At 37.4% G+C, this 138,363-nt stretch overlaps 16 protein-coding genes, 2 long non-coding RNA genes and 1 pseudogene across 32 annotated transcripts in view; 9 read left to right on the top strand and 10 right to left on the bottom strand.

The window, feature by feature from the left end:
* LOC120011400 (calmodulin-like protein 11) overlaps nucleotides 1-1,308 on the top strand; it is a 2,386-nt gene extending 1,078 nt beyond the window's left edge. The window contains exons 2-4 of the mRNA XM_038862507.1: nucleotides 14-171; nucleotides 894-971; nucleotides 1,065-1,308. Of these exons, the coding sequence (XP_038718435.1) occupies nucleotides 14-171; nucleotides 894-971; nucleotides 1,065-1,202 (374 nt within the window). The 3' untranslated portion in view covers nucleotides 1,203-1,308. The remainder of the gene's footprint in view (nucleotides 1-13; nucleotides 172-893; nucleotides 972-1,064) is intronic.
* An 885-nt stretch (nucleotides 1,309-2,193) lies between these two features.
* LOC120010140 lies at nucleotides 2,194-4,525 on the top strand. 3 transcript variants are annotated; one of them, XR_005470824.1, is made up of 4 exons: nucleotides 2,194-2,736; nucleotides 3,321-3,442; nucleotides 3,876-3,956; nucleotides 4,081-4,525. XR_005470824.1 is itself a non-coding variant. In XM_038860846.1 (3 exons), exons 1-2 carry the CDS (start codon nucleotides 2,238-2,240, stop codon nucleotides 3,404-3,406), a joined length of 585 nt encoding a protein of 194 aa, XP_038716774.1. In that variant the 5' UTR covers nucleotides 2,194-2,237; the 3' UTR covers nucleotides 3,407-3,442; nucleotides 4,081-4,522. The 3 variants fall into 3 exon arrangements, 2 of the variants coding, with proteins under 2 accessions (XP_038716774.1, XP_038716775.1); XM_038860846.1 differs by lacking the exon at nucleotides 3,876-3,956 and having other exon boundaries at nucleotides 4,081-4,522; XM_038860847.1 differs by lacking the exons at nucleotides 3,321-3,442; nucleotides 3,876-3,956 and having other exon boundaries at nucleotides 4,081-4,522.
* A 1,714-nt stretch (nucleotides 4,526-6,239) lies between these two features.
* LOC120010742 lies at nucleotides 6,240-13,973 on the bottom strand. Of its 2 annotated transcripts, XR_005470913.1 has the most exons (5): nucleotides 13,812-13,973; nucleotides 13,537-13,702; nucleotides 8,470-8,531; nucleotides 8,190-8,272; nucleotides 6,240-6,591 (listed from the first exon to the last, which is right to left on the bottom strand). It is a non-coding gene; the product is annotated as an uncharacterized LOC120010742 (long non-coding RNA). The 2 variants fall into 2 exon arrangements; XR_005470912.1 differs by lacking the exon at nucleotides 6,240-6,591 and having other exon boundaries at nucleotides 7,269-8,272.
* Nucleotides 9,376-13,100, top strand: LOC120010741 (calcium-transporting ATPase 12, plasma membrane-type). Its single transcript, XM_038861565.1, has one exon. It carries the CDS (start codon nucleotides 9,559-9,561, stop codon nucleotides 12,634-12,636), a length of 3,078 nt encoding a protein of 1,025 aa, XP_038717493.1. The 5' UTR covers nucleotides 9,376-9,558; the 3' UTR covers nucleotides 12,637-13,100.
* Nucleotides 13,974-22,746: 8,773 nt separating the features above from the next.
* LOC120010158 (pentatricopeptide repeat-containing protein At3g63370, chloroplastic) lies at nucleotides 22,747-26,342 on the bottom strand. The gene has a single exon (XM_038860869.1). The coding sequence runs from the start codon at nucleotides 26,142-26,144 to the stop codon at nucleotides 23,238-23,240; it is 2,907 nt and encodes a 968-aa protein (XP_038716797.1). The 5' UTR covers nucleotides 26,145-26,342; the 3' UTR covers nucleotides 22,747-23,237.
* A 163-nt stretch (nucleotides 26,343-26,505) lies between these two features.
* On the bottom strand, nucleotides 26,506-45,534 carry LOC120010157 (protein SPIRRIG). 2 transcript variants are annotated; one of them, XM_038860867.1, is made up of 19 exons: nucleotides 44,791-45,534; nucleotides 43,242-43,311; nucleotides 43,009-43,094; nucleotides 42,252-42,417; nucleotides 42,133-42,189; nucleotides 41,570-41,743; nucleotides 40,943-41,134; nucleotides 40,743-40,808; nucleotides 39,593-39,707; nucleotides 38,221-39,392; nucleotides 37,299-37,998; nucleotides 37,109-37,211; nucleotides 35,889-37,000; nucleotides 34,123-35,770; nucleotides 30,835-33,897; nucleotides 29,489-29,797; nucleotides 28,834-29,140; nucleotides 28,535-28,681; nucleotides 26,506-28,164 (listed from the first exon to the last, which is right to left on the bottom strand). In XM_038860867.1, the coding sequence occupies exons 1-19, from the start codon at nucleotides 44,982-44,984 to the stop codon at nucleotides 26,986-26,988; spliced, it is 10,860 nt and encodes a 3,619-aa protein (XP_038716795.1). In that variant the 5' UTR covers nucleotides 44,985-45,534; the 3' UTR covers nucleotides 26,506-26,985. The 2 variants fall into 2 exon arrangements, with proteins under 2 accessions (XP_038716795.1, XP_038716796.1); XM_038860868.1 differs by having other exon boundaries at nucleotides 42,282-42,417.
* Nucleotides 45,535-49,612: 4,078 nt separating this feature from the next.
* Nucleotides 49,613-54,881, top strand: LOC120010111. 5 transcript variants are annotated; one of them, XM_038860812.1, is made up of 11 exons: nucleotides 49,613-49,731; nucleotides 49,878-49,955; nucleotides 50,393-50,528; nucleotides 50,632-50,745; nucleotides 52,002-52,121; nucleotides 52,323-52,341; nucleotides 52,835-52,919; nucleotides 53,066-53,379; nucleotides 53,633-53,748; nucleotides 53,824-53,917; nucleotides 54,489-54,881. In XM_038860812.1, exons 3-11 carry the CDS (start codon nucleotides 50,503-50,505, stop codon nucleotides 54,555-54,557), a joined length of 957 nt encoding a protein of 318 aa, XP_038716740.1. In that variant the 5' UTR covers nucleotides 49,613-49,731; nucleotides 49,878-49,955; nucleotides 50,393-50,502; the 3' UTR covers nucleotides 54,558-54,881. The 5 variants fall into 5 exon arrangements, with proteins under 5 accessions (XP_038716740.1, XP_038716741.1, XP_038716739.1 ...); XM_038860813.1 differs by having other exon boundaries at nucleotides 49,627-49,955; nucleotides 53,824-53,913; XM_038860811.1 differs by having other exon boundaries at nucleotides 49,627-49,955.
* Nucleotides 54,882-58,010: 3,129 nt separating this feature from the next.
* LOC120010370 (protein indeterminate-domain 12-like) lies at nucleotides 58,011-61,917 on the bottom strand. The gene is made up of 3 exons (XM_038861145.1): nucleotides 61,207-61,917; nucleotides 60,708-61,104; nucleotides 58,011-59,001 (listed from the first exon to the last, which is right to left on the bottom strand). The coding sequence occupies exons 1-3, from the start codon at nucleotides 61,424-61,426 to the stop codon at nucleotides 58,275-58,277; spliced, it is 1,344 nt and encodes a 447-aa protein (XP_038717073.1). The 5' UTR covers nucleotides 61,427-61,917; the 3' UTR covers nucleotides 58,011-58,274.
* A 4,343-nt stretch (nucleotides 61,918-66,260) lies between these two features.
* LOC120010392 (heat stress transcription factor A-6b-like) lies at nucleotides 66,261-68,363 on the bottom strand. 2 transcript variants are annotated; one of them, XM_038861181.1, is made up of 3 exons: nucleotides 68,199-68,363; nucleotides 67,597-67,939; nucleotides 66,261-67,275 (listed from the first exon to the last, which is right to left on the bottom strand). In XM_038861181.1, the coding sequence occupies exons 2-3, from the start codon at nucleotides 67,897-67,899 to the stop codon at nucleotides 66,514-66,516; spliced, it is 1,065 nt and encodes a 354-aa protein (XP_038717109.1). In that variant the 5' UTR covers nucleotides 67,900-67,939; nucleotides 68,199-68,363; the 3' UTR covers nucleotides 66,261-66,513. The 2 variants fall into 2 exon arrangements, with proteins under 2 accessions (XP_038717109.1, XP_038717108.1); XM_038861180.1 differs by having other exon boundaries at nucleotides 67,597-68,363.
* A 2,795-nt stretch (nucleotides 68,364-71,158) lies between these two features.
* On the top strand, nucleotides 71,159-87,638 carry LOC120010391. Of its 4 annotated transcripts, none has more exons than XM_038861177.1 (21): nucleotides 71,159-71,616; nucleotides 72,097-72,355; nucleotides 72,669-72,774; nucleotides 72,889-73,030; nucleotides 73,202-73,463; nucleotides 73,768-74,132; nucleotides 75,500-75,573; nucleotides 76,436-76,577; nucleotides 77,238-77,424; nucleotides 78,532-78,739; nucleotides 80,373-80,870; nucleotides 81,466-81,523; nucleotides 82,558-82,645; nucleotides 83,258-83,332; nucleotides 83,438-83,521; nucleotides 83,655-83,798; nucleotides 84,564-84,636; nucleotides 86,177-86,259; nucleotides 86,357-86,411; nucleotides 86,786-86,908; nucleotides 87,012-87,638. In XM_038861177.1, exons 1-20 carry the CDS (start codon nucleotides 71,325-71,327, stop codon nucleotides 86,849-86,851), a joined length of 3,261 nt encoding a protein of 1,086 aa, XP_038717105.1. In that variant the 5' UTR covers nucleotides 71,159-71,324; the 3' UTR covers nucleotides 86,852-86,908; nucleotides 87,012-87,638. The 4 variants fall into 4 exon arrangements, with proteins under 4 accessions (XP_038717105.1, XP_038717104.1, XP_038717107.1 ...); XM_038861176.1 differs by having other exon boundaries at nucleotides 73,199-73,463; nucleotides 87,012-87,637; XM_038861178.1 differs by having other exon boundaries at nucleotides 71,486-71,616; nucleotides 72,081-72,355; nucleotides 73,199-73,463; nucleotides 87,012-87,637.
* Nucleotides 87,639-90,020: 2,382 nt separating this feature from the next.
* Nucleotides 90,021-91,614, top strand: LOC120010393. The gene is made up of 2 exons (XR_005470871.1): nucleotides 90,021-90,388; nucleotides 91,405-91,614. It is a non-coding gene; the product is annotated as an uncharacterized LOC120010393 (long non-coding RNA).
* Nucleotides 91,615-92,486: 872 nt separating this feature from the next.
* Nucleotides 92,487-96,882, bottom strand: LOC120011192 (ankyrin repeat-containing protein ITN1-like). The gene is made up of 9 exons (XM_038862257.1): nucleotides 96,363-96,882; nucleotides 96,113-96,262; nucleotides 95,911-95,976; nucleotides 94,946-95,008; nucleotides 94,293-94,562; nucleotides 93,796-94,149; nucleotides 92,875-93,470; nucleotides 92,716-92,723; nucleotides 92,487-92,610 (listed from the first exon to the last, which is right to left on the bottom strand). Exons 1-9 carry the CDS (start codon nucleotides 96,880-96,882, stop codon nucleotides 92,487-92,489), a joined length of 2,151 nt encoding a protein of 716 aa, XP_038718185.1.
* Nucleotides 96,883-98,196: 1,314 nt separating this feature from the next.
* Nucleotides 98,197-100,994, top strand: LOC120011191 (annotated as a pseudogene).
* A 128-nt stretch (nucleotides 100,995-101,122) lies between these two features.
* LOC120010873 (VAN3-binding protein) lies at nucleotides 101,123-105,538 on the bottom strand. The gene is made up of 9 exons (XM_038861776.1): nucleotides 104,858-105,538; nucleotides 104,682-104,732; nucleotides 103,876-104,349; nucleotides 103,681-103,803; nucleotides 102,639-103,071; nucleotides 102,110-102,316; nucleotides 101,958-102,007; nucleotides 101,817-101,874; nucleotides 101,123-101,728 (listed from the first exon to the last, which is right to left on the bottom strand). The coding sequence occupies exons 3-9, from the start codon at nucleotides 104,200-104,202 to the stop codon at nucleotides 101,514-101,516; spliced, it is 1,413 nt and encodes a 470-aa protein (XP_038717704.1). The 5' UTR covers nucleotides 104,203-104,349; nucleotides 104,682-104,732; nucleotides 104,858-105,538; the 3' UTR covers nucleotides 101,123-101,513.
* A 618-nt stretch (nucleotides 105,539-106,156) lies between these two features.
* On the bottom strand, nucleotides 106,157-107,993 carry LOC120010874. Of its 2 annotated transcripts, XM_038861777.1 has the most exons (3): nucleotides 107,551-107,984; nucleotides 107,182-107,274; nucleotides 106,157-107,079 (listed from the first exon to the last, which is right to left on the bottom strand). In XM_038861777.1, exons 1-3 carry the CDS (start codon nucleotides 107,704-107,706, stop codon nucleotides 106,879-106,881), a joined length of 450 nt encoding a protein of 149 aa, XP_038717705.1. In that variant the 5' UTR covers nucleotides 107,707-107,984; the 3' UTR covers nucleotides 106,157-106,878. The 2 variants fall into 2 exon arrangements, 1 of the variants encoding a protein (XP_038717705.1); XR_005470941.1 differs by having other exon boundaries at nucleotides 106,157-107,351; nucleotides 107,551-107,993.
* A 320-nt stretch (nucleotides 107,994-108,313) lies between these two features.
* LOC120010872 (serine/threonine-protein kinase Nek2-like) lies at nucleotides 108,314-114,088 on the bottom strand. Its single transcript, XM_038861775.1, has 15 exons — nucleotides 113,940-114,088; nucleotides 112,585-112,741; nucleotides 112,365-112,431; nucleotides 112,095-112,160; nucleotides 111,800-111,846; nucleotides 111,649-111,694; nucleotides 111,456-111,536; nucleotides 111,320-111,362; nucleotides 111,176-111,225; nucleotides 111,011-111,092; nucleotides 110,863-110,912; nucleotides 110,493-110,566; nucleotides 110,206-110,257; nucleotides 109,555-109,974; nucleotides 108,314-109,120 (listed from the first exon to the last, which is right to left on the bottom strand). Exons 2-15 carry the CDS (start codon nucleotides 112,668-112,670, stop codon nucleotides 108,485-108,487), a joined length of 1,800 nt encoding a protein of 599 aa, XP_038717703.1. The 5' UTR covers nucleotides 112,671-112,741; nucleotides 113,940-114,088; the 3' UTR covers nucleotides 108,314-108,484.
* Nucleotides 114,089-121,441: 7,353 nt separating this feature from the next.
* Nucleotides 121,442-125,771, top strand: LOC120010369 (sulfate transporter 3.1-like). Its single transcript, XM_038861144.1, has 12 exons — nucleotides 121,442-121,787; nucleotides 121,894-122,101; nucleotides 122,390-122,561; nucleotides 122,676-122,741; nucleotides 122,902-123,015; nucleotides 123,814-123,930; nucleotides 124,208-124,334; nucleotides 124,457-124,743; nucleotides 124,833-125,023; nucleotides 125,126-125,211; nucleotides 125,312-125,388; nucleotides 125,498-125,771. Exons 1-12 carry the CDS (start codon nucleotides 121,442-121,444, stop codon nucleotides 125,684-125,686), a joined length of 1,980 nt encoding a protein of 659 aa, XP_038717072.1. The 3' UTR covers nucleotides 125,687-125,771.
* Nucleotides 125,772-126,727: 956 nt separating this feature from the next.
* Nucleotides 126,728-128,995, top strand: LOC120011123 (protein ANTAGONIST OF LIKE HETEROCHROMATIN PROTEIN 1). The gene is made up of 2 exons (XM_038862180.1): nucleotides 126,728-126,948; nucleotides 127,545-128,995. Exons 1-2 carry the CDS (start codon nucleotides 126,798-126,800, stop codon nucleotides 128,597-128,599), a joined length of 1,206 nt encoding a protein of 401 aa, XP_038718108.1. The 5' UTR covers nucleotides 126,728-126,797; the 3' UTR covers nucleotides 128,600-128,995.
* Nucleotides 128,996-129,192: 197 nt separating this feature from the next.
* Nucleotides 129,193-137,965, bottom strand: LOC120011121 (protein NETWORKED 1D-like). 2 transcript variants are annotated; one of them, XM_038862178.1, is made up of 6 exons: nucleotides 137,742-137,965; nucleotides 137,267-137,328; nucleotides 137,024-137,131; nucleotides 136,655-136,920; nucleotides 131,388-135,616; nucleotides 129,193-130,627 (listed from the first exon to the last, which is right to left on the bottom strand). In XM_038862178.1, the coding sequence occupies exons 4-6, from the start codon at nucleotides 136,755-136,757 to the stop codon at nucleotides 129,428-129,430; spliced, it is 5,532 nt and encodes a 1,843-aa protein (XP_038718106.1). In that variant the 5' UTR covers nucleotides 136,758-136,920; nucleotides 137,024-137,131; nucleotides 137,267-137,328; nucleotides 137,742-137,965; the 3' UTR covers nucleotides 129,193-129,427. The 2 variants fall into 2 exon arrangements, with proteins under 2 accessions (XP_038718106.1, XP_038718107.1); XM_038862179.1 differs by having other exon boundaries at nucleotides 137,056-137,131.
* Nucleotides 137,966-138,363: the final 398 nt, after the last annotated feature.

Raw genomic sequence — 138,363 nt, 5'->3', positions numbered from 1 at the left:
GATCTATATGTAGGGTGCATCACCATGACAGAACTGGCCACAGCAATTGAATCATTGCATGGACATGCTACAAAGGATGAGATTCAAGAAATGATTAATGAAGTTGATTTTGATGGGAATGGCACCATCGACTTCGAGGAGTTCTTAGGTGTTATGGCAGGAAAAGTAAAGGTATATTAATTATAAACCAACCTATAAATTCATATATATATATATACACACACACACACACATTGGATATGGAACATACTATGCCCCAAGTGGCAAAGAGCCGACATCGAGACTTTCCAGTCGATATGAGTTTATGGGGAAGATAAGAGTATCCACAGTGATGCACAAAATATCCAGCACTTCAAAATCATTCTCTCTCTTCTCATCTATCCTACGTGGCACAATTTAATTGGATGAGTGAATCCCACAATATACATTATTCATCAACACTTCATACATTCCAACACTTCATACTCACTTTCTCTATTTTCTCTCTCTTCTTTTCATCTTCTCTTTCTTCCTTTTTATCATCTCTCTCTTCCTTTTCATCACCTCTCTCTTCACTATTCATCACCTCTCTCTTCACTATTCATCAACTATATACATACTCCAACTCTCAAGTATCATTTTTCCACAACTAAATTTTCAAGTGTAATTTTTCACCCATTGTGTGTATGTAGCACTATATTTATCAAAAAAGTAACATTTCAAGTACTTGAAATACACTCCATTATACCCATTGTGAACATCTAGCACTTAACTTATCAAGAAAGTATCATCTCAAGTACTTCAAATTCTTCCCATTGTGGATGCTCTAAGCCAGCCTGTTATCCCTAAAGCAACTTTTATTTGTTGGGGCTTAAGCTTAAGCGTGCAGTAACTAGAGTCAGTTTTAATTATAGGACAATTTTGCTGAGGAGCTAAAAGAAGCTTTCAAGGTCTTTGACAGAGATCAAGATGGGTATATATCAGCTAGTGAGGTGATTATCATTTATCAACACAGAATTTCATTGCCTATTTTCTTTATTATAGTGATTTCTAACGTGATGCATTCTTTTTTTTCTTCTGTACAGCTGAGGCAAGTGATGATAAATTTGGGAGAGAAACTGACAGATGAAGAGGCAGAGCAGATGATAAGAGAGGCTGATGTGGATGGTGATGGTCTTGTTGGCTATGAAGAATTTGTTAGAATGATGATGATGACTTCATAACTTGTTACTACATAGTAATGCCTATCCTCAATATTTTGTTTGTTGTTGTAACAAATAACGCATTTCTTTTTATCTTAATTATTAAAAATGGGAAATTTTATTTCGAGGTATCATCTTTTTTATGTGCTAAGATGCTAGATTTTGACCAAACTTACCTCGTCGTTAATTGGGAAATTTATGTGTGCGCGACTTAACAGTCCGAGTATAAGCCCAAATTGAATGTTGAAACAAACTTATATGATATCGTTTTCGGAAATCAAATTTTTTTTAAAAAATATTTTGGTGGCAGTTTTAGTTGGGCCACAAATGAGGTTATCATCCATTCGGACAATTTATTTGGAGGAGTAGGCTTCAAGATTTAGGGCCTGGACGCTGGAACCTTGGATTAGCCCAAGGCCCCAAGCTGCTTTTCAGATGGGCTTTCTTGGGCGGGCTTTGGATCTAATTTAAGTTCGGATTTGGTATTGGGCCTGGGGGATAGGAGACTGGAACCTTGGATTAGCCCAAGCTGCTCTTCAGACGGGCGTCTTGCCTCTTGGGCGCCTTTCGGTAGCATTTAAGTTCGGATTTGGTATTGGGCCTGGAGGCTGGAAGCCTCGGATTAGCCCAAGCTGCTCTTCAGACTGGTGTTCTTGGGCAGGCTTTCGGTAACATTTAAGTTCGGATTTGGTATTGGGTCTGGAGGCTGGAAGCCTCGGATTAGCCCAAGCTGCTCTTCAGACTGGTGTTCTTGGGCGGGCTTTCGGTAACATTTAAGTTCGGATTTGGTATTGGGTCTGGAGGCTGGAAGCCTCGGATTAGCCCAAGCTGCTCTTCAGACTGGTGTTCTTGGGCGCGCTTTGGATATCATTTTAACTTTTTAAGTTCGGATTTGGTAATTACGATAAGCCCGATGTTTTGGGCCTGACTGGACTTGGGTAAGCAAAATGTCAATTAATCATATTTGAAAGCCCGGCCCAACCTCTGACTTCATCCGCTCTAGACTGTGATGCTCATTTCCTCGCCTAAGCGTTCGCTTTATCATCAACCTCGAAAATGGACACTTCCATACCCCCAAACCTTGACGAATACTCGGCATCAGCCACCACCGTCAAATTCGACCGCCCGATTCCCCTTCTCCGGGGCCCCATACCATCCGGATCAAAGGATGACCCTTCATCTGGCCGGTACGTACTCGCATTCAAGACTCCGGAATCCTGGGCAGCTGCCTACCGGTCCTGCAAGTCCAAAATTATCGAGCAGTGCGAGGGCGGGACCCGAATCGGGTGCGCCATAAGTGCTTCGCACAAGTGTAAGCCTCCCTGGTGGAGCGCTATCATTGGCTTGAGAAAGCCCGAGGATTTGAAGGAGAGAGAGAGGTGCGAGGAGCGCGAGATGGCGGCGTGTTTGGCTGCAGCGGAAGGGAAGTGTGCTGGCTTTGCGAAGGAAAAGCTGGCGAGACCGTTCAAGGAGGCACGGATTGCGTCGACGGAGAGGACGATGCCGGTGGAAGAGATGAGGAAGATGGTTAGCTTCGTGTCTGCGCCGGAGAGTGGTACGTTGGTTAATTTGATGAAATTGGGACTACCGAGTTCTGGATTCCCTAGCGAATGTGAGGTTGGATTAACAAATTATAGAGCGAGTGAGTTGCGTGGCTCTGATGCCGATTACGAATGTTTTTTTAGGTAATTTTTGTGGTGATGTGAGATTTAGAGTGAAAATTTGAAGCATTTGAATGCTGATTTTCACTTCAATACGGATTTTTGAATTATTGGCTAAGACTGTAACTTATAATATGATTTAGTGCAATGAGTTTTTGACTAGGTATTTAGCAAGTTTTCATATGGCTTTGTTGATGTTGTTGGTGAATGTATTTGTGATTGAAAGTTGTGGAGTTTTGAAGCATTTGAATAAGGTTACTCGCCATGGGTGTAGTATCATGTTGAGATTGGGGATTCACGAGACGGTGTTCTTAGATAAAACTGAGCGGCAAAAGAGAACCTATGATGGATTTTGGATAGACTTCAAGTGGATTGTTTTTGACAATGAAATCTTGTAACAAATGCCTCTTATTTGGGTTAAAAGATTTGCTGCTGTTGCTGTAGAATGTGCATTATATGGCCATGGGAATTCTTGCAGAATTTGAGAGGAAAATTTGGAGGAAGAGATTTCAAGCTGTATATGATAAATTGAGTCCTGCGATAAGGAGAATGTGGGAAATTTAGTCCAAGTAAAGCTGGTGAGAAATGGGCAACACAGAGGTACGTTTACTTAAATTTTACTTTGTTGAAGTAGCTTGTGAAAGGAAAGTCAAAGTAATAGATGCTAAGCATGCCAACTTTAGGAATGTCTTGTTTGATGGTGATATAGAGCTCATTGTGCTGCACCTTTTGATGAGATTCATGTATTGATGCCATCTTCAGCATGGAGGATTATTTGATTATGTGGTCCATATCCACACACATGCGTGTATATACAAGATTTTGCTAGCATCACAATTGACATCATAGTCAAACTGCAATACCCTTGTGGCCATGCGATGGGTTTTTATCCTAAGTTATCTTGTCGTCATGTGAGAAACTTCTATGATAATGGTTCACTTTGTGTCTCATTTCATTTTCAGGGTATTATATGTCGTAGTGAGTTACCATTAAGTTTGAGTCTTTTGTTATGACTTTGTCGCAATATGTGCAGTGCATTCTGTGTGGTAAATGAAATGGTAAGCCGACAACTACTAAGAATGCACATACATCGGTAGGAACTGCTAGCTGAATGGTTGGTTCAAATCTTTTTCTCACGCTAACCTTAAAGCCCATGTACATAAATGCATTCTGTCTTTCAATTGTCTGATTACGGTTGTTTACCCTCAGTTAAACGCATCATCTCCATATTTCCTCAGGACTACAACATAACTGTCGGTGCCTGTCACAAGCATTTCTTTTACCTGGCAACTGAAGAACTTGTAGGATCTTGTCCCCATGAAAACTGCATCAGCTTTCTGATATCAAACCTGCGGTAGGATCTTATGTTGCTGCCATGCTTGTGAGTTGTGACAACTACACTTATGTCCACCAGCACCTCACAGGCTCACCATGTCTTCAGGCTCTCTGGGTACAGCACCAGGCTGTTATCTTCTTCCCTGGCTGCCACCTTCACCTTTGCCATCTTTGGCATTCCCAACTTTCTTGTTGGTGATCTCAATTGATTATATATCTTTGTTTTTCCAATCACAATTTACGTGAATTTGAATCCATCTGATGATTTGTTATTTAAAGGTTTTGTTATCTTAAATTACGATTTTGTCCCATTTAAATGAGCTTTCTTACTTGTTGGGCTAAGATGAGCCCAATAGTTTCTTTAGTTTCTTTATTGGGACAATTGGGAGTAAGAGCACTTTGGACAACTTAATTGTAAAAAGGTCATGAACATTTTTAAAATTGTAAAAAAGTACAATTTAAGGGTAATGTGATCAACTGACTTAAGATATTTTTTAATTTATTCCTACAATACCCTTCTTCTTCTTCTTCTTCTTCTTCTTCTCCCTCCAACTATCTAACTCTAGTGTGTCATCTCTTTCTCTCATTCTTCTCTACTAAAAGTTATCTCCTTCTTTCTCTCCTCCTCCTTCTTCTTCTTCTTCTTCTTCTTCTTCTTCTGGTTCTCAATTTGAATTTGTTCTTCGTTACATTCTTCTCCGTTTTTGGCCGAGTTTCTCCTCTCTTCATCGCCTTCTTCGTCGTTGCTCAATCTGGACTGCGTCGAGTTGCTCTGCTTCGTTTTTGACAGATCTGGACTATGCTTCGTTGTTCAATATGAGTTGTGCTTCATTTTTTTGCAGATCTGGACTCTGATTCGTTTTTTGCAGAGATGTATCACTATAGTATCAATATAGTATCACTATAGTATCATCAGCACCAAAAAACCACTAAAATGATACAATTAAACCAGTATGCATACTTCATCTTCCTAATTACTTTTCCTTTCTTGATTTTCTTTTCTTGGTTACCTCTCTTGTTCGTTTTGGAAAAACATTTACAAGTGCAGAGATGTATTACTATAGTATCACGAACACCAAAAATTCATTAAAATGATATAATTGAACCTGTATGCATACTTCTTCTTCCTAATTACTTTTCCTTTCTTGGTTTTCTTTTCTTAGTTTGTACATCTCTTGCTCGTTTTGGAAAAACATTTACAGCTGCAGAGATGTATCACTATAGTATCACCAACACCAAAAATCCACTAAAATGACATAATTAAACTAGAAAGACATGTAATGCAATCAAATTTACATTCTAACATTTATATCATCATTTTATGAGCAAAAGATATAAATTGAACATTAAATTGGATCTTCTATTTAAAAGTATCACTATTGTATCACAATTCGTGGAGAGAGAAAATCAAATTTGAGGTTATTTTGGTAAAAGATTATCCCAGTGTACTTTTTTAAAAAGATGTTTTAGTGATTGCACTTTTTTACAATTAAGTATAATCTAGTGTACCGGCCTCCAAAAGTCCCTTTTTTCTTTTTTGTGTTTCGCAATATGAGCCCAATAGTTAATCAATCATTTGGGCTCTGAGCTTGTTTGTTGGGCTAAGATGCGCCCAACAGGATTTTTTTGTTTATGTGTTTGGGGCCTTTGGGCAATATGAGCCCATTCGTCAATCAATCTTTTGAGCTTCCCTACAGAATCCTGGGGGTCCCTATTTGGAAAATTTATTCAGTTTGTAGTTGGGCCAATCGGCAATTCATGAAGTCATCTTTGGGTACCATAGTCGACAAGTAATGTAGGAACAAAAGAAATTGTGAATCATACATTCATACTAGTCTCCATAACATTTTCAAAAATCTATAACCTTTTAACCATTCTAGTTTTAATTCGTTGCATTGTAAAAGGTAATGGTACTGGTTGGAAAATTCGACCCAAACTCTACAAATAAATATTGTTCACTTTGCCAAAGATCAACACTGTTTTATTCTTTTTGGTCCATTGTTATTGGTTCTTAGGCTCATAAAATGTTTGATTATGCAAGAGAGATTATATCTTTGTTTACATGTCACTTGATTTAGTTATGGCAATCCTATATAGGATAAAGTCTTGATAGTACTTAAGTCAGCAACGAAGTACTAAAATTACATGGTCTCATTTTCAATTTCGCTGCAAAATACTTCCGCAATCGAACGTAACCGTAAGACATTCATTCAATGCTCACAATTCTAGATGAGATCGAAGACTAATCAAACCAGAAAGTGACGAGTGACCGAGTTGGCTTGTGGAGAAATCTCTTTTTGCTTGGCTGTCCTCGTATACTATGTACATCATTGCTCAATTGCCGCGTTAACGTCAGTTGTTGCTGTTAGTCAAACATCCTGTCTCTCGTCCTCGTCCTCGTTCTCGTTCTCGCTCTGTATCGTTAGAATAGAAATAGAGTTCAACAGTTTCGGAGAAAACTGTCTGTACATGGAAGTTGCTACGAAGTTGCACTGACGGCTACTTAATGAAAAGTTTGCAAATCAGGACAAGTCGGTCGTTAACATCTGATCAAGCAACTAACTAGTCGATGGCTTTTCGTTAAATAAAAGGGGGGAGAGAGAAAAAACAAGCAAGTTGACACTTTTAGAAGATGACTTTGAGCACAAAGACAAAAATATAAATAGAGATGATGAAAGTGATTTGTTAAGACATTTGGGCAAATAAAAAAACAAACAAATAAAATTTGTCTTTTGAACATCTTATATGAGTTTAAACTTAAGTCATTAGGTCCGCACGCACAAAACTTCCCACCCAATAACGTGATAAATTGAGTAAAAACTCAATACGTGACTACGAGGATATTATTGAGCTGACTTATTAATACGCTCGACAATCCTCCTAACCAAACAGTGAAACACCTCCTAAGATTTTGAATCAATCGTTATTGATTTAGTGTCGTGTAACGATGGGTTAAACAACTGTAGTGAATAGTGAAGCAGTGTAAGTGCCGCGTTTAATTTGTGTCATTTTCAGCAGACCTAAGAATTCAACTATGAACAGCCTTCCAGTTTTCATACTCTATTTGAACTCAGTCATGCAACCGTCGTGGTCTAGCTGGAGTGCTTGCGAAATCGAAACAAATATAACGTAAAATGAGGGATACTTGCAATTCTCCCCTTGCCAATTCCCATCTTGCTTTGGAAAATTGACCTACTAATGATGGTATTGTTAGAGCATGACCAACAACAAAATCTCGAATCTATTCCCCAAAAAGATCTAAAGATGATTTGATTTTGTTTACCATGAAAAAGATGGCTTTTGGTAAAATTCGCAGACACCCTCTGAATGTTATTGCTTTTGCCAATTTATCCCTTCGGTTTCTTAATTCGACGATCAAACCCCCTGAGCAAATCAAAATTCATCCTATGTCTTGTCCTTTAGTTTATTAAGGGATTAAGTAATTCATATTTGATTAAAGGTCTGAGTATCAAATTAGAAAAACTAGAGAGTTCTGCCACAGTGTAACTCCGGTTGACACGTGCAATTTCCAACTCTCCCTTGTCGGCACAGTGAAATGAGGATAGATTTGGATATGTTTCTGTAACATTAAGGGTATTTAGGGTAAATTTTAAATTTTAAAGACAGAAACGAGAAAAACGTGTAACTTTAAAGGTATAAAGTATGGTTTAGCCAATTTGAAAACCAAGAAGATCAATTAGCAATGTCAATTAAATTCACTGCATGGTACCTCTCTTTTTTTTTCAATGAAAAAGTAGACAAAAAAGGTACGAGTGGTAAAAACTTCTTTTACCCGCTAGTCTTTTTATATATTTTTAAAAGGTTTCTCTCCCTTCGCGCAACATTTCCTTCTGCCTTTTGGAAAGTTGAATAAAGTGATTAATTGCTTTATGAATGTTCAGATTTTGTTTTTTAAAACCTCTCTGCACGTCCACCAGTGATCTCAACTAATATCTTTCAAACATACTATAGTTTTTCAATTGCTCTAGTGTTTTTGAGTATAAAATCATACCAAAATCAGTATCCACGCGGTCTCAAATTGAATTCCAAGCTTTATCTGCTCACAAAAATCCCCATGCCTTATCTGAATAGCTGCTGCAATGGTCAATAAACTGGTAAGATAAACGATCCAACAGTAGACAACAAATTTCAGGACAAAAAAAAAGAGTAACTTAATGGGGAATTCAACGTATACATTTTGCTCATAATTCAAACATATATTCATAAAATAATTTCAGATCTTACCAAAAAATCAAACTTAGATATGTACACGTCTGGAAGGACACACTTACTTTTCTTTGGTGGGTGATAGTTTGTTTCTTCCTCCTGTAACATGCCAAAAGGCAGCATCTTCCTAGCAATGACAGTCCATATAAGTATATATATCCCTAACGAAAACAAACATCAATTTGAATTTTGAAGCAATGATACATAAGCAAATCCAAATGCAAATGGACCAAATCTGCCGTACTTGTACCTTACCTGGTCTTCGGTGGTACCAAAAAAGTACGGACAAACGAAGTTTGTTTCAACCATATCTCCCAATTTCATTTGTTTTTCTAATAGCGAATATGGCAAAAAGCAGAATTCCTTCATGAACTCACATAGAAGCGACAAATGGCGTAACCTTTTTTAGGTTCATATTCAGTCAAAGTGTCAAACCCAGAATAAAAGATCATTTTTAACCATTATTTTCATGGTTGGATTATTCAAGCTCATATTTTCTGAATTTGGTGGGTTGTTGAAGAAATACAGAGGAAATGCATTAACCTATTATAAACCTATAGAAACATGCATGTACACAAGTAGCCATGGACTTCAGATGTGCTAGTTATAAATAAATATATAACATGGCCAGCACGAAATTCAGCTCAAAGCCGCCTTTCCAATATTTTTGGGTCAAGAACATAAGTTGTGGGGACCAAGGTTGTCAAATCGAATCGAATTGTATGAATCGATTCATCAAAATTTTGAATCGTGATTCGATTCAAAATCCATGAACAATTAATTAGTAATGGATAATACAAGTCTAATCCAAACCCGATTCAAATATAATCAGAACTAACCCATGGAACCCTTACAAAGACAAGGACCAATTAGGTCAAGTGGGCGGTTGGAAAGTTCAAACTATGTCACTATTTTTGTTTTCAATTTTCAACTCGAATAGACAATTTCACATTGGAAATAGCTAGCTTGACAGAAACTAGGCTCTATTCAATTATTTCGGTGGCATGTTATCACAGCATAAGATTTTTTTTATATATATACACACTCATTTCACAACTTGAATGAAACTTCTTTCTAGGATCTACTATCCTACAACTCTCCTTCATAGATCTTTTTGAAGGCTTTGATCCTTCTTTTTGTTGCTACCTTCTAATATGGAACTAACCATGCCAGCCGCAATGCTCATTAACATGAGCACGAGCACTGCCACTTTCTCCAAAGCCCAAAAGCGGTGGCGGATTGCTTACCTAACGATCTGTTCTGTGCGGGCAATGCTACAACTTGCCAAGGAGGTTGTCTCAGACAAAAGCAAGAACTACCAACCTCACATTGCACTTGATGTTGGCCCAAAACCGTCACACGATGCCGCTACTTCTAGTATTGATCAAACAAGACTTACAACAATGGTGAAGGAGAAAGACTTGAGTGCTCTTGGATTGCTTGGAGGTACTGAAGGAGTTGCCACTGCTCTTGGGACGAACAGGGAGGACGGAATCCATGGAGATGACCTCGAACTCAGCAAGCGGCGTGAAATGTTTGGTTCAAACACCTACCACCATCCACCTCCGAAAGGATTGATGTATTTTGTGATTGAGGCTTTCAAAGACACTACCATCCTCATCTTACTGGTCTGTGCAGCCCTTTCTCTTGCTTTTGGCATTAAAGAACATGGGGTTGCTGAAGGTTGGTATGAAGGAGCCAGCATTTTTGCAGCTGTCTTTGCGGTGATTGTTGTCTCTGCTCTAAGCAATTTCAGGCAGGAAACCCAGTTTGACAAGTTGTCAAAAATAAGTAGTAACATCAAAGTTGATGTTGTTAGAGATGGCCGGCGCCAGCAGATCTCCATCTTTGACATCTTAGTAGGAGATATTGTGTTTCTGAATATTGGTGATCAAGTTTCGGCTGATGGATTGTTCTTAGATGGGCATTCTCTACAAGCGGACGAGTCAAGCATGACAGGAGAGAGTGATCATGTGGATGTTGATTCCAACAAGAATCCATTCTTGTTTTCTGGATCTAAGGTCGTGGATGGGTATGGCAGAATGCTCGTGACATCTGTGGGGATGAACACTGCATGGGGTGAAATGATGAGCACAATTTCTCGTGATTCCAACGAGCGGACACCATTACAAGCTCGGCTTGACAAGCTGACATCTTCCATTGGAAAGGTAGGACTTGCAGTTGCGTTCCTAGTTCTGGTAGTCATGTTAGTTCGTTACTTCACAGGAAACACAGAAGATGATTATGGGAATACAGAATACAATGGCAGCAATACAGATCTAGACGACGTATTTAATGCAGTCATTCGCATTGTAGCTGCGGCAGTCACAATCGTTGTTGTGGCAATCCCAGAAGGTTTGCCATTAGCTGTGACACTCACGCTAGCATACTCCATGAAGAGAATGATGGGGGATCAAGCAATGGTGAGGAAGCTTGCGGCTTGTGAAACAATGGGCTCAGCTACAGTTATTTGTACTGACAAAACCGGCACCTTGACATTGAATCAAATGAAAGTGACCAAATTCTGGCTAGGTGAAGAATCCATAGCTGAAGATTCTTACAGGGTAATTTCTCAAAAGGTTTGTGAATTCTTCCACGAAGGAGTTGGTTTAAACACAACCGGTAGTGTCAGCAAATCTGTATCAGGATCTGTGCCTGAGTTTTCTGGCAGTCCAACTGAGAAGGCGATTCTTTCCTGGGCCGTCTCAGAACTTGGTATGGACATGGACAAATTAAAGCAAAGATATACGGTTCTCCATGTTGAAACCTTCAACTCAGAGAAAAAAAGAAGTGGGGTGTCAATCAGGAGAAAGGAGGACAACACCACACATGTGCACTGGAAAGGAGCTGCTGAAATGATATTGGCAATGTGCTCAAACTATTGCGAGAGTAATGGGATTATAAAGCCCATGACTGAAACTGGAAGAAATACCTTCGAGAAAATAATCCAAGGCATGGCTGCAAGTAGCCTACGATGCATTGCTTTTGCTCATAAACAGGTTTTAGAGGAAGAAAAGGGCGATGGTGATGGTGAGGAGGCCAGGCAAAGGCTAAAGGAAGATGGCTTGACCTTGCTAGGAATAGTTGGCCTCAAAGACCCATGTCGACCAGGAGTCAAGAAGGCAGTAGAGGCGTGCAAATCTGCAGGAGTGAGCATCAAAATGATCACCGGAGACAATGTTTTCACAGCAAAAGCAATAGCAACAGAATGCGGAATATTAGAGCATGAACACTACGGGGATAATGGAGTCGTAGTGGAAGGTGTTGAATTTCGGAACTACACAGATGAAGAGAGAATGGAGAAGGTAGAAAAAATACGTGTGATGGCAAGGTCTTCCCCTTTCGACAAACTTCTAATGGTGCAGTGCTTAAAGCAGAGAGGTCATGTTGTTGCGGTCACGGGAGATGGCACAAATGATGCTCCTGCACTAAAAGAAGCCGATATAGGACTCTCTATGGGCATCCAAGGCACTGAGGTTGCCAAGGAGAGCTCAGATATAGTGATTCTGGATGATAACTTCACTTCGGTGGCAACAGTGCTAAGATGGGGACGATGTGTTTATAACAACATCCAAAAATTTATTCAGTTTCAATTGACTGTTAATGTTGCAGCTCTAGTTATCAACTTTATAGCAGCAGTTTCTGCTGGTGAGGTTCCACTTACAACAGTTCAATTGCTGTGGGTGAATCTCATCATGGACACACTAGGTGCGCTGGCCCTTGCCACGGAGAGGCCCACTGATGAGCTGATGAAGAAGAAACCTGTGGGTAGAACTGAGCCTCTTATAACAAACATTATGTGGAGAAATCTTCTAGCACAAGCTCTATACCAGATAGCAATACTCCTGACCTTACAATTTCAAGGTGAGTCTATCTTCAATGTGAGTCCAGAGGTAAATGACACGCTGATTTTCAATACTTTTGTTCTCTGCCAAGTTTTCAATGAGTTCAATGCCAGGAAGTTGGAGAAGAAAAATGTATTTAAAGGGCTTCACAAAAATCATTTGTTTATCGGAATTGTGGCGATAACTGTCATACTTCAGTTTGTGATGGTGGAGTTTCTAAAAGATTTTGCACAAACAGAGAGGTTGAGTGGGTGGCAGTGGGGCACTTGCATTTTAATCGCGTCTTTTACATGGCCAATTGGCTTCTGTGTGAAGTTCATACCTGTTTCAGACAAACCACTCTTCAGCTATCTCAGAGAGTTGATGATATTTAATCGAAAGGGTTAGACAGTCTATGTGCCTTAGGCTTGGGATGAGTGGTGAGAAAAGGTTTTTAAGAATAGCACTGAAATTTTTAAGAATAGCACTGAAATCCTTAGGCCATAAGATTTGGACGAGCAGACCACATCTATAGAATGCAAGAAGATTATAATGTAAAATTCAGAGAATCAAGTTGAGCAGGTGTATGTAAATATGAATGTCGCAAGAAGAAAAAATCATCTAATGGGTTTTGGGACAGTGCTTCACTTAGAAGTGTGGCACAACACACTCTATTGTAACTTGTAATTATCAAATCCAAAAAGAAAAAAAAAAGAGTAGCACTCTTCACCTTCCAGTATTCTATTAATAACCATTCAAGATGTATTGTGATACATAATTTAAGCAGAAGATGAGGTATAGCCTTTGTTTCAATTTCTCTTATAATGTATATAAAATGTGTTACCATCTTCAATCAATGGAGATGCTACAAACTTTTCCTGTTGTCTTCTCTCTCTAAACAAGGGATTTTCTCAGGTAAATTGACGCTTAATTCAGTTATTACATTGCCTTTACTTTAAGGCCTCTTATAAGTTTTCCTCGTCATTATCCTAAGATGTAATTTGCATCTCACATTGACAAACTACTAAATTGGGGCTCTAGATCTATTCTAGATGGCCTACAAGTTGGAGAATCTGAATGGTATCCCCAATCAATCACTCAAGTTTACTCCAAACTGACACCTCCATAACATTATTTCATGAAACATATAAAGGAAATAACACGACATCTTCAAGTGCTCAGTAATTTTGACCAGGGAACTATGTGCAAAGTAAGTTCTACAAAATCACAGACCAAATACATACACAGTGCAGTGCTTCTAAGTTCTAAGCATTAGCATATGTCAGTAGGTGTATTGGAGGAACTTACATGGAACAGCAGGCTTCTTTCAGTCAGAGAACAAATCGCTGATATCCAAAGTCCGACTTCCTCTCACACTCTCCTCTAGTTATGGCCAGAAATCCAATTCTTTAAGCAGGAAGGTATGAAGATGAAAATTCATGGTTTAATGGCTTCATATGACAATGTATCCTGACTGAAATTCATGTTTCAAAAAAAATCGCGTTTCTGAATTCAGAAAGAAAATAGAAAAGGCTCTACACTTACGTCAATAAAGAAAAATATGAAATCGATTCTTGGCTTACCAGAAACGTCTTTTTGAAGTAATCGATGCTCCTCTCAAAAAGCAGAAACTCGGATGGAGCTCCATTGCTATGCATTTTGAAACAATCGCAACAGACAGAGAGCTAGAGTCTAGAGTGACTTGTTGTGGCGAAGATGGAAGGTAGAAATCGGGAAACTTCTTGCTTCCGCGGTTGTAACTTGTAGCCCCAATTTAAACGTTTTCTACACTCACAACGCGGCGTTTTAACCATCGGTAGGCCAGGCCTCAGTATGGGTCAGGCCCATTAAGTAGAGAGACAGATATGGGCTTTAAGGCTTTAGATAAGCAACCCAGCCAAAGTAAGTTTTGAGGTCGTTCGTTACTTCGTTACACGCTTCAAGCCCGGTAGTAAATTGGGCTTCAGGTCCATTATTATATCGTACCTGGGTTACGCGATCAACAGGCTTGGTCACGCCTAATTTAAATTGTGAGGCCTCGTCCTGATCCCTCCCCCATTTTCTTATGGTGTATTTTTTTCGTGATATGTAATATACTACTATATCATTTCTCTCTTCAACTCGCTAGACCGCCCATATATGTTAGAATATATTCATGAAATTGTAGGTGAAGTGGGGATAACAGGTTATCTGTTTATTAACTCCAATGACCAATTTTTTTAGTATGCTAAGAGAATTAATGCAAACATCTCAATTAAACTTAAAACAAAATCAAATCAAATTGAGACACTGTGTGTGAACTTGGAAGAAACTCAAATAGCTTGGGAAGTCACTGCGTTCAAAATTCGTTTCTACTAATTAATTAATTAATCTCGTATAAGCATTCCCCCCCCCCCCCTTCTACCAAGAATTGTGATATCCACATTATCATCATACATATACACTTTGAATACTAACATGATATTTTAAATTTAACGGATATAATTAATTATTTCTATTGCTTACAATCATAAGAAAACAAGTGTGTGGTACTAGTAGGCTGGGAAGATTCAAGAGCATGCTGCCCGGCCCCTTTTTCATTCACCAATTAATTAATTAATCACTAGCTCATCAAAATGGATAAAGATTAATAAATCAATTAGTCGATAACACTAAATAGAAGTTGACCTGAACTGTACAAAAAGCAATGTAAAGGGTTCTATGCATGATGGGATCTCAAAAGCACCAACTAGTTTTGGACAGAAGAAATTCTGTCACTAAACCCCCTAACATTGGTATCTTGTTCCCCTGTCAAGATTCCACCACCATAATTTGATATAAGAGTACTGGCTAGTCCTGGTTATCTACAGTCAGATCTTCTATAATTGGTACTCAAATGGTTATTTTCACCATAATTAATTATGACATATATAGTACCAGGAGAAAATACCACGAAAAGACATGAACATAAGCATTAGAGAATGATACATATACAATAATATGCATATGCATATGCAATTATGCATCTATGTGAAGGAATTTATGTTGTCTGCTTTAAGCTTCATTTAATTTGTTTGGAATTTTCATAATTTATATGAGAAAAAACACTTAATTTTTTAATACCTGTTTTATGAAAACACGTAAAAGAGAACTCCTAGAAACAAACATCGGAAAACTTATGAATTTTCCTAAAACTTGATTTTTCTGAAAAATGAGGCAGGTCATTTATACAAAGTGTAGAAGAAAAAATCGAAATACGTACATTAGTGCTAAAAGATATAGTAAGTACTAGGTAGAATATCTAGGATTAAAATGAAAGGTGGTCGATCGACTAATACTGTAGAACAAAACAAATTAACCTGATCTTAGGACATATTCCAGGATCAGGCAGGCCTCCATCTATATATTTATATACACATACGTCTATACATCATTTTTTTTTTTGATAAAACAGCAGATATATTGAGACAAAAAAGGAGTAAGAAAACAAACAGCAGGGCATCGGATGGGATGGCCATAATAAGCCAGAAAAAGAAAACAAAGGCTAATTAAAGAGAAGAACTAAAGATGCGGAATCGAAAACATTGTATCTAGGAACCATATATACTTGTAAAAATATATATGAAAAGTAATGAGCGGCTAGCAGGTGTTGATTGTTGCTATATACTAGATAAGGAGCTGGTGAATTCCGAGTTGGTTGAACGTCTCTTTGTCATTGTTCCACCTTTGTGATTGACGAGAATTAGCAGGTTGTTGGCTGTTGCCGAAAACTGGAAAAAGAGCATAAACTGGATAAGGAGCTGGTCGATTCAGAGATGGTTGAAACATCTCTTCGTCGATATTCTTCCACCTTTGTGATTGTCAAAGAATTTCAGCTGGCTGAATATATGTGCACGGGACTCTACTTTGGGTTTTTCTGCAAGCTAGGATTAATCACGTGAAATAAAAAAAAAAAACCTTCATCGTTTGAATAAAAGTGGGTTTCTTATTTCTACTCTACTTACGTGATGCCAGTAACAGGTGAAGCCACCACATGATCCGATCTTTCCTTGACGTGAATGGATCGGAGGGAAGTTTAGATCATGCTGGCAGCTTCAACTACTAGTGCTTCACGATATTCATTAATTCTTCTTTCGGAGAGATCAATCGCGAGACATTTGAGAGAGATAGAAATTTCTGTGTATCCTGTCCTGTTTGGATTATACTATAGCTAGCTACATGATCATTAAGGATCTAGATCAAGGAGTACATATATAGGACAAGCTGAATGTCTCTTCTTGGCATTTGCTAGTGATTCATGGGCATCCTTTTGATAAAAATATGCACAAAACTTGAACACATGTCAGTGGTCCAAAGCTAGACAAATTGAATATTATCATCCCCACGCCACCACGCAGACAACTAAACAAGGTTGGTGACAAGTTCGATACATATAATTGTATACGCTTAAAATCATGCAGTTAAGTCCGCGTGGAGATAAATGTTTCACTTAACAATAGGTTAAATTGAGTAAAAACTTAGTGCGTGACCATAAATATATTGTTCATGGTGGGAATTAAATTTAAGATCTCCCAAATCTTTACAATTCAACCTCATAGATATTTATCAACTAAACTATCGCCCAAATGATTTAGAATCATGTGATCACGATGTGATTAATTTGCATCTCCTACATTCATAAATTATTTGATTCCTTAAAGAATCTATACTTTCTTGTTATCTCATTTCAATCTTTTATAAATCTTATTGGTAGGCCATTTGTCATAAACTTGCCTCTCCTGCATCTAATTGGTGTCAACTACACATTAAAAGAAAATTTTAAAGTATTAATCTAATCAGCATAATAAAAAAAGAGAGTTAAAACGGTACTTCTGACAGTCAATTACAAAACGATAAGACACTAATTATATTAATATTATGAAGAAGAAGTTCCCAAGAATTTGGCTTGGATGGAGTACTTTTCATAAGCCATGTTTCACTACCCCATTTGTTTGCATTATTTAGTTACTTATTAATATTTAATAAGGTAGGCAAGGTCGGCAAGGTATCATAATTAATTACATGTTTTGATTTCATCTCGTGAGTCCCAATTGTTGTTTTGGATGATACTAAATGAGGAGGTGGGTAGGGTTTCCATGGAGTAGCTTGGATGGCATAGCGAATCTTGATTTATGTGGGTTAGATGCATCTACTTGGTTTATTTCGTGCTTAATTTGATATTCACAACTGAACTAGACATGTATTGGAATTCTTGTCTCCGAAATTTATTATGAGATTGGAATGGGCTGACTTTTGATGGGTTCTCCGTAAAGAAAAAAATATGAGGTGGGTAGGTTATGTTTTGTAAAGTTATCAGACTTTGCTAACAAGTGTTGTCTTGTTGGGTTAATAATTTAAATATAATATTTCATAAACGAAAGATAGTTGTGTTCAAAATTTGCACCCTTATTGTTAAAAGTGCCATTTTGGCGACCTGAAGTTCAAAATTGTGTCAAATTAATAACTCAGGCATAATTTAATACTTTCGGTAAATCAATCCGCCAAATGTACATGTGCTTGACCAACCATTAGGACAACTAAACCATATAGTGTAATGTGTATACATAGAAAAGTGGTTTCAGACTTTCAGCAGGCCATCTTGTAGTAGCGTTTTTAGATTACTTTTTTAATTTTTTTCAAAAAATAAAAATGTGTAATATTTAACCTAACGAATTTAACAATGTATTTTTTTTTAATTTGAAACGAAAATCAAATGATCCGGCCACCCATATGGCTAAGCATATGTGCTATAGTATGTCTCATTAGGTGATATGACTAACTTCATCCAAATGAGTTGTTTGAATTAAGACAATGTTAAAAATCCTCAAAATATGACTCTCAAAAATATCCAAATCTATGGGATATTAAAATAATTATTGATTAAAAATAAAAATGTAAGATCCATTCATATCTAATATTAAAGATCTTTTAAGGGTCATATTTTATGGGTCTGAAACATTATTATTTGAATTTAAGTAACCGTTCAATTTAAACTATTTAGTCACTAAAATGGCCCTACTCAATTAACCGGCCTTTTGGGTTTGATTAATTATTATGCTTTATTTGTGGCCGACAAGACAAACTTGATGCGTAACTGCCCCATTGAATAATTAGTATTTACTATTTAGAAAGGCACTAAGGGCAAATGCAATGGGTTTTGGGTTGCTGGGCCAACAAAAATGTTGGCCCGGTCCCACCTCTATTACACAAAAAGTCAAGTCAAACACGTATTCTAATACAGCCACATCAGCAAAACACAAATTTCTATACACTTTTTCTTCCCACACACTTTCTCTTTCCACCCAACCCAACAACATTCCATTCCTCCATATTATCCACAACAAAACTACATCAAAATATCAAATATCAATACATCCACATCAGCAAAACACTTATCCCAATACAGCCACATAAGCAAAACACATTTTACAATACAGCCACATCAGCAAAAGACAACATCTTTGTTGGCCCAATACCACTTCACCATTGCATTTGCCCTAAAGTACGTCCAGGTTCTTGCTCTCCCAAGCAGAACAAATCATATTATTTTGTTAAGATTTGATTTCAACAAGAAATTGCAGCAACATCATTATTAATTTTCATGTCCATTGCTCTCCAAATCCAATTGGTTCCAAATTTTGCCTAAATTAAAAAGGTTTGAACATTCGATGAACGAACGAGTCGACGTAGGTCAAATATTTTTGCTGACAAAAAGTTGCATTAACTCTAACAATGTGGATCATCTTTGACTAAGACAATACATGTTGAATTAATTTGTTTCTAAAATTGCAAGATCATGAGAACAATGTCTGACGACTATTATTTCAGAAATTATGGATGAATGAATATGTATATTTTTCATAAACGACATTAAAGTCAAATCAAAAAAGGGGTCTTGGATTGGGATCTTTAATTTGACTGGACCATACAATGGACAGTGTGTGATAGAGGGATATGTATTTGTTTGTCCATATATTACAGGTCTAGGAGTCTATAATCTGTGAAGTAATCTTAAAACTGTTACAGAGTCTGCAACATCTGTTACAGCCAGGGGCTAGGGTTTACAGAACGCATGCTCCAAAAGATGGCGATAAGGTCAAAGGAAAGAGAATGTCCTTGGTATTAATGCAGCCGTCTGATCATCAGCTTTAATTAATTTTCGTCCTCCACCGTTCTGATAATTGGAAAACCCTATGAGCATCCATAATGGTGTGATTTTTGATTACTTTTGAGATGATTTTTTCTTAATAAATTAAGTATTAAATGTTTACAATGGATACTTGATAATAGGATAATACTTTTTTAATAAATTAAGCATTATATGTATATAATGGATGAAAAATTAATTCATACTATATCTTTTGAGTTTAGCTTAACTGATGAATAGTTGAGAGATAGTGAAAAAGAAAGAGAGATGTGATGAAAACAAAGAGAGAAGATGTAAAGGAATTGAGAGGTAATGAAAAGGAAGAGAGAGAAGAGTGGGATCTATTATGGATGTAATTGGAGTGTATATATAATTGATGAAGAATATATATTATGGGATCCACTTATTCAATTAAATTATGTCATTATGAAGAAATGACAAGAGAGATAATGATTTTATAGTGTTAGATTATTTAAACATTACTACGGATGCTCTGACGTGTTTTTGTTCAATTGATTATATAATTCTTGGTTCACGTGAGAGAGATTAATTTTTGTTTTTTTATTAGTATACTGTTTATATGAGCAGAAGACATAAAACAGCCGTTTGTTTGAGAGAGAAGGATGGGAATAGAACCAGTGCAACATTTTGGTGCATAGAAAAAATATATAAATGTGTAATATTTTACAGGACGAATCTGATTTTATATTTTTTGTTTGAAAATAAAAATTAATTTATCAATCTGAATTTATATTTTTTTGGAAAAATAAAATAAAATTTATCGTGATTAAAAATTGAATGTTTTGAATTTATATTGGAATCTAAAATATTCATTTTTTTTCTTGTTTAATTAATTTTTTTTGAAAAATACAATTAGATTTATCATGTTAAATATTATATTTTTTTTAACAATAATTTATTTGATGCACCGGTTGGAGGCTAACTGGAAGGAGCAGTAAAATCCATGTATGATATGAATTGACAACTGAGTTTGAACAGAGAGAGAGAGAGGGTGGGGAGCTTTTGCATTGGAAAAATAAACGATAATATAGAGAGATAGAGAAAGGTTTAGATGTTGAAACCCCCAATAATGGCAGGGGGCAGTCAGGCCTGGTTGGTCAGAGATCTTTTGAATTTCTTTTGTACGACGACACCCTCCCTACTCTCTCTCTCCCTCTCTCTATGTGGCCTGCTCTTGCTGCCCTATATTTCCACCACCTGTGAGACTAAGCCCTCTCATCATACACCTACGTCTCCAACTCTATATATGTCATTGTCAATAGACTCCCTCTCTCCCTCTCTCTTAGCTGTCCTTCTTTCAATACTCACTGTCTATGGCCTCTTCTCTTCATTTCTCTTTGTAACATCTGTGTTTCTCTCCAGTACTCCACTCGCTTTATAAGGGATGCTAGGGCTTCTTTAATGGCAATATCTTTACTTAAAGTTCTTCCTCCTCTCTTTGATCCCAGGAAAAAAAAAAAAAGAACAAGAAGAAGAAACTTGTTTGTACTTGACATCTCTGTTTAATCCCCTCTTTTCTCACTCCTTTCCTGGTCACCGAACAATAAACAATTAACTTGTTTTTTCTCATATGGATGTACATGTTTCATTTTTTATCCTTATAATCTTCATGCAAGAAGTTGACCGGCCGGTGGGAAACAAGGGATATGAAGGTCGGATTCTCAGAGGGAAAAAGTGAAGCTGCCAGCATGATCTAGCTTTGGTTAGTAGAGAGAAAAGAAAGAAACAGTGACTGACTAGCCTTATCTAGGTCATGCTGTGACAGCCTCACTCCTTCCTAGTTTGTGGACACCCACTCAATAACAGATTCCAGTTACGCATGCATGCATCTCGTTCCTTCAAAAATCAAACCTGCCTAACTATTATAGAAGTGTACAAATAGGTCTTGTGCATGGCTTTGATCCCGGTAAGTATATTCCTCTCTTCCTTTTTCTTATAATACTGGCCGGCATGCGTTTACTTGCTTTTTTCCTTGTCTTGAACTTTTGCTATTGTTGTGTTTTTTTGTAGAATATTATTCCCATGTTACAGGAAAAAGCAGAGCACTTTATCGATCTATTTTGGCTAGTTAGTTCTTCATTCATTGAATGACTGGAACTTATATATCTCGTCTTAGCAGTTTTGTACAGGACTTCATCTCTTGTTTTCTACAGAAATGTGCACATATATATTAGTCTAATAGGGTTGTGCACGTTCTATAAAGATACATATGCATACTCGTATTTTCTGTTTGGAAAAAATAATGGTATGTATATAATATGAAATGCCCTAACCCAAAATTAAGTAGTGTTGGGTTGTGCTATTTCAAATTATTTGTACCATATTCTGTCAGATACCTCACTACGAACCGGAGTTCTTGTCCTCCGAATTTTTTGTTAGTACTCGTGGGTGGGTTCTTGCCGTTGGCACAGCGGCTATAAGGTAAGTTCGACAAAAGTGAAAAGGCTACCTTTTATCAGTTTTGCGTAATGTGTGTTAACGGCCCATAGGTGAGGGGAAAACTCGTAGGACGAGAATCCGAGTCCTGAGGTATCCGACCCACGTTTTTACTCGACGATTCTGACATGGTGATTGAGGAAGTCAAGAAACCTGGTTCTTTTTTCTCGGATCAAAAGGCTGCCTAGATATGGTTGGGGAAGAGAATTGCTCGTGTCTATTTCCCAGTTTCGTTATTGTGTAAGATCCCGTGATGTGGAAAACTGTGCAATGAAAGTTAAATGTATTGGCTGCTAGCACTCCCTTTGATTGATTTTCAATTTTTCATTCACTTTTGATGCTATTGTTTAAGCGAACTTGGGGGGTTTTTTGGCCCAAAACCTTGTAAGTTGTAATTTTTATCTTTTAGTTCCTTGAAAATCAAATTGTTGAAGCAAGAGCGAGCGTAGTGTAATGGACAGGCCCGTGTTTATTTGTAAGCCCAAGTTTTCGGGCCCTTTGGGGCTGCACTGCTGTGTAACCCAATCAGACTCGGTAGTCGGTATCCACTAAGTGTGGGCCTCGTAAGTCGGCAATGGGCTGACATGGGCTTTTTTTATCTGACATTAGCAAGGCCGGCGGGTTGTGAGGGGCGAAAAGCCCAATACTATTTATTTAAGGCAATTTCCGTCAATAATTTTTTATTTATTATGTTTGAAAAAAAGGCTATCTTCAGTTGGTACATAATTATATTTAATAATAAATTTACTGAAGTCGTAGTTAAGTTAAATAATTGATAATATGAACTTCTATAATTGGTCTTCCCATTATTTCAAATGCCACATAAGATAATAGGATGAAAGAAGACCAAAAAACTGAAATCGGCACTTTATTGGAAAATTGATAAAAGAAAATAACTCTCTTTTATTTTATTTTTTCATATGAAATGATTCACTGTAATCTAAAAAATTATTTGTAAATAGGAACAAAATTTACTTAAAAGGTACATTTTCTTGAGAAAAGAAAATCCCGGAACTTACCTTTAATTTTTATAGCATAAATGTCCGGAACTAAAGGTAAACAAATACATTTCATCCAAAAGCACCGAGTAGCAGCTTCCAAAATCTTGAAGTACCAGATATATTCTACAATTCCGAAATGAATGTTTGTTATAGTAACAATAGGATTAGCCATTGAGACCAAGAAAGATGTTTGTCATAACCTGGAAAGTAACTTCCTTCTTCAGTTTTGATTCAGTCAAGGCCTCAATGAATCTGTAAATGCATGCTGCAATGTGAGCAACACGTCCAGCCATTCATCAACTCCACACGAAATCTTGAACGGTTTGTCCATTACTTCAGACTTATTGCCTTTCGCCTGCTATGCCTCGAATTTACAGATTGTTTTATCACCAGAAATCTCCGCAAGAACAGGCCCCGTAGCAGAAATGGTGAAATCTGCTGGCATCTCTAACAACTAATTCTCGTTCGTAGAATTTGGAAACTAACTTGCAGAATGTATGACAATCACAACATACACGGAGATTCTTTGTAATTCTAATGGGAGTTCTCTCAGGAGTATGAAGCAGAGCATATGCAATTGCCAGCCTTTCACTATGCCCATGAAGCATCTTAACTTTTTCTTCTTCATCCACATTGTGCAAAACTAATTTGGTTTGAGCCGTATAACCTCCTTCCCTTTCCAAATGCTCGGTGATTCGAGCTAACTTTTCGTATATCTTGTCAGACTCTGGATGAGATTTGTCCCTTGCCATGAATGTATGAACACTACTCCCCACCTCAATCCAACTACAGCCAGGATTTTTCTTCAAGCCACTTCCCTTCATTCTCATTCTCACTTTTTCGACATCTTTCCATTTACCGCTGGCAGCAAAGACATTGGATATAAGGACATAATTTCCTGGACTATCAGGGTCCATCTCTAAAAGTTTCTTTGCTGCAATTTCTCCTAGTTCTTTATTCTGGTGAACGCGGCAAGCCCCAAGGAGTGCACACCAGACTTCAGAGGTGGGTTCAATCTGCATAGTTTTCACAACACGGTATGCCTCTTCCAAACGATTTGCCCGGCCAAGAAGATCAACCAGGCAGGCATAGTGTTCAGGCCATGGCTCCAACTGATACTCATCTTGCATCATTTCAAATAATTTTCTACCTTCATCGATCAATGCTGAATGACTGCATGCATAAAGAATTGCCAAGAAGGTAATATGATCAGGAACTTGTTTTTCATCCCTCATCCTACTGAATAATTCGATTGCATCCCTGCCACGGCCATGCATTCCATTTGCATTGATCATATTAGTCCATAGAACTGGACCTTTACTTTTGATACTATTAAATACAATATATGCATCCTTTAGGGCTCCACAGCAAGCATACATATCCACAAGAGCGTTTGCAATAGATCCTTCTAGTACAAAACTGTTTCTGATTAAGAAGCCATGAATCTCTTTGCCTTTCTTCAATGCAGACAAACTAGCGGCAGCTGAAAGTATGCTGACGAAGGTCACAGAATCTGGTTCGACATTAGATTCTTTCATGAAATAGAAAGTTTCCAGAGCCTCATTTGGAAGTCCATTGTGAACATATGATGAAATCATGCTTGTCCATGACACAACATCTTTGTAGTTGATCGATTCAAACATTCGAATCGCGCAATCAATATTCCCACATTCTGCATATGCATCGGTAAGTTTGTTCTGTAGGATTTGATCAAGTAACTCTCTTCTGGTTAAGTAGCTATGAACTTCTCTTACTAGGGATACACGGCATAAACCAATGCAAGCAAGAAGGATGCTACCTATCATCATAACATCAATATTAATCCCCTCCATTTGCGCTTTCTGGAACAATGCCAAGGCCTTTATATAGCAATTATTTTGAGCATAGCCAGCAATGATTGTCGACCAAGAAATGAAGTCTTTATTAGGCATCTTATCAAAAGTGTGGCCCATATAGTTCACACGACAACACTTTGCATACATATCTATGATTGTGTTCCCAACCAGCACATCAGAGTCATATCCGTTCTTTATTGCATAAACATGCATTTCCATTCCATTCAAATAATAACCCAATCGCCCAGATGTTGCAAGAACGCTTAATACAGAAATCTTGTCAAGTTTTTGACCAGAATCATGCATATTATGAAAGAATCTCATAGCTTCATCAAATAGACCGTTTTGCATAAAACCCACAAGCATTGTATTCCAAGATACGCTGTCCTTCTCATCCATTTTATCAAATATTCCAGTAGCCACACACATTCTATCAAATCTAACATACATAGCCAGCAAAGCATTGGCCACATAAACATCATGGTAGTGACTTGACTTCAAAATCGCACCATGAATTTCCATACCTAGTTTCTTAAAAGTCACATCTTCACAAGCTTGAAGAGCAGCGACGAGTGTGTAACTGTTTGTGGCAAGACCGGCCTTCTGCATTTCTCTAAACAGTCCCAAAGCCTCTATAGAAAGACCGTTTGAAGAATACGCCGAGATTATGGAATTCCAGGACACAACGTCTTCCTTTTCATTGATGCTGTCAAACAACCTCCTTGCCCAATTGAGCTCAGAACACTTTGCATACATAGCAACAAGTGAATTCACCACAAATAACACAGAAGCATACCCATATTTAACGACCAGACCATGAATTTCAGCACCACAACGGAGGTCTTTAAGTGTAGAGCATGCCTTTAGCACAATAGGAAATGTACAGGAATCAAGAGGAACACCAGAAAACCGCATTTCGCTGTACATCTCAAGAGCTCCTAAAGGTACACCATTTGACACATAAGTGCCTAACATTGCATTCCAGGTGAAAATCGTTCTGTGGCACATTTTATCGAACACCTTCTCTGCTTCCAACACACACCGGCACTTGCCATAGAAAAACACAAGCTTAGTACTCAAAAACACTGACTGGCATAAATCACAATGTTTTATGATGTGGGTGTGAATTTGTTGGCCTTGTTTTAGAGCTTTCTTGTTAGCACAAAGCTCAAGGATAGGCGCAAAGCCCTCATCAGGCCAAGTAACGATTGAACTGCCATCAGTGAGTAAACCACCCAGGGACTGGAAAGCTTCCTTGAGATTGCCTTGCTTGCAAATGTCTTTGAGAGAGGGATTGGCAATGGGTTTATGAGAGAATCTGGGGATATCGAAAGGATTGTTTATCTGGGTTTTGTTCAATAAAGCTGAGGAGGTACTCATGAAACAGTAAGGGATTACCGCAGCCATGACATTGGATTTGAATGAGGAGGAGTGCGCAGGATAAGCTTGGATGCGCATCAACAATCTAACAACCACTGGCCGTGCGCGCGCTAATTTAAACTTCTTGGGTTATGACATACGAGGACAAATACATATGAAGGTTACAACAATTATGCGGTGTGATTCGTGTGAAGATTTTTTTTAGTGAAGAATCAAAGATAAATACTGATCAAAGAAATTATTTTTAAAAGGATTTTCACTGTATTAGAAAGATATGAATGCCATTTTCAACTCTCTCTGGTCCCTTCAAAAAAAAAAAAAAACACTCTCTGGGGTCAAATAATGCAAATTAGAGCAGTATTCGTTTGTTAGTATTGTTTTAGCCACACATAAGAGAACTTTCACCTTATGAAAGGCAAATGGGCAGTACCCGTTTGAGTATGCAAAAAGACAAATTTGGCCAAAAACTTGTACACTCAAATAATAAATGGACCCCATCTACACTAGCAAGGTGCTTTCATCTATCAGTCCCTCACGGCGGACCTTTCCACTATACAACTTGATTTCACACTGTTAGTAATTCCATCTATTTACATCAGGAAAAAAAACACCCAGTTGATTTATCTCATCATGGAAAACCAATCCCCAAAAATACAACAAAATGCGCAGCGTGTAGATGTCTTTTTCAACCAGAAGCCAATGGCTCGAGGCATTTAAGTCGTGGTAAGCAAGTATTGTCTTCCTTCCCTCAATTTGTCTCAATCCCAGGCCAACCGTCCCAACGTTTCCATGTCTCCCGAACACAGCATCTGTCATTTCCTCAGCGAAGGGAGGACTCAAAAAAGCCACATTGGGTTGTCCTTAAATATGACAACCTCTAGGGCTTGAATTATCCACTTCAACAGGACCCTTTCTCTTCTCATTCCTGACTAAGTGAAGCTCTCAAGCTCTCATCTGGAAGTGTCCAGGAGAGCAAATGTCCACCAGCATCCCCGCTCAGTAATTGCTTCAGGTCACTTGTGAGGTGAAGAGCGGTAACTGGATGCTTATGTGATTTCAGTACCTTGTGGAGAACCAACCTGTACTCTGGCATTTTATCACCTAAATTTAATCCACTCATCCCACTGCCATTAGATCTGCTTTGTGCACTCTTTCGGTCAGAGCAGTGAACCATTTGCCACACCTTAATAGCCCCACTTTGATGTCCTGTAACATACCAGTTCGTGTCCAGCCAATCAGAGAATTTACAACTTCTCACTGAGAGAATAGAATCAGATGGCAGCTGGGATGTGTTAACAACTGCAAGGCAGTCCCCATTGATGCTCCAAATAGCAAGCAGAATTCCAGCTGCTGTTACCAGCTCTCCGGTCAAGTCATTCACGTAAAGAGCTGAAATCGGTGCCGGGAACTCTGGGAGCTGCCTAACAAAAACCAAAGAGCTGAGGTCCCATAGAATAACAGTGTGGTCATCTGATCCGCTCACAATTAACATGTATGGCTGGCAAACATTGAGGCATGTGATTTTGGCTGTATGAGCACAAAGAGCCTTTTCTAACTGCAAGCGTCGTGCAGCACGGGGACTATCCTTGCTGATTCTCCAAACAGACACTAGTCCATCATTAGCCCCTGTAACCAAAATTTGACCATCATAGCTAACACCTGCGCACTGAACCTGGTTGCCCTCATGAAGATTCTCATGGGTGGAGAGAAGCCTATCTTGATCGTAACTCATAAATCTCAAGCTACGATCTGGAAATCCCCATGCAACATATCTTGTATATGATCTAGGTTTTAGCAAACTGTTTGCCCCAGCCAGAAGAATTTTCTCATGGACAGTAACAATCTGGGTTATGGCCGAGGAGCTCTTGCGTATTTCATGTGGAACAAGATAGGGTGAATATTTAAGTGGATGTGGAAGGACCTTTCTGTCGGGACGCCTTTTTACATGGGCCTTGAGGAATAACTGCTTGGGAGTCTGCCCAAAGTGATTAATTTGTGCCAGAATAGAGGCTTTCATAGCAGGATCTGTAACGGAGTCTATATCCACACTCCCCTCGTATGTGTAATGATAGAACACGTTAACAGCCTCTTCAGCGGCCTGTCCAAGAAAGAAGAAGAACATACAGAATTATGACATGAGGGTAAAAAGGGCAGCTGAAAAAAGATATTGACAGGCCAACGCTAGCATGCCTACCACACAGGCAGATTAAAACGCGACCCCCTGGGGCACAAAGCCCCCATAGCACTGGCAGGGTGTTGCAATGGAACAACTACTATACCACTGGGCAAAGGATCGCAAATACTAATTAAATAACAGAAAATGTATTAAACAGATACGATCCCTAGAAAAATGATTATCTTCAAGGTACTCCTACGTATATCAGAGAGCTGTTGAAATGTTCTTACTCTCCTTAGAAAAATGGAGGAAGTTACTATATAATACATAGCAGGGAACTTTTGAAACCCACCTTCCCTCTCTGTTTATATCCAAAAATGAGGTCTATCCAATGATGCAGATTTTCTGAAACATAATCAGATTCGAGAGCTTCCCGATGCTTCTTAATGAACTCTCGAGCACTTCCTTTAGCCCATGGAGGTAAGATGACATCACCAACCTAAACAGATGCATATGATTACAGTTGTTAATAATAATATTTTAAAAGGAAAGAGAACTGTTTTCAAATGCTTCTTTGTAATTTGTAAATGGTAAGTGATAATGGACAGAAGTAAAAAACAATTAAAGTTGGTTCATTCCGTGAATACAAACCTTCTCTCCAGATTGTTTCTCTCCTAAGTTAAGATTAAACCGATTTTCGAGGAACTCTGGCATGTAAAAAAACTCAGGAACCAATTCCTTCACATCTGACGTGTTGCCTTTACCAGCTGCACTTAACCAAGTATCTCTAATACTATTAAAAAGACGATCAGCATGATCAAATTGGCCACCCTGTAGCTTCTGATTCTCTATACTGAATGGTGGCAGGCGTATAAGATAGAACAGGACTATCCCAGCACTAGAATAATGAGACCCATAATGAAATTTTGGCACCTCAGGATCATCCCAGCTTTCATACCTGAAGAAAAGGGAAAAAAAATTTAAGTTACTTGCACCTTCAACTTCCCAGGGGTGGCCACCTTGGATATCCTTCCAGCTGGGGATACATTTTCAACTACCACCTTTACCTCTTGCAACTTGCCAAGGTACTTGGGAGAGTTGGTGATCAAGTACCAGCAGCTTACATGGGCCCAGACCCATGGTTCCTCGCCATAAAAAAATACAATAAAAATAGAACAGATATCCTAGAATACGCTATCGCAACTTGCTACAGATGATAAAACAAGTTTTCTAACAATGAACTTGGCCACAAAATCAAACTACACTGGAAGTAATCAGATGATGCATGCAGTAAAACAGGGTTTACCTTTTCCTGAATTCCTCTTCGCCCTCTGGTGTCTGACAACCCATGGGCTTGTCAAGCTTACGAAATGATTTTGGATCTGAAAAGTCCAGATTTTCACTCTCATAATCTGCAAGAACCCATGGGAACACTGGATATTGTGTTAGATCACTGTATCCACGTCCTGCCAAGGTATTGAGATGCATGAGGTACTGGAAGTTGCTAATTTCTCCATTTTGCCACCTTTTTGAGAAGGATTTAGCCATTATCTTAAAAAGACGGCTACCCTCATTGCTCTCTTGTTTTGTTGATCCAGAAATTGTAGTGTCCAGCCTAATAAGATGAAGACTTCAGAAATAAGCCATCTTTTATTCCAAGTAAAAAGGAGGGGGCAACTCAACATTAACATCCAATCATACGTAAGCTAAGGATATATAAAACAAAAACTCGATGCATAACAATTATTAAATGGGGAGCCTATATACCCTTAGTCCTGTTAGCATGACATTTAAGTATGTTCTTAAATCTACAAGTCTTTTTATGTTATTTAACTACCTAATCCCAACTTTTAAATGATGTTTTGAGTAATGAAAGTTCAGCTGGTTAATACAGCTCTTCCTTGATTCTTAACTTTGAACATTAACCATGCCAATCAAAAACATGTTTTCATTCTGGAATAGTGTTTTCAACAAATCCACTTGGAGAAAATCAATGATAAGTCAGCTTCATCAAGGAATAGGACATTTCAAATAGAAGGCATAAGTTATTTTTCTCTTATTGATTGGTACTATAAAAATGAATCCAAAACAAGATCAAATCAATACCTTGAGAGGCATATACAAGCAAGAGAAACTACATACTGAATTCCATGACACACATGGACATTGGAAAAAAATGTGGTCCAAGTAGAAAGGCGAAATTGTAGAAAACCAAAATCTGATGAAATATCGTCATTCTATACCATTCCATTAAAATACCAGTAACAAGTGCTATACACTTCTCCCTTATAAATTACATTTCATGGTTGGATTTGAACCTACAAACTTACCTTAAGTAACACAATGAAGAAATGCAACATAATATCAATACTGCTAATCTCAATATTTAAAATATACATGATCATTCATGATAATAACAGTTTAAATTAGAATTCAAGTGTAACAAACAGCAGATAGATCAAAACTATATGCAAAACAGCAAAGAATTATATATGTGTAAAATAAAAGAGCCAAACCTGAAGAAATGTTGAACAGAAGATACAATGTCAAACTAGTAATTGGCAAGACAGTTGATGCGGGGACACAAAACTATTGTAAATGGAAAAAGTACAATGAAGTAATAATTGAAACAAAAGGGAGTGAATTTCATACATGCTGTTTCGCGGAAGATTCATGGCGACTAGATTTTTGAACACTTCTTCTCTCTCTTTTTTGTGGAATACCAGCAGATCATTGCATCCATCCATGCTAAATATCTCAACAGCAACAGGCCGGAGCTGGTAATCACGTTTCAAAATCTCATGAACACTGTTAAGCTCCCACATGCGCCAAGGATGAGGTAAATTACCACTAGAGCATACTCTCTCTTTTCCCCATGCACCACCACTATATGCCCATGCCCTTCCCCCGACCAATGTCTTTACCGTTGACCCCAAGGACGAGGATGACTTGGACTGGAAATCCATACTCCCAGTCAAATCCTTCTTTACACCCAATGCCTGATCGATAACAGAGAGTTCATCTTCACATTCCTTTTCACAAATACATCCCGAATCGTCAATGTAAAAGTTCTCAATCACATATAAACAGAGTTCCCCAATAAGAAATATACCATCATGTTTGTCCAGACCGATGACTCGTTCACAGTTGTATTTGAATCGTATCTTTTCCAGACGTTCCAGATATGGTCTAATTAAATATTCGCCATTATCATTTAGTTCCTTCTCTGATTTATCCTCTGGTGCTATGACTTCATCAATTTTAGCTGAAGATGATTGTCTTGGAGAGCCTAAATCAGATTTCCCTGGAATACTATCTGTCACGGGTAAGGAAACTGCACTAGACTTTGCACCAAACTCTAGTGCGGAGTGAAGACTAGCATCATTTACACTACTAGCTCTGTCATCGACCCATCCATTACTAACAGAAGCTGCATCTGTAACGTCACCTGATTCTTTAAAAAATGAATCTTCATACAAATCCCTACCAACTCCATTGTGTTTGTCACTATCATCCAATAGGTTGAAAATTGACTCAGAGTCGGTATCAGAAGCACTGGGGCCATCTTCATATTTACCTTTGAACAGCTCCGTTTCTCCTATATCAAATTGTACATCAAGAACATTTTGGATTGTGTCAATTTTCAACTTTGAGCGCTCAAGCTTTTTGCGCATCCTGTATGGACCTTCAATGGGACAAAGCTGCCATTCAGGATCTTCAGCTGCAGAGGATTTACGCATTGGAAAGATTCCACGCTCATGTACAAATTGCTGCAGAAGGTTTTGCCACTCACTTTCAGCATGGAGAACCCATCCATACTTATCTTGACGTACTACTCTCAGCTCAGTGGACATTGCATCACGAACCAATTCCAGTGCATATCTACGTTCATTTACCTGCTCCCAGTGTTTTTGGTCCAACTTAGAAGTATCTCGTGATCTTCTCATCATTTCCCTCTTACGACGACCCTCCATACCTTTTATTCTAACTCCAGTGAATTTTTCCGACCCTGCAATATACTGAACCCACATAATGACAGCACACTGCTCCAATACTTTATTCACACTCTGTTCAGAACACTGAAACCACTCAAAGAAAGCAGACAATTTCCCAGTCAACAATTTATCGAAACCACCATGTAAAACATCCAGCTGGCGTCCTTGGTTTGGTTTAGAGACTAGCAAATCTTCTAGTGCAGCCCTGCGATGCAACAGTAGGTGTTTGATGATATCAATTGCGATGTTCTGTGCATTCTGCCTTTGATCACGCAAAAGAGCCACTAAATTTACACAAAGACAGCAATTTAGATCGGTATCAAGATTGCTGGGGCAGAAAATTATTCTTCTGTTTGCAACTAACAACTGTAAAACTGTGCAGATATCAATTCCTGAATCTTCCTGTGAATAATTGAAGGATAATCTCCGTTTATTTTCAATGAGCAAACCCAAGGATGACAGAAGATCCTCCTCTCCTATGGTGGCCAAGAATGATGGCAAAAAGCAATATAGTATTGTCCGGTTTGTATTCTTAAGAATTGAATGTATATAAGCATCAAGTTGCCTGCTTCCTCTTCCAATAGAGAGAAGACCCTTCCCCGAAGGAGCAGCTTCTTCAATCCGACCATCTTTATTTGCCAACTGCAACATTGACAACAAAAACTCCAGAGTTCTGAGTACACCGGCAGGTCGAGGTAAAGCACCCATATATATGCGATCCACTATCATCCAGCACAGAGCGTCTAAGTTCGAGGACCATCGGTTCTTATCTAGCCTTTTCTCGTCTTCCTCATCATCACGTAAAAGACGCCTTTCAAGGAAGTTCATCAGTCGACTAAGGCACAAACCTTGAAAAATTAACACACATTCAGCATCAACATATAATGGAACAATTTCCAAAACAGCCTCTATGACATGTGCAGCTTTCATCTGCTCAGTCACAAATTCCGAAAGAACTTCTGCCATAAAATCTAAAACAGCAGTTGCACCAGCAGAGCATGGCCCACCCCCATAACCAGAATCATCGACCTCAAGAAGCAGCTTTGCACTAACTGCGAAAAATGCATTCGCAGCAGAATGTCCCTGAGAATCAGACTTCAACTCTGAGGATGGATCAAATTCATTAACAGAAACAGACGAGTCCATAGAAGGAGTGCCACTTATTAGAGCGCTGGACTCTCTTTGGCTTGCACTTCCCAGCCAAGACGTCAATGCAATAACTGGAGTTGAAAGCGTAAGTGATGGAACTCGAGCCGCAGACTTGCCAGATAAAATGGGGGACCCTAGTGATTTAAGAGATGCAGAACTCTGGGAATCAATTTGTTGGACGGAATCCAGGACAACTTTTTCATTATAAGTGCTGAAATCATTTGTGCGGGAGGTGGCAGAAACCTGATCTACGTTATCAACATTTGAGTGTTGAATGGCTTGGGAATCATCTTGGATTGATTTGATCAATTCCTGCTGGGAAGTAGAAAGCTTCACATCTTCTTTATCATTAGCAGTATAAGTTGAAGGCAAAGGTATGTCCTCCGAACTTGTACTTACCATCCCCTGAGGGAAGCTTCCAATACTAATCGATGTTTTGGAAGACTGTTCCTGTTCATGAGGCAAGCTAGAGAATGTATTTTGAGAGCTACAAGTATCTTCATAATCATGTAAGTTCTTCTCTTCTGTTTTTTCAGAGAGTTCTTTTGCCATTTTCACTGCATATGCTGCCCTGCAAGACACCCCTCCCACCAAAAGGAGGGAAAAAAAGTCCCAACCAGAAAAAGAAGTCAGTATGAGAAAATAATGAAATTGCTTAAGTAACTAAGATCAGACATCACATCAAAACTTGGGCTCAACATGAGCACTAGTTGATCCAGATTCATGACTCATAGGATTTCTGATTGAAGTAAGGAGACGAAAAAAGATATAAAACAGAAAGTATTGTAACACAAACCTAATACAAGAAAAATATAGGTCAATGCAGCTCTCAAGAAATTCTGTCCGTCTGCAAACAGCTGAAAATGCGGGGCACATCTTTGCCAGATCAACCATGAATCTCAAGACTGAAGTTGCAGCAGCAGGAGCTGACGCCTCCCCACCCATTAAGCGTGCTGCATAGGTTTTATGCATCAGAGCTTCACCTTGCAGCTCCCCAGCCATGTCAGCATTTCCCTCTACAAGCTCTGCCACAAGGCTAGCTCCAACCTGGGAAAGGTTGCCAGTTTGGTGGGCAAGCATTGACTGTAAGCTCAACCTATCAAATGTGGATTTTGCCATTGCAATCACAGACTCCAGTAATTCCACGAATTTCAACTCCACATAACTTCCATCACTTGGGATAAGGCCATGGAAATCTAGCATTCGGACTTCAGGTAGTCTTGGATAAACATGCTTTCCGAATATCAGACAAAACAAGATGTAGTATATGTCAGGAGAATCATAAAAACTTGGAAGTACCCTCAACAGACCTTGATAACCTCCACTGGTACGAAATTTGAGCGCAAATGTAGGAGAAGAATCAAGAGATACACCAAGAAGTGTCATAATCCATCTCATGCTCGTAGGGTGAACAGCTTCATCAAGAAAGTACGTTATCAATTTGGATGAGACAAGCTTATGCCATTGTTCAAGCAATTCTTCCGATTTTATTGTCACTTGCAAATCAATAAGCATTTCCAACAGCATATTCCTTACAATTACATGCTTTCCCATTAATTCTCGCATTATGTGATGTCGTTTTAGTTCAGGTGGATCAAAAGTCATAATCACAAACCTAACCACATGCTCAAGTTCAGAAGCCAGAAATCCATCTTCTAAAATGACCCCAAGCAATACAACCAATTTTTCTAAAACAGGAACTTCAACATCACCACGCTGCAGAGTTACTAGTAAATGCTGTACAAGGTTGATTCGTCTAAGGATTGTAAGATTATGATTCCGGTACCGGTGCATGGAAACTAAATGTTCAAGAAACCCCAGCAGTGCGATTTGAATCGACACCGGTGCTGTCACCCATAGTGTCCAGTCCAACAAAACATGCTCAACCATATCCGCATTTGACAGGACAATGCAATTTGAAGTTTCAACAGGTATGTCAGCATTTTCTAGCTCAGAAATATGACTAAATGAATCTTTATGCACAGAAAAATCATCCATATCTCCATGAGATCCAACTGAAGAAACTTCATCGCGAAATTTTGGCAAACTCATATCCTCAAAACTGTCTTCCTGTAGAGTTGCAGCAGGTGAAAATGTAATTGGACTAATTTCTAACTTCTTTGGTTCAGAAAATGAAGCTTCACAAGCAGCAATCTGGAAAAAGATCTCAAGGGATTGCATGTCAAATAACGACATTCTACGACGCAGAAACAAAGCTAGCAAGTGATATCCTCGGTACGTTTGCATGTCTCTCACGTTCTGAGGATTATGATGTAGTGCATGGGCAAGCAATGTGAGTGACATATGAAGCATGTCCCTCGTTTCAGCAGCTTCAACAAGGGCCAAGACGACAGCCATCCCTCCAACTGGTCGGATGGTATCACCAATCACACATTGTCTACAAACATAGATATCCCCATGAAGACCTCCAAATCGTGGTATACCTGCAACAATATAAAACACAAGAAAATGATAAGAGAGCATCACCATGTGGTTCTAGTGACCAACCAATATTCATCCTATATATTGGCTTCAACTGTTAACGAGTCAAAGTCTAATTACCCCCAATTGGAGAAGCAGCAGCAGACATAGGGTCAACCAGATTAAGCAAGGAGATAGTCCCGGATGTTCTAACAGCTTCTGTGCAAGTACCATCAAATGCAAATATCAGTTTCTTTCCCGAGAGTAATAGTGAAAGGTTCCCTAGTATCGCCGAATCCCAGACAATGCCACTGCTATCAGCCTTAGAGTCTCCATGCTTGCTAGCAGCGTCAACTTTCTGTGATGTAGTTAAAGGCAACTCAGTATCCAAAGAATCCAATATAGCCATACTTCCACCGCCGCAAGCCTGGTTGGGAACAAAGCGTAGAAGATTGGAGTCTTGAAAGAGCCCTCTATACCCTCTACCAAGAATGTACATAAAGCATATGCATCCTGATGAAAGAACCTCCTCAAAAAGATAGCAAGATCGAAGCTTCCATTTTAAGTCACTAACTCTAGCATGAGTAACAGGAGTACCAATTGTCACTTGCAAAAGTTTTCCAACAGGTGAAGGAGAATATCCTAGTTTTCCTGTGTGCCTAAGCTTTCCATCAAGATAGACATAAGCAAAACTAGCTTGGAAGAGTCCAGCAAGAGCATTTGGTTTGCTATGTACAACAGCAAGGTGATGCCACTGACCTTCTTCCAATTCTAATCCAGAAAATGATAAGGAGCATGAGTTGCTGGTAGCCATGGTGAGAACACCGTCTTCTTGAAGGTATAATTCTGCGAAAAATGTGTTTTCATTTTTTGCCACCCCGACAGAAAATATGCGGAGAATAGTGCGATCCTGGGGCTGGCTACTAGAGCTGCTCCTCCTCTTAGATAAGCCATCTCTTGAAGGCTCAGTTTCCTTAGCTTGTGATTTCAGGAAATTTCGAAACTGGAACCAACAGACAAAAGAATAACCAGCAGCAGGAGGCCAGGATCTCTCTCCCAAAGACACCTGAACAGACGCATGTCCAATCCTGCTCATGTCCATCTCTACAAATGGTGCCAAGGGAACATTTTCAGAGGCCATATCTTCCATGAGAATCAACCTCTCCATCATATCAACAAGTACATGCCCCGAATTCATCACCCTCATTTGCACAACGTATCTAATAAGCAATCTGAGTTCCGAAGCAGACAACCTAACGATGAACAACAAAAAACATTTGCTTCAAAACTACAAAATGGCGAATAGAAGTTAGAAAAAGATTTTGCAAATAGAGATTGCTAGACAACACCATAAATCCCACCTATATGCCCCAAGAACTTCCACAATCTTTAAAGCGTAAGACAGTAACGAAGATGAGCCTGAAAGAAAGGGTTGGACTATATCCAGAAGAAGTTCCACACAACCTGGATATAATAGAAAGAGCAAAGAGTCAAGAAATGGGTCATTGACAGAGTACAAGGAATAGAAACAATAAAATGTCAAGTTCGCACCTACAGAGGTGAGGTTTTCCTGATTGAAAGGGCCAGCACGAGCAAGCTTCTCAATAAGATCCAGCACTTCTAACTGCACCTTAGGCGTAAATAGCAACAACGAACGGATCAAAACTCTAATAGCACCAGCATTAAAAACCCGTACTTTCTCAGGATTAAACAGACTAGACGGGGTAGTTAAAAGAAAACCAGCAGACTCGTGTCCAGCCCTATCAGATGATATTCCATTTTCAGAGGACAAGAAAGGTGGGAGCACGATTTCAAGAGCTAGTTCTAATAACAATTGAATTACTTGCTTTTCACAGTCCACACAAAGCAAGCCAGATTCAGATAGAAGATCGTAGAAAGTATGGGATGATATAACAGATTGCAATTTTGTCCTATTAATGGCATTATCACATACTCCAGCTGTCACAAGACGCAATAAATAGGTGAACACTTTGATGCAAACCCCTAAAGAGGATTCTGCTGATTGTGCTCCATCACCTTGGAAATCATGGAGAGTGGTTAGTAGAAGAGAAAATCCTGTGGCTTCACCAAAAACCCTCTGAGCAGAACTATTAGCTCCCAGAACGCGCCACAGAGCTCCCATTGTATCACATTTTGCGTCACTTTGAAGCCTATACTGATGTCCTTCTGCACTTGTAACCATTCCACTCTTCAGAATTTCGACAAGTGCACTGAGTTCCTCAGGATGAACCTGTAAAAATGTAAGCCAGTCAACATTTTAAGCATGCCAAGTGAAAATAATTAAGAAACGGTACAAGAACTGCTATACTCGTTAATACATAGCATGTGTCGTTGGTACAGTTTTGAATTTTCAACTATTTACCTTTTAAAATAAGGAATCACAAGCTAATTATAGGGAAAAAAAATTTAAAATCTACAGACTGGCATACTAGAACTATCAGTGTCAACAAACCTGTAAAAAATCTTCTGTGATTAGACATGACAATATCCGGAGAACCCCAAGGCGATGAACATTAGAAACCAAAAAAGGGAGAACAATGGTCACACCATTGGCTGAACGAAATGAAGCTTGATTGGCTTCAGCTTTCTTCACCAAAGACACCAAACAATCCCAGGCTACTGAAATTGTACTATCGACTTCAAAGATTGGAAACTTCCCTGAGCCAGACTCAAGTAGCTTCGGTGACGAAATAATAACATCCTTGCTGTCCAAGTGTTTCTTGAAGCTGCTCGAGCTGGATTTTCTTTCCAGCTGATTGTGGTTTTGATCTGGACCCAAAAGAAACTTGTGCTGCTTCAAATCATCTAACAACACTTCCATTACACCAACTTCTCGCAGTACTTTCTTATATTGCTGGTCAAATGATAGAAGTTTTACGAAGAAAGAAAGTATGGTATGCTTTAGATCTGAAGTTATTGACTGCTGCAGTAAGCAACAAAGAGAAAGAAGTTCTTGCTCAGGAACACAGTTTGCAACAGTCACAGCATATTCAAGAATTTTCAAGATTATCTCTTGTAATGATGGAGGGAATCCATCCATGTTCAGGATTAAAAGAGGAACAGTTCGCAATTGCTGACACAACTTATAATTTTCAAGATGGCTTGAAAATATTTTAAACATTCTATTTAACACTTCTGCCTGCACCTCCCTGCTATCTGCTTTAAGAAAAATGTCCTGCAACATTTGAACTGCTTCAAGGTCTTTAACTTTACAATTATCCTTCTCCCAAATGTCATCAATAAGACGATCAGAGGATGGAGTCCGACTTCTGCTATGACTACCAGCCTTGGTCTGAGGGAGTTTGGAACCTTTTATTCCAGAAGACCCTGTAGACTCAGCTGGACCTGTTTGAGCTAGATTAACAAGAACATCAAGCAACCTAGACAAAGCAGGAGATAAATTCTGGGGCATGGAGTCCTCGTTTTCAGCAAAGTCGTGTTTCCTTAAATTATATAATGAATCAACACTATCTGATGCAAAAGTTTGGTCAGAAGAAGTCTTGGAATGAAGAGACTGATCATCTAGCTTCTGTGGTATGGAAGACAGAACTAATGCAAACTGAACAAGAAACTGATAACCATGGGCATTGTGTATATCCTCCCTTAACCTAACACCACCAGCCTCTACAATACAAAATTTTATTAAGTCAGCAGCAATATGTGCCAGAGAATTTCAAAGCTAGCATCAATTCATATTCACAACTAAAAGAAAAATGGAGAAGCTAAGACATAAAACTTTTGGCATGAGTTAATAGTCTCTGTCAATCTGTATTATTCAACCCCAACCCACCTATCCCAAAAGAAAAATCTGATGAACTACTTACCATGTCTATATGACAATTCTACACATTCAAGTAACAGGTCCACAATGCCCATGGTGTAGGCAGGATCCCCACAATCTGGATTGAAATCTTTAACAGCCATCAAGAGAACTTTTATCTACATCAGAGCACACAAATATCATCAAAGAATAAAGATATAAAGAAATGACGAGTTAGTGAAAAAGTAATTATTATATTTGAGATAAGAGAAACAAATACACAAGCACATAGAAATTCAACTCATCCCCATGTACAAGACTCCTGTCATGGAAGAGTGTTCCAGAGAGCAAAACATATGCAGCCTTGCTGCCACATGGCAATTTTTTTTTTATGATTAAACTTATGAAGCCGAAGTTGCAATTAAGAACTTCTAAGACAACATTAAGGCTCACCCTTAGTTTTTAATCAAAGTGATTAAAAGAAGAGAAGCATAGTACAAACTTTGAAACAAAGGCAGAAAGCTCAATCTTGGATGACCAAGTGCAAGAGTTACACATATTATTGTCTATTAGAAATATGATATACATGTAGTGGAAGTTCTATTTCTTTATTTTATCAAACATTTACCACAAGATGATGAATCGAGCAACAAACTATGATGCTCAAGCAACTCAACATGATAAAATAAAACAAACTTATAAAGACATAATTAATCAGTGGACCACATCATACTAACATCTTGATGTATTTTGAAATTGATCCTTACTTCTCAGAACTCTATTGTTTTATAAAAAAAATCTTTTGTCTTTTAGATGAAATCTTTATGAGATTCCTTTACCTGTATACTTCCCATGATTTGTTATATACTTTCAAAATCATCATGGATTTACATTGAAACACTAAAAAAAGAAACATATAAAAAGTAACTTATAGGTCATTCAAGTTACTATTCATACGAATTAAGATTTAGAAAGCTACCCATTGATGCACATTTAACTAAGCTATTGACCCAAATGCATGAAGAGAGATTTTATCATCATATATAGACATTTAATCAATCAAATAATTCAGATGAAGATGAAAGTTCACGTGATCACGTCATAAGCCAATCACATCAGATCCTCCAAAATATAAAACATGCAAAATTCCCAGGAATATCCCAAGCCTTTTTATCTGCTTGCAGATATCATTATAGCAGCAGGCAGCAGCATACCAGATGATGTTTGTGTATATAGTTGGCGGTGCTTCCATTGTCATTGAGCAAAAGAAGACCAAGTATCTATAACAACAACCAAAAAAGATGTATCAGGCAAGAAATCTAACTAAAAACATTTTCATTTTAACTGGTACACTTCAGATATTTCACACAGCTCTGTCACTGTGATATAGCACAAACTTGTGATACATGCTTACCTGCATTGCATGTCTATGAAGTTGTATGCAATGCAGAGGAACACGACCTTCTTTGTATTGAGAGAAGACAGTTAATGAGCCATTAGCAACCATCTGAAACAGCAACTGAAGCGAACTATCCTCAATCAAACTCTGTGCTGCTGCTGGATGGCTAGCCAATGCTTTCATAATATGCACAACACTTCCCTCCACCTGGATGAAAACAAAAATTAATCCACTGGTTATAGTCATACATATCTGAAGCAGCTTAGTTACACACATGTTGACCTCTCCTTTTCGAGATTGTCAAGGGCAAAATCTTTCCCAGAATATAAGGTAATAGAATGCCAAAGAAGGTCTAAAGGTGAAAGCTTCAAAGTGGAATACCTCATTTTACACACATGTTGACCTCTCCTTTTCGAGATTGTCAAGGGCAAAATCTTTCCCAGAATATAAGGTAATAGAATGCCAAAGAAGGTCTAAAGGTGAAAGCTTCAAAGTGGAATACCTCATTTTTCAGAGCTTGAAAATATTACAATGTTATCTAACAAATTTCAAATTAACAGTTGAAAATAGCATAGTTTCAAACGGTATTAAACAGTTACATCACAGAACTGAGAAGACAATAAATTTGCAAAAGAGAACTACCTCAAGCCGGCGAATTTGCCCATCATCATCATGACTTTTTTCAGATATGAGAGAATCTTCAAAATTAGAGACCTTTGGCCTTCGATTGGCTTCATCAGGACCGAGAAAGGCATTAAGAATATGAATCAGACAGCATAATATCCCGGAATCAAGAAGGGATTGCTTGTCAATAGGCTGCCAAATGATAATCATTAATTACAGCTCCAAGGTAATCAAAGACACAATATGGGAATATTGGCCATGGCGCATGTATATCTTTTACCCTATATTTCGAAGATTGTTCTAATAAAGTCATTTCTCATTGTTTACAGGTAGCAATCCCAATAACAACATAATGCAATACTTATTTGAAACAATGCATACGAAAATTTTCCACATTACCAAAAGAGAATTACAATTCACGTAATGCATTCAAACTGATTTATCTAATGGATTCATTATGCATCCCCAAACCTATACGGGGCAAAGGTCTTGGTGTTAATGATTAAGAAACAAGAAAAGGAAGCAATTTTTCATAGCCAACAAAAAAATCTTATCAAGATAGTGAAGACTGAAAAACATACCCCAGACACGAGAACTTCTATTGCCACTAGCAAATTTGAACCTGGACAGATGCCATCCTGCGGAGAAATATGGAATATATAAGCCAAAACAGAAAATGATATGGAGAGATAAAAATTACTATGTTGAAGACAGCATCTAGCAGCCAAACCTTGGTGACTTCAGAAAAAAACCTCAGCACTTGCAGTACATTCAAAGATCTTGATTTGCTGCTCATTTTCAACTTCTCAATATCAGTTACAAATGCTCTTCCCACAACAAAAGAGAATATATGTGTTTCAACTAACCTGAAATCCATGAAAAATTTAAAATATTAAGCATATACAAAACTAAAGCACATATTAATGAGGAAATTCCAGAGAGAGTAGGAAATAACAATATTTTCTACTGAAGTATGGAAAATTATACACACAATAAATCATCACATACAAGAAAACAAATCTAATCTGGCGCAATGGGAAAAAGAAAAAGAGAGCAGCATGCGATCGAAGGCAAGAGCCCATAGAAACTTCAATTTGGAGAGTGCATGAGTTTCACAATTCTTGTTTATGAATAAACCAGTAAGACAGGAATTGTAAAAATTATGTCATAGTAGTAGAAGGAACTATTCAAAAAGACACCTCCTGATACAATATTACAATTTTACAGTATAAAGCTAATTACAAATCAATCCTTTAGTCATTCTCTCAGATATAACAAGAACTATAATAATCTCCCAAAGAAACAGAACCTAAAGTAACCGACAATTCATATAACAAAAATGAGATGAACAAGAAATTACCTTTTTTTGGAGTACTTGAAAATTGAAATAAATTAATTATAGAAGGAATTAAAATTCTACAGTAGTGAACCAAAGAAAGATGGAAGAGTAACCGTACATGGTAACTAATTGAGCTACATTAGTGTGCTGCTTCACTAATCTACAAAAGGCATCAACTGTGAAATTCAGGGCCACTTCTTTGTCCTGCAATGATCAAGACTCATGAGCACGAACCACGTGTTTTCATAATTAGTAGCTAATTACCTCACATATATTAAGTTTAAATGAGTATAGCACGCATAAAAAGTCATGCAAAAATTCTAGCATATGAATATACAGACGACCAAGAACCTTTTCGGAGTTGGATGAACGAAACTCTTCCCAAAATCTCTTGAAGTCCAATTCCAATTCATGTTTGTCCCTGCAATATCAAAAGCTCATATAATTATTGAACAGCACACACAAATGGGTTATTAAGGGAGAAAAGGAAAAAAGAAATATAGCCAAATTTTTGCCACGCTTTTCTTCCCAACTCCAAACTATACATAGCAAGAAGGAAAAGGTGGAGCAACATAGGAATTGCATCGGAAAATAACAGTAGGGACTTTAAAAGGAAACAGAATCACCCAAGAGGAAAACAAACATAATGTTGACAAGTTCTTCAGGGTTTTGACTTTAAGGTTTAAGAAGACAACCGATAAGGTGGTAGGCCATGCCAAAGTGCTTTTATAGCATGAAAACAAATCTTGGATGATTTTGATAAAAGGGAAAAACCCATGATCACATATTTTGGAATCTTTTTCATCCATTTATAAAAACAAGTGCGCTTTAGGGCTTCATGGTGCGAATAGATCAAAAAGTGGAGATCATAGCCAACATACTCAATCATGATCAATAGAGGATGTACCGGGTTATTAAGTTCATCGCATCGATTGAAACAAAGGAATCCATTCTCTACCTTCTTCTTTTTATTAAATCGTGGAGGTATTAACTCAAAAATCAGGAAGGGGTAGAAAGTGGCATATTAAACGGTTTAGAGTTGGAAGAGGGAGAAACTATGGTCTTGCAATTCTTGCAATTTTGTAAAAGCTATGCATTCTGATTTTTTTTTCTATTAAGAAACTAGCAATTCTAGTAATTCATCAAAGCATTGTGAAAGTAGTATAGATCCAATTTCCTTGATGATCTTGGGTTGATTTTTTTTAAGGATCAAAAGAGTTTTCTGAAAGAGAGGGGTCGCAAATATGGGTCGTGAGGGTTACTGATGTGAATGTAGTAGATGACGAGATGTAATAGACTCTATATTTTACAGTCTTTCATGTAAATCATAGTCTCCCGTTTGTACTTTTCCCAAGTACAATTTTTACACTTCAAAAACACCTGAGAGAACATAGTAGACTTCTTAAATTAAAAGTACAGAGTCATTAAACAATGTAACTTTCAACTCACAGCATATAATATGTACACACACGGAATGAAAGTGGCCAATGCCACAGAATGCCGATATTCAGGAGAGGCGACCATGAGGACATAGGATGCTGTGCATATGACTAGCAAAACAATCAGCCATATGCAACACACTTGGGACCATCCTATACTGATTTATCAAACATTACAATCCATCAAAGGCCCGAAAACCCCCAAATTGCCATGTTTAAGTCAGTAAGTACTCATTCATCAAAAAAAAATGTGAGTAAGTACTCAATTGAGCTCAAAGTCAGACGAAGGAAAACATGAACTGGTATTACTACCAATGCATTCCAGAGAAAGTCAACCCAAATGAATTCAAATAAACCGATTAAATACAACAATTTCCCATATAAAATGCAGTCAGCTCGTAATTTACAAGAAGAAACTACGGTATTGCACTAAATAAAAAAAATAGATAAAAGAGCCGCACCTCGCAGGAGAAGGAGCGAATTCATGAAGAATCGATGAGGCATTGCTGACGCGATTGGAGAGCAAGGAAGAAGGAGAAGAAACGGACGCAGAAGCTGAAGTAGTAGAGGGAGATTGAGCTAAACCGACCTTCTCTCTGAAGTCCTTAATCAATGTCCCCCATTTCATTGTTCTCCCTTTCGTTCCTCCAAACATTCGGCCTCTCTCATCCGACGATTCGCCAACCCAGCCCCAACTACCACCACTTCCTGCACCCCACGGCAACAGATCCGAATCGTCGAGCCTTCTAGATACCCCAATCTAGAAGGATCCCATTCCAAATTTTCACAACAGAAATCGATTATAATTTCCAAACAGAACCACAGAAATCCGAAACTATACAGCTGGATTATAGATATCTTCAATGAAAAAACCGAACTAGTTCCTAAGATAGCCGCAGATTCGTATAATGCTCCCTCTTTTCTTCGATTCTCGATGTGCTCTTCGTTGCTTCTGCGCTTCTTTCCAAATATTCAAGTGTACTTTCGGTTTTCTCTCTATTTTATTTTTCTTGCTTAGAAAACATAAAGTATTCGATTAAGAAAAATTGAATTTTCGAGCCCTAAAAACAAGGTAAGATCTAAGGCGATGATAATCAACAAAGGGAAAAGACAAAGAAGAATCCCGCAGTTTCTCTCTCTTTCTCTCTCGGGCTGTTCTTGGACGGCCTCTCCGCGCTTGTTTCTCGCTCTATATCCCTTCTCTCTCTGATATTTATTATTTATTCTGTTTATTTGATTTGTTATAAAGAATCTCATTACATCTTCCTCTCTTCCAAAGGACTGCCGCATTCATTCACACTGAATCATCTGCCTAGTCAGTGTGGGATCCACACTACCAGGGCTCCACGTGGCGGCGATAGATTGAACGTGCAAGACGTGAGACCCACACCCTTGATCTGGTCTGCACTTAGCGGTCCTGATGTTTTAAATTATCGAGTCCTATTACCTATCTGACCTTATTATTTAATTTTCTTAATTATATGATTTTTTCCTTTATGACAAAGTCATATATATACATATATAGCTTATTATGTGTGGTATTTAAAGTGTGGGTTCTCTCATATATATGAGAATTTATATATATGTGTGTAAAAATATATGGGATAAGTTATGTGGGTGTGTTTGGTACTCAAATGTCTATATAGGTTGGGATGTTACACCTTTTATGAATCCTTAAAGAGGGTGGATTCCTTAGATGCATTCTTGATAAACAAAATTTTATCAAGAATAATTTTTCTCTTTTCTTTTTTATAGCTTTCCTTTCACAATCACATAAATGATAAAAGCTTAATAATGCAATACTTATATAATATATGAGAGTGTTTTCATTACCTACTCCAAAATCCCAATAACATCATCATATTGGACTAAAAGGCAAAGCTAAATTAGGTGAACGGAGAATGATAGGGAACCTAATTTAAGGTGACAAGTGGAATAATGTATACATAATAATATACTACATACCATTTAGGCTGTGGAAACTATATATTCATAAAACATATATAGGAAATCGATATTTTACATTATAATAATAATATGAATAATGAGTCAATCAAATGTTAGCTTTTCTTTACCTTCTAAGATGTTATTGATTAGTTGTTTTACAAAATAGGAGTATAATTTTTCTTAATTAGTGATCTAGGATGTCAATAAAGTACACATTTCCATTAGCACAATCATGTGTTTTCATGTTCATAATTTAGTTGGATACAAACTATTATATATAGACAATATTTGTAATCTCACATCAAACATAGTCCACTCGTCTCACACAATTGACGTGTTTTTTAAACCTTAGAAGATGGCCCACGAGAATAAATATGTGCAACTAGCCTATGACCTAAAACGAACCATATAACTTTAATATATATATATAGGATGAATTTTCTAACGACGACATTCATATTTGACAATTCAATTGATATATGTAGAAGTCATTGAACTTATCTGATGACATCGAATACTAGCCAGGGAAAGTTTTATTAATGGGTATATTGAGCCGACAACGAGTTTTGAAATTACAATTCACCAAATAGTATTGAAATATTAAATAAAGCATGCACACCCAAATATATAAATTAAAAAAAAATATTTCAACCGTTCCATGATCCATACAACAAATTTTTAAACTTCCACCGAGGTGACATAGTGGACAATTAAGTTTCTTCCAGATGAACGAGTCTTCCATTATAACCCAGAATCTGTCAAAGAAATGACGGTTATAATAAACGAACGTAGTTTCCTGGTGTCGTGATATACACGTTAGTGATGGTGGAATTAGACAATAAGCAGTAAATAATCTCAGCTTATATAGACTTAAACATGTCGTCATTATATTTGTTCTGACTTTGCTTGCGTACATGCATGGTGTGATGGCTTGTGATAATTAGTCCATTAATCCGTGTTAGCAATGTCTCTGTTATAATGAGAACCACGAGTATGACATTCATGCGTATGATATAGGTCTCGAGTTTGAACTCCCATCCCAACCCTCTTTTATATTAAAAAAATATATCTATTATAATTGTCACTGCCGCACAATATATATGTGTGAGTGTCTCATTCACCCCACTTGACTTTCCGAGAAAGTAAAATATAAGTGGATGTCATGTGTCTATTACTTTTAAGTTTTATCAATAATTTTGACAATTGGAAAAGCACTTGATTTGTCTCAAAGCTTCTAATGGATATAAATTAATGTGGTTGATTTCATCTTTTAACTTGATATGAATATATTGTAACAATTGTGCTCGAGTTCAAACTCATTGGTTTAAGTTTGCAATTTCAAATTCAAATTTAAATTCACCAAATATTATCTTTTTATAATTTTTTTAAAATCAAGCTCCACTTGCAGGCTTCATAATTGAAAGAAAAATATTATCATTTGTTTGACATTTAAATAAAAAACTAAAAAAAGAAAATACAAGCCAACAAGGGCAATTTAGTCAATAAGCATCTTAGGGCATGCAATGCACGTATGTCCTTATATTAGGTTCCGCGTGGATCCTGAATTTCCCGCCAGTTCCGTGATCCTGTCCTATCAAGGGGAATAATAATAAATTTGCCCTAAAATATGAGGTACCTTTCCCATTTGACTCAAAGCGCGTACCCTCACATGCTCTTTGAATATCATATACAAAAATAATAAATTTTTTAATCGAACGATATTATACAAATTTATTATTTAGACATTTGATAAGTCTAAATTCAAGCTGTTAGATCCGCGCACACTTACAAATATATTGTTTTAAATTGAATTCGAATTCAAAACCTTCCGAGTTCATAATATAGTTTGAGTGACCCTCTCATCTCCTTTACACACATGAAAAGAAAAAGTAAAACTGAAGAGAAATCTCAAAAAATGGAATTTTCTTTCTAATTTGAGGGGATAAGACGGTTTTCACATATGTACTCCTTATATTTTTTTCATGTATTTAATGAGAAAAAAATTAGTATTTTTGCTATTGCCTCTTGCAAAATGATTTCGTACATGTTCAAACGGATTTTTCCTTTAAATTTCTTTATTGGTCAATATGAGGGTTCTGGTCAACTAGTTATTATGCAAAACCGACCATGGATAATCTAAATAGTATGAAATTTATTGATTTTTATATTTGTCATAGTCTTTGAAAAAATCAAAAAGAAAGGAAAAAATATATATTTGACACGTCACAGTTCACCCAATGCCGATGAAGTGTTAAGCGCGTGAAGTGGGACCATCCTGAGCCCAGCGAGAGCGCGAGTCACGGAGTAATTTGGCCCATTAAACTTTTCCTTTTCGTGTCCTTTTGAACTTTTCCTTTAATAATATTAATTGCTTTCCTTTATAATTTTCTCTAACAATTTAAGCTTCATTTATTATTATTTAACAAATTAAGCTTGAATGTTCAAAACTTGGTGCCCGGCGCTGGTGGCTTTGAATGGAATGCTTCAATATTTGAATTTGCTTAATTTTGAAGTTCTCTTTCTTTCTTTTTTAAAATTTTAATTTTAATTTCCCATCCGGAGCCTTTGGCTGGAATGATTCAAATTTCAATCCCGCTATCTAAACCTCCTGTTAATAAATTAAGAGTTCTAATTAATTAGTAGATGCATCTCTATTAACTTCTTAAGTACCATTTGACATTCATTCTGGTCAAATGTCATGTCATTTATATTATATAACGTCTAAATAGAGTATACCCACTAAATGTATAATTCCACATAATTCATAATTCATATTATATAATTCATTTGTTGATTTTTTTTAAAGGTTCTAAACTTGAGTATTCAAGATCAGGGAGCTGCTAGCTAGCACATGTCAAGAAAGATACAAATTAGTTGTTTTTATTCATGGGAATTAAATTAATAGTTATGTGGAAAAACAACGTAGTGTTTTAGAGGTTGAGCACTCCAGCTTAGATTAGCTTCTAATCTAAATGACTATCATTTAATTAATGCCATGAAACACGCATGACCGTGGTAGACTTGAAAATAAATACGAAGACATCTGATGGAAGGTGAGAGAGAAATCACGTGATAATACCGAAAAGAAAGAGCTGGTGTCAAAATTATTTATTATATCATCAGCATGAGAAGACAAACTAAGCGGCCCTCATTACAATATTAGAGTTAATGACGTTAGGGCAATTAATTGGGAAGCATTGGGTTGGGCATAGTTTTCGATCCTTTGTAGCTGGGCTGGACTCTGCCAAAGATGTATTAGACACACAGGGCAATGCGGCATAAGCATAACGTCTGCCCAACTATATTTTAACTAGCCCACTGTTAAGTCCGTTAACACCTAGACGGCTAGACGGACCTCAGTGTGATTGTGTGTGAACTTCAAGAGTAGCAAAGCTTGGGGAAGCTCCATAGCTTTTTCGTTGCGGGAGCTTGTTCCCACAGAAGCAAGAAAAATGGTGGAGTCTCTGCGAATCCAGACATTCGAACAATTTCCATCACCCTCTGAATTATCTTTTCAGATTGAATCTAGAAATTTATTTATTATTCGATTCTTACATATATTTCCATTTTCTTATTGTTGTTTCCTTATTTTTCTTCAAAGGTGTTCGTTGGATGCGTCAAGGAGTGGAAGGCCTTCTCCAGGTGGAATCCCTCTCATGGCAGCCTCGACTATTTGCAGGTTTCCATACTTGCTTTTCTTGTTCAAAATACGAGAACATCATTTTTTCTTTGGAAAGAAAACTTTACCCGTGAAATTTGTGTTTGGCTTATTTGGAAATACATTGAGGTACTCACCATCTGTAATTAAACATTGGAAGAAGAACAATATAATTGGTCATTGTTAGTTCAAAAAGTGTCTTCATGTGGGCAATGATTAATGAGGAACTAGTGACGTTCAGCCTAGTCGAAGGTCCAGTACAGTAGGCAGCAGGAGTGTTCGTTTTGGCTCCTGAACCAGAATGATGATCCTTCAAGATTGAGCCTCTATGTTTGCCTCACAGAATCAATATAAAAAACTTACCAAATGCTCCCTTTCACTGTTTGGATATGGACTTTTGCTGGCATTTACAGATCGAGTGAACTGAAGTTTGTGTTTGTTTTTGCTTCATTGTTCAGGAACTTGTGAGGTCATCCATTGTGGAAGCAATGATGTCCAGATCAGCGCCAGTGTTTTATGGTGATCTTAGAAGCGATGAGAGGGTACTTTCACTTGCAGTCTATATCCAATGGAGACTTATAAAGCAATCCTTTTGTATGAAATTATCACCATTTTCTTAATTTCCTCTTCCTGCTGTAGATTCCAATACCATTTTCTGCCTTCATTGGTTTTTGTAAGCAAAATATGCAAAATGCAGAAGAATAGTCCTGGTGTTTGTCTTGGATCGGAGAAGCATCAGCCCCCAACATCTGGTACAGAGCAGGAGTGTCTGCTCTCTGGAGATGTCCCTGAACAGATCTATTTGGCCCAGGTTGCTGCTTGTTGAGATTATATGTGTTTATGTTGCTTTTATTTGTTTAAGACCGTTCCACAGGCTATAGTTTTGTTTAGTGTATTAGAAGATTAATGGTGAAACAATTCCGAACTTAAATTTGACTATTGGTAAGTGGTACTTCAGGTACCAATTATGAGTGCTGAGAATGGAGACAGGGTTCAGCTAGAGAATTTGAGGGAAGATTGTTTTTTTTTTTTTTCTTTTTTTTTTTCTTTCCCTTTATTGATAAAAAACAATTTTGTATTTTCTCTTGAATTTTTGGCCTATTGTTCGCATCTTCATATTACTAGTGGGAAATAGGGTTTCTCCTGTTATTCTTTTGCCTTGATTCTCCCAGTCCTAACCAGTGTGTCAGATGTTGACCAATTAATTCCTTTGCTTGTATATATTCGTGTCTATTTTGCAGATGTCTTAATATCAATTTCTTCACCCTTCATAGATCCTGGCCACCACTAGAGCCATTTTTTGCTTATCAAGTAAAGAATAAAAAAGTTGTTATCCTATCTTACAAGCCTTCCACATGCAATCTTGCATAACCAGGTTCTCTGAATTCCACAGAATCCTTTGGAAGCTCCAATCTCTAATAATACTTTGTCCTTATATTGGGATCAGTTTTTTGATTTTTTTCTGCAAATTTTTACTGATTTGATCATTCATTCATCAGCCTTTTGATTGCACTTCTTTTTGTGCCACTAGGAACATCAAGTTTTATTACTGCTTGACTAAAGTATATTACCTTAATCCCAATAAAATTCTAAGTCTTTACTCTTTTTTATCAATTAGATGAAGTCTGATAGATGGACAAATTCATGCTTGGCTTTATCTATACAATTTGACAATTGATTTTTCCATTGAAAGCTTATGCTTCAAACTTTAAGCATGTATTTAGTTAGGAATTATGTGAAGTATGATAGATATCACAACACTCCACAAGCTAATAATAATAGAAGGCAAAGAGTGAACCACTAAATCACTTTCTATTTCGTAGATGCTTCAAGTTTTCTTTCCTTTATGTCCTTTTTTCTTCCACGCCATGGCCAGCACTCGTTGGAATCTCACTAACTGATTCTTGAGGTATTGATGATGTATAGCCTAAGGAATTATTACGACCTTTATTCTTGAAATTTTTTTGGTATGTGTATTTATCTATAACAACTGCAAATTTTCTTCAGTTGCTCTTCGGGATGCTTGTATATTGCTATGTTATGTGACTTAGCTTCTGATTGCTACAGGTTCCATCAAGTAGATAGTGATAAATTGACCATTGCTGTTAACTTCTGGTGGCAGTCCAATACCATGTTTAGCATGTCTGAACACATGAATGCATATTATTTGGGCATAATATTAAGGAGGTAGTCGTGGGGTTTTTTTTTTTTCCCTCTTACCTTTCTTGGATATCTCCCCCCACCATACCCACTTTATTTATTTATTTTTTTTCTTTTTCCAGTGACAGAGTATTTACTTTAAGCTTTAATTGTGTAGTGAGGTAAACTTGGATTCTGTTTTTGCTTTCATGTTTCATTTGCTTACCAAACCAATGCTGCAAATTAAAGATTGACCGACAAAGAGATGGTATGTCAATTATATCATTCAGCAGAAAATGCACATTCTTTTATCGGTTGAAATGGAACCAAGGAAGAATTTTGCCGTATATATAGGTTGAAGGTCTCTAACAGCTGGATCTCTGGAAAAAATTGATGTTTATGAGAAGTTATGCTGCTTAATGTGGTTTTCCCGGTCTTTTTCAAATCACTATGTAAGGTTTTACCATAATTTATGTATCTATAGCCTAGCACCCTGCTAAAATTTGAAAAAGTCAAGTTCCTGACGGTATTATTTCGCAACTGAAAAGATTGACCGAACTCAAACTAATATATTTCTGGCACAATGGACTAACCTTTCTGAATTAATAACTGTTGATGATGTTAACTTTGTACTGTTTCAGTTCAGTGTTTGTGAAGAAGTTAACATACCATAATGATTTGATTTTGCTTTATTTTCTTCTTTTTTTTGAGTAAATTTTTTGTAAGCGCTATGAAATAATTTATATTTGAAATTTGAACAGAATGAGGTGCTGCACAAGACTTATTCTACTTGTTGGGCGAGGCTGAACAGGCATACAAGTGAGCCGGCTACCAATGGTCAAGCAGGTTAAAAAACTCATTATTGCACCTCCTGGCCCTTGTTCCTTCGCCATTTTCTTCTTGAAGTTTTCTATGGGCAAGAAGAATACTGCAGTTAATTTTAGTGCTCGCAGCAATTTTTTGGTGGCTCAACTTGTGTATTTAATTACCAGGTCATAGTTGTGATTCAGACCATGCATGCGATGGAATGGATTTAGAAAGGAAAGACAAACAGCAAACGGTTACTTTCCATCAATTGGAATGCTGTGCTATTCAGTCTGTTCATGAACTTGTTTCCCTAGTTCTTGATCGTGTCGATGTTGCTGATCAAAAGCAATCATCATGTTCCGCAACAAAGGATTCTGTAGCTCGTGCAGGATATGAGTGTATCAAAATTAATTCATATAATCTGGAAGATGATCCACTTGCTAAAATTCTTTGGAACCTAGAACCCCCTACTTTTCAAAATGTGATTCTTGATCTGGCGGTGAGTTTGTGCTTTTATGTAGAGTTAAAGATTCACTAAGTTGATGAAATTTCCGTAACAGCCTCTGTAAATACTTTCATTTATAGAAATGTAACAGCTTAACTCAATGCCCTAATTCGTATCTCATTGAGATTCTATTAGACTTGTGGATATAACTTTGCTATTTGTCCAAATTAAAATAAGGAAAAAAGATGAATTTTGAGCTATTCCTATCTCTTTCTTCAACGTTTTAATATCGAAACCCTATTTTCAGAACAATTTCCCTAGAACTTTGGAGACTTTTATTCTGCACTTGCTTTCACCAGTTGGAGCAGAAGTCCTTACACGTAAATTTGATGAGATGGATCAACAGACTACTGAAGAAGACAGGTATATGTCAATTTTGATTGGAAATTTTTTTTTAAAAGGGCAAAACACCTGAAGATAGGTTATATTTTTATTTAGGAACAAATTCTACCAGATTTTCTATGGTTCGTTTGACGACCAATTTGCCGCAATGGAAGCAATTCTGAATGGAAAAGAGTCCTTTGAAAGGCAGGTAATGCTATTTTTTTTGGTCCGTTGCTTGTTAACTAGCTAATGTAATTCATTATCGATGCTCATTACAGTTTGTAGTTTCTTGATTCTTTCAGATACTGTTACATTTCACTAAATTTTGACCACATTGATTGTTTCCCAAATGGACATTCTTTTTGAAGTCACTCGGTGCTTGTTTACATTTTTTTGGTTCTTTACATTTTATGTTCTTCGGCATCTTTCATCTCAGTGGATGCATGTGTGCACTAGTTCTTTTGCATCTGCATTTTTATCTTTACTTCAACATTCAATATGAGCACCACTGTTATGTGAAGGGGGAGGTAATTAGGTAAAAGATATCTTGGCTTGTTCATGGAAAATAACAATTAAATAGTTTCTGAATCCTGTTGAATTAGGGAGGTAATTAGGTAAAAGATATCTTGGATTGTTCATGGAAAATACACAATTAAATAGTTTCTGAATCCAGTTGAATTAAAATTAATAGTTCGATAAAGAATATATTAGCTATTTCCTACTTGCGATCATAACATGTATTCAATTGAGAAAATGATCTATTTGTTATCTTTTTCCAGGTATTTAAGAATGTGTTAGATAAATATCTGGGAGAACAATGTGATGTGCAAAACTCGAAGGCTGAATAAGAGGTCCATTGATGCAAGCTTCATTAAAGAGAATGGTCCCCCATATGATATTGAGAGTAAATCAGTGCATTTCACTGCAGAAGCTTTCTGTCTCAGTCAATAGTTTCACATGTGAGTGATCTTAAATTTTCTAGATTTATAAATCATTGCTGTTTATACCAGCCTTGTACGTGATATCTGTTCCAAAGTTACTCTGACTGCAAGTGAATCAACCCATCTGAAATTTTGTGCAGTTCAAATTCTGAAATTAAAATTTTCTCTTAGTTGGTAACCATGTTTGATAAAAGACGTTATGGAGCATATGAACAGAATATTTTTTCATAATGTACAGTGCAAATAAGTATATTACATTTGTTTAAATTGGAGCCCATATGAAGGGCAATGGTATGCCTAGTAGTTTTAAAAAAAGTACTATCAGGCGAGTTTGGAGAATTAATCAACCTAATGGACAGAAGGCACACTTGTAGGAAGTTACCACCACATGCTAGCAAGAGTTCCTATCTTATGTATTGCATAGGTGATATGTTGTTAGATGGAGACCATATTTGCCAGCGAATAATAGATATTTTGAAAGATACAATGAGAGAAGACTTTTACATGACGAAATTACTACATTGTTGAATATCTTTGGCTTTGTTTGTTGTTAATATTGATTGTATTAGTTGAGCCAGCAAAGATTAAACAGCTATTGAGAAATTTGGGCTCTCCAAATCACTACTTAAAGCAGTCATGAAAAGTGCTATGTATACTGGAAGAGGCTGTGCCGATATGGATTATTAGCTTCTCTATTTGCAATTGAATGGTGATTCGAACTTCAGTGTGTTGTGGAAGGGAGTGTTGCATGGGGATTTGCAGCCGAAGAGGAAAAGAGAGAAAAGCACAGAAAAGAAAAGGTATTTGATCATTATTAGGGATCAGAGGGGAAAAACAAAGGGAAAAGGAGGGTTTGTTAGAGATGAGATTCCCTGATGGAAGATGACATATGCAAAGTATGTTTGACCGAGGTAGATAGAATAGAAGAGAAGCTTTTTGTTTGTCTGGTAGTGCAGTAGAGAGGAGATGAAAAGAGGCTGTCTTTTTTAGCAGGCAAAATGGCGTATATTGTACCTTAACCCTGCAACTTACTTATTCTTTCTGGCTAAAAGCTTGGATATACCATAACACCCCACCCAACGCTCCTTTCATTAATCCCTAGGCCATACACCCCCCCCCCCCTTCTCTCTCTCTCTCTCAAATGGTGAATATACTATGCTGCAATAACAAGCATGTTCCATACATTGTATCTGATATTTGTTATGGTAGCTGAACTTATGTTTGCTGGTAATTTTGTGAAATATTGGATCTTCTAAGCCCTTTTGGTCTGACTTGGCTACTAACTACTTCATTGTTTGACATCAATTCAGAGGATGATAACAACTTGATAGGACCTGCTCTTCTATCAATTTTAAAGCTTTAAAACCTGATACAATATTGATTGCAAAGGTAATGACATCCCAATTATTTTCTGATGGAGATAGGTTTGTTGTATGCTGAAGAAGATATGTATCTGATGTCATCAGAGCCCAATCAATCAAACAGTAAAGATTGATGAATTAGTGGGGCAGGAAGCATGCATTGCATTGCATGCACTCAAAGTTTTATTTGAATGTTTAATTGATGTGGGGGACATGCACAGAAATTGAGAAAAAGAAGTGGACTGAGAAAGAATTATGAATTAAAAAACTTTCAAAGTTGTATTGAGCATCTCTTTCCATAGCCGTTGACATTTTTTCTCTCTTATCATATTCCCATCTCCTCTCTTCTTTTTCCTTTCTCTTCTCTCTTTCTTTTTATGGTTTAGTTACTATTACCTTCCGGACCACTTTCCCACCTGCACAAATACGCATAAACATGCATCATCAAGCTTAGTTGCCTTTTAACCCCCTGTTTTTACAGCCTCTCTTCCTGTCTTTAGAAAAAGCTCTTACATTTCTTTAAACCTAATAATTTGTCCCCTCACTATTATAAAGTGATGAGGGAAAAGAATTTCTGGGAAACTGATTATGCACAGACTTCAGTAGGGAACCAAGTGTTTGCTACTTCAACTTATTTTTCATATAAAAAACAGTGCAGTACTTCTGCGCAAATCTGTCTTTTATTCTACAGAGTTTCTCAGGTGCACAGACAAGTAGTAAACTTTAAAGTTTACAATCTCACACCAACGGCTGAGATTAATACATCATTAAACAACCAAAAATTCAAAATCTCGACTGGTAGTGTGATCCAACGACTGAGATTTGCTTCCCCTAAACTTTACAATTTATGGGTCTATGAAATTGAATAACTCCAATATACATATATATATATATATCCTTTATTTTGTTATTGAAATCATATTTACATCTTATGAATATATAAGTGAATGTTAATTTGCACCGGGGGAAAATGGATATGTAGATATATAATTGAAGGACAAAAAGTGAAATTGGGTATGTTTAATGTCAAAGAGGGTGATCAAGTATTTTTGTATATTATGAAGGAGGAATCAAATCTTGAATATATCATTAGAATATCTACAAATAACAGGCAAGCTTATGGTTATCTTGACTTCTTTGGCTAGGAGGGTGACAGTGATAAGAATACAATGGCCTATCACCATCAGTTTAGGGTCAAATTGGTGAATTCACGTAGTACAAGGTATGGCCCCCTCACCGGCAAGCTCTCATCTCGTACTTGCTTATCTTTGCATTTTTTTTTCCTATTTCTCTATCGGAATTGAATATTTGATATACATATGCCTAACACAATCGATTGTCAACCAAACCACCTGTCATGGTAGTTTTAACTCTTTTTACTAACTGGTAATTTCATTCTGGATGGAGGAGTTAAAAAGTCATTCCATCCATTAATTATTAACCTTAGGAGTTGCTTTTATGTACATATATTCAATGGAATCATGTATCATATATGCATGAGAAATTAACGATCATTGCAATAGTAAATTCCAACTAAGACTACTCGATTTTCCCCTACAAAGAAAAAGCATGTTTAGAGGAATTATCGTTTGTCTCTTTACGCCAAATGGTATATTCTCTAAAATGACTTTTGGCTAATGGTAAGACAAGTACTAAAACATGTGATGCAGAGACAAAACACCGGCTTTTTTTGGTAATAGATATAGACACCATACAATTTTATTTTTATACATTTGATATGTGCTTAAACTCGGATCATCAAGCCTCGTGTGCACTTAGATTTCTCACATGACAACAAAGTAATTTGGATCAAAACTAGACACGTGACCACCAAAATATTACTGTTAATTGGGAATTAAATTCAATCTCTCACATGCTTAAGTCCTGACGCATACGAAGCCAATGCGGAAGGAAAAAAAAAACGAGAGAGATCTTTTGTCCTTGTAGTTAGTCTGGTTCAGCAATTGTATGCATTTTCTAACAAAATCATGCTCTCAAGTGCTAAAGTAACATCGGATAGCAAGAATTTAAGTAAATCCAGAATTAAGAACATCTCTATAGAAACCAAGCTTTTTAGTCCAAACATTGAAACCCAAATAAAATGAATAATAAACAAACTCCAAAAGCAATAACATTGAAGAAGGCAGGCACCATTGGAGGCCTCATTTTTCCATACTAAATACTCATCTCGGGGTACTTTCGTCGTTGTGAAGAGTAGGATGCCGGAAATTACTAACTCACCCTTATAACTTTTAAGGAATTTTCAACAGTCACCCCACGTTTCTGAGACAGGAGGCTGATCAGCGAATCCAAAACCGTGGGATTTCAGCAGAGAGTGGTCTCTCTCATACGACTGCATCCCCGCGTAATTTAGCATCTCCCTCACGTTTGCGCTAACGTTAACATGATCAGTCCCTCCGCTGTTGCTACCATCACGAGTCAGTCCAAGAAAGTCCCTTGTAAGCCCATCACTACTCTTCTGCCACGCCGAGTTGAAACCCATGTAATTCACCGAGTCAACTACCTGGCTCGCCCGCCCCAACCGAGTCATCATGTGACCAACCGACTGTTGTTGGCCAATGCTGGTACTTGTTGCACCAACAGTGGCAGCCTTTTGTAGCAGCGCGGTGGCTGACAGGTAGTGGTGCACGGCGGTGGCGCCGCTGCTGCCTGAGAATAACTGAGAGGAAGAGAGGGGTACTGGGGTTTGGAAATGGTGAGTCTCAGGCTTGATCATGTGAGGTGGAGTAGTGCTAGGGTTAGGGTTTTGGGGTGGGTCCCACGGGAAAGGGAAGAGTAGAGGAGGTGGGTAGGTTTGTGAGTGAAGATTGTGAAGGATGGGTTGCTGAGGTTCATGATGATGATGATGAGGAGGAGGAGGGGGAGGAGGAGTTGGGTTTGTGGAGGATACAAGTTGGTTTGCAGAGAGTCTTGCACTTTCTTCTGCCAATGCATCACAGAATGCTCTGTGGGTGATGAAGCTGTCCTTCCTGCATTGTTCATGACATGCCAAATAACAATAATTAAGTTCAATAAACAATAATTAGTTGGATGAAAATGAATGAGAAAAGAAAAGAAGCTAATATTATTATTCAAAAATGGATATTCAATCTTTCCTTTTTATCAAAATATGTGGATTAATAAAGGCAAAATGAGAGGATTAGTAAATTAATCTTTTACTTTCTTGATTCGAAAAGGTGTGGGAAAATTATTGAAGCTAATGAACGTGGATGAAGTATGGTGTTAGTGTATAAAGCATGCTTTGAAGGTGCAAATGTGGCTCATTTTTAGTTGATCTTTTGTGGTGATTTTAAAAGAAAGAAAGATGCATATACCATTGAAATGGAGGCTTAAATGTCAAAAAGCTTATAAAGCACAAAGGAGATTTTTCTTTTGTGGGTCAAAAATAAAGTTGAGAGAGAAGAGAGACAGAGATTCATGACAATTCGTTGATGTTCATGCATGCAAATTAATTATTGGGGCATGCACATATGCATAAAAGAGAGGCTCAAGTAGAAAAAATAAAGAAAATTGGAGATAATTATGATAAATCTTTTCAAACTAGAGAGTAGAGAGTGCTCATGCATGTTATATGATATATACTAAAAAGATAAATAATTATTGTGCACAGTATTCTCACAGTGGACAAGGTCGGGAACAAATAGAATACGTAAGTGTTTTCATGAATTGAACTTATGACCTATATATAAGTTACACCCATGTAATTGATCTACCATAAGGTAACATGTTCGCTTATAAAAAAGTTAATAACTCTAATGCACAATGCTCCCGCTGTGACAGTAGAGTTGGGGACAAATATGATATATATATGGACAAAAAAGATAACAGTAATAGCACCTATGTCACGGGTATTTCTTACCATGAAACCTCCATATGCAATTAATTAAGCTTACATATATACCCACACATGCATTTATATATATATATAATTCTTATCATTATGTTGAGGCTGCATTACAAATGCAGCCTCAACACATATACGATAAAAACACATATACGAGGAAAAGTTCATTAATTCAAATTAATTAATTCAAATCAATTTTCTAAAGAAAATTGTATTTTATGAATTTTAATTAGATACATTAATTGAATGGAAATCAGAAAATGGTGCATATGTTTGTTCAGAAATCAGATTTCAGTGCAAGTACAAATTAATGAGAAAAAAAATTCAATTATTAGGTCTCTCTGTTGAATCACGGATCAAAATTAGTACTGTAGATTATGCTCTTCTGAACAATTTTTTTGTTCTTTTCACATATAAGCTTAATTTGGCAGGTTTGAATTCAGAAACAAGAAATTTTATCTTTTCATTCTCAGAAGCAAGACTTGTGTGAAGAAATACCTGTCACTGCATTTAATAAGCTCCAGATATAATAATATTCCATGCAAAGCAAATTAGCAGTTACCATATTTATGTAAGAACAACCACAGAACAAAAACCGACGACTGAAACAAACAAAGAAACATAGACAAAGACAAACATTTGTCTCAAAACACACATCAAACTTCCCACTTTAAACAAAATTCCAGTTTTTTCATTGAATCCCGTTAAGACTCCAAATTCATGTATATCTATCCATCAAATTCAAACCCATGAAGAGTGAAGAAATACCATAAAGATGATGAAATTTGACAGAGTAAATTAAATCGAAAGAGAGCATTGAATATAATGAACCTGGAGAAAAGGGTTCCACAGTCACATCTGTACTCTCTAGTTCCACAAGTTTTAGTGTGAGCTTTCCAATCAGATTGAACAGCATAGATCTTTGAACACTTCTCACATTTCCACTTCTTCTCACCATGTTTTCTGCAGAAGTGTTTCTTGATACCTGTAAGATCTCCTAGAGCCCTTGATGGGTGGTGGTGGACACATGAGGGTTCAGGGCAAACATAGGCTCTTTTCCTTATATCCTTGCTGTTTCTCTGCTTGAGCTTCCATGGTAGGTTATGGCCTCTTCTGTGAAGCTGAAGGTTTTGATCTCTTTGAAACCCTTTGTTGCAGATCTCACACACAAACCTGTTTGTAGCCAATAAACTCTTTGGAGAAAGTGCAATCACTTCCGCATCTGGGTCTGCGTGAAATCAAAAAACAGATTTGAACTTGCGATGATTCTACAAAAACCCATGAAGAAAAAAATCATCAATTTGACCAAAAAAATTTATGAATTAGTTACCAGGGTTTCCTGGTAGGCTTCTCTTCTTCTTGATCTTGAGTGGTTGTGGTGGTTGTTGTTGTTGTTGATATTGAGGAGAAATTGTTGAGAGGAGAAGTGGATTATTATTCAGGGCTACTCCTCCAAAGTCTTGATGAACAAGTCTATTAGTGCCAGAAGAAACACTAGCAGCTTCCTCTGACAAAGAAGTAGAATTGGACAAAGCCACAGAAGGATACATATTTGAGCCTGTAAAGAGAGGAGGAGAAGAAAACTCCAAGGGAAGGAAGAAAACACACTATTTGTTTGACATCTTCAACTTAATTTGAAGAAAGAAACTAATAGGAAAACAACAAGAGAGGCCAGCCAAGAAATAGAGAATCCCAGCATTGGACACAACTATATGATGATGAACAGATGGCAGTAGTGACACATAGACGCAGAAAGGCATCATTCATTTTTTGGTGATATAAAAGTAAAATCTCGTGAAGAGATGAACATGATGATGATGGTTTATATATATTCTATGTATCTATATATCTCTCCATTATGTCACTATCTAAGCTTAAGCCATGGATTGCTTGTCTGAGCAACTCTGAAACCCAATTCAGATATTTCTCTTTCAAGCCATGAACAGACCATAAGATGGAATTCACTTGTATATCATGTGAAAGTAAGAGAGAAGAGAGAGAAAAATGAAGAGTGATTATCAATAGCTGTGTGTGGGAGGTACTGTGAATGCTAAGTACACAGAAAAGGTTATGATTAGGGTGGCAGACCAAGAAGGAAAGAACAAGATGGGGTGGCAAATTAGAGGAAACTTTCTTCTTCTTCTTTTTTTTATTTTAAAAATAATCCGAAAAAGGTAAGAATTCTGCAAAGGAGAGAGAATCCAAACCCACTTGATTCAATTTTCAATATATTTTTTTTTATTTTTCTGTTTAATTTTAAATTTAAAATTTTTTGAGTGTGACGTTGGCACTTTTTGTCTTTTCCTTTAGTTCTCCTGTTATAAAATACCCAAACCCTAAAAGGAATTTTGATTTGAATGGAATGATAATATTAAAAGGAGGGATTGATAACCAAATTATGAGCCTGTGGCTGTGCTTAGTAGAACGAGAAGCTTAAAAAGCCTTTGGTATGGGGATGGTAAAAGCAAAGATATATAGGTTGAGATAGATAGATAGCCCTTCTCATCATCAGCCTTTTCTAATGAGTAATGCCCAACAACAAACATGATTGCTCCATTGATTGACTCCCCATCTATAAAAGCCTACAATTTTTAATTTTTTTTTATCTAATTATTACCTTAAACCCTTTCAAACCCAACCAATGTTGACTTGGTGTAATTAAGTAATTCTAATTGTCATTGTCAATGGCCTGAATAGGATCTTAATTAATCAATTGCAACTTTTGATTGACATCATGATCAACAATTAGTTTTTCTAATTGAGACCTAATATTATTGCTTGTTTGGTGAATGAGAGAAAGAAAAAAAATCAAATGAAAGGAATCAAAGTCTGAATTGTGATTATTTGATTTCTTCCCTGTCTGTTTCTCCTTCTATTGTTGGTATTATTCTCCTTACACCTTAGTGTATGTTGAAAGTGCTCAAGCAAACCCCACCAAGCTGAAGGAATTTGGAAGGTCTCTTCTTCCCTTCTCCTGCTTTTTGTCCCTTTTCTTTTTAACTTTTATTTATTCCAAACCCAAATCTAAAGACATGAAGAGATAGCATGAAATGACCTTTTTATCCTCTTTGTTTATTCCTACTGATTCTCTGAATATCTTTCATTTGAACTACTTTTCTATAATGGCTTGAACTTTCTTTAGTAAAATTTAGGGGATTCTCTTCCTTTGTGAAGGCAAGCATGTTCTAGACACATATAGCAGCCCTTCAAGCCCTAACAATTGATAGGGCATATTAGGGCAGCAACCATGCAAAAGCCCACCTGCCCAAAGCACTAGATATATAGGACAACAGGTATACACCTTTAAGAAAAAAAAATATGGGTCATCTCTCTCTAGTGTTGTTCTTATGCAAATCTTGTGGAATCCTATGTGGGTTCTTTTGATCTATAAACACCCTTTGAATCAAATGGGCTTTTTGAGTACTGAGATCCATGTGCCTTTTCTTTTGGGATAAGATGAGATTTATGCTACATTTATTCACCCTTTAAGGCAAAAAAGTTGGAGAGATTCAACATATATATATACATTAACTCCAATAAATTAAATCAACATTAACAGTTTCTGTATTTTGATCATGGAGAGAAAACCCAAAAAGTTCAAAATTATGACAGAATGATGACAGCATAGTTGTGCTCCCATTGAAATTACTAAACTTTGTACCATTGAAGCGCTCTTTTCAGTTTCACAGTATAAAATTGGGAAGAAGTGTACACGCATGTAATTCGAATTTCCAACACTTTTGATTATGAGTTATTTGAGGACTACTCAAACTTCAGGCCTAACTTTGTCTTTACATGTAGAAAATGTAGATTCAATAGGTAGAATGGTCAATGGTCTATATATATATATATATTAGTCTTCTTTTTGTCCAACCATGCAGCAAATATTTTGTTACATGCAGACACCAATATTCATTTTAAGAAAATATACATATATATATATATATATACCATTTTAGGGCTATGGGAGTTGTTGCTCAGATGAAGAAACAATGACCATCTCAGTTTTCACTTATTGTTGCAATTTTGTTATTATATATTTTTCTAAGATCAGATTTTTCTTCTACGTTTGTGGATTGTGGGCCGCACCCTGGCTCACGGGTCTTCCTATTACCAGATTCTTTTTGGGGTTTTCTTACCTTCACAAGGTACAATAAATGGCATAATTGCAACTTACTTATTTAGCTTTCGTAATTTTAGTACAGGATTTTTATTTCTATTATTATATGTTTTACTTTTTGTCTCTTGCTGTCATGATAAGGTGAAAGGGTCGGTCCCCAAGCTAAAACTCTGCCTAATTAGGCTTTCAACTGGACTCACTCCCATTGACAACTCAATGTTACGAATGTTTAAAGCAGCTGACACCAAATCCGTATTTTCATGTACTTTAGTGCAAACCATAGCTGAAATAAATTGGGAACTAAACTGCTTATGATGTTTGGAGGGTTTTGACAAGGCTTAATGGAACATGGGCCTGAATTTGGGGGCCCATTATTGAGACTGGCCCATCAGAGGTACCTATCCAAATCCAATATTGGACAACGAGGTGGGGGACCCTAATTTTCACGAGAAAGGTAAGAAATAGGCTTTTCTTGTGGCAGTCACTAACGCTGACTTGGTGTCTTGGGGTCCCAAGTTCTATATCCTCTTATCCGCCTCACGTGCTTCCTTGGCAGACGATACGAACAGAACAGAACAGAACAGCACATCAATCATCATTAGCTTTGCCTGTGGCACGTGAGACAGGCACATGTTGTCAAACTACCTCTATTTTGCAGTCAATGCCTAACGTGGGCTTTTTTTTATTCTTTTAGATGGGCCTGTGAACTAAACTAGAAAATATGGGCCTGGAAATTATTGACCAGAGCCAGAGTATATAACTTAAGAGGCTTTAATATGCAAGCCAGCCCAATAATAACCTTTAGGCTATGATTGGCGTGATGTTTCCGTCGGGGTTGGGGAAGTTTTTAAGTTACAAAACCTTTTGACTGTTTGGTAGAACGTTTGCCACAGCGTTTCCGCTAAGCGAAACGCTGTCGGCTAATGCTCTACCAAACAGTACAGTGTGTGTAACGGATCTGTTGTCATTTTGACAACGGATCCGTTAGCATAAAATAAACTTTACATTGGAGCTTATTTGACCTTAATGCTCAACACTTTTTTTTTCAATTTTTTATTCTGGGTCCCACAGTTATCATTATGTCTTTTTAATTTATACATAAATTAATGTGGGCCCATAGATCTAATAATAAATATTTAATACATTATTTAATACATGTAAATGTAAATTATATATTTTTAGTTAAATTATATATTTTTTTAATAATGTGGGGCCATGCTCAACTTTTATTAATTATACATTTTTAGTTAAAATAAAAAATATTAAAATTTTATTAATTAATAATTAAAAATATTTATTAATTAATACTTAAAATTAATTTTAATAAGAATTATATTTATTAGATTTAATTTAATATAAAAATAAAAACCTAATATTCAATACTTTATTTCAACAGTTTTTCCGCTAGCATAAACTTTTACTTTACCAAACACCTTACAACATATTTCACAGCTTTAAACTCAACATTTTTTTCACAGCTTTTCTGTTAACATTGAAAATCAATCTTTCTGCTCTACCAAATGAATTGCGAGAGGGTTTCATGAGCGGGGGGTGGAGACGCGAAAATATTAGTCAAACGGGTTGCACTCCATGCGAGATGCTCCTTGTGTGCGGGAATGACATTATACAAGCTCTCCCTTTGAAAATTTAATGTGTCTAAACGCAAACTGTCAAATCCGCGTGCACAAAAATTTACCACATGAACACAATAAACTCACTCACTAACGCCCAACGCGTATATATAATATTAAATCATTGTAGTAGACGGAATACAATTTTCTGAAAGAGGAAAATGAAGAAAAGTTTCATATGGAATGAACCAAACCCCCATACATCCGATTATAAATGGACAAAGAAGATAGATACATTGCCATCCCTTTTCCGCTACTATCTTTATCTGGAGAACATCAACATAATCAATATACTGAATAGCTTTATGTGGTTTATACAGTAAGATACATTACCACTTCCATGGTTGTGAGCTTTAGGATCCAGAAAATGATTGATCACGACCTGCTAGCCTTTACATAAAAATATCAACATGTCATATTTGCAATATGTCACCGACCAACTTCAATTGTGGTTCCTAGAACTTGCAGATGAATCTCGTCCAGTTCCAACATGATCTGAACAATCTACATTCGTTCAAAATTCGGACAAAAATGGTGTATCTTATGCAATATGTAGGGAAGAAAAATAGAATTAGTGCAGAAAATAGTACCAAAAAATCTTGTCCGAGGAGTAGTGCTGCAACCTAAAACAGATGGAAGAAAAACAAAGAGATTTTGTTACACAGTGGGATAATACTGAACATGCATGGAAATTGAAGTACAGGGTTAGAAACACCAAAACACAGATGATTTCCCTATCCATGGCCTAATTGCCTTTGAAGACACACAATTAGTAGGTTGTGTTTATCTAATCTCGGACTCGAAACCCGATCACCAAATCAAGGGAAGACATTGATCTTCTTCATTGAATGTCCCAATTTTCCATTGAATGAAGATCATGTTTCATCTATCTAGGACTCGAACTCAGATCGCCTAATCGCGCAGACAAGACATTGATATCCTCTTCATCTTCACCATCCTCAGGTCCCGGAATATCATCCAATTCTCCACTCAACAATTCCTCCCAAAACCCCTCATCAAGTTCCCTATATTCTCCACTAGTCTCTGGTGGCTCTGGCTCTTCTTCATATTCTTCCTCCTGATCCCTTCTTGGCCTTCCATATCCTTGCATTTCCAATGCAAGTGCTTCCAATTCAGACACCTCAAAACCATAATCTCCAAACTCTACAGGCTCAGGCTTAATGGGGTTTGTCCTTTGATTACTGGGTCCTTGATCAATTGGCCGCCTTCTCTTCTTAGTCATAGCTTCTTCAAGCTCCTTATGCTTCTCTTTGTTTTGGACTAATTGATGAAGAAAATCCGGATTCTGCACTGCTCTTGCCAAGAAAGCCATCATTTGCCGCTGTTTCGCTTCCGTCTTTTGTAGTCTATCTTCCATGGCTCGAACATAGGCCTTTGTACTCTGCTGTTGCTGCCTGAGCTTCACTAGTTCCCCCATTAAAACCTTTTTTTCTCGCTTCAATCGATCCACGTCTCCATCGATTCCAAAACGCCCAACTTCAAGACAAGGACCCTGCACTTGCTGTGGAGAGAGTGGATTATTAGAAGGTGTTTTCCTTCTCCTTATATTCCTCAGAAGATGCCTTTGGCTTCTCAAAAACCCTTCATTGGCAAATTCCCATTTATCAGGATCAATCTTTCTAAATCCCTGCAACCACCAGACTTTACTCTTCTTAGACATACATACACTGATCAAAAGTATTGTATGGTATAAAGCAACCAGTGTATCCTGTGACAAAACTGAATATTCAACCGAAAGTTGAAGAAAATGAGTATCTTCTCTCCTAAAAATTACAGAAACTTCTAGAAATAACTAATGAGATAGAATCATTTTTTTTATTAATAATAAATAAACAAATTTGCCGAAAATAGGATATTTTCAATTATGAGGAGTTTCAATAACAAGAACACCAAAACAACTTCTAAAACAGGAAATAATCAGATGAAGATATACGGGAGGAATACTTACATATGTGTTGAGTTGCCTTACAAAGCTTGAGAAGTTGTTGTGCTTAAAGAATCTGGGAAGAAGATGAGTAGAGAAGGAGTGAGGATCCCATACAACAAAGCTGCGACCTTCTCTGCTCCAAGAGACTATGTGATTGATACTTGGGTCATCGACCATGTCGTACGTTTTTGTCAGAAATGGCGGTGGACCTGTGTCATGTAAGCCTTCCATTGGCTGAGGTAGAGGTGCCATCACCGGATCATCGCCGGACTGCGAGGAGCTTGATCCTGGGTACTCTTCCTTCACTTGATAAAATGGGTCCATTGCTTGAAAATTCAACAGGAAATCCTGATTCGATTGTAGTCTAATCACAGTACAGTACATAAGAAACCCATAAAAATTCTTGATCCTGAATGAAATTCTGAATTCAAAAACTATGCCAAAACCAGAAGAAAGAGAATAACAGAGAATTAGATGTCTGAAGATTGTTTCTCAAATCAAAATCAATTGTATTGTCAAGGGATAGTAAATTAGTTGAAAAACCCGAAAGGATTTTGATTGGAAACTGTGACTTCGAATGCAGCTTTACTCGAACAGAAGCTGTGGTGATGCTGTAACTATACCTGAAGAAGCAGCAGCTCAGAGAGAACGGAGAATGGCTAAAAACTGCACTATACTTGTAGGGACTTCGAGGGGCGAAGATATTTTCTCTTTACAAGATATTAAACACACGAACATGGAAGCTTTCATCTTCCTGGAAAGGTCGTTTATGCCGTTATAATTTATAAAGCCACGAAGACATAGAAATGGTAGAGAAAGGCTTTTAATAAATATAACTGTGTTTATTATTAAATATTAATGCCATTTTCGAAAGTTCTAGAGTTCCTGGAGGAAACATTGCATTTTTTTGTTAAATAATTTAAGAACTTTCTTTACGTTTTTTTGGGAGCAGTTTCTATAGTTTTATAGAACTGTGACTGTGCACTGACTGTGCGTGTGTGAGATGGCGAGAGTGTGGTCCCGAACTCCCAATGGAACTTCCCAAGGGTGGGGATGGTATAGTAGTGGTGTGGTGTGAGCCCCAATACGGGGTTAGAAAATTCGGAAAAATTTTAAAAACAGCGGCTGTGGTTTCTAGTTTCTAAATTTAGAAACATTCGAAGTCATTGGTGGATGAATGGACGGACCTACTTATAAGTTATAATTGGGTGACATCATTTCAAAACCATTACTTGATTGAACAAAAAATTACAGAACGCTTATATTTCTTTCTTTCTTTCTTTTTTTTTTGAAGTTTTGAAAGAAGGTTTTAGAGAGTGACGACTTTGAAAGCTGTTTTTCGGTTTTAATGACATATCAGGTGGTATGATTAATATTAAATGCTATCTATCTATGGTGTTGGTGAGGATGACATGCTCAGTTGGTGGGGGTCAAAGAAAACAATAAAATGTAAATCTTTCAATGACAAATTTGAGTATTTGTGGATCCTGAGTGAATTCTGGAAAATGAATCCATTTAAAAAAATTAAATATCATATGTTTCTTAAATGAGTTTGAAACTACTATTCATTGATCCATATCCATATTTTTTATTGACTATTGTTACATCGTCCTTGCGTAGTGAGGCACGGAGCGAGGCTCTGAAGTATTTTTATTGATCGATTATGTCATATAGGCCCGAATTAAACATCCAATTATTACGATTTGAATTATCAATAAGATACCTTCCATCTATTCTATCAAATAGATGGGCAATCAAACACATTTATCTACTCAATAGATGCCCAAATAAGTGAATAGAATAAATATTTATTCCTTAATTTCCCTAATCCAGGCCGACAACCTTAATCTTTTTAAGATCCAATAGCATTTCGAAACGTATGGTATTGACTGCCATGCGGCGCCTACAATTAGAAGAAACGCGTGCAATCCTGATTGGCCAACAAGTGCTTAAGCTTGGTGCTCTGGAATATGAACCCATATGCATGCAAGTTGGCTTATTTTATAATTTATACACGATAAGGTTACTGTTACACTATATATATATATATATTTGTTTTTTTAATGGTTTTTGAATAATTTATTCCTCTAAAAGGCACAAATATCTACAAGTTGCCAATTAAATAAAACATATTGTGAGCTTCTACAAGGTTCCCGAATGTACTAGATATCCAAGGTTTTTTTTACTTTTATTTTTAAAAATCTGTTAAAAACATTTATTACCATTTTATTTTGTTTCATTTATTTTTTTAAAATAATTAAGCTAATTTATTTTCGCAGTTTAGGCTGTTGTTATGTAATGTGCCAATTTTAGGATAAGATCCCGGGAGAAGTATTATTAGCGAGTTAACATGTCATTGTTGCAGGAAAATCACGGAAGATCAAAGAAAGTGAAGCTTTGAAATGTCTCAGACCTTGTTCATATATGGTTTAACCAATCATTTGGACCCACGTAATAAAATTATTTACCTATAGAGGCCTGTTTGGACGCGTTTATACTTTATAGGGACCCAACAGGTTGACTATTTGGTCAAATTCAAGCACGGGGAAATTGGTGGCCTTAAAAAAGGTTGTGACGAACGACTGTTTTAGGTCTCTTGCTTGGTGCAATTGCCCACGTACGGTTTGTGTGTCGAAAATGAGAAACCAAAAGATGATACACGTGGCACATTAAACTAAATATCAACAACACGAGGCTGTGAATACGAATACGAATACCAATACCCCACATTGAATTGCCAAGTAAAGTTTCACACCTCTCATACAATAATCGTATAAATATAACCCTGAGGTCACATATTTGATACTTGTTGAAAAGTCGAGTTATATGTTGGGCCAAAGAGGACAATATCCTCGTGTTGGCCTAATGGATCCGCTGCGCCACTTTGATTCTCAAAGGACTCGTTTTATGGGTTTAAGAACCAATTGTCACTGATCATGAAGAATAAATTCGGATGGATTTGTGGTCCATAATTGACAATATTTTTGATGTGTTTGAGCTTGAATTTCAAAATAGACACACAAGTGTGAAATACTACAAGTAGACAAAACACATATATGGTAGGTAAAAAGGTGTGACTTACAAAAAGAAATAGATATACATTTATTCAACTCGAATTGAACAAGACAATTGACAAGTAATCCATTCCCATATATTTTATGGAAATATTTATCGTATTGTCATGTTCGGCGTTCGTTTTTTGACACCTATTAAGAAATTTTATTTTTCGACATTTTAAATCCATTATTATATATATTTTCATAGGGAGCGTAAATAAAACTCAATGCATGATGGACGATGGTACTTACATGATTTATATTTTACAAAAAAGAAAAAAAGGACTTTTTTGGTGTTGAAATTTCATAGACAAATTCGGCCGTTGCATTGCCGATGAGAATTTTAATTTTTGTGGGATGGGCCAGGCCGGAACTGTACTTCCCATAGCAAGCTAATCTACTGGGCCTTCCTCCTAAAAAAATTATTACGTGGGCCGATTGACCACGTTTCAGACACTAAATAGCGGGACCATTGATCCTCCTCAAATTAGGATTCGTTAACCGACTTATGGACGACACACAAAGTAGTCGTAATTCTTCAATGATTGATGGCCCTTTACAGAACACACCACGGTAGTTCTTACATCGATCATGGATTCTCCGATTTCGTGAATCCCAAGCAAAGTAGAACTGCCGTTTTATTCTTTGAATGAGAAATTGCAAATTTCGAAAAGATCGGTTAACAAAACGACGATGCTGGTTCTCCGGTCGTCGAGGGAGCTAGTCCTTTTAGTGGTGATCGTAATTTTGTTTGAAACGACGAATTGTAGCGGAGAGTCATCGACGTGTTTGGCTGTCTACAAAGAAGGCGGTGCTCCTGCGGTTTTTCAGTCTCCAAAATGCCCGCGCTGGAAGCTTACGAATTACGCCTCCCGCCTTCGCACCTCTGCTCCCAGCCGGTGCCAATCGGCGATGCTTCAGGGTCGGAGGAAGTATCAGGAGGACCGTACTCTCTGCGCACTCGACATTCGCGTTCCCTTCCCTGGTATCTCAATCTATCCCTCTCTGCCTGTGCGTCTGTCTTTGAGCGTATGAATATGATTGTGTATATCCCTGCTGATTTGGGCTAGGGTTTTGCAGAAACTGAATTGTCTAATTTCGATTCGTAAGATCTAAACCTTGAATCGGTTGCGTTTGCATATGTATGCGTAAATTTTTTTTGGCCCTATGGAGATTAATTTTGTGAGTTAACATCTATTATTAATATTGTCACTTTTGCTGTTGCTTATTTAATTTCAATTTTGTGTGTCTTCAATTCGACCTGTTAGGGTTTTGTGTTACGTGTTGCTATAATTATGAACCTCGTGTTTAGTTGCTAAAATTTAGTTAAAAAAAGATGCGACAGATATGATTTTGAAAAAAATTGCATGTTTGTATTCTTGGAGATTTTAGTGAAGAAGATTTCTGCTTGCTGAATATCACACAAACGGCTGTTCTGATAAAACACAGTTTGATCATGCTGCAGCTAGAATGGGGCTTAAGGAGGTTATGATTGGAATTGTGGCTGTTTTTGATGGACATAATGGAGCTGAAGCTAGTGAGATGGCTTCAAGGCTGTTGTTAGAATATTTTGCCGTGCATACGCATTTTCTTCTGGATGCAACATATTCTTTTCTTTTAAAGAAATCTGCAAGAGGATTCACAACTCAAGGAGAACTGGATGTTCCTTTTCAAGTGCTTAACTGGGATGAACAACTAGGCCAGCATGAGTTGAACCTTGAAAGGTTCTTAAACTAATTATTTGTTTAATTTTTGTTTGAGGAAATGTTTGAAATATATATGAACCATATGGTAAAGTTTTTATTGTAGATTGCAATATTGAATGCTAAATGCCTAAATCTACATGATCAAAGTAGCTGATGCATTCAGGAATGAGTAGCAAGTTGTACACTCCACTCCTTTGAATAGTTAGCTTGTTTTTCGGATGGCTTTATCAAAAATATGAATGTCAGTTGCGGTTTATTGTTTTGGGGTTTGTCTGTGTCTTTTTTGAATAATTATCGTTTGATGAATATGCAAACCATAAATCTTTGACAGGTTCAAGCTATTATTTCCTTCAAGTTCTGATGATTCTTTTCACTTGCAAATTTTGAAGCAAGCATTGTTGCGGGCAATCCAGGATGTTGATGTGACATTTTCTGAGGTATGTTCATTTAAATGCTTCTACTCTTAGAACTATGATGTTACTCCTCTTCTTTTCCCTATGCTAAATGAAGTTGAATTGTCTTTGTTTTTTTTTGGTAATTAAACCATGAAGGAAGCATCTAGAAACAATTTGGATTCAGGTTCTACAGCCACTGTTATGCTAATAGCAGATGGTCAGATCTTAGTTGCCAACATTGGAGATTCTAAGGCATTCTTGTGCTCTGAACAATTTTATTCTCCTGCTGAGGCTGAAGGTGAGTACCTATGGGCTTCAGGGGAAGAATTCAACATTTTGAATAATTTGATGCATGTCTTGTTTGGATTCTATGGTTAGAATTGTGGGGAATGGAATACAATGTTCTTGAATGTCAACAGGGGAGTGGCAGAGGTTATTGACACTTTAATGTTTTAACATGTTGCAGCAGCTTTATTGAGGTTATACCGGGAGCAAAGACGTAATGGTGCTGTTTCACGTAGAAGAGATCGTGAAAAAATTAATTTTACCAACTCCAATGGACTAACACATTATTTTGTTAAAGAATTAACAAGAGATCATCATCCTGACAGAGAAGATGAAAGATTTCGTGTGGAAACTGCTGGTGGTTATGTTCATGAATGGGGAGGTATACCTCGAGTTAATGGTCAGCTGGCTGTTTCACGGGCTATTGGCGATGTGCCCTTTAAAATGTAAAGTCCATAATTAGTGGATATGTAATTTCAGTGTTTCCTTCGTCAATTTGTTCCGATTATAATAACTAAAATCAACATCAAATTTAGTATTTCTGTATTTCATTTTACAGGTTGGTCTCGATATGATTTCCAAGTTAACAATATGCTGCTTGATGTTTTTCAATTGTCCAATATTTATTTATTTTTTGATAATTTGATTGCTATATATAGTCTAATCTATTAACCAAGTATATTACTTCTCACTGATTGATTTTCTTTTTGTTTGTCTTTTCCTCTTTTTTTTCCGCGTGCATGGCTTCAGTTATGGAGTTATATCAATGCCTGAGGTGACAGATTGGCAGCCTTTGACCATAAATGATAGCTACGCGGTGGCTGCATCGGATGGAGTGTTTGAAAAGCTAAGCTTGCAGGATGTTTGTGACGTTATATGGAAAGTCAGTCATGGGACCATGAGATCAGGACTCTCCTCTTCCTGCTCATATTCTTTAGCTGACTGCATAGTAAACACTGCCTTTGAAAAAGGTAGTATGGACAATGTGGCTGTTGTTGTGGTTCCCTTGGGATCTCTTGGAATTTCTGAAACCATGCTGATGGAAACCTGTCTTGGAGAGGATGATATAGATTGCCCAGCTAGTGCACTACAGAAGTTTACCTCTGGATGGTCAGGTATCTCAGTCTGCTTAAAACTTTTCCCTAGGAAATATGTGGAATTCATACCATCAGAATTATGGATCTTTATAAGTAGATCTTTGTTTCATTTGTGATTAATGACTCTAGAATGTGATTGCCCTGCTTAGATCGTCTTTCTCATCACAACATTGTCACATAAGGGCATTTTGAAAAGTTTCAAGTGTATCTTGAATGGACCCCTTGCCACTTACCAACTTTAAGAGAAATTAACCTAAAGCTGTTTCAAGTGTCACTAGCTTATTGCCTGACTTTTATTGAAATCTGAATATTGATTTTGCTTACATGGCCTCCTACTCAAACCATATTAATAAGAAAAATCAGAAATCAGAAGTCCATTCCCTATTATTTGAAATATTGCCCGCTATGTACTGTTGTAAATTATATTTTTTGAATGCGGAAGAAATTTTATTGAGGGCCACCAAGGAGGTGAAACCCAAAGAGAGAGAAATTACAAAGCCTGCCAAAGAAAAACATTAAGTGCCCACCAAACAAATTTGTCTATGAAGTTGTTACAAATTCTTGAAAGCAGGCAATTGTTGTAAATTCTTAATTGGATCTCTCTGCTACATGTTTAATGATGTTCAAGCCCGGTATGCCGTGGTCACCACTCACCAGGGATTCTTCTCTATGCCTAACATAGCATTGCTTTCCATTAAGCGAGTCCATGGCTGACACAGAATATTTGTCTAATCATGAATGCATCTATTATTAGTTGGGGTGTTTGGCGCTCTTAAGTTATATTTGTTTATGTGTCTTCATAACGCATGAACTAGGAAAGGAGGTGGTAATTGACAGTGGTTAAAACAGTCGCGTGTAGCTGATTCTATGTTTAAAGCTGAACATTGAGCCCTAAATAGACTGGTTGAATGATTGGCTATTCATTGAAAATATGGATGGTTAGACTCTTAAAACTATTTTTTGTGCAATCAAACTTTTAGTCAATGTTAGGTGGACTCAGTACTTGCCCAACTCACCTTTTGTAAAATGCTGTTCTTTCTACTAAACACTACTTGCTAATCCACGTGTGAAGTCATCCCTCCTGGACTTTTGAATGTTTTTACTTTGTTTCACATCTCAACCTCCCTCTCACAATTTGAGCGTTGGTCCTTTGAAATTACAGATTGATAATTGCAATGTAGGGCATCGCAGGTTCATTCCATGGAAACAGTTTCTTTGCATCTGCCATTACTTCTTGTCAGTCATCACCGAAAATTTGCTTTGAGCGCTGGGTGTTTTCTCTTTTATAGAACCTTATTTAAATACTATGTTTGCAATCTTTCTTCACACACAATTTTGTGATTTCCTATATGCTAATGTGCTTAAATTTTGTTTACTCTGTTCAGCCAACGACGTAACTTCTCACCTATTGGAAGCAGAGCATGCCGATTCACTGATTACCCCGTTTGACAGGTTATTGGTGAGCATAAAGCAAAATTTTTATTTTTATTTTTTTATGGCTTTCATGGTGTTGATTCTTTGTGTACTATTTCATTGATTTCCTTGCTACGAAAGTGACGATTTCCTGGTCAAAGTAAGACATTAGGTATCGTTGAGTCGGTAAGGTAGAAGAACTATTTCATACATTATCCTGTATCTTACCCTTCTCGGATAAATCATCTGGTCATGGGCCTTTTTTCCCCCTGCTTTAGATGCTTATTTCTGCAACAGTCAGTAGTGTCAGTTTTGGCTAATCACTCAAGTTGAGCTTTCTAAATGAAGTTTATGTTGGAGGTCGGATTTTTTTTCAAAGCCTTAAAGTTCTTCCAGCTTCTTTTTATTAAAAACTTTATCATCCTGGGAAGACTTCGTTTCTTTCATTTTTATACAAAATATGAATTTCAAATTTGCATGTGCAGGTTGTGTTTAGTTATTTCTTTATCATTAGTAATTCATGAATTTGTTGGCAAAGGATTGTTGATTTTTACCGTGTCCTTGTTAGTACCAATTTATTTGTAACTCCAAAACTCTATCAAAAAAAATTGATGGAATCCTTTTCACCATTCATTTTTATCTAAGATTTAAACTCATATTGAATTCATAGCTATTTTAGGCTTTTAGCTGCCAAATGTCACTATTTTGTTGTTTTAACCTTTCTGGTAGATCTCTATTGCAATTTGGGCAATAGCTGGTCACTATCAGTGAAGTTGATCTGCAACAATCATTGCAATAGAGTGCAAAACTTTTATTTTGATAATGGGATCATTATTATGGAGTCTTGCTCTGTCTTTGGCTCAATACAAATTCCATTTATGACTATGGTGGTGATTTTTTTGCTCTAGGTTGATGGGAAACGTGGCAGCCTTGGCTGTTTTTATTTATCTGAGAGCCTCAGTGATATGTATCACACTCCAAAGGAAGATGTGGAACAATACATGTACCATTCAACCCAGGCTCTACCTGCTGCCCTTAATAACTGCTGTGGTGAGTGAAACTACTGCTTTGAATAACTTGAGTGTAAGTATGAAGTTAGAAAACCTATGGTCTCATTTTCCTTTTACTGTAATTGGATTTGACTCATCTGACTTCTTCAACATATGTTCATGTGGAATGTTTCTGTTGACATTTGGACCATGGGAGAGCCACATTACATGGGCCTACAATTGGACTTACAAGGCAAATAGATGGGTGCCCCATTCTTTCTCAAAAGCCATGGCTCATGAATTGGATCCAAACAGTTGCCTTATAAGCCACTCAACACCTCCATATTTTTCTAATGTGGGACTTCTTGTGTGGGTTCCAACACTCCCCCTCACACAAGAGGCCATAATATCGGGCCTCTCGTTAGACCCTTCCCCATATCCCATAACATGGCTCCGATACCATGTTCACATTTTAGATTGTGGGGAGCCTATGTTACATGGGCTTGTCATTGGGCTTACAAGGCAAATAGATGGGTGGCCCATTCTTTCTCAAAAGCCATGGCTCGTGAGTTGGGTACAAATAGTTGCCTTATAAGTGACTCAACACCTCCATATTTTCCCAATGTGGGACTTGTGTGTGTTCCAATAGTTTATGCTTATCACTTGCTAACGTTTCTACTTATAACGTAGTTACAATGATTTGTTTTAACTTCCATCGTAGGTGGACCTATAAATTTGTATAATGACCAGAGTATGTGCTTCCATTTTGGAATGACTGCTAATGGGGCTAAAGATCAATGCATAAATCACGAAGGCTTTGCTACTTTCCTTGGTCTGCTTGAATCTATTCCTTTCCAAGATACTGGTTCAAATCATGGATCAAGTGAGCATGCTACGCCTGACCTGAGGTGCATTTCTTTTCTTTGATTGCTTCTGACATGAAAACCTTTATTTGAAGGAAATTATCCTTTTATAATTGTCTCAATCTTAGTGACCATTAATTGTTTGGTTTACAAAAAAAAGAGATTTGAACTTCAGTGGCAATCTTAGTACACTAGTATGCTACCTCATATTGTCAGACCTTATCTCACTGGTCTCTTCTCTTCCCATTGTTTATTTTGCTGTGGAGTGTCATGGGTCATTTGCATTCAATATAGTTCTCCATTTATTTTGACCCGGACCCCCCCTTCTGTTTATAGTAATCTAAAGTGAACTTCTTTCTGCGGTTCCGTAGACTCTTGCATGACTTCTAAATATTGGGATGCTTCCTGAGAAAGTTATTTAACCATTTTATGCAAATCTAGGAGCTTGAATAATTTTGCCATGGTAGGTGACTGCTTTCTCAATTGATTGAGTCAGTCTCATCTTGCAGCCAACACACAGTAAATAGGTGACATTTTCATTAAAAAATATGATTTGTAGCTGAGTGATCCTGAAAAAGGAATATATATGGTGTCCTCCATTTTTTGAGCGGCAAAAGACAATGAATCGTGTTAATAAGGGCACCAAGATTATGTTACGAGAATACAGTCCTGTTGTTTGCAGGAAATTAACTCTCACCATAACAGGCAGCATATTTCATTGGACTCCTTGCATGTTTTTTTCTAAACAGAGTTACGAGAAACAAAATATGTTTTGAATTTTTTGAAAGATATCATTCTATGAACACGACATCTTTTCAAGTTAATGTATTCTACATGGAACGCTGCTAAGTTGCTAATGATTTCTGCTAAATATGTGTATAAAACTAGATGTTCTTTGCAAAGGCATACTTTAGCATGGGCTATGCCATTGTTATGGCGAGTTAGTTTGCTCTTATGGGTTGCTATTATGTTTTTATATTTTAAGTAACAACAGGCCAGTAAGAAATATAATTCCTTAGCTTCATGAGTTGGAGGCAAATCGTAAGTGACTAGTTTGTTCATTGTTGTGACACTTTCATGCTTATACTTGATTCTACATCGTGGTTTCTTGTAAGAGAAACCTGAAAATGCTTAGTGCCATGTCTTCTTTAGGTACTTGCTAAAGAAAAGGTTTGGTCGTGGATCATATGGTGAAGTTTGGTTGGCTTTTCATTGGAATTGCCATCAAGGACACAATATCTCAAGCTGGTGCATGAAGACTGGAAACACATCATCTGATGAAAATTCAAATCATAGCTCGACCCGCAATTGTGGTGATGGCTTTCCTAATGACAACTTGTTCATTTTGAAGCGCATACTGGTAATCTATTTCGTTGTTGCTAATGGTTCTATTTATATTTGTTGCAATGTGGTTCTATTTATGTTATCTTTCTCTACCAGTATAAACTCTTTGTATCCTAAGCTGTATTTGGCGAAGGTGTTGCTTTACTGGATTTCAGCATTCTTCTATCAAAATATAACTGAGAAAAGTTAAAGTCTTTGATGGGGTGCTGAAATTTCATGATAAGATAAATTAAGTTAAACTAACTATTTAACTGTAAGATTTTTTATTTTCTACAACTTGTTGGAAATGCTCTCTTTACATGCAATCCTAGTAAATCCTGTTGATTTCTTAGAGCAATTACTCAATTTGTTTGGACAGTAGATGCCACCTGAATCCTGATGCTTGGTTTGGTGATTGGGTTTCTTACATGTCCAGTCCATACAACTTTTTTAAGTTTTTGTATACCATTTTAGGGTGCCTAAGGTGCCAAAATTTGATATTTTTTCCTTCTTTATTTGTCCCGCACGAGGACTATAAACTATTAACCTATTATTATCTTTATTGTTTCATCAATGGGTATATTTCTCATATCCTGCATGCACACACACAGAGGCACTAGAATAGTAAGGCAACGTTACAGTCGTAGATCCTTCAGTATTTCCAACAAGAATTTGTTTACCTGAATTCCTGTCTGCCACTTCTAAGTGCATCCAGTTTCTACATCTCTGAATCCTTATTTAGATAAGTTATTTTATACATGCCGTTGCAGTTCTGTTTATCTTAAAGGCAAATTCGTGACAGGTAAATACTTACCTCCTTATGCACACACCCACATCGAAACGTAATACCTGTGGTTTTGGATATGATGTTTCACTGATAATATCCTGTCTTTGTGTTCCATCATTTAATCATAATTAATTAATCAGTAAATGAACAGTTCAGACTTGGAGAATCCACCTACTTTTATTTTCTTTCTGGATTCATGTAGCCAACCCTAGACTATATTGGGAATTTGGGATATAAGTTTGATAAAGATGAATAGAACAACTCAAATAAAATATAAAAATTGCTAGATTCATGCATTTATCCCTGGTTTTAGGTCTGTACAAAGGATAAGTGATTTCTTTGAAGATTCAGAAATCTCATTGTGACTTGTTTGATGTTAGCTGGCTTAGAAAGTTTTATTTGAATAAAAGGTGGCATAAAAAGCTGACAGAATCTTTATGCACACTTCTGTGTCCTTGGAGTTACATAATTGACCTACAACTAAATAAATCTAAGGAGCGAAATGTCAGATATGGCAAGGATGAAGTATAATAGCGTAAAGTAAAATAATTGAATCTATGGCATAGAAGGAATGAGTTTATGTTTTTCCTTCTTAGCCCATGGTTCAATCGATGCTGCTGATCTAGTATGAATTAGAGATGATTTAAGGGTATTTATTTTGGTTCATTAAATCATCAGTTTCTTGCTGTTTTAAGCTTTTCCTTTCAATTGAATAAGCCTACGGGATTTCAGTTTCTTCAGGGATTTTATTGTTTTTCCTTGTTTCATGTTGTTTGCTTGGATACATGCCAAGGGTTAGAAGCTAGCTGCTTTTGCGTATAGCAATACCTTGTGCTGAGTTCTTGAAGTCAGTTTCACTTAAAGAGAGAACTTTTATTAATAGGTGGAAAGAGGAGCTGCAGTTTACTTAAGTGGCCTTCGGGAGAAGCATTTTGGTGAAGTTTTTTTGAATGCCTCGAAATGGCTTGGAGATTTTCTATCTAATCGAATGTCAATGACGTTACAGAAAGAATCAACACCCGATTTGCATGACCTATTTGTAATGAATGACTCAGTTGTTCATGAATTGGGATATCCTTGGAACTCTGAAAATGGATTTAGAAAGAAGTTTAAGCAGCACAAGGCTGCTTATGAAGAAGGTTTGGATCATATAGCTAGATACGTAGAGTCATTTGAATCGCGTTCAAATGAGATATGGCTCGTGTTTCGTCATGAAGGCATCTCAATGTCAAAGCTCATGTACACTGTGGAAAGTAATGCTGATGAAGAAAGCGCAGAGGATATAAAACGCGTACAAGTATTGCGTCCTTCGAAATGGTGGCATTGGCTGAAGACCACAAATGCAGGAAAAGAGCAAATGCGTAGTATTATATGGCAATTGGTACGTCTGCATATAAATTTTAGATTGTGTAAACATGCTCATGAAAATTTAGTGACATGCCTGTTTTTTGTATAGCAATTTAAAATGTAATGTTGCTTGGCTTGCTTGGATGAATGCGACCTGATTTTTCAATAATTTGTTGTTAGAAGACGTATGGCTTTTTAGGAGTTGAAACACACTTTATTGAAGGGAGATTTATGTTTTTGCTGCAAAGTGTACTGTTGCTATTCTTTCAGAGCTTTATTTCATTTTTGACATAAAGTTGGGTCAAGTTAATGGTTAACAACTCCCGTGCACAAGACTCCTGTAGTATTTAAAACAATTAGGTTTATTAATAGTTATTGCCTAGAGTGAGAATTGTGCTTCTACATTGAATTTTCGAACATAACTATTCCAAATCTGTTCTACATATTAATTTTAGTTATTGATGTAAGTTTATAGGTTAGAAATAAAATGCATATGTTGAAGAAGGTTTTACATGCTTGCTTTTGGCTAAATCTGTGTCAAAATATGTGGCTTGCTTTATCTTTTGCTTTCTTCTCTCTACTGAGAGCACAATCATTTCTCTTGTACTTTCTTTCTCTTCCTTTCACAGTTGATGGCACTCAAGTCTTGTCATGAACGCAATATAACTCATAGGGATATTAAACCTGGTGAGTGATAGGCCTATTATTACTAAAAGATATGAAAAAAGGGGGAAGCGTGGTAGTGTTAGTTCAGTAATATAATTGATATCCATTAGATACACTTCCTGTTTTCTCTGTTTTCGCTATCAAATATACTGGTATCTATCAGTGAGTTTCCCAATCCCTTGATGTATGTCAGTGCTAGTTATCATCTAAAATGATTATGAAAGTAAAATCTACATTGACGACAATATTGGCTGATTTGCTGGCATTGGTTCTTGTGTTTTCTTGTATCATGTTGTCTTATATAAACTGGTGTGCTGATTTTTCCATGTCAAGGATGAGGTTCTGCGATTATTAATGAGAACAACCTTGTCAAACTACTGCTTAACTATTCATCATCATCTGAGCTTTTATCCCAAAAGTTTTGGAGTCAGCTACGAGTCTGAGAAATCAATGAGAATCCAGTCATCCACTACTTGAGTTCTCCTCCGCCATTCATTTTTTTCTTTTATCTAGGATGATACTCTTAGCAACTTCTATTGAATCCATATCCTTTGGTATTACTTAAAGCCATGTCTTTTTAGGTATTTCTCTTTGCATCTTACTCTCTCTTATACAAATTTTCTCAATTCTTCTCACCGCCGCACCGCTTTCTCTACGTTGTACATGCTTAAACCATCTTAAACGTTTTCCCACAACTCCGCCTACGCTTGCAACTTGTCCCAAGCTCGAATAAAGGAGGAGGGTTGCGGTAGGTCAACTGCCAATGTAAAACTTTGTCTAACCTATGAAACACTATTCAAACTGTCAGAATGAGTACTATTGCTGAGGTATTCATAATTTTTTTGTACACACATTTTGCTTGTCCTTTTGCTGCTTATTAAAAAATTTTGAAAATTTCTATGGGACTTTTGGGCACAATATCTAATCCTATATTTTTTTGCGGCCACTTTGATATTCTGTCTCTCTAAAATTTTCGTCTTTTATTAATGCTCGAGATTTGGGGAGTGTGTGTTTGTGGTTATGTTTACTAAGAATGCTTGTATTCTTGCTGCAAGAAAATATGGTGATATGCTTTGAAGATCAGGAGACTGGAATGTGCTTGAAGGGATTTCCAAGTGGAAATGAGACCTATACCACCAAAATGTATTGCATAGTATATCTTTCTATCACTTTATTGGAGTTAACATGCTTTCATGTTCTTGTAGCTTTTGTAACACAATTAATATGACGGCTATGGTGGCATACTGTATACATGTGACACTTAAAGCTGAGGTTCTTGTGTTACCAAGTAATATTTTATTGAAAAATTTCTGGTGCAACTCATTAAATCGTTCATGCCATTTGTCTTATTTCTCTTGAACACTGCTCTTTTTCAGTAGCAAAAAGTTGGCAATGGTACGTTGTTTTTGCTTTATATTTCAATAACTCAATAATCCATTTTAACATGTTATATGTCCTCTGAATTATTTACGTTCTTATGACTCAAATTTAACATGGTGTGCCTGCACTCGGCTTTTCCTCTTTTTTTTAAAGGATGTTGGGTGGGGTGGGGTGGGGGGGGGGGGCATTTATATTCCCCTATGATGTAAACTATTAATTGGAAAAAGGAAAAGAAAATTTGTTGATGCATGTTTTCTTAAATTTGACTTTATGCATTCTTGTTCTGATAAGCAAGTGTATAAGTGAACATGTTGTTTCTTTTCATCTTAATAAATAGAATAATAGATTTTGATTTAATTTTTATCAATTGCTTAGGCGCATTATTGACTTTGGTAGTGCAATAGATGAGTTCACAATGCGGCATTTGTATGGATCCAGTGGACCCTCGAGGTATCTTTTCTCTCTGTTGGAGCTTTTCTCTTTTAACTTATTCATTTACTAATGTCTCATTTTGTTTGTTCCTGAAGCATTTATGTCTATTTTCATTTTGATCAGAGCTGAACAAACTTATGAGTATAGCCCTCCCGAAGCATTTCTTAATGCTAGTTGGTACCAAGGGCCGGCAAGCAGGACTTCAAAGTGAGTCGGTTTCACCCCAAATCAGCTTTGAACGCTAGTATTTTCAATATCTTTTGGAATATATGTGTTCTTTTTTCATGCTAAATTTAAGTGTTGTTTGCTAAATCCTATTTTGGCAACACTCTTTTGACAGGTATGATATGTGGAGTGTTGGCGTTGTGATGTTAGAGTTAATTTTAGGATCACCAAATGTTTTTCAGATTAGTGCTTTGACACAATCTCTTTTAGACCAGCATATTGGGGGTTGGAAAGAAGAGTTAAAGGAGCTTGCATACAGGTGAATTCTTTTCCTGGTGACGGATCTGCTCTTTTACCTATGATACTCAAATTCTTTCAGTAGTTGGACCAAATTTTGAACAGCTTTCTTTGGATGTTCTGAACCTGTGATTCCATTGCCCTGAAGACTGAGTTATCATGGGAAACTTTCTAGTTATTATGATAATATGGTCTGGGGAATTTTTTTTTGAAATGATGTGGTGCTTTTGGTGTAAGTCCTGTTTAAGCTTCCACCTAGAGGAGTGAAATCCTAGGCATGGGCCTAGATGGATCATGGTTCATTTTTTGTATTTTCCAATATGGTGACCTAGATGGTTTTGCAGGCCATATTTGGAAGTTTTGCGTCATGGAAGCAAGTTTATGTGTGAGATCTTGCTTTCCTTATTTCGAGAGCCGAGATGTTTTAAGTTTTGAACCTTATTTATCAAGTCTGAAGATGCTGTTTGATCATATTATAAGGGCCATGTAAGAATCTTTGCGGCGAGTTTGATGGCAACTTCACAAATCTCTTTAGCACCTTTCAGCTTATTTATTATTATCAAGCTTACTTGAATGTTTTAAAAACTATGAAAATCATTGCTTTTTAGTGTGAGATCCAGGCTCGATTCTGTCGAATCATTTTCCATATACCCCATTGTACTTGGTGTGTACCATTTCTTGTTTTTCCAGAATTTCATTAGTAAGAATTTCCTACTTGCTTGAAGGAGAATGTTTTCTATGCATGTTCAGCTTTAATGCTGATGATTGTTCATATTTGTGGTGCCAGACTTAGGTCATTCATGGAATTATGTATTCTAATACCGGGAAGTTCCTCGAAACATCATCGAGTGACGAATGATGTAAGTTTACTACTTGGTACCGCAAATTCCTCTGGCATCACATGCACAAAAAGTACAGTTCATATTATGCAAATCTTTTTTACCCGTTAGTTACAAGGTTCTCAGAGAAACGTAAGTATTTTAATGGTTTGGAGATGACTTGTGATTTAATTTTTAGGCAGTTGTGTGCTGTGTTTTATTTTTTTCCTTCAAAAATGTAGTTCTTCTTTGTTATATAAACTTGACTATGTTTGAAGGAGCAGTATCTAGTGCTCACTGGAAAAAGCTTCCATCCTAAGAGACTTGTATTATGAATCTCCTTGAGCCTTTTGTGTTTGCATAGTGATTGTCGATATAAATGATCCATTCAGATGAGGTCCTTATTTCACTATTTTTTAAATGATACAGTCTTAGTAAATAAGACTATTCAAAATTGGATAAATGAATACATGTTCTATAATTTTTTTGGCTTTTTAGACCAAGTAAGCCAAGACAATATATGGAGTGTATAATTTACTGGAGGTAGGAGAATAACGATTTGATTAAGATAAATGTTAAGGTTGCCCTTAGAGGAAGTTTTTTTAGGTACCTTTGGCAATATTCAAAGTAATAGTTTGATTGAAGAGACTATTATATTTATGAATTAGAGGTGATTGGATCGAAGGGAGTGTGTATTTTTATGTATGATTGAATGGAACATTTGAATCCAAAAGGCAAATCTTATGGGTCTCTGCCATGCTTCATGGTATGAATAGAAACTTTGAAAGATAACATGTTAAAGAATAACTGCAGGGAAACAAAGCTTAACGAAGATAGCTAAAGAAATGAGAACATTTATTCAATTTGAAATAACTTTAATTGAAAATAATATGAGAAATCTTTTCAGATGGTAGGGCATATTACATGGGGATGCAACTGTTCTGGTTAAGAAAGGAGAAAAATGTCCTGGGTAGATTTCAATAAGACTAGATGGCGGAAGTAATATTGAAGAACATTATTGCCGTTTAAAAGAAAAAACAACGTGAAGAATATTGATTGAAAAAGATAAGATTGGAGAAGAGGATGGCCTTGGTTGGGATGTAGTAAATGAGAAATCACAGGTTGAAATCAAAGTAATCTCCACCTTATACTCATCTAGTTAACTCTCAACATTTGGCATCACTTAGTAGTTAGTACCCTTAATATCTGGTATTAATACTTGTTGAGTTGTTATGGACCGGATGACTTTGATTAGAGCTTAGAAGTGGACAATGTGCCTTTTCATTTGTCCTGGTTTTTTGGATAATGAGGTTGGGAAGCTTATAATTTTATGCTTAGAATAATAGTGACGCATTTTTTCACCAAAGCATTTTGTTTTGTTATTTTTACATATATCAAGAAATAGAAAATATCCAGCGAATGCCTGAGATGTATATCCAACTTTTGTCTCAGTTTTGAGGTTGATGTCATGGAACACACACACGTGAGAAAGTTTTTATCCAAGCATATATTTTCGATTTATCATGTATATGTAGCCGTCCTTGCATTTGTACTACTAAAATATTTGATTTCTTTGATCAAGGGTGGAGTTTCACCTGCTTCCTGGAAATGCTCAGAAGAATTTTTCTCCAATCAAATACAGACTAAAGACCCTCTCGGACTGGGGCTAGTTTTCTTCCTGCATTCTCCTGAGATTTTTTGCTTATTCTGTGATTCTTCCTTTAAGCTATTAGCTTGACCAGTGATCATACAATGCATGCAGGTTTCCAGATGTTTGGGCTTTGCGATTGGTGCGTCAACTCTTACGCTGGGACCCAGTAAGTTTTTATTTTATGTAATATTCTGGGTAAATGCTAGATGATCTCTTATATATCTTCCATAAGGAGCTACCTCCATATTATATCAAACATCTTTGTTTTCTCGCCTATTCTCCTCGTGTTACAGAAAATTACAACATTCTGTTTGTACTAATCATTTTGTGAACATGCAATCTCCTAAGAGTCCAATATTCAATGCTATTAAACATCGTGTGATTTTAAATTTGTTGCTGCACGTTAATATGTTTAACTCTGGATTCCACGTATATCATTAATAAAGTGAATTCAAGCTCTTTTTCTTAGAATGAAATATGTAGTGCTACCGACTATCCCGAGTCAAATTTTTTGGCTTCAAGATGTGTCTTGACTTGCAGGAGGATCGGTTAAGCATTGACGATGCTTTGCAGCACCCTTATTTTCACCCTCCTCCTATAAGATGATTTAACACGAAGGTTCAAACTCAACCAGTTTTGACACTTTTTCCTGCCCTCCTAAAGGTAATGTTTTTCGGTGTTCCCTTAAAGTAGCCAAATATGCAGGGCAGACTCTAATATTGATTAAAAAGATTTCCGTTTTCTTTTCTTTCGAATTTTAATGCAGGATCGATTTTGGATCTTGAAGCTTTGAATAATCTCGACCAAGTTCTAACTGGGAATAAATCACTCAGTAAGTCTTCTACCTGACAGGCCCCCTCTGTTATTGCTAAATATATACAGATATGGAAAAGGGGGCATTGAACCGGATTGAGCATTGAACTATGAGCAATTTTCACATATATTTCTGGAAGGACTGTTTGATAGTCGAAAAAGCATCCTCATTAGTGTTGGATAACTGTTTAGCCATTGATCCTAAGAGACTTGGGCGAGAGAACTAGGTTTGGTGATTGAGGAGATGATAGCAAAGAGGTCAGTGAGAATTGATGTTACAGTACAGAGGGATGGCTTAACAGCAGATGATCAGTTTAGGCCCATTGAAATTAGGCTACTTTAGACCTAGTGACAGGGAAAGTTGAGTATAGGCCCATTTTAAGTTGGCTACTTTTCGCTCATAAGAATTGGGCAATTATGCTCAGTGAAATTGAGCTAAGACTCATCAAAAGTAGGCTAGTATCGGCCATTGAGATTGGGATAGCTTAAGCCTATCAAAATTGGTCAAGTCCAAGCTAATCAAAACAGAGCCGGTTAAACTTACAGCCCACGAAATTGGTTAGCCAAGTTTAGGCCCATCATATGGTAAACTCCGGCTTATTAATGTGGCTTGAAAACTTTCAAAAAGATGCTTCCATATGTTAGAGCATCCACAGTGATGCACCAAATATCCAGCACTTCAAAATCATTCTCTCTCTTCTCATCTATCTTACGTGGCATAATTTAATTGGATGAGTGAATCCCACAATATACATTATTCATCAACACTCCATACATTCCAACACTTCATACTCACTTTCTCTATTTTCTCTCTCTTCCTTTTTATCATCTCTCTCTTCTTTTTCATATCTCTCTCTTCTTTTCATCTTCTCTTTCTTCCTTTTTATCATCTCTCTCTTCCTTTTCATCACCTCTCTCTTCACTATTCATCAACTATATACATACTCCAACTCTCAAGTATCCTTTTTCCACAACTAAATTTTCAAGTGTAATTTTTCACCCATTGTGTGTATGTAGCACTATATTTATCAAAAAAGTAACATTTCAAGTACTTGAAATACACTCCATTATACCCATTGTGAACATCTAGCACTTAACTTATCAAGAAAGTATCATCTCAAGTACTTCAAATTCTTCCCATTGTGGATGCTCTTAGCTTTCCGACCAACAAATCAGTCTTAAACCCACTAAAGTTCTGTCCTGATGGTATTAATCTATTTTCCCTCATTTTATTGTAGCCTGGACACCGAAGACCGTTTAACCAGCATGGGCTTCACCAAAAACAATATGCTTACCTTGTATATTTTGGTGCAGATCTAAAAAGAGATCTCGAACACTGCCATCTTTCACAGTAACAGCACAATACCTATGCTGATCATTGTACAAGTACAAAAACGGATAACAAAAACCAGGAAACAGAAGCATGATCAATAGGCCTATTATATTCTGTGGCCTTCTCCAAAAGCAATATCATGATCCTAGTATCAAATTTTAGTATTCAGATATTATCTTGCAGGAAGGATCAAAAGGAATTAATGCGGCAATAGGACAAGGTAAGAGAAGCTCCAATTATTAAAGGAGATTAAAGATCCACTTATGAGAGGATAATCTCCACTAGCTTGTGTGGTAATTAAAAAAGCTGCTTCAAAAATCCTTTGTTTATTAACCCTATGAAATTCTGAAGTTCCATAGAAAAATACCTTTGTTTATTAACGCTGTGGAGTTCTGAAGTCCTATAGAAGCATAATCGTAAATTCCGATGATCTTGTAATGTTTTTTAAACCTTTGCTAGTGGAAGTTATCCTCAAATTCTAGAGATCGATAAACTCCTGCAGCAATTGCAACAGGGGCAGCAGCAGTATCGAAAGAAACCACCTGTGGTTCATTGGATATCAGAACAATTCATTAGGAACAAATTAATCACTGAAAAAAGAAAAGAATGCATCATATTTACCCCACTGAACTCCAGTAAGAGTAACATGCAAGACTTTAAGCAGAGGAAGGTAAGAGTGTAAAGAGGGCTCCCAAATCTAGCTTCTTCACCACCTGAAAAAACGGAAAAACAAGGTAATCAAACAACAAAAAATACAGTCGTAATAAAATTATTAGGAAACCAAATAGCACTCGCATCACGGCGATTGCCTATTTGAGTATCTGACATTGTTAAGCAAAGAGACAAGACTGCAAGCAAGATAAGAAGCAATTGGACAAAAACCACCAGGAAAACTGAATCTGCGTTGCAGGGTTTTGCTGCATTTGTCCTTTAGTGTGTGGATTGCATGCATGTAGATTAGCTCTACAATTGGCTCAAATTATGAAAACTACATTGTATCTGCTAGTAAGAGTAGTACTATCATAAAATTATAAGCAGCAAGTGTAACGATCATGGTAGGGGAAAAAATAGAGTGAGCTTGCGCCAAAATACTTGAACCAGACAGAAACAAACTTGTCCAAATCAATCGAATCTAAAGCAAATAAATACTACTGTTTATTTCCCTTACATGCCATAGGCATCAGCCCTGAACGTATAGGAATCAATATACTAGGAATAAAGACCCAGAACAGTATTTGCAACAGAGACCAAATTTTAACTTCTACCCAGTTTACTAGTAATGCGGCAAAAGTTGTAGTTGAGAGAACACATATGTTCATTTCCACATGTATAAGATGAAAACTGCTATCAGTGGCTAAATCCATTATTGTCCAAGTGTGCAGGTCATGAGCCTTGCATATTATTAGGAGCTTGCCCAAGACTCAAGATAAGTGGTATGTTTTAGTGAAAGAACTGATGTTCAGGTCAATCAAAGCCCATTTGTGCTATCCTGTTTTGATATTCCCACTGCTTGTTTGATCAGGAGAAAAAAAATAACAGTACCATCGTCATTATTATTTGACAGTAACAAAAGAGCACATGAAGCACACACTTTGAGAGCTCAGGTACTATATTTTAGTGACTGACGAAGTTGAATGAACAATGATACAAACAAAACTATTGATGCTGCATGAAAATGATTATGTACAAATGGGATAAATATGTAATCATTCCGTGCATATCAAGCTGTGAACTGAACAGATGTACAATAGTATAGCATGGTGCATGAAAGGACCCTGAACGAAAATGGGCCCTTGAAACCTTTAATCATAATAGTCCAATTATTATAGGCCCACGTCTTATAAAGTGTTAGGTACTTAGGTCTTCATTATAAAAAAAAAAAGAAAAAAGAAAGGGAAAAGCAAGAGAGGGGCAGCAGAGAAAGAGGAGGGAAGAATAGTGCTCTTTGAGAGGAAAGCAATCTTAGGCTTTAATTCATCTTTGCCCAAGCAAAAAGGGTAAGTAGACGGATCCCCTTGTGTTTTAAAAGAAAAGGAAATTTAAACGAATATGGTTTGATGAGGAGTTTGAAAAGAATAGTTGATGGGTTTTTGGTTGAATGATTTCAAATGTTTTCTTTGATGATTGCAATTGATAGTTTGGTGAATCAGATATTGATGGAATTGAATTTTTACTATATGCTCGATTTGTAGCGAGTGATAGATTGATTTTAGGTGTACTTGTACATTGAGTAGTCTTTAATTAATTTCAATCTAGTTGGGTTTCAATGAAGATTGGGGATATGTCAACATAGTTAATAATTCAAGTTTTTATTTAGTTTTTTGTGTTATAGTATATACGATAGGTACTTTACCTTCTTAATGTTTTTGAAATCAATTAAAGTAACTTAATGATTTTTGTGTTAACGTTGGGAATTGGTGATTCAAAAAAAATAAAAAAAAAATAAACTTATGCGGATAGAGGTGGTGAATGGCTAAACATATGATTCTTATACAATGCAGTGGGGAAAGCAAGTTAATCTGAGTATTTGATTGGTTGTGCTAGTAACTTGGGGATCAAAATTGATGACATTCTTGCTTTACTTGTTTTAACTTAACCTGGTCCTTCGTAGCATTATATTCATCATGGTTAAAACACAGTCATACCTCTTCAGATCAATATAATTGTTGTTTCTTTTGTTTAGTCAATTGATAGTGGATTCTAGCGTGTACTGTTTATGTCTCTATTGGTTTGTGAGAATTGACTCGTTACTCAGGGGGCTAAACTGAGTGCACTGACCTGTTACTCAGGGGACTAAACTGAGTGCATTGACCCGTTCCTCATGGGGTTAACTAAGGGTACTGTGACTGAGATTACTGTGTAACTGTAACAAGGAATGTACATGGTCATGGAGGATAAAGTTTTGGTGTAGTAGAATGTTCATAATTTTATTGTTTTCAAATGTTTTTTTTTTATTTATGATTTGTCTACTTACGGGCTCGCAGCTCATAGTTTTTGTTTTCATTGTTTTCAGAGAAATATGCTTGAGCATGGGGTGCATGGTGAGGGAGATCGAAGTCAATTCTTTTTTTTTATTATTATTTTTTTGTGTCAAGAACTTAGTTGATTTTATTTTATGTTTCTCTTTCTAAGGAGTTGTTGAAATAGATGAATTGAATAAGTGTCCAAATATTCACAGATTGCAATTGTTTTAAGTTTATCTAATAGAGTTCTTTTCAATTTTCGTATAGTGAGTATTGTGTTAATTTCATTAGAACATTTTGAGTTTAGGTTAAGAGATATTTGTTAACCTTGCGTGCACTTGTGATTACCCCTAAGCGAGTGGCGTTGTTATGTCTTTGACCTTCGGGTTGGGGGCGTGATAGTGTACGCATTACTCTAATAACCAATAAACTGAATGGATATCATAGCAAATGTCCTTAACATCACACAGAGAGAGAGAGAACAGGTGTACCACGGGATGCCATGGCTTTTGTCTCTTCCATGAACTGTGCAAATGAAACCTTAAAAAAGGGAAACAAAAGGGTATCAGAACACACAGATAAGAAATAAGAGCATATTATATGGTGCATGAAGACATAAATTCATTGCCTCCAGAATTTGAACTTATTTATCCATACATCTCCTGATATTATTTCTTGGCTTCTTCCATCACATGGTGGGATGTTGAAATCATGAAATGTCTAAAATCACTAATCTCAAAAGGATGATTAATCGATGATCCTCTGTCATCATCTCAACAATGATGATCCTTCATCAGTTCTCTAGCTAAATAATAATGCCGCGAGAGAACCTGATTTTTTTTCGTGTTACTAAAAATACACATCTAAGAAAATAAAATTAATTATTCATTAGCTAGGCATGTGTCAATTTTAGATGGAAGCACAATATCACATTACTGAAAAACCATGATTTAAGAGTCTAGATCTATCCCAACAGGTATAAACTCTTTACGACTATTTTCATTTTTCAGTGGGAGACATTGATTTGGGTGTCTGCTCAGACACTCCTCCTCACATATAAATCTTTTAAATCTCCATTCCGATTGTCACATCAAATCTTGCTTAGATGTGTTCATCCACTTATCATGTTCATTTACGTGTTCAGCGATGATGATAGACTTGTCATGATCGTATACTCAGATATGAGAGGCCTCAAAATTATTTTCTTTTTTAATAAATGGATCTCAAATACACCCTTGTAACTTGTTCCGATACCACTGATGGAATAGAAGCTCACAGAATGACAATTAAGCTTAAACCACAACTCAATTTGATTCACTCAAAGGAGAATTTTCTTACAGGAATCTTGACGGAAAACTTACAAGAGTTGCTGAAACATTGAGACAGAAAAAAACACACACACAATTTAATGTTTAAAGCAATACAGATATAGAATCACTGGGGGCAATTCAGAATATTATGGAAGAAAAATACAAAAGAAAATGGAAACATTGGAGAACGATATATCAGAGTGGAATCACCTCACTGATCTTTTGTGGCACCTTCTTAAAAGTGACCCAAATGAGATCTAAATACAGTGGAAACTGTGCCATGGCAAAGAACGTCACAGGCAGACATGTGACGGCATACACTGGGAGGGCTGCATGCTTGAGCTCATCTCTTAGGATGAAGAAGTGCCCAGCACAGAAGCATATCAGAATGGAAGCAATGGATACAAACAGCGATGTTAAACCAAACAAAAGCTTTATTGGCAAATCTCTTCCAAAATCTTTCGGTTGGCGCCGAGATGTTAATATTGCAAGGAACATGACTACAGACGTGACCGAGAAGCAAAGGGCCACAAGAGAGGAAACAGCAAACAATTTGAAAGCTGGCTGCCTTTCAAGGACTGGCGTGCCGTTTGCGTCCTTGATGCCACCAGGGACAGTGGCCGAGGTGGCAAAGGCAACGGTGGCTACGAGTGCAGCCACGACAGAGCATGACTGAGAAGTATTGTTTAGCCACTCACCCCCATCTTTTACAAGGTCTTTGTGTGTTTTAGTGAAAATGTCTTCAGGAGTCTTCCCATACTTGTTGCAGCGATCCACGACGTGCAGAATAATTTTGGAGCACGTAACTTAATATAACGTAATGGTACCGTAAGAAATTAAATGAATTGGGACATATTACAATTTTTCGGGAAAAAAGGGCTGATGCTCATGTGCAGTGAAAGTGAAAGTTTTTCTTACTTGCATAAAGCCAAAGGTGCCAGCAAGATTACGTAAAGATTCTCTGTCTTTATATAGAGTACTAGTGCTTGTGAGAATTAATGGTCCTTGAGATAATTGACTATTGACTAACATTATGAGGGATTCTGTTGAGTTTTTACCAGGTCAAACATTAATATATAACTTTCAACGAAATAATTAAATGCTGAAATTAAAGAAGTCACAATTAATTACGTACCTCATACCACTTGACTTCCCATTGCATTTGTAAAGCGGCGCCTGGAATATGCCAAGGCTTGCGTTCTCCTAGCCTTGCGGCAAGATGCAATGCACTATTCCCTTCTTTATCCACTGATCCTAACACATTGGCCTTCATCAAGATATTACTTTTGAGAAGGAGCCTATAAACATCAGGTTGTCTGTTCTCTACAGCCAATAGCGCTATATTTTTCCTATCTGTATCCACGTCATGGATCGCCACTGGAACCTTTTTCAGGATTTTATCCACTATTTCAGTGATGCCATTTTTTGCTGCAACCAATATAGGTGTTTCCGTTACCATGTCATCAGTTTTGTTCGTTTCTTTGCCTGCCATTAACAAAATTTTGAACTTTTAGGCAATTAAATTCTTCAACCATGTGAAATCCATGAGTTCCTTTTTCTTTCAATGATTAATATATCATGCCAAAATTACAAGAAGCTAGTTTACTTCTTTTAATTTTTTCCCTTACCGTCTCCTCTTTCATCGTCACCAGTAGTACTCTTTCCATTACTTGTGTTCTGTTTTGCAGTTGATGGACTTTCTTGCATGCAAACTTCATGATCCGGTGGTACTTCAGAGACATAAGGCGTTGTCTCATCATTTGACTCGGGCTCGGGATGCCTTCCGCTGGACAAATACGTATCAAGGTCTGCATCTTCTAGGAGTTGATCCAAGACCTGAACAGACCGTATGTGCTTCTCTTTCTTCTCACTCATGTTTCTTATTATATTGGTCGATCCTTAATTTGTTAGAACCATAACTACTTTAGAACATATACTCGAGTCTCGATATATACCTAGCTAGCTAGCTCGGTTGTGCGTGCGTGTGTGCGCGCTTGTGTATGAATGCATCTGCACAGTTACCTTTAATTAGCGGCACACGTAAGAAGATTCCAAGTGTATTTAAAAATGCCTTGTATACTTGCTTCACAAGCAAACATTGGGTCCCTTGACCAAAGCAGCCGGTTGATTGTTGTCCTGCATACATACATACATACATATATATATATATATATATATATATATATATATATATATATATATATATATATGAGAATTTATCAGAGCTGATGGCATTGCCTTTACAATCGAATGAAATCTTAAAATACTTGATGTTCCTTACCTTTCTGACTCTCTATATCTATTTTTTTTCCTTCTCGTTGCTCCATTCCATTTCCCGGAATTACTGTTATTCAAGTAAGTTACAGCATTCAATAGCACATCAGATGAAACAAATATATTATTAGAAATTTCAACTAATTAGTTTTATAACCCTTTGCTTTTGGCAATTTCATCTAGTTCTTAAGATACTTGGTTTGATCCATTGAAATCCCGATCGATGAAGCTGGATGTGGAAGTCGTGAGATTTCATCATATACTAGTTTCTCCTCTTATTTGGAGCATACATGTGACAGTGAAGGTTTTCCAAGATTTTGGCTTCCTAATTTGTCTGTTACGCGCGTTTCTTTTTTTTTACTAACCAACTTTACTTGTGGGAGCTTTTCTTTTTTGATGCATCTTGTTTCCATCGTTTGTTGCATTGAGTTTTACTTCACACCAAAAAATATGCCCGAATCAAGTTTTGTTTGGTGTTCGAGGAACTTCAACCCAACATATATGCTCTTTGGACAACTGAGAGGGTGCAAACCTCGAGCCATCAAAGTCCATGTGAGTAGAGGTTGGAAGTGGGACAAGTTAATGAAACCAGGATTCCACAAAGAAATATCTCAATTGGTTTAAACTCCCAACCTCAGGTATCATGATACTCCCTAAGTTCGGATAGATAGCCAACTAAGTTATCATCAAATGGTTGCCTCAATCAAGTCATTTATTCTTGAAAAAGGAAAAAAAAAAATCCTCATGAAGCTAGCTAGACTTCACATCTTATCACTTATATACGTACGTAGTACAAGACAGTGCAACACAAAAATCAAAAGTTACTTGTGCAAAGGTGATTTGTTTAAGTTAGAAGTAACTCATGTATATATGCATCTGCATGCGTTAAAACCAGCATCGTAAATGATATGGATGAAATCCACCAAGGTATAACAAATCATCAAAGTTTAAGCTGCATATATATATAGATACCTGTTCTGTTCTCTGGATTCTTCGAATGTTGGCGATGGTTCACCTTAACCTGAGTAACTAATGTACCTTTCAAAAGATAAAAGTGCTTGAGGACATCCTTAGACATGATTTTGAAGTAGAGACCCAGTACTATTGTTTGAGTATATGTGTGTGTGTGTGTGCGCGCGCGTGCATTTGTGACGTACAATTCAGTTTCACTTACAATTGTATATGATTTTCTCCCACATTCTCAGATGGCGATAGCTCTGGAAGACATTCGGCTTTCTTGCGAGAATATGAAGAGGGGTTTCACCTTTCTTATTGTGAGCGTTGACAAGATCTTTATCCAAGGCAATTATATGGAATGCTATATCTGTGAAGGCCATGTTTCAATATATTAATATTATAATATGGCAGTTTTTAGAGGTACGTAAATATTATACATGCATATATACAAAAATTAAGACTCTTACCGAAATACTCTCCATTAATGGCAGAGTGAAGGATGGTGTCGCCATCTTTCGTTCTAATATGGGTCATTTCGCCTTCCCGACAAGCGAAATTATAGAGCCAGATAAAAGCTTCTTTGTTGCGATGGTGTGCAGCCAAGAAGAGAGGGGTTTCCCCTTCCTGATTAACGGTAAACACCAACGTTGCGTCTGCTTTGGCAATGTCTTTGCACATCGTTACACTTCCTAGTTTTGCTGCTGTATGGAGTACGGTATTCCCTTCGTCATTTGTATTTCTTAGAGAATCAGAAGGGTAACTTTTTTTCTTAATTAGACCCACAAGTTGCTTCACTACGCCTTCTCGGCTATCGGAGACTGCAATGTGTAATGCAGTGTCGCCTGACTTCGTCACCTGCTTGTCGAGAGCCCCTTCCTGCTTCTTGCATAGTTCAACTACATTGTCCCATTCTCTCTTCATGGCAAATTGAAACAAGGTTTTTGAAATGTTTTCATCTTCCACTGGTGCAGGTGCAGGTGTATCCATTCTTCCCTTCCTCCCAACTCCCAAGAGCAAGGAATAAATTAAATATTTGAAATTTGAAATGTTAATAAATGCCTAGCCGCAAAGATGGTTTATGAACTACTTAGTCTTGTGGTATTATATACTGCAGCATAAAGATACAAAAGCAAGCATAAAGGAAGGAACAAAGAGGAGCTAGCTTTACCCTTTGTAAGCAAACTCTGATGCTTATTTAAAGCTAATTATACCCAACCTACTTATTTTCAAAAGATTCTTAATTTTGCATCATTTGTAATTACAAACTAAAGAGTGATTCACACTAGCCTAATTGGTCTCTTCGGGTTTAGGGCGTACAGCGCCAAAGTTCAGGAGTTCGAACAGATCAATTTGGATATTTCTTTGCAGAATCCTAGTTTTGTGAGCGTATCCCACTTCTGAACCAAAGCACATGCGTCTAATCTAAACCAGCATGGTGCGGATTGTTCTGACTGCCCGAAGTTTACTTCCAATCAGATGTTCGAAGGACATACTGGATTAGATGCTCCTCGATTTTGGTTCAGTTTGAATATTCTTGCATGCTTCACAGATTCCATTCTGTTTGTATAACTAATTGATTGATAAAAAAAAAAGGTTATTGACCTGGTTTATTATATAGTTTTATCTTATTCCAATAAGGAGGTTGAACTCTAATAAAGTCCCACTCCCTCCACGCAACTACTATTCTCTCGATCTCCCTACGTATCTCTACATTTGTAGAGTTTTGTCATCCAATACAATGCGATTGGGAGAAGATAAAAGAGAAGAAACTAATGGGGGCCCATCAGACTTAGACTTCAAGTAACGTGCGCATATATTGGGCTAGCAATTAACCTTCACCTTTTCAACAAGGAAATCCCAAGGCATGAGGCAAAAAGAATAAATAGTTTCTTTATTCTTTGGGAGGCAAAACAAGGAAATAATTTAATCTTTATTCTCTAGGAGGCAAAAAGAAGAAATAATTTCTTTACTCCATCGCTTTAATTTCCCTTGCAACATCTTAAGCCAACACTTCCACATTCCTTCTAGTGCAGAGTTGTCGCACCCCCAAGAACGTCATCCCCTCAAAGACTGGGCCAGTTTAAAGATTCCCAGACCAAAAAAATGTTATTGGACCCTCTTGGACTGGGCCGATTACTTGATTAACGTCATCCCCTCAAAGATTGGGCTAGTTTAAAGATTCACAGACCAAAAAATGTTATTGGATCCTCATGGACTAGGCCGATCACTTGATTAACGTCATCCCCTCTAAGACTGGGCCAATTTAAAGATTCACAGACCAAAAAATGTTATTGGACCCTCATGGACTGGGCCGATCACTTGATTAAATGGGCCTCTCTCAAAATTTGTCCTTCTGCAAGGATCCGTAATATGCTGTTATTGGGCCCTGCCTGTTGTTTGGCAGATTACTCTCAAATTCTGATTTACTATAATAACCCTCTCCACTTGCACATTTCCAATTTTCCATCGAATAAGCCTTTAGGACAAAGGCACGCAAATCGTATCAAACCTGATACCAAGGTTTTGAAAACCGGATTGATCATCGAACCGGAAAAATCTTCTGTTCATGGTTCAAAGGTTTAATCGAGATTCAATCCGAGTTCGAATCGGATTCAATGTAATGAATTATTTGTATATATGTCTACATTATAGGCATATAATATATAAGGAAACTTTTGTAAAATACGTTATATTCAAATAAAGTGTCATTTCAAACAAAGAAAGTCACATAATAGAGTGGTTAGAGCATTTTTTTTTAATAAATAAGAACTCATGAGTTCAAACCCTATCATGGATAAAATTTTAAAATATTTTCTTAACTTTAACAAATGAATCGAACCGATTAAAATCGGTTGGTTCTGACCGATTCAATCGATGAACCATCCAGTTCAATTGAAAATTTTCGATTTTCGATTCATAAATTACTTTCGATTTTCGATTCATAAATTACCGATTTTGACAGATCAAACTGGACCGGACAAGTGGCGGTCACCGGTTGGACTGGTCCGGTTTACAAAACCTTGTCTGATACTTCTGAAACATTTCCTGAAACGTGTCAATCCATTAACTCATCCACATTTCACTCTCAAATGTAATCGACGATCGCGGGAGGCATCTTGAAGTTTCTCAAATCCCTTTATTACCCTTCCTGAGCATTCCTTCTACAACGTTCCCTCCCCCACTGAAACTCAAACGAACTCAACCGCTTCTTGTCGTCGGCTAAAACCTATTGATTTTCGTCTCTTAATTTCTTTGTTGCGAAGATGTGGTACCAACCATACTTGTGGATCCAACCATACCGAAAAACTGATGTGGAAATCGGAGAAAGGCCTCTGTACCTGATGATGCTTGAAAGCCCCGAGCTCCGGTGGTCGTTTATCAGGAAAATATACTCAATCTTGACTATAGTTACCAAAAACCGTATGGTCCCATTGGGCCACATAAAAGACAAAGCCCAAGTCAAGAGTGCCCAAACTCATGGGCCCAATTGGCACACTCTCGCCCACACTAAGGCCCGTACCATGTCATCGAGGCTCTGTCCATTGACAACACGGTCACGTGACCTCAAACAATGGCTCTGACACCATATCTGACAATAGCAGCTGACATCCCCTCTTATACTTGCCTTATTGTATTCACAACGTCATTACTTGACAGGAACTTTCTCTCACCTAGCATAGGTGGCGCGACCACAACAAAGCTATTCTCCATTCCGTGGCCAATGCGTGTCACAATCCCATCATATGTCCTGACTTTTACACCTTACTTTTCGTCTACCAAGCCTGACACATCCGAGATACTTGATTTTACATGTTTAACCCTGTAGTCCCATCAGAAAGGACACGGGTTGGTGATACGACTTTCGAGGCCAATCCTCACTCTCATATAAATACCCTTCTCCACCTTGAGAGGGATCCGAACATTGGAAACCAAAGACATAAACTCTCCTGCCCCACACTAAAATTCTCAGCCACAAATACTTTGACCATCGTCGGTCTTCCATCTCCGATCATCATTGACTTGAACGTCAGAGCCTCTACGACCGGCACCCACCAATCCGGTTTGAGAGCTTTAGCGATTTCTCTTGTTGTATTGCCGTTGTCACCACCGTCGTTTCCGTCAGGCCGGTTGCGCACTTCTTTGCTACTACTGGTTCTGGTTTGGCGCTTTACATGGTCATTATCATGATTCCCTTCATTAGTAAGTTTGGGTTCTTTCATTTTTGTTTGTTTGTTTCGTTTAGTGGTTTTTGGTGGGGTTAACTTTGTATGTGGGTTTTGTGCAGCCATGTGTCCTATGTATTATTATCACCAGAGACATCCGTTTAATTACTTCCTACTCGGGATTTGCACGATTTCGCTGACATTTATTGTTGGTTTGATGTTCATATACCAGTGGTAAGTTATAATTGTTCCTGGGTAATTATTTTGATTGCTGTGGAGGTTTAGTATTCTTCTTGGGTAATTAGAATTGGCGACTTGCATGTATGAAGATCCTGTTAATCTTTCTTGACCATTTGGAACCAACATCAAATTTGGTTTTTCATTACTTTCTTGTCTGACGGAGTACGCGTAAAGCATTATGAATTTTGGATCCTTTTTTTTTTTTTTTTGGGTACAGGAAAGGTCATTCTGGAATCTGTGATCTTAACAACAGTAGTTGTTGTTGGTCTAACCCTGTACACATTCTGGGCAGCAAAGCGAGGACATGATTTTAACTTCCTTGGTCCCTTCTTGTTTAGTTGTCTTATGGTTCTTATTGTTTTTGCTTTGATAAAGGTAGGTGTGATTTCTAGTTTCAAACTTTTTTTGGCTACTTACAGTTGTCCTCTGTTCTGATGTTGGTTTTATTTCTCATGTATGGCTGCAGGTGCTCCTACCATTGGGAAGGCTATCCGTTATGATATACGGGTGCTTGGCATCAATCATATTCTGTGGATACATAAGCTATGACACAGACAACATGACCAAGCGCTATACCTATGATGAATACATTTGGGCTTCCATAGCATTGTATCTGGATATCATCAATCTTTTCCTCTCCCTTCTTATGATCTTCAGAGCTGCGGATACTTGAGATTCTTGCTGTTCTGTTCTTCTCTTTATTTGGTTTAGCTTTTTGTCTTCTACTCAACAAGTAGTTCACAATGAACATGAATGCCACGTTTTCTTGTTCTCTTTTGTAATTGTAGGATATGTAAAAGATAACGTAAGCAAAGCTCTGTGACTGAGAAATTATCGAGGCAGGCATCATGGCATTCATGTTCTCTTTTGTAGGATATGTAAAAAAATCATGTAAACAAAGTTTTTTTACTGAGAAATAGTTGAGACATGCATGATCTATTGATCTTTCCATGATCCTGAGCAGATGGCCGAAACATATTGACTACATGAATATTAAGTACTCTGCTAATTGAACCTGCATGTCTTAGTCACATTTGAAAGTTGGCCATGACACTTCCTTGAACTTTTTGACTGGTAATCCATCGAATCTTCAGAGAAACGATGATGGATATGGTGTACATCAGTCTCATCTGCTGTCTGGTATGGCTAAATCTTTTAACAACTGTAAGTGGGAAAGTCTCAAGTCTCCGCCAAATTACCTTGATTGTCGGGTCTTCAGGTTTTAGTTCTGTTCTTGCTCTGGTTGACCACCGAGAGAAGTCTCAACACTCCATGTGCCCAGATATCATGTTCTTTCTGGTTCCTGCACTCAAATTCTATGATGCCACGATTTACTGTCTTCAGTCCGAAGTAACGGAACTCCTCTCCGCCCTCAAACAAATGCCTCCCCGGCCATGCCGGCATGTCTTTGTACACCTCCAACACCACATCTGCATTTCAAGAAATTCATGTTATGTATATGATGTGGAATTGTGGATAACATTGTCTTCTTATTGTGGTGAGTTTTGACAAACTTACTCTTTTTCTTCTTGGTGAAGGTCCCCACAACATGTTTGCTCTTCATTTTTAGCATTACCTGCAAATAATATATGAACATGCATTAAGAGGAATGAAACTAACGTGTGTAAAGACCAAGGGTTCAATTGAAAAACAATGTACCTGGCCTGTCCTGTGAATGTAAACAGAGACAACTTTCCAGTGAAGATCGCCTGTAGAACAAAAATCATTCAATTAGCAAGTGTTATACATTATTGTAATCTCACCAAGGAAGTAAAGATTTCAAATTAAAAGGGTTGAAGCTGTTAGACTACCTTTTCTAGTGCGTTTGAGAAGCTCAGTACCTCTAGCGAGAAATTCTTGACTACAGGCATCAAGAAAATTGTCTCCCTTAACAAATTCGTCGCTGCTGGCTTTACCACATACCTCATTTCCTACCACTCGTTCTGTTGGCATCACTGCTGCAACATTCAGTACATCTTTCAGTGATCTAGCCTTCAAGGTTGCCGCGGCACGTAGAGCTGCAATCCAAGAGGAAATGTTTTATTGCTTGTGAAGTCCTATCCTCGATGATGTGCAAGTACTAAGACACTATTTCCCAGCGACTAAAACAGTTCATCAGTATAGCTAGTAAACAAGGTCTTGAACAGATGAGAGCTAAATAAATATCTCCAATAAACTTCAAAAAGACAGTGCCTTCCATAATCTACAATTCATCAGCCATCTTGATATTGCCCTTTATTCAATCATTTTGAAACAGGGATTATATTACAGCAATATTTCCTAAATTTTGTCAGCATTCATAGTCAATTTTTCTATTAACTTTACAAAGGGAAAGGATACCTGTAGCAGCTGCAGCAGTGAGAGTAACAATATCATCATAAGAACGAACATTAACAGCTGAGCTAACCACTGAAGCAAGATTCTCACGTTCAGCTCCCATAGCTTCAGCCGCCTCAACACACTGAGCAGCTACTAAGGTAGCCGCAGATGCGACAGCCATGTCAGTCTTGGAAGATTGCTCATTCCTTCCAGAAGCAGAAGAAGAAGCTGCTGTGGCTGCTGCAGTGGCAGCTACAGAAGCGGCAACAGCAGCAACAGAGACCATCGCATGGAGCTGTGCATTGTGAGCTCTGGTCTCCTCTTTTTTCTTCTCTTTTCTGTCCTTCAACCACCGCCCAACCGTCTTTGCTCCAGTTGGTGTGCTAGCTCCATTGCCGGAACTAGCACGAGCTCCATTAAAGAGAGGATGTATGCTGTTGTGGGCGCGAAAAAACTGCATTTATAAAATTGGGTTGCAGTACACTCCATTATTATGGTTTCTTAGTTCTATAAATAAACTTCACTAGGAGTAATATATGACATATATTAGCAAAACTTATTATGGTTTCTTAGTTCTCTCTTTAATTTTGTTTGACAAATGAGGCACAATCATGAACTCTCCTGCACATATATATATATGGGATGACCAATTACAAAGGCTCCTCTTGGTCAGATTTACTTTCAACTTTGAAGAAAAAGATATGTTTACGTAAGCTTTGGGAGAAATATGGAATTTTGAAAGGACAAGTCCCAGCAGCGACCGTTAACAAGAAAGACAGACCTCAATTCCCACAAAACCAAACATTCCATTTCTAGCTTCCAAACCAAAAAGTTAAAAGAGCAGCGTAACATGGTGCAACTCTTAGGTCCTAGACGCTAGAGCTACTGCCTCACCCCACCCATCTTTTCCTCTTCTTTCTTTTTAATTTTATGTATTGAAGACAATCAGCTTTAGCCCGATCAGACAGCCTAGAAAGATAAAGTTAACAATAAAAATAAAGGTTTCATAGGGAGAAGACAAAACAAAGCTGTTAGTCATATCATTCTTGTCCCTTTGTCATACCTTAACGACGTCGTCGAACTCCTCCGAGGGTGAAATAGGTGGGCTCTCTGACCCCGTCAAGCAACCGCCGTTTAAAGGCCCACTACTGTGAGAAAGCCTCCCTGACGTTAACGGCGACACCTCCTGCATCCAGTCATAAACATCAATATGTTTATTTATATTTCAACATTTTTTGCGTGTCAGTTTAGCACTCACCGACTGTGACATGATACGTTCGAGGAGAAGCTGAGACGTGGCGGAGGAAGCGAAGGAGAATTGTTTCTCAGCCACCGTCCAAGGGAGCTCCTCTGCTTCGGCGGTAACTCCTTCGGGTATACAAGGAGTGGTACAAGAGGAGTTGGAGACCGTGTTAGAGTTGTTGTTAGCAGGAGCTAGAGCTTTTGAGATTTCAAGCGCTGAGGCGCTCCATGACCTTGAAAGGAACTCCATTGGCACCCTTGGACTCTCCGGAAGCGGGACTCCAGTGCCGGAGAAGGAGTCCGGCCGGTGAGTCTTGACTGAATTTGGACGTCTCTGTTCCATTTTTAAAGAGGTTGAACTTGGAAGTTGCTGCCGGGGTTTCAGGAGTTTATATGGAGACCTGTAGTCTGTAGTGGAGGGAGGTGCTCTATTGGGCCGGGCCGCGCCGCGCCTGGGCTTTGTTTGGGCTCCTCTATTTGGATTCTTTAGCTGGAAAGTGTGGTCAACAATAAACAAATGGGTCAAACGATCTTCGACATGAAGTACTTCGCAGGGTTTAACTTATTAGTGCCACGTGTCAAGATAATTGGGGCCCACTTTTTTGATGCACAGTATGTGCTTTGTCGCCAAATAAGAGTGTACTGGACCGGATAAGAGCTCATGACAGTAGAAGCTACTATAATTATAATAACAAACGTTCAATTTATTTTTGAAATTTAAAAAATTAACATTGATAAACAGACTGGTTCTAGGCCTTAACCCAGTACTGGATGAGACAAACTCACAATAAAAATAAAAAAGATGATGAATTATTATTTTACCTTCGTTTTTTCATTTACATTGTGCAATCTCAGTCAAATGGGTACATGTACCTGAAAATACAAGAATGCATGAGTTCATATAAAACGTGTAGAAGAAGATGCGAAGTTAAGGTATAGACAAGGAGATTGGGGTCCCCTACAATTAGGAGAAGGGGTTTGTGTTCAGTGTTCGTTACCAGTCTATGGAGTCTTTGTTGAGGTCCCAGGCAGACAAGGTTTAGCTGAGCCATTTTGCCTCCACAGTGTTGGACACAAAGCAGGGAGATTCTGTGAGACTGTACAATGCGCGTGCCTGGATACGTCATCATCCTTCTTTTTGATCTCATCGTCCCCCTAACCCTTGCAGAATGCAGAGAGAGGTTGAAAGCTGGACAAAAAGAGAGGAGCTTTTGCAGCTTTCTTCTTTTGAAAGTCATTTGTTATAACAAGTCATTCAATCAAGTATCTGACCAACAAAGATGACACTTTATTCCCTTTGCTTCATTCTCTTAATGAACTTTCATTTTCCATTGCATTTCAAATGTGGTTTAACTTGAAATCAAGCCTGCCTGCCTGCCTGCATTTCTTTTCTGTTCTTCTTTTCCTTCTCTTTTTGAAGGCTATCCCTAATGTCACAATTTGGTAAGCAGTAGACATGGTATAATGCCACACTTGGATCATAAAGGATGGAATAAGAATAGAAAACAAGTTACTAACCTCAACACCTACTCTTTTTTAAATGGAACAAATATACCCAAGTAACATTCCTAGTTGGGGTCACCTGGGTTCCATCAAATCGTAAGTATCCATAAAGTTTCTTCATTTAGAGAGCATCATCATCATATTCATGTATGTCAAAATACTTGGGCTTCCAAGAAAATTCCGAGGATACATGGAATTTTAACCATCAGTTGCCCTCTAAATACATACAAGAAAGGTCAATTTGCATTCTAGATATTGGCTTAGAGGCCAACAATTGAATCATTCATTCATTCCACCCCTCATACTGGGCAAGCTAAGCAACTTGATAAGACTTGTGTGGATCTCAATGAATGGAAGTCCTCAAACATCAAAGTACTTTTATGGCAAATCCATTTCTGTAGGAAGATACAGCGCATATGGCAAATTGTGGCAACCAAAATTTTCTCAATCTTTGGTTTTGGTGGGGTGGGGGGATACAACAGAAAATTTGGGCTGGTTTCTTCTTATGATCAAATATCACCTAAGCTAGTTTGATGATCAGGTAAGAGTTCTAGGGGAATGCCTTATATGTAGGATCTTATTAAAGAAACGAAAAATTGCTCGGTCTGAGCTGCGATGTCTCACTTTCACATGATGAAGAAAATCCAGAAATTTAGACAAAAATGGGCTCTGTGCATCGTTTCCAGCAAATGATATTCTTAGCATTCCACTCCCAATATTCTATAAGGATTTTCCATACTATTCCCAAGGCAAAAGAAAAGAAAGAAATAACAGAAAACTAACTAAACAGAATATGAACAGGAAAGGATTTTGATATCTACTCAAGCAAAATATGAAGTAGTGTTATAGAACAAATTTCATTTGAAGCTTACCCAAATGTGCCTCCAGAATCCCAAGAACCAATTATCTGTTGGATTGTAAACCAGTACCACCCTACTGCTTGGTAGTTTCACGAGAGAATTCAGCAAATGTCATCCCATCTTTCGACCGAGACATGAGTGGTGGAATAAGTTTAGAAATTACTTGTCCTAAAAGGTCCTCCTTATCAGGATGGTCTCCCTCGTTATGTAACCGATCACTTAATATGCAGTGTTCAATTGGATAATCTGAGATCAAGAAAGTTTGCTCCAGTTAGGCTGGAGAAACATTTCAAAAGTTTCTCTACTCTAATTCTTCAACTTTGATGGTCTGCGTACACAATTAAGTGTTCAACGAAGCTTCCCTTTTGATATGATATCAGCTGATTCTCCAACTTGGATGATTAAACTCCCGGGAGAAGTCTTCACCATGAGGACATTATCCGTGATTCCTTGTTAGGATCAAAATTTTGCAAATAGGTATGCCCACTTGGGGAAGAACACTCTCGACTGCAAGACATTGAAAATTCATTATCCTCACGTAAAAGATCTGTCAAGACAGTGAAAATACCACAGTCCAATGCCACTGCTGCCATAGATTAGATTGAATATCACAATCCCTAACTTCAGAGCATTCTTCTCCAAGTTCCCTCCAACGATTAGACTGTCTTTTGGTGGATCCTCTTTCTACTGTCAGCTTGCTTTAAATTAATGCCATCTAGAATTGAATGATAATGTATAAGGCAGCCCTTTGTCATCCCTGAATCCAGCAGGCTCTGCACGAGTTTGTGCCCACCAAGGGCCCTATCACATGCTCTAGCAAGGTAAAGCCCCAGCTCCATGATACAAAACCCAAGCTCCTTAAACCAAGATTGCTAAAGTCGTCATCATCTTGATGTTCTCTCAAGTTGTCCACAATAACCAAAGTATCATGTACCGAGCTCAAACAGGGATCTGCTTACCTGGTTCACTTTGAGTTGACTAGGCCGCGTTGCAAAAGAAGACACCTTTCTGTCCGGATTCTTCAAAGGAACATTTCTCCCCAAGTTGTGCTTCTGCAATTTTGTGATTGATACAACTGTGAAACATTGTGTGTCTCCGATGAAAAAAATGTTTATTGAGTGATTGGATACTGAGAAAATGAGGATAATAAAATAAGAAAGTTTGTCTCTGTGTATACTGTGCTGGCATTGAACTAAGATTCCAATTCACAACATAAACTTGAAAGTAGAAAGATGAAAAATTATCACGAAACAAACGGAGCTTCGCATCGAATCATTTCAATGGAGGAAGAACTCCAATTCATAGACGTTCAAAATTACAAAGAGTACCTTGAGAATAAGTTTGCGGTCATCGAAATCTAGAAGCGCGAGCTCCCGAGCCAGCCGGAGGAGCTTCCTGCCAAGACTAGAGACACTGTGGAATGCCGGTACAGACAGAAGACTGGGGTTCCCGGGCCCTAGGGTTTCCATTATGGCGCTCCTCATTGCGTCCACCCTCTCCAGCACCTCCGGCCGTGTTTACAGAAGTTGCAGATAACAGCATCAATTCTGAGTATCGGAGCTCATGAAGTTCTGGGATTTGGGCTTCGGTCTCAGTTTCATTCATCTCCCTCACTCTCACTCCCCTTCAATTCCCGTCGTTCCGCTGACTCAGATCTCCCAGTGCGCGTTTCCGACGTGGAGCTTTTGGGCCTTGCAGCCCTCCGGGCCTCCACCATGAGCTCTCTTCTTGAGCCAAGGCTCCAGGACCAGAAAAAGTTAGTGGGCTTGGAATTTCAATGTATGTAATAGTGGGCCAAAAGCAATGACAATGAGAATGAGTCGTTGTATGCGCCTAAACCCTGAACACCCGAGAAAACAAACAAACTAAACCTGTCCAAAGAAGCCTTCCAGTCCCCAGTATAAGAGGTCAAAATGAACATTGAATCTTATACCGGTTTTTACAGTTAAATAAGAAAGCAAGCACATTTGCCATTCTCAAAGAAATCATTTTGTCTTGGCATGTTCTTCCTAATACATCATTACTGGTTCTATTCTACTGCAGTACATCACAATCATCACCAACATGAAGCTCTACTCTACATAGTAAAGATTAGCCAGCCAAATCATCATTGACATTGAGTGAAGAAATCTGTTGGGTGATAAAATGGCAGCTTCATTCATAGTGTGAATGACAATAGAATCTGAATTCAGTTAGCCTTCGAGTTTGAAGACTGAATGAACATTTCCTACAATTTGGGACAACAATGAGGCATTGTTGTTATCAGCTACAAGCAGTTTCCTTAAAGCTCTTGGCCAACCAAATAGCAGTTTCTCTAGGAGAAACTTTCTCAGGACCAAATGGCTTCAGCAACACCCCTAGCTCTTCAAACCTTTCTTGCTGTAAGAGAACCGCACTGAACTCCAGCAAACCTTCTAGTGCCTCAGCACGTTGCTGATGCGATGAGGTATCGAACCGCCGCTGTTGTGGCTCGGATGAAGAATAACTTGAAATAACTGTAGTTGGATTACGCTCCGAGCGTTTGTTTCCATTTCTTGTTACTCCGTGGCTACCATCATTGAAGTTTGGCCTGGTAACAACTCTGTCAAGAATCTGGATTGTGCATTTGTCTTTTGTGATGGTGCGGTTAGCATAGTCAGGTGTGGAAGAACATTGCACTGAAGTTGATGATATTCCACTGACAGGATGAAGGGGGTCTTCTGAAGAGGCTAAAGGGAATTCAGCAATCTTGGCAATTTGTGGGGCATTGACAGAGATATCTGATGATTCCACTGAGTGAAGAAGGCCAACATTTGATTTATACGGGGTGCCTAAGGCTGCAGTTCCTGACGTAAATGGAAGAGACACCCTTCGCGTCAGGTTGGAAGATCTGCTTGCAGGAGTATGTGACTCTGGAAGCTGTTAACAAGAAAATGTGAACAGTGATTAGCGACTGCACCTCTAAATAATTGAACTGTGAGAACTGAGAAGTTTACGTGAAAATACAATGATTATTTGCAAACCAACAACCGAAGGCACGATCGAGAACCTCTCTATTGTAACCAGCATTCTCATGAACATGCACCATTCAAATAAGAAATAACATCCATACGACTCCTACCCATTTGATCATGCCAAAAGAAACCAAAATTCACAAGCCAAGTCCAAAATAAATATCTTACAGGACTCGAAACTCTCCAGAATAGAAAATCTCAGACAGAGAGAAAGAGGGATTCAGGTCATGATGAGGATGTTAACCAGCAATCTCAACCCTCAATAACCAATCAATGGAGGTCACTATCATTTAGAAAATATAAATGTACCATATTAACTGGTGAACCATTATAGGATACCTTTGATGGTGTGCCCTGTCTCTTTGGATTTGTAGATACTTTTGCCGGTGTACATTTTGGTGTTCTTGCAACGCTTGAAAATCTTTTAGCATTTGGCTCAGTACCAATCTCGTCATATACTAAGCCAACAGATAATCCCACAAACTTCTGATTCAAATAACTTGGAGATTCAAGTCCTCTTTGTGTGGAACACGACGAGTCCTCTTCAGTTCCTGATACACTTGGATTCAAAGTCCGGTCATTCCTGAATGAATGTCTTTTGTCCCTCTCGTAAAATTCAGCCTCAAAGATTTTAGTTTTCTTGATGTAGTTACAATCAGTCCATTCAACTGGGTAAGAATTTCTTCTAGGCCTATTCAACTTTAGATGAATCTTAAGAACATAAGTTTGAAGGTGAGGATGGCCTAACAAATCCGCAGCCTAGCAAAACAGATTTTGTTTCAATGTCGCACAAAATGATATGTAAATAATAATGTGAAACCAGAGAGATATTCAATCTGGTCAAGTATGAATTCGACCTTTAAACTTATCAGAACTGCTGATAAAAGTAACCAATCACATGCTTCGTATAATTTCAATAACAATTCTCAAGTCATTGCATAATAGAAATAACGGTTAAATAAATGGAGATGGAATGAAAGAACGACATACGCTTGGTCTTAGTTCAGGATTTTTCCGCAACATGCTTTTAACAAGCCCTCGACTGGATCAAACAGGGGAAAAGTTGAAGGGCAACATTGTCAACGAGATACATATACAAATCAACAAAACGCAAAACAACTTGGAACTTGTAAATATGAAATCCAAAGACTGGTATAAATGAGATAATCGTAGCAAAGATAACATAACCTCCTATTGCAATCATCAAGATTATATTCACTGACTTCAAATGATAGAAGTGAAATTATATTTATGAGTTGTGAGAGGAGTGGACTCACAATGCACCAGAGTACATGGTTGGAAGAGGAGCCACAATGGACTTATTTATTTTGTTAATCAGCGCTCGTATATCCTGATGAGAAAGAATAGAGAAACAGCGAATAACTATTAGTCTATCTGCCAAGAAGATAGGAGCACAATTTAAGTGGGATTGAAGCAAATATACACCACATGTGGCTAGACATATTGTCATAAACATTAAATCAAAGTCTTGAACCAGTCTTTGTTGATTCTAATAACTCCAAACGTCGTTTGAACTATTCACCCCAAAAGAATATCACACATGAATTGATGATGAAATTCACCATGGACAATGACAACATCTTATCATTTATGAGTTCCAACACAAAGTACCAAAGAGAAACTTACAAAGGCTTTAAATGCAGGAGTGTGAGCAGCCATTTCATATATACAGCATCCTGAAAAACCCCATGGCATCAAGTATATAAAAAAAAAAATGAGAAAATAAGTGAATCCAGACTAAGTTAGGGAAATAACAACAGAATAAATAGTTTACCTAAAGACCAAATATCTGACTTGGAACCATATGGTATATCAGCAAGAAGCTCGGGACACATATAACTTGGAGTTCCAACAACCTGTATATGGAGCGCAGAGTGTAACTTGACCAAACAGATAGAAACATATTGAAGAGTAACCAATTGATAGCTATATGACTTACAGAGGAAGCAAGATCATCCGAAGTGAGCATTTTGGCCAGACCAAAATCACCTGCAACAGGTGAAGTATGGGTATAACAGACTGCAAGAACTATGACATATTAAATGATTGGTCAATCATTAGCATTTGTATAGGGGACAATTACCTAGCCGTATGTCTTGATCTTTTGTCAAAAATATATTTGAACACTGAGAAAATTTGGAACACCATTAGTGAAAAACAGACTTGCAAAGGAAGAAGGTGCTTAAAGTACATTAGTCACGTCCACTAATGAGACAGACCTTGACATCCCGATGAAGAATATGGTTTTCGTGCAAGTACTCAAGTGCCATCAAGAGTTGAACTAGCCACTTACAAAGTTTCTGCTCATACATTCAATTAACAGTTAAGACTACAGTAGTAATGCAAGTCTTTAAGATGGCCAATTAAAAACTAAACATCAGCGACCCAACACTTTGTAGCAGGAGTAACAACCTCTTCAGGAAAATGAATTCCATTGGCTCTCTTAGTAGATGCTGCCCTGCATATCAGACACTGTTTAAAAAACCTCTTGACAGCAAGGATGATTGATGTTCGAAACATTTTATAACATTTCACAAATAATAATTCCTATAAAAAAACTTACATATCTCCTCCTTCGCAGTATCCTATGACAATGCACACATAACAACCCTGAAAACAAAGCCATCAAATTCTCATTCATGCCATAAGAGGTTCCTCATAATTCCGAATACCAAATGACTATTCTTTAGGGCTTCAACAGGGCAATAGAAATCCAAAAATAAAACAAAAAATTGAAAATATTTGAATCCCACAATTAGAATTTTGTAACTATATGCAGCAAGCGCTCGTTGAAACTTAAAGAAAGCATCATACGTCCTGAGACAACAAAAGCGACAGAATAAGAGAATTTCACTTACCTTTTCTACCCAAGAATCCTTGTACTCCACTATAAATGGATTATGTACTTTTGAAATAAGCTCCTTCTGCAGAAAAAATAATTTAGACAAAAATTAGTTGCTGAAATTTGAGAAGACCAGTAGTCTTAGGACAATGAGAGTAGCAAGAAGTGAACCCATAAAAATAAAATGTTCGGCACACATTTATATGAACGCTTGAAATGCCAAAGATTTCGAACTTCTATTTCCCATCATGCATTGCATGAGAAGAATCACACATGAAACACTAACCTCCAGGTAGGCTGATCTGCGGCTCCTATCCGTTTGCCGAGCAAGACGAATTTTTTTTAAGACATACCTAAAAAGTAAAGAGACCAATTCATCAGCTAACATAGGCAGATGGTAGGCACCAATCACATAACCTTACAATGTTTAATTGTAAAAGTCAACAATTTTCCCACGTGAAAAAGGCAAAATGTAACACATATGGGAAAGGTAGAACTGCCCTCACTTCTTGTTTTCGTGTTTATGTCTCACAAGGAAGGCAGAACCAAATGAACCCTTTCCAATCTGCTCCAGAATTTCGTACTGCTCCATTTGAATGAGCTACCCTCTTTGGGCCCTCAACAGAATTTAGGATTTCCAATACGCCAATACCAACAGCGACTCTGAAAATGATATCAAAAGCTACGAATTAATCCCTTACAAAGAGGAAAAGAAAAACGAAAGAAAAATATAGAGCTAACAACTGAAATAATTTACTGGCATCTCTAGAACCATACAAGGGAATAGGACATATTGGACTAATTTAGGCAGACAAAAGACCACATCAGTGAAATCACATCATTTATTATATGTTTCCAGATTCCAGACGAAGTAACAGCTATGCCTCACACCAAAAGCCAACTGGCCCAAAAAGTGGGCTTATTGGGAAGTAACAGAGTGGCTGCAATAAAGGTCCCCAAGGAGAGGTATGTGTCTGTATGTGTATAGATTTATGAGAATCTAACAAACTCGAAATGGAAAATGACTTAGTGATCACATAATGACCCAAGGGTAGATACTCTTCAGGCACCTGCATTATTCCCCCCTTCAACCTGACCTGTCATAAACCGCTGTCATCACAAAGACCATATCACTCTAATTTTTTTATAGGGCCATATCACTCTAGCTACGAACAATGTCATTGAATTGGGAGGAAATGCACGATCTGTGCCATCTTAAAGGGAGTAGATGATATCCAAATACATCCAACAGAGCAATCAACCACATTTAAACTTTTAGTCCCGAAATAAAAACATGCACAATACTAAAAAAGAAACCGCCAAGAGAAGAAAACTTTCATGACTAAATCAAACGCATAACTAAATTCAACTATGCACATCAATTCAAATATGAAAATCAAGAAGGGCCAAGACCAAGAACGGAGCTTCAGTTTGAATTTGAAAGGTTCAAAAATACACATATCTAGAAAACCTATAAAATCCTACATACATCAAGTTTTCAGCCTTTTCTGCTACTACAAACATGACGAACCGATTAACCCTCCGCTACAATCACAAATTAGGTACAAATGACAAGCAGACAACAGTAAATGAACAAAAAAAACTAAAGCTTTTGCCGCGCATCCTAGCAAGAAAAGTGAAATCGTATGAGATTCTAGCAAAATTACGAAAGAAACAATTAAGGCCAGCAAAAATATTAACAAGAGAAAGAAAAGAAAAAAACGTGAAACACTAATCCATTTATTTAAACAAAAGCAAGACAGCAACCTAGAAGGAAGCCACAAACAAAAGTTTTCTTGAAAAACGAAAGGAAAAACCTAGGTTAGAAAAAGAAGAAGAAGAAGGAAGATGAGGAGAGGACCTGAGAAATTCGAATTCAGAGTCTCAGACGACGAAGGAGGAAGGAAGGAGCGGCAAAGGAGACTTGGAAATAAAGCAAAATGTGAAGGTGAGCAATTTTAAAATTCAAAATTGTGCGTGCGGTGGGCCCAGTGGCCGCTGAATGGGCCTTAGAAGTTGAGATAAGAGAGGAACGGGTGAAATCTCTTTTTCATTTACGACGTTTGATGGATTCTCCGGAGATTCCCGGACCCGACTGAAAGCGAAAGAGGGCGTTTGATGGGCCGATGGCATCAACGAACGACGTCGCTTTGATTTATTATATTATTTAAGCCTTTATTTCTTGTTGAATAATAGGATATCTGGATATGTGTTGTTTAATGGACCGACAAAACGATTCCCCACAACAATCAAATAAAACTATTAATGATATGATTTAGAAAGATAATTATTACTTGTATTATTGATGAACTCAATAGTCTTTGCTTTATTTGTCTAAACCTAATATCTTAAATCAGATTGAGATAATCCATCAAGTGATATATAAATAAAAATCTTATACCTCTTACACATGAATTTATTTTCTAAGCTTAACAATCAATGATTATAGGTTACGAAAAACAAATTCATGCGAATTCATGATCCAGAGTGGACAAAACATTTAATGTGTTCGGTCTTCGATTTCTAATATTATTGGGTTCATGCATCCCTTATAAATGCTAGATTTGAAATCATATATAAGAAAGAAAAGAAAATCTCTCTGTCTGAGACACTAATTTGTAATTTTTCATACACTAATTTGTAATTTTGTATAAGAACTAAGAAGTGGAGCACGCTGTTTATCAAAAAAAAAAGAAAGAAAGGGGAGAACGCTTCTTTTATGCAACTTTTTTTTGTGTTCGAGTGAGGATTCAGGCCCGGTTTCATTACTCTTCTCTTCAGGTTTTGTTTGTGAGCCTAGCCTTATCTCCAAGAGACAAGCCCACTCGACAACTTTGCCCGCCCACAACATGACAACGTAGTGTCTGGGTTTGGACATTATTACATTAACAATGGGCTAGACTAAGGCCCACATTTTCAACCAAGCCCAATCCATCTCCTAGATTATTCTCCCCCTCTCCCGTGCAGGCGTGCAGCACCACATGTATTAATTATATCAAACTATTCCTGGACCTATAGCAAGAACTTATCATGGCATCAATGGCTTTGAGTACTTGTTTGCTTATCAAGAACATTTGATATTAATGGAGAATATTGGTCAATGCCACTTTAAACATGGTCCCCCAATAATACAATTAAGTTTCTCTTCATTCCTTAGTTGAGGCTGACTGGCTGAGGTAGTCTTGTCCTTCTAATAGAGCAAGGCTTAGGACATTAGTTTTCTTAAATGCCACGAATTTCTTACTACAAATAGCATATATCTTTGACCCTTCCCTTTTATACTATAATCAAGAAGGAATTAATAGTACTAGTATTTGATAGGAGATAGTCATATATCTTCTCGAGTGTATATATATACACATATAGTAGGGTCAACGTGATTCTTTTGGCGATATGTATGTATATCCTATAGATATAGCACTAAAGCAAAGCATGGGCACAATTAATGGAATCAAAATCATTTCAAGAAGATCCACAAGCATATATACATGTTTGTGATATTTAATTTGGATTGGACCACATGTACCCGATCGACCCATTTCGCTTTTCTAAACATGATATCGCTTGAAATGCTTAAAATGCATGGTGGGTCAGAAGGAATGCTTCATTTTTGAGAGAAAGGGAAGGTTCAATGAAAATGGTCTTCCCTGGAATGAAGAAGACAAAGAGAGGAAAGCAAGTCGGGAAAAGGAGCTAGGGGGATGGATATATGGATGACACTTAATTAAAACACTTTTACAAGGCAGAAGCATGTGGACTAGCAAGCTAGTTGGTTTGTGTAGAAAGATTAGTGCTTGTTTCTTTCACTTTCCAATGCCTCTCCTTTTTCGGCACTCCATATCTCTTCTTTCTTTTATTTTCTTTCTTTTTTTGTTTATGTAAAATCCTTGACTTTGTTGTTCTATTGTAGCGATCTTGTGGATCCAATTGCTTGGGAGGCTGAAACTACTTGTGTTGGGAATGTCGAAGCAATCATCACCACTACACAATCATGGATTCTTACCAACATAGTAGATATACTTGGTCTAATTACACTCTTGGAGAGTTCGGTTCATGGTACCTTAAGGTCATCATGAAACAAAGAAGTTAATCAGACTTGAATTTCCAAACTGAAACGATTCTTCTGTAAATTGAATGTAAAAATAGTCACTCATGTGTTGGAATAAATTAGGACACATATACTTGAATGGATTTCATCAACTAAATTCTTGATAACTCTAAGGGGGAGTTGTCAGGGTGTGGTAAATTGTCAGAATAAATCTTTGTCAAATACAATGAATCATGCGTTAACTCGACTCCCACATTAAACTAATCAATTTCTTTGGAATCACATCATGGATAAAAATCCTGTAATTGTCTCGTACGTGTAGGTTGTGAGAACTCACGTGTCCATAATGTAGAGCCGAATCTAATGTGATTGTATTGTATCTTGGATGAATTTCTCATTAATTCTTCTTGTTGCCGAGGTCAGGTTTATGCCCCCTCGTTTCTTGTAAGTCATCGAAGAGAGACTTTTTCTCTTCCTTAATTAATAAAATTCAGGGCTAAGCCCTTTTCTTAAAAATAAAAAATAAAAAAAAATCATGCATTTGGAACCATGTACATTCTTATGTGTCTCAATATTGTTTTTCCTAGTACCATATAAAAACTTGACCAATACCATTACAAGATCTTGGTGTCATTTGCACCATACATTCCATACTCAACCTCTCTAGCATTACTTTTTGCGACTCTTCTCTCCCTATCATATACTTTCTTTAATTTCAACATACATACATACATATGAATATATGTGCACCGCTTCCTATTTTTGGATATTCTCTCAAGAGTACACTGGTCCACCTGAAACACCAGCAAGGCCACTCCCAATGGCAAATCTTTTTTTGACGGAACCCTAATGGTCGCATTTTTTATCATTTGTCAAATCAATTATTGATTAATATAATAAGTAGAACATATCAATGTGGGGGTGTCTGTTCCACGTGACCTGCTACAACAATTATTGAGTTAGAATCGTAGCAGACCCAATACTTATGAATGAATTTGGGCTCGCTGTAGCCACCAAAACCAAAAGCCTGCAGCGATGGTTCTTGTGGTTTTACTTGTCTTTTTGTAATTGGATATGTATAATTAAGAGCTCACCAATTGTACGTTTTCTCCAAATAATGACTGACGCATGCACATCAACTTCAACTAATAATGCAGCTAAAAAGACGTAGTATCACAATCTCACAACAATAAATACTTGAGTAGTTGTCTTGCATGCCAACTTCTGCATCCGACTATTGTGAAAATGGGCTGAAACAGTGGGTTCGTTCTTCGTTTAATTAAAGGAGTAATTATCCTTGACTTCTGTTAAAAAAACAGGTTCTGTAATGAATAATATATATGGATAATATTGTAGAAAATCCCACGATGGCACAACCCAGAGCCAGCCTCCCCACCATCTCAGCCCATTGGGCCGTGACAGTTCCCAGCCCACCTTCCTGGAAAAGGCTGGACAATTGGTTGAAGACTTGGGCAAGCTTATAAACTAGACACCAAGCCCCTCAACAATCGATGTGGGATTTTTATCCCTTTAACACCTTTTCAACACTCCCCCGCACTCGTGGACTGGGTATCAAAGCCCAAGGTCCAACGAGTGGACTTTTTCATCGGGGACGAGCACACCTGCTCCGATACCATGTAGAAAATCCCACGATGGCACAACCCAGAGCCAGCCTCCCCACCATCTAGTTGGTATCAGAGGCAAGGTTCTCTTAACATACTACCTCTCCATCACCGTAGCTACTAGGGGCCGACTGCTCCAACCATCCGACAGAAGCCGATTGCTTCGTCCATAACAGGTGCCGATTGCACCATTGAACTAGAATCTCATCCAGAAATTACAAACAACTCATGGCTGAATCCGGTGCTCTTATAGTTCCACCTGTGGTGACGCCAACTCAAGAACCAAAGGAGTAGTGTAGCCCCATACGTCTGTATGGTGGGGAGGCTGGCTCTGGGTTGTGCCATCGTGGGATTTTCTACAAATATATCAGCTCCTCAAATTCTGCTACAATCTCGCATTATTTATTTATAAGTTCCAAGGAAATTCTTCTTCTGTATCCATTGCTAGGTTCAGTTAATTGAAAAATGTTATTCGAAATAATGATTACACAAATGAAACAATTAACCAATGAAAAACACCTAGCTAGATACTCTATACAAATTTTCAAACGCTTGAAAATGAGATTGACTTTTTGAAGATGGATTGTATTGATTTATACTGTAGATTGTGCACACAACTGTGGCGATTGAAGGAGCTGCAGCAGACAACATTATAGTTTTTTACAACATGATTCGTCAGTTCGTTGTCTCATAATTCTCCTGTGTTCATTACCTTTGCTCCATCTGAAGTCAACATCTACAATTACATTTCTGATTCGATTTTATCCAATTTCAACAAATACAATCAACCCCGTCACTCTCCATTCCGACAATTTAAACCTTGTAGGTTAAAAAACAAGACCTACGAGTTTCTCCTTTTTAAACATTGAATATAAGTCAACACTCGGATCATCATACTCGTACGCACATAAATTTTTCACCTGACGATATAATAAGTTGGGTCAAAAATCCAACGCGTGACCACAATTATATATGTTGCTCTCATTTTGAATCAAACTCTGGATTGACCCCATAAATATTCACCACTAAATTATCAACTCCCAAATTACACACACATATATACATTGTATACATGTCTCGTAGATTAATTTTATCGCGCATTATTGCTTACCAACTAGCTAGGTTGGCTAACACCTATTGAATGTACTTAATCAGGACAAGAGATTCGATATGTGTATTTAATTTGTAGCCACAAAAGTCAAGAGCTTTGCACCAAAACCAGTTCAAGTGGAAGACTTTCTTGAGGGAGGGCAGAAATTGTGTCCAGTAATCTAATTAATTAATGAACAAGTTTGATCTGACTCCAGAGTCCGGATGGTTTCGTCCAAAGTGCAACCTATTAACAGAGTTAATTAAAATTATTAATTGAATGATTGTTTAAGTCATATCATTGACGATAACAATATATATTAATAGCAACCAAAGGCCAATATCTTGACTCATCCAGATTTCTGGATAACAATAATGAATTGATGAAACAAAATTCAATCACAAAATAAATCTAAAAGAGAAAAAGAAAAAACACTTCACGTGAAAACTGAGTTGTACGTGTGTGAGAGATTTTTTTTTATTTATTTTTTGAAATTGTGTGAGAGATTAATATGTATATTGTATGCTCCTCAGTGGGTGGATGCATCTGCCCACTATATATAGTGCAGCCTTACACCAAAAAGATTAAAAGGTTTTTTATAAAAAAAGAAGATCGAAGAAGAAGAAATGTAAATGAATGTCATTTTCATTAATCTATATGTGGAAATTCATGCAAGAGGTGAGACAGTATTATATTTATAAGATCGTATCAATAATTCGTGAGAAACTATCCTTAGTTAAAAATAACACAAACATCTGGTTTTTCTAATCATGAAATAATATTCATGTGGCGTGCGTATTAAATTTATCAAGAGATGAGTAGGAATTATCAGACAATTAATTACTTTTATACTTCTACATGTCTGCCGACTGTCGTCAATTGATTGTTAGAGACGAATTCAGACCAAGTATCTTACAATATATATATATATATATATAATGTTACCCAATTTGAGATTGTAGTTCTGTTTGGTCTTTCTACAAATAATTGGCTTGGCTTGTATTTGAGTCTTGCATGATCAAATTAAATAGACGAGTAAAATGGCATCCAGTATAGACACGTGTCATTCAATTTAGGTAGGCTGATCTGACGTTGAACTTGAGTCTTTAATATTTTTTTATAAAAAGCAAATGCAAGTGGCTCATAGAAGGAAAAAAAAAAAGGCAGGCAAATGTAAGTGCTTGTAGTCTTTGATTGTACTCAGCTTTTGAAAGTCAACAGAGGCAAGAGGCCGTCAAATTTGGCAGTTAAAAAGCAAGAGCGAGCTTAGCTTTTCATGTTTGACTAATTAACCGAAAATACTCTAAATCAAATACCTAATCATGCATCATGCATCATGCAACCATATGGCAACGGTGAATGGGATAATAAACTAAAGTAGGCAGTCGGCCAAGCATGGCCAGGCCAGCCAAAGAATTAAGGGTTATGTGCTTCGGAAAGCGAGAAGCTCCCCACCCTTTGTCTATTACAATTGTGGCATGAGATATTTGTGGTACCAAGTGCCAACTTTAAGTTGGCTTGATCTATATATGATATCTCAACATCGATCGTACCCAATATCACAAATTTAAGTTGATTTATACGTAGAAATGCTTGCTATATGAGGTGACTTTCAAGATAAATTAATTGACTGATTGATCAAAAACAGAAAAAAAATCTTGCGAACCATATATATCATTTGACTTAATTAGTGTCTTGTCATAGAGTTCAAATTATGTTAAGCTCAATTTAGAAAATATTTAATTTCTTAGTTCTATATGTACTTAATTTAGTGGAACAATTTTCATACCTATATGACAGCTTTAATATATATACATGTTGCGGATATCTTCAACTTATTAGTTAGGCACTGCTAGTTGCCGATTCAAGTAAAACTTCCCAAAAATAAACACAAACACATCTCACATTTTTTTATTACTGAGAAAAATACCATGCAAATTTACTCTTTAGATATCCGACATGTGTCTATGGTTTTTCACCTAACGACAGGATAAGATTAACCAAATCCCAACGCGTGACCACAAGAATATAATTACATGCTACAACCCAGAATCTTTCAACTCCATATATTTTGGCGCAAGAGAAATTCATCGCTACACAGCCTATACTAAGGATGCATATATCCCACACTGATCAAATTGGCAATCCCACTTTTGGCTTATTAATATATGTTATACTTTGCCATTCTAATGATATGGTCGGAAACCTATTGGTAGTCAATAATTCACTGAATCATTATTTTGCCACGTCAGCAAAGACGTTCTTGAAAGTTAAAACTCCACTATACGTGAGCTTCCCCGATTTTGCCTTCTCTCGGGTAAGGGACAAATAAAGCACGGGGCGGGTAATAAAGATACCAGATTTTAAAAATAATAAAGACGTGTCAGCACCATATTCAATCAAGAAAAATAGTGGGTCCTCCAACGCACTTAACCTGAAAAGGTGGTCCGCACTATATACTCATCTTCCTATATAAACAACACCAACCGTTCTGTCCCGCCGCAGCAATTCTAGTATCTCCTCCTATCCTCCATCGCTGACCGCCACCACCGTCAAAATAACCAAAATCCCAGTTTTAAGCTGTGTGAAAAATAAACTCCAAAATGGGCAACGCAGACTATGACTACGGGAGTGTCGACGAGGTCCACGGCCACCACCACCACCAAGTTGCTGTTCCGCCACCACAGCCTTTCTTCAAGTCACTAAAGTACTCTCTTAAGGAGACATTCTTCCCTGACGACCCTCTAAGGCAATTCAAGAACCAACCTCCTTTAAAAAGATTCACATTGGGAGTTCAGTACTTCTTGCCCATCTTTGACTGGGGTCCACGTTACACTTTTCAGTTCTTCAAAGCCGACCTGATCGCCGGCATCACCATTGCTAGCCTGGCCATTCCTCAGGGCATCAGCTACGCCAAACTTGCTAACTTGCCTCCAATTCTCGGCCTCTGTAAGTAACTCAACATAAATATATTTATTTATTTATTTTTAGTGCACTGGATAAAAGAATGGTCCGGTCATAATAACATATATATGTTATGTATTGGGAAATGCAGATTCGAGCTTTGTTCCTCCACTGATTTATGCAATGATGGGGAGTTCGAGGGACTTGGCAGTTGGTACGGTGGCCGTGGCGTCGCTGCTTACTGCTTCTATGCTGGGAAATGAAGTTAGTGCTAAGGACAACCCTACGCTCTATCTTCATTTGGCTTTTACGGCGACGTTTTTTGCCGGAGTTTTTCAAGCTTCCTTAGGATTGTTAAGGTTGGTGTTCGATCGGTACATCAACCACGTCAATTTTTTTGGTTAAAAGTAGTAAATTAACAAATTGATGCTGTTTTGCTTAGAGGATTAATTATATTAATTAATGAGTTTTTGTTTTTGATTCTTTAATTAGTAACAAAACACGATCCGTGAAATATGATTGATATTTTGTTGTCATCGACCAAACTTGTCTGACGCAAGATAATATAAAAGACCAATATATTTATGAGAATTTTATTTTATTTTTAGATTATGATAAATAATTAGTGGTTGTTGAATGAATTGCAGGCTAGGGTTCATCGTGGACTTTCTATCACATGCAACGATAGTAGGGTTCATGGCAGGAGCAGCAACAGTAGTATGTCTGCAACAGCTAAAAGGGATTCTTGGACTTGATCACTTCACTCATGCCACAGATGTTATCTCAGTCATGCGCTCCGTCTTTAGCCAAACTCATGAGGTTTCTTTATATATATATACATATGTTAAATATTCATTAGGGTTTTGTTTTTTTATTGTCATATATGGTTGCTATAACGTCTTGTCTGAAAATATCAATTCATGATTCTTGCAGTGGAGATGGGAAAGTGGCGTCTTGGGTTGCTGCTTCCTTTTCTTCCTTATCGTCACTAGATACTTTGTAAGTACAATTATTCTGCTTACATATATATATATATATATATATATATAACTTATTCAATCATGTTCATTATAATAATTAGAAAAAAATAAGGAGTATGCATATATGATTATTTTAATGAGGTGATATGTCTGTTGTGTTGACGACATGATGTGTACAGAGCAAGAAACGACCAAAGTTCTTCTGGATATCAGCAATGGCACCATTGACGTCTGTTATCCTTGGCAGCCTCCTCGTATATCTCACCCACGCTGAAAGACATGGCGTTCAAGTGGTGAGTCACCACTCACCACACACATTTCTGATTTCTCCCTCTCTCTCTTTATTTCGCATTTCTTAGAATACTTCGTAAATTAATTAGACACAAGAGTATTAATTAATTTTTGTGATTTTGGAATCATAAATTAAATGGACTCGTGACCTGGTACAAAAAAGGCAGTCCAACAATAAGGGGTGGCTGGGACCTGCTTAAAACTACAGGAGGCTCCGCTATAAGAGCCTTTTGGGCATATTTTTTAGAAAATTATAAATGTATAGTATTCATATTAACTAATTATTTTTCATACGAGATAAAAAATTAAATTCAACATTAAAGAATCATGACAATTATAGATCGTTGGAGATAAACCAAAATCTTACATATATTTTTTTATATTGAATTTGATTTTTTTTTCATATAAAAAAATATGGTTTGATTCGTAAATATATATATATATATATATATATATATATATATATATATATATATATATATATATATATGCAACCTATTAAAAGCTAGCTGTACTGCTGTAGCTCTATTGTAGTGGGACCCCAATAATAAGCAACATATCTGAGGACCACCACTTGGAATTCTATTGATGAGGCCAAGATCCATCTGACATGTGGTCTAGGCCATTGCTGGCTTACATATCTTGGGCCAATCCAAATAATTATTTCTCGAACTGTGTGTAGTGGGCCCATATTAATAATTCACCTTTCTATATAATAGGGTGGGCCAATTCTGATTGGGCCTCTCTAGGTCTTTCCCTGATAACTTCGGATATCATGCATGTTTATGTATTTTATGCAGATAGGAGACTTAAAAAAGGGGCTAAATCCACCGTCCATCACTGATCTTGTCTTCACGCCGCCCTATATGTCAACGGCTCTTAAAACGGGAATCGTCACTGGCGTCATTGCTCTCGCTGTGGGTAACCATTCTCTACAAATCCCCCACAATTTTGACTTAACATTAATCAATAACCGATATAATTTTTAAGTGTGAGTCTAACCTTAAACAATTGAACTACCTTTTAAAAGATAAAGTCGTGCGGGCCTTAATCTCATAACAGATAATAACTCAAATGGATTAGCCGAACTTCTATTTTATCTCTTCTCTCTCTACTTTATTATAACAAGTCTCTCAATTAGATTATAAAATTTATATGCTAATAATTAGTTGGTAAATTAAATTATTGAAACAGGAAGGAATAGCAGTTGGAAGAAGCTTTGCAATGTTCAAGAATTACCACATAGATGGGAACAAAGAAATGATTGCTATTGGGATGATGAACATTGTTGGCTCTTGTACTTCTTGTTACCTCACTACAGGTACTATAAATTGTGTTTAAATCTATACTTAATTAGTACATATTTCATATATACACTAGATTGTTAATATAAATTGACATGGAATATAATATAATTGAGAATATATACTGTATATGTTGCAGGGCCATTCTCAAGATCAGCAGTGAACTACAATTCAGGATGCAAGACAGCAGTGTCAAACATTGTGATGGCAATGGCTGTGATGATTACATTGTTGTTCTTGACTCCATTGTTTCACTACACACCCCTAGTGGTCCTCTCCTCAATCATAATCTCTGCCATGCTTGGCATCATAGACTATCAAGCAGCAATACATCTTTGGAAAGTTGACAAATTTGATTTCTTAGTCTGCATCAGCGCTTTCGCTGGCGTTGTTTTTGGGAGCGTTGAGATCGGCTTAGTCATAGCGGTAAATATCTATATATGCACATTTTATACTAGCTTAACTTCAGAATTTAGGATTCGGGATTTAATTAAGATCGTGAGCCATTAATGTAGGTCGCAATTTCGGTGCTGAGGGTGCTACTGTTTGTGGCTAGACCGAGAACTACTGTTCTTGGTAATATTCCCAATTCAATGATCTTTAGAAATGTTGAGCAATACCCAAATGCAAACAGTGTTCCTGGAATTCTCATACTTGAAATTGATGCTCCTATTTACTTTGCCAACTCTAGCTACTTAAGAGAAAGGTATTGTATTAACACACAGCTTTTCACTGATTCAACTGATATATATCTATATGTGTGTGTGTACTAATCACTAGAAGTACGTACTACTTCTATTTTATTTAGAATCATGAGATGGATTGATGAGGAGGAAGACAAACTCAAATCTTCTGGGGAAACCGGCTTACAGTATGTTGTATTGGATATGGGAGGTGAGTCGTCATTTACATTAATTCTGCTAGCACCTCTTTTTTTTTCCAGCTTGAAGTTAACTCACGGTAATCTATTTGCAATTTAAACTCTGATTGTTAGCTGTTGGAAACATTGATACAAGCGGAATCAGCATGCTTGAAGAAACCAAGAAAATTCTTGACAGAAGAGACCTCAAGGTACTAAAATGAAAACCTTTACATTGCCTTCCAATGAGTGTTTGGTTTCCAAGAAAATTAAAATATTGATTATGAAACCCTTTTGTTTTTTTTTTCTTTCTATTTTCAGCTTGTATTGGCAAACCCTGGAGCTGAATTGATGAAGAAGTTCAACAAGTCAAGCTTGATAGAGAGTTTGGGGAAGGAGTGGATATATCTAACAGTAGGGGAAGCTGTTGCAGCATGCAACTTTATGCTTCACACTTGCAAATCAAAACCAGTCAAAGATGATTCAATAGAGCCATTGAACAATGTCTAATTACCCAATAAGTATATATACATATATAGAATATGTATGAAACCCATTTGACTAGGCTTGGATATGTTATGGTTCACAGGTGTAGTTTTTCCCCCCCTTCAAAAATCAATATGTAAGTTTTGCAATTAGTGTATTTAATAAAATGAAAATTTTAAGAGCAAACCATGACTACAATATTGCTGACACTTATTCTGATAAAAGAAATGCATACGATGATTATGACAAAATTAACCACTTGACGATAACCTAATTGATTATTTCTCTGGATTTAGGGTGTAAAGAATTTCATCCTAGGTCGAGAGTTCGATTATAAACTGGCACCATTCTTTTCAAGTTGTTTGCTTTAACTAGCATGTCAGACGAATTTGCACTTACCTAACCCGGCTTGGTTAAAAAAAATTGGGAAAAATACCTTTCAATAGGAATCCATGCTACAATCACAGTGATGTCGTTTGCAGTAGTAGCAAGTCGTCGTTTTGACGTTTCAATTTCACATGGTGTCGTTTGTAGCACTAGGAGCCTGCCGTTTTGGGTTGTAAACTTCAAGGTGGTACGGGACCCACAAAATGAACAAGAAAGTAGCGTTTAGCAGGCCAGTTAAGTAGGGGTGGCAGGGGTCTGCTGTAGTAAAAACTACAGCAGATCCCGCTGTAGGTAATTTGGGTCCCAAAAAATTTTTATTTTATTTTGAAAAAATTATAAATGTGTAGTTTATGATCTAACGAATCCAACGATATATTTTTTGTTCGAAACAAAAATCAAATTCATCTTGATTCAGACACCGAATGTTTTGAGTTTATATCCGACGGTATAAAATTGTTAAGCATTTTTCATATAGCATATGATTTTTGTTTTGAATAAAAAATATATCGTTGGATTTATTAGATCATAAACTACACATCTATAATTTTTTCAAAATAAAATAAAAAAAATTTTCACCTCAAATTGTCATTACAGCGGGGCCTGCAATAATTTTTTTACAGCAGAGCCCCGGCACCCAGTTAAGTAGTGAGGAGCTATTCTTTTCCGTCATATTTTCTCTGTGCGCACAACACAGGTGAGTTTCCTGGTACGGCAAACAGCGAAAAAGATCGTTCTTTGACGAATAGAAATGGCTCCTCATAAGAAATCGAAGAGAAAACCCAAGAAGGACAAGAAATTGAAGAAGCACAAAAGCAGAAGCTTGGTAGTTCCCGTAGAATCCAAAGGCATCGAGTCCGATTGGTGGCATAGTTTCTGGCATAAAAACTCTTCAACCCCAGGTTTCTCTCTCTCTCTCTCTCTCTCTCTCTCTATATATATATATATATACACTTCAATTCTTGGTTTTTACCGCTTATAATTCTTTCGTTCTGTTGGTCTTCGAGGGAAATTGGGTTCACAGAATGCAATCGACACATAAATGGAATTCAAATTCGGCTGAAGATCATTGTTAATGTGGTCCCAATAGTAATTGATCGATGTTCGGTATAACCAAGATATGAATATTATCCAGCTTAACTGAAGAAAACCCTAGGGACTCTGAACATTTGTTTGTTGTTTGTGTGTTTATCGCCATATTGAAATCCCAAATTGAGAAAAAAAGATGTAAGTTTGCGAATTTCCTTTCGTTGGCGAATGATGATGAATTGGGGATTTTTGGATGTGCAGTAGTTAATGTATAACTTAGACAAGTAACTAATTAAGGTCTCCCTGTATTTTTATCACAGTGTTTGAGATAAAGAGGTCATTACTGGCCCTGACTTGCTTCAACTCAGAGTAATTTTGAACAGTAAATGTAAATTAAGGATTGAGAATTACAAAATGCACTTGCTTTGGAATCTGAAAATCAATATTTTCCTGTTGATGCACGTTGCAGGTGCATCAGTACCGGTGGATGAGGAAGAAGGATTCAAGTACTTCTTTCGGGTTTCAAAGAAGACCTTTGAGTACATTTGTTCCCTTGTGAGAGAAGATCTCATTTCGAGGCCTCCTTCGGGGCTTATCAATATCGAGGGAAGGCTTTTGAGTGTTGAGAAACAAGTTGCAATTGCCATAAGGAGGTTGGCATCTGGGGAGTCCCAAGTATCTGTTGGGGCTTCCTTTGGAGTTGGACAGTCGACAGTGTCTCAAGTTACTTGGAGATTTATTGAAGCTTTGGAAGAACGAGCCAAGCACCATGTCAAGTGGCCTGATGCAGGTAAAATGGATGAAATCAAATCCAAGTTTGAAGCAGTTTTTGGGTTGCCCAATTGCTGTGGAGCTATTGATGCAACGCACATCATCATGACCCTTCCGGCTGTTCAAACCTCTGATGATTGGTGTGACCAGGAGAATAATTACAGCATGTTCTTGCAAGGAGTTGTTGATCATGAAATGCGATTTCTTGATATTGTGACTGGTTGGCCTGGGGCTATGACGGTTTCAAGACTGCTGAAGTGTTCTGGACTTTACAGACTTTGTGAGGCCGATGAGCGTCTAAATGGGAGCACAAGAAATGTATCAGAAGGAATTGATGTTAGAGAGTATATAGTTGGTGGGGTTGGTTATCCTCTTCTTCCATGGCTCATTACTCCTTATGAAAGTGACGGCCTTTCTGCTTCATTGTCTGCATTTAACACTGTGCACGAAGCTGCAAGCTCGCTTTCAGTTAAAGCATTCATGCACTTAAAGGGTAGCTGGAGAATTCTTAACAAGGTCATGTGGAGACCTGATAAGCGGAAACTGCCAAGTATCATCTTGGTATGTTGTTTACTCCACAATATTATCATTGACAATGGAGATCTGTTCCATCCCGATGTTGCTTTGTCCGGCCACCACGACTCTGGTTACGGAGAACAAAACTGTAAACAAGTTGATCCGCTGGGAAGAGCCATGAGGGAAAACATAGTAAAGCACTTGCAGCATGGGAAAGATAAATCTCCATTGGAGTAACTACTCTCACATTTCAGTTATCAGCTTATGCCAGACAGCAGATGCTTTGCTAGATGGGTCTAGTTTTGGTAATTTGATTCATGTAAGGTTATGATGTATTGTTGATTTTTTTTTCGATAACAATGTTAGAAGTAGAGAAACTAAACGGAAATGGCCATGGAACCTGGAAGGGACGAGGATAGTGTGTTAAGGCATGCAAACCACAATAACCACATGGCGATAGAATCTCGTCCAAACCACTATTTACAAGCGGTTTGCGTTGGGTCTTGATTCAATTAATCTATCGTATGGGTTTACACGTGCCTGGCGCAGTTCACTTTTGGGCTTGACGGGCTGTCCGAAGGACACAACTGTTAAATTGTTATCGGTTATAAAAAAAGTGTCAAGGTACTCATATTTAACAAGAGTGGCAAACGCGATATAAAAAATTATGTGATCTGTTCTTGGAAAAATGCCAGTTCCACTCACTGATAATTTGCCATGCAAAACACAAAATTGGGTCTACAAAGAAGACGTTTAGCCCGCCCTACATACGAAATATTCCCCATCGTATTATGAAGCTATTCTGTAAAGATAGAAGAAAAGAGAGAAAATACATAGATGAAGCTTCAATATGCTCCAAGACAGCAGCTCCTTTTTGATTACATGAAGCCTAGCATACAACGGTATCTCTCATATGCGAAAAACGATATCCTTTATCATGTTGACGAGATAAAACATACATGTCTATTTCGATGCTACGGAATAAAAATATATGGATAAAGCCAGCTAATGTGTTTTAGGAATTTAACCTATACTCTGGACTGATCATGAGAAAAAGTAACTGCTTCAATCTCCCTTAGTTGTTGGTTGCACACATGAACAAAAGGGTGCTTTCTTTTTTCTGGGGCTAGATCTGCCACCGGCATAGAGATAGTCCTGCAAGCGAACTCTTGTTCTTCGGTCAGTAATTTTGGTTTTCCTTCTGTTATCATTTTGATCATCAAGTTTCAGCAGTAGAAACTGCAACTTCTGCACCTCCAATTGCAACCGCCCAATTTTCTCCGACACCCTTTTAGCTTGCTCTGCAACACCCCTCCTCCGGAAACTTCCACTATGATCTGGTTCTAATGCAGATTTTTCATCAAAAGACAAGGAAGAACCTTCAATGTTCTTCAATAATTTGCGGTTGATGTCATACAATTTCACAACGGCCACATCCGCTTCTTCAAGCTGCTTTTTCACACTATCAAATTCAATACCCTTACCCTTTTTGCTCTTCTCAGTTATCTCCACCTTTTTCTTCAAATCTTGCACAGTTATTTGAAGGTTTGTCAACTTCTGTGAATCAGAATCAAGTCTTTCAAGAATCCTTATCTTGATTCCTCCTTGAACATGCTCAGTTAATCTCTTGGAGATCTCTCTATCCACACCCAACTCCTTTTCAACCAATGAATCTGTAGCCGCATGTTTACTACTGTGTTTCTTCATTGTTTCAGTCCTTCGGTAATCAGCAGGAGTGTTCACCTTCCTGGCCTTTCCAACTTTCACGTCAATGTTGCCCTTCTGATCAGTGGTTTCCCATACTTCAAGCATCTGATCATCGGCCTCAACAGCTGCTCTTTTGCTAAATCCATAGGATGAACCATCAGATATCTGATCAAGCATTATGTCTCTAGTCATCATAGCATCCCCCTCTTCAGAGATTTCGTTGGTTGGTTTTCTTAGTCTGAGATCTTTACCGATCCCCTCCCTGAGCTCCTCTCCAGGCTTTGGATTAACAGACTCAATTGCTTGAACAGCTTCTTGAAGCGAGCTGCTACCTGATTTTAACTCTGCTATCTCCTTGATTGCAGCCTCAAGCTTGGAATTGACAGTTGAGTGCTCCAGCAATGTCAGCCTCTCCTTTTCTGCCACTGCTTTTTCTACAGCTTTAAGCTTCACTTGCAGTTTCTGCAACTCATAAAATCCATCCAGAACTATGGCAACTTGATCTTCATCGACTTGCTGGCCGCTTTCAGCTTGTATGTGACTCACTCGTTCAGTATCCTGGAAAAGAGTGGAATATAAACACACATGTTAGGTGACATAAGCTAATTTCACAACAATCCAGAGGAAATTTTGGAACTGGAAACCCAGATACTTCGTCAGAAGGTGATATGGACACTAGCTGAAACAAAACCCGATCAGCTCACACTTTGGAAAAGGAGAAATGACATCACGGTTTTCATGGTCAAGATTCAAGAAGCTAAGAAGTATAGTACCAGGTATTGGTTGTAGAGAGCCTCCGAGTTTTGTTGAATGCAATAACCCACACAAATCTTTGATCTTTGAAATTAATTAAAACTAAAAAATCTAGTGTGTTGAAAACATTATGGCAAATAATATATTGCGTTCAAATTGATGAAGAAAAAAAAAGTGTAAAGCAATGGTTCTTTAATAATGTTATTGTAGATATCAAACACGGGTATGAACCAAGTTGTGAGAACTGATACAGTTTATAACAGACAAGATCTATGTTCGGCCATTCTTCCAACTCATTATGCATGGATAAGGCTATAACCAAATTATTCTTGACTAACTGTTAGAAAAACTACTCACTACCAAAATGAAAGACGGTCTATTATCTACCTAAGAAGATGGAGAGTCCCAAATATGAGGAAAAGTCACAAATGGAGTTGAACCAGGTAACATTGCAAAGGCATAATGTTAGTAAGGTCGGCTGAAGCAACCAGAGTTCATGTGCACTAGTCTTCAGAATGCTACATTCCAATAAGAGAATGAACTATTAAGAGATGAAAGACATTACCTTTGCTTTTTCATTGCCAACTTCATGAAGTTTGGTATGGGACAGAGTGTGATTCTCCAATGAAGTGACATTGTCCCTCAGGGAAATAACCACCGGATAATATGAAGCCAACTGAGCTTTTAGTCCCTCATTTTCTGATTCCAAGGTGCTAACTGTTCCTTTCAACTGGTCAATCTCCATATGTCTGGAATCATATAGATCCTCAAGGCTCTGAATTGCTTTGATCAACTCGATAATCTTTCCTTCAAACAAAACTTCACGAACAGCAGAGATCTGCAGTTCACCAAAATATACAGCAGCCCGAGACTCCCACAGTTCAACCTCATTTTGCCGCATTTCCTCCCTACATTTGTTGTCTTCAATTTTTTTATGCAAATTCCAAAGCTCAGCATCCAGTTGCTGATTTTCTTGATGAAGGTAATCAATTTCTTTACTATGAGTGTCTCGTTCTCCAGATAGTTCAATGATCTGCTTCTCTTGATCTTCTCGTAACACCTCAACCTCATCATACATACACTTCAGATCCTTCAAAGTTTTATGCAACTCTGTTTTCTCGTTTCGGAGTGATGTTAGCATATGTTCTGCTTCCAAAATCTCAGTTTCCTTCAGGCACAACAGATCTTTTCCACATGCAATCCCATGATTTAACTGCTCATTAACAGATCTAAATGAAAACAGCTCATTTGCTGATTTTTTCAATGATTCATTAAAATGCAGTTTTTCCAGTTTTATATCCTCCAACTTCCCAGCCATCATGTTGATTTTCTCCTCCTGGACATTATTGACAACATGAAGTTCATCCAGATTGTCAATGAGCTCTGTAATTCGCTCAGATTTTTCAGAAACGATATCTGTCAAAATGAGAGAAAACAGGCTTTGAGATACTGTTTCAGCATAGATGTCACAATTTTCCTGTTCTAGAATATGTTTTTCTTCTCCCAGGTTTAAGACTTCCTTCATCAAAAACCTTTTATCATCAAGCATCTTCTGATTCTCTTCCCACGAAATTAGGTGAGCGCCTTGCAACTCTAACAACTGAGCATGTCGATCCTGTAGTTGAAGCTTCAAAGCTTCCTCTCTCTGGTTTCCCTCCAGTGTCTCCAATCTCAATTGTTCATTCATCTCTTTAAGTTTCTGTGTCTCATTACGCAATATTGATAACTTCTCGGAACAGATTCTGAAGTCCTGGTCAAGCGTGTTCTTTTCTGTGCCAAGAATTGCCGCCTCTAGTTGCACTTGACCCAACAATGTCACAAGAACACCATTCTGAATAACCAATTTCTGATTCTCATCCTGCATCATATACATACAATTTCGTCTTTCTTGGAGATTGCTAACTATAATGTTATAAAGTGTTTGGTCGAATTCAAGAATATCTTCATACAAATGATCTACGCCAACTTCAGGAGCCCTCAATGCACCATGGAGCCCCCTCCCCAGAATTTCGATTTGATCATTTAAGGACTGCACCTCCAAGTTTTGGCAGACATTTTCATGGTTCAGTACAGAAATCAGTTTCAGCCTAGATGCTTCCAAGAGTTTCTCACACTTCCTTAACAGCAATAGATTTTGTTCTTTCGTATCTTGCAAATATTTCTGCAAGATGAAGATCTCAATCTGAGCATTAATAGCTTTGTCCACTTCCTCTTCGTATTCTTTCTTCAAGCACTGACCTTCCTCTTGCAGTAAACAGATCTGTGATGCCATATCAGCAAGGCAAGATTTACTCACATGGACATCATTAGCATGTTCTTGCCTTTCAACATCTAAGGAAACCTGTAGCTCTTTTAGTCTAAGAAGCGTGCATTCCCTCTCTTTTTCCAGAGCTGAGTATGTCTCCTCCAACTCCATATTCTTTTTCTCCAAGCCTTCCAATCTCCTCCGAGTTTCATCCAATTGTGAACCTATGCTACCCTTCTCTGCAGTTAGCAAGGATTTTTCATCATTAAGCAGCAGACTCGAATTCTCTAAGTTATTGAAATTTATCCTCAACCCTTCAAGTTCAGTGTTAGCATCAAATAGGGAATTCTCCAGAATTTTGTTCTTCTCCAAGAGTTTCTCCAAATTCTCATTTGCACTTTGTAGCTGAGATAACAACATGCCCTTCTCAGAGGTGAGAGTGGATTTCTCTTCCAGGAGAGTTTCACAGGATTCTTCTAATGCCTTCACCTTCTTTCTAACTGCTTCTAGCTCAACATTAAAGTCTGAGAGAGAATTCTCTAGTAGTGCATTTTTCTCAAGAAGTTTTTCCAAGTTTTTTAACTTTTCCAAAAGATCTACTTTTTCACTTCTGTCACTCTCACTGATTTCTTTCAGATGTACATTCTCATCCTGCAACTTCTTCACAGAGGACCCAAACCACTCTGGATTGAAGCCAACTGATTCCACCTGCTCTGTCATAGCCAGGTGTTCCTTGTTAAGGACATTCAGCTCCTCTTTCAGACAGTAAATCTCTTGCTGAAGAGCATTTCTTTGGTCCACACGGAGTTCAACCTCTGCCTCAAGTTTACTTATTGTTTCCCTTAAGCTTGAAATCTCATCTTGCAAATCTCCAATTGATGCAGATGAAGATAAATTGAGTGCATTCAGGCCCTTATTCTCTTCCTTAACCGCTTGGACTTCATCCTGTAAACGCTGATTAAGAGCTTCCATCTCCTTCAAAATTTGAGCCCTACTCTGAAGTTCTCCAGCCACAGATCTCAGTTCTTCTTGAGACTGAGAGTGCAAATGCTGCAGAGTTTGAAATGCTGTTTCAGCCTCCACAAATCGCAAGCGCTCTTCTTGTAGGCAAGACCAAAGTCTCCCCAACTCTTTCTGCTTTTCTGTAAGTTCTTCACTCTGAGATGCTGATTTCTGCTCCATAGACTCCAAATCAGAGTGCATAGTCTGATTTGATCTCTCCAACAGAAGACATCTTTCTTCAGCCCCTTTTAACTTTACAACCCCAATATCTATCTCACTATGAAGCCTCTGTGCCTCTTCTTGGGCACATGCAAGTTCTCGCTCCAGATAAGAAATTCTGTCCAAGCACTGCTGGTACTGAAGAACAGCAGCTTCTTTCTCCTCAGTCAATCTGGAAAGTTCCTGCTTCAAGGTTTCAATTTCATGTTCTGCTTTAGCAGCTCGCTCATTAATTATCTTGGCATCTTCCTCAGCCAGCAGTAATTTGTCCTCCAGATTAGATATCATCTCCAAACATTTGCTGTATTGAACAAGAGCAGACTCTTTTTCAGCTTCTACCTCAAACAATTGTTGTTTTAAGGCTTCAGCTTCCGTCTCAGCTCTACCAGCACGTTCATTAAGCTCTCCAGCATTTCTTCGGGCATCAGAGACATTATGCTCGAGATTTGATATTTTGCTCAAACACTGCTGGTATTGATAAAGGCTAGCTTCCCTTTCAGCCTCTAATTTGGTAAGGACTTCCTTCAAAATTTGAACCTCTGCTTCAGCTTTGCTCACTCGTTCATTGAGTTCTTTGGAATCATCTTTAGCACGAGAAAAATCTATCTCTAAATTAGACACTCTCTCCAAAGTCTGTTGGTACCGGTGTTGGCCAGCTTCCTTCTCAGCTTCTAACTTAATCAGGGCATTCTTTAAGGTTAGAATTTCCATCTCAGCTTTACTAACTCTCTCAGACTCAGATGGGACCCGGGCTCTGAGATCGTGGATCCCATTGTTTTTCACACTTCGTTCTTTCTCCTCAGCATCCTGAAAGTTCAGGCCTTTTCTTGCCCGTCCCTCTGGAAATTTTGCGCGGCTAACTGCTTCTGCAGTGCCGAAAATATCATTGGGATGTTTCAAACCTTTTCTGCCACTTTCAGAATCAGATTCTTCAGTAAAAGCTCCATTCGAACTAAAAGCATGAAACGGAGATGGAGAAAGTCCTAGAGCATCCTTTTGCAACTCACCAAGGTCAAATGATGCACGTAAAGTAGGTGGCATATCAGGTGTACGCGGATCATTCTCATTAGCATAACCAGCAGGGGGTTCATCACCCATTACAAAAGGGACTTGGTTGGGAAATGCTTCTGTCATCGTTCGTTGAGCCTGCTGCAATGCTCCAGTTGCATGATCATATCTTTCGGCCAATGCACGGTATGCTCGATAAAATTCTTCGACTAATTTCATCAGCTCAGGGCGTTTTTTATAATACATCTCTGCCCTCCTAGCGAATGAATCAGCATCTTCTTCTATGAGCTTGATCATTTGTTTGACTTTGGTGTCCATATCTGTTTATCCACAATATTTGTTGTCACTAGTTATGCAGGCAAAAGTCCACGAATTTAAATGCAGCATGAGAATATAGAAATGAAAGTTGCGCAAGATAAGTTTTAAAGATTGTGACCCTTTTTGAACAAAGGAGGATCTATGATTATTCTATTCAATATGCCAGACGCCAAGACAAATTATCAGCTAAGGGAAGGAACAACAAAAAGAGAAGAAAATCAGTATTCCAACTGCTCAGCAGTCAAACTGATGGTCCTCACTCTCGTTCCACAAAAAATAAAGAATCATCAATAAATTTTACCATCACTTCAAACCCATTCCAATGACATATTCATAACTTCAAGATTTTTTTAAGTTCTAACTATACTTTCCAAAACATTTTACTTGTACCATTCATGATTCATCTATCCGATATTTGTTGGATATTGTCCCCACTTTTCATCTCACAATGTTCATTGGATGCCACAAAAGAGGAATTGTGGACTCCACCCCTTCATTGATATCATGGAATACATGCAGGAAAAGAAACAAGAAGAGCGGTCACCTATGAGGACTGCAGGGGATAAATGGTTCTATACTTTCTTCTTTCAGTATATTGGAAAACATGCAAATGGATATACATTAACTGATGCATTTTATTCCTCATCTTACTTTCATCCATGTAAAAGTATAGCTCCCCTTTGGTGCCATTTCCTTCAATTCAACTTTTATGCGTGGAAACAAATTGTGCTAGCTATATGAGATATATATCTCACATTTCAGAAAAAATATCCTGCAGAGAAGTGCCTTACTACACCACAACTCATTTTCTTAACCGTGCCAATAGCATACTAGAAACTATAGAGGCAGCTACACAACACACATGCCTCTTTCACATAAATTGAATTAGAGCAACTGAAACATAACAAAAGGACATGATATTCCCAAAAACCCCCTTTCAAATTCCTGCAAGAGAATTTAGCAGTTACAAGCTGAAAGGTTGTTCTACTGTACTATGCAGAACAATAACCTGCAAGATAATTCTAACAAAAACTCAATACCTGTAAGATTTTCTTGAAGCCATTTTGAATTTTTTGGGCTTATATGGCTGTCCCACCACCAAGAGTACATGCGCTTGGAATTTGCTTTTGACACAGCTGCCATGACTTGAGGAAGAACACACCACAATACCTTCAATAATCAAAAAGAAACTGCGATTCCCAAGTATAAAACCCAGGTAATGGACCCAACCCAAAACCAGATTGAAGGTGGTGAACCAGTAAATTCAATGTTGATGGCCAATATAAAGCTCTATATCTCTCCTTCCCTGCAAGTAATTACCAACATCAATAAAAAAAACATGATGATTCAGTCTCCATTAGAAAAATCAACATAAGCATGCGATATTGCGATCAGATTCACTAGAATACCATTAAGATAAACAAAGCACTTTGCTGGCTACCTGATCAATATAACTATCAAAAATTTCACGCAGCAAAATTATTCAGTCTCCAAACTTCGCATAAATTAGTGATAACCTGATCAAAGGAAAAATATCTTAAAGTAAAATTAGATTATAAAAAGTAATAATTCAGTCTCCATCTGAACTAATAATTAGAGGATATCAGATTCACCAGAATATGATGAGAAGATAAAAGAAGTCTGCAAACTACCTGATCAGTAACAACGGTCCAAATTTTCAAACAAGGAGGACACTCCTGAGTTAGTAGATAACCTGATCAAAGGCACACGAAACCAAACATAGCCCCAAAAGAGTCAGATTAAGAGACAAGCTGACAATCAAATCAAAAGAAAAACCAAGAAGGTTCACATAGTCACAAATTGACACATATCTTGAAGCACAAATGCATGATCACGCTTACAAGCATGGAGAAATCTCCATAACTATTCAAAACTAACTGATAAACAACAAATTCACAGTAAAACCACAGAAGTTACGAGCAGTTTCGAGAAATAAAGTATAAAATTGAAGCAACTAGTAACCGAAACTAAACACAAGAAAAGATCATGAACAAGACTATCAATCCATTAAAAACCACAAATATACAAGTAATTTTTTCTCCGGATTTCCAAGAAAATAAGCATCAAAACAACGGATTTCTAGGGAGATCAAAAGAGCTTGCTCACCAGACTGAATGATCGTCAACGAAGTTTGATTTTCCGGAAAAAGCATTTCTCATTTTTCTTTAGTCGCTCAATTCTCAAGGCTCAACCATGCTTGTCAGATCTCCCTTTCCGAGAGTCTCCCCTTTACTCTCTCTCTATTGATTGTCGCTTTGCTTTTATGCTCTCTCTCACTGTTGCTGGCGAGAGAAGAACTGTCAAAGCTGCAATGCGAGCTTTTGTTTTGGCTTTTTTTTTCCCCTTTTTGCGATATTATAATATATATATATAGGAATTAATATTAAAAGTCAGAAAAAGAAAAAGTAATCCTTGGCGTTGGTGAGGTTTTAAAAGTTTTTCAACTGTTTTTTCTTGGGTCTCTCCTCTATAAATGTCGACAGATTATGCATAATTGTATTTAATATTTTAATTAGACATATAATTAATGACCTTGATTTTTGAGTTGGAAATTGATTGTGTTTCCATATTTGACTACTACATTTTCTCAATGAGGGAAAAAAAAATGTTGTGTGAATTTGATCAATATTTATGAAATATAGCGAGAGCTAGTTACGGTATTTCAACATTGTTCACTAGACTACTAGACTTTAGTGAGGTGTAAGTAACACTTTTTATTTTGGTAACA

The sequence above is a fragment of the Tripterygium wilfordii genome, chromosome 12 (assembly GCF_013401445.1).
Source record: "Tripterygium wilfordii isolate XIE 37 chromosome 12, ASM1340144v1, whole genome shotgun sequence".
Classification (NCBI taxonomy): domain Eukaryota; kingdom Viridiplantae; phylum Streptophyta; class Magnoliopsida; order Celastrales; family Celastraceae; genus Tripterygium; species Tripterygium wilfordii.
Note: the sequence above shows the minus strand (reverse complement) of the source record. Positions and strands in the feature narration are given on the sequence as shown.

Excerpts from the sequence above, each read along its gene's own strand:
- LOC120010140 (XM_038860846.1), top strand. The coding sequence starts at position 2,238 with ATGGACACTTCCATACCCCCAAACCTTGACGAATACTCGGCATCAGCC. Across the intron at positions 2,737-3,320 it reads CGTGTCTGCGCCGGAGAGTG|AATTTGAGAGGAAAATTTGG; the intron begins GTACGTTGGTTA and ends GAATTCTTGCAG.
- LOC120010741 (XM_038861565.1), top strand. The coding sequence starts at position 9,559 with ATGGAACTAACCATGCCAGCCGCAATGCTCATTAACATGAGCACGAGC.
- LOC120010158 (XM_038860869.1), bottom strand. The coding sequence starts at position 26,144 with ATGCGCATCCAAGCTTATCCTGCGCACTCCTCCTCATTCAAATCCAAT.
- LOC120010157 (XM_038860867.1), bottom strand. The coding sequence starts at position 44,984 with ATGTTTGGAGGAACGAAAGGGAGAACAATGAAATGGGGGACATTGATT. Across the intron at positions 41,744-42,132 it reads TAGAAGTTCTCGTGTCTGGG|CCTATTGACAAGCAATCCCT; the intron begins GTATGTTTTTCA and ends ATCATTTGGCAG. Across the intron at positions 35,771-35,888 it reads TGCTGCTTCTCCAATTGGGG|GTATACCACGATTTGGAGGT; the intron begins GTAATTAGACTT and ends ATATTGTTGCAG.
- LOC120010111 (XM_038860812.1), top strand. The coding sequence starts at position 50,503 with ATGGAGACTTATAAAGCAATCCTTTT. Across the intron at positions 50,529-50,631 it reads ACTTATAAAGCAATCCTTTT|AAGAATAGTCCTGGTGTTTG; the intron begins GTATGAAATTAT and ends TGCAAAATGCAG. Across the intron at positions 53,749-53,823 it reads CAGACTACTGAAGAAGACAG|GAACAAATTCTACCAGATTT; the intron begins GTATATGTCAAT and ends ATTTTTATTTAG.
- LOC120010370 (XM_038861145.1), bottom strand. The coding sequence starts at position 61,426 with ATGTATCCTTCTGTGGCTTTGTCCAATTCTACTTCTTTGTCAGAGGAA. Across the intron at positions 61,105-61,206 it reads AAGCCTACCAGGAAACCCTG|ACCCAGATGCGGAAGTGATT; the intron begins GTAACTAATTCA and ends GATTTCACGCAG. Across the intron at positions 59,002-60,707 it reads TGTGGAACCCTTTTCTCCAG|GAAGGACAGCTTCATCACCC; the intron begins GTTCATTATATT and ends TGAACAATGCAG.
- LOC120010392 (XM_038861180.1), bottom strand. The coding sequence starts at position 67,959 with ATGTACTGTACTGTGATTAGACTACAATCGAATCAGGATTTCCTGTTG. Across the intron at positions 67,276-67,596 it reads TAAGGCAACTCAACACATAT|GGATTTAGAAAGATTGATCC; the intron begins GTAAGTATTCCT and ends TGGTGGTTGCAG.
- LOC120010391 (XM_038861176.1), top strand. The coding sequence starts at position 71,325 with ATGCTGGTTCTCCGGTCGTCGAGGGAGCTAGTCCTTTTAGTGGTGATC. Across the intron at positions 83,522-83,654 it reads CCGGCAAGCAGGACTTCAAA|GTATGATATGTGGAGTGTTG; the intron begins GTGAGTCGGTTT and ends CTCTTTTGACAG. Across the intron at positions 86,412-86,785 it reads AACTCTTACGCTGGGACCCA|GAGGATCGGTTAAGCATTGA; the intron begins GTAAGTTTTTAT and ends CTTGACTTGCAG.
- LOC120011192 (XM_038862257.1), bottom strand. The coding sequence starts at position 96,882 with ATGGATACACCTGCACCTGCACCAGTGGAAGATGAAAACATTTCAAAA. Across the intron at positions 94,563-94,945 it reads AGATATAGAGAGTCAGAAAG|GATCGACCAATATAATAAGA; the intron begins GTAAGGAACATC and ends TAACAAATTAAG. Across the intron at positions 93,471-93,795 it reads AGTCAAGTGGTATGAGGTAC|TTACGTGCTCCAAAATTATT; the intron begins GTAATTAATTGT and ends CGTTATATTAAG.
- LOC120010873 (XM_038861776.1), bottom strand. The coding sequence starts at position 104,202 with ATGGAACAGAGACGTCCAAATTCAGTCAAGACTCACCGGCCGGACTCC. Across the intron at positions 102,008-102,109 it reads TCTCAAACGCACTAGAAAAG|GCGATCTTCACTGGAAAGTT; the intron begins GTAGTCTAACAG and ends TTTGTTCTACAG. Across the intron at positions 101,875-101,957 it reads ACATTCACAGGACAGGCCAG|GTAATGCTAAAAATGAAGAG; the intron begins GTACATTGTTTT and ends TATTATTTGCAG.
- LOC120010874 (XM_038861777.1), bottom strand. The coding sequence starts at position 107,706 with ATGAGGAGCGCCATAATGGAAACCCTAGGGCCCGGGAACCCCAGTCTT. Across the intron at positions 107,275-107,550 it reads ACCGCAAACTTATTCTCAAG|AAGCACAACTTGGGGAGAAA; the intron begins GTACTCTTTGTA and ends ACAAAATTGCAG. Across the intron at positions 107,080-107,181 it reads GTCAACTCAAAGTGAACCAG|GAGCTTGGGTTTTGTATCAT; the intron begins GTAAGCAGATCC and ends TCTTGGTTTAAG.
- LOC120010872 (XM_038861775.1), bottom strand. The coding sequence starts at position 112,670 with ATGGAGCAGTACGAAATTCTGGAGCAGATTGGAAAGGGTTCATTTGGT. Across the intron at positions 111,537-111,648 it reads GAATTCATTTTCCTGAAGAG|AAACTTTGTAAGTGGCTAGT; the intron begins GTTGTTACTCCT and ends ATGTATGAGCAG. Across the intron at positions 109,975-110,205 it reads ATCCTGAACTAAGACCAAGC|GCTGCGGATTTGTTAGGCCA; the intron begins GTATGTCGTTCT and ends CTGTTTTGCTAG.
- LOC120010369 (XM_038861144.1), top strand. The coding sequence starts at position 121,442 with ATGGGCAACGCAGACTATGACTACGGGAGTGTCGACGAGGTCCACGGC. Across the intron at positions 121,788-121,893 it reads GCCTCCAATTCTCGGCCTCT|ATTCGAGCTTTGTTCCTCCA; the intron begins GTAAGTAACTCA and ends TGGGAAATGCAG. Across the intron at positions 123,931-124,207 it reads CTGGCGTCATTGCTCTCGCT|GAAGGAATAGCAGTTGGAAG; the intron begins GTGGGTAACCAT and ends TTATTGAAACAG.
- LOC120011123 (XM_038862180.1), top strand. The coding sequence starts at position 126,798 with ATGGCTCCTCATAAGAAATCGAAGAGAAAACCCAAGAAGGACAAGAAA. Across the intron at positions 126,949-127,544 it reads TAAAAACTCTTCAACCCCAG|GTGCATCAGTACCGGTGGAT; the intron begins GTTTCTCTCTCT and ends TGCACGTTGCAG.
- LOC120011121 (XM_038862178.1), bottom strand. The coding sequence starts at position 136,757 with ATGGCAGCTGTGTCAAAAGCAAATTCCAAGCGCATGTACTCTTGGTGG. Across the intron at positions 135,617-136,654 it reads GCTTCAAGAAAATCTTACAG|ATATGGACACCAAAGTCAAA; the intron begins GTATTGAGTTTT and ends GTGGATAAACAG. Across the intron at positions 130,628-131,387 it reads TTGGCAATGAAAAAGCAAAG|GATACTGAACGAGTGAGTCA; the intron begins GTAATGTCTTTC and ends ACTCTTTTCCAG.